This window comes from Homalodisca vitripennis, chromosome 2 (genome assembly GCF_021130785.1).
Source record: "Homalodisca vitripennis isolate AUS2020 chromosome 2, UT_GWSS_2.1, whole genome shotgun sequence".
In the NCBI taxonomy this organism is placed as follows: Eukaryota; Metazoa; Arthropoda; class Insecta; order Hemiptera; family Cicadellidae; genus Homalodisca; species Homalodisca vitripennis.
Genome location: NC_060208.1, coordinates 224,624,244 through 224,768,422, shown reverse-complemented (window position 1 = coordinate 224,768,422; position 144,179 = coordinate 224,624,244). Strand labels below are relative to the sequence as shown.

Below are 144,179 nucleotides of genomic sequence, written 5' to 3'. Positions count from 1 at the left end.
CACACGCAGATTTAAACTGTATTGCCTTTATAAAACTGTTTACTATCGGTGGTAACTTCGAAGATAGATACGTCGTCGTCGATTGTTTACAGTATATACTTTTATTTGAAAGCTGCATTTCAGTCATTCTTACCTGAGTGTTGAAATGCAGCTAATAAAGATAAAGTTGTGTTATGATACTTAGAGGTAGGATAATGTCTAAATACCTGTTATCACTACTTTTGATACTCTGATAAGTAGAAGGTTACGTTTTAAATACTGCAAAATAGACCTGGTGAGTGAATAGTCTATAAAAGACTAACAGGTTTAACTCAATCTATTTGAACGTAAAAAATACATTTTTCTAAACCCCATAAGGAACAAACTATTACGGTTATAAGTGTTTATGTTTTTTGAGATTAATAGAAACAGTGCATAGTTTAACGTCATAAAAGATCCACTTTATAACTACTTTAAACATTTTTTAGTATATTTTTGGTACGTTAAAACATTTTTGTATACTGCAAAAAATAAATATATCTCACAAGACGTAAAATACATCATAAAACATCTACGGTATTATTTTTTATACAAGTAAAGAATTTTATCACAATGTATTACATAACTTTTATAATTTAATATACAAAGACACACTGAATTATATAGCTAAATATCAGTATTTTAGTACTTGGTATTAACAGTTAGGATATAAATTTCTTTTTTACTAGTATATTAATCAGTACTTGAAAATATATGTATCTTATAACGTAACCATATAGACTACTGGTTAAAATGTATCTAACATCAATATTTTTGTATCGCACTATCCATTGCAGGTGGTCTACTGGAGAAAAGTGACCGTTACAAAGTATTGATCACTGAAACACCGCCTCACATCTAAGAGAATTGCAGCTCATCTTTTTAAAAATAAAGTTTACAAACTCGTAATTATTACTTCTATAATGTATATGTTTGATAGTAATTTTTGTGTTAGTAAAATTTAATCGACCGGTAATTAAAAAGAGCGATGTAAATGTGAATTGTATATAGTAAGTTTTGTATGTACGATGATACCAGAGATCAAAACAATGGGATATGTGATCAGCATAGGTGTAGCTAGGGTGGGAGCATCTGCCACCCCAACAATTATATTCAAAAATATAATAAATCAATATTGTTGAAGCTGAGAAACACTGAAAATTAAATAAGTTTCTGGTACTAAACATACATCTTTAGCGTAAATAAATTAAGTCTCCATAAACTTAGTCTACACATAGTAAAAGTCGTTTAAGTGCGAGAATGAAGTGACTACTCCGCTGTTTCATTATTGACTTAGTCAACTTTGGTCATCCTATACACTCCACTGCCAATTGTGAACCGTAAACTTGACAATAGAGCCGTGTTGCAGGAATAACTACCCCTCCCCTACCCACCCCACCCACGCATAAACTGCTCAGCCGGTCGACTCTCGGCACAACAGTCAGTTCAGTTTGGTGCCATCTGTCTTGCGCTCATGGCAATGCCATTAATATCTGGTATGTACTAACGCGATAAAGTTCGTCTGATTTGATGAAGTTGAAGTTGTTAATTTTAACTGCTGAAGCTGTTTGCACGGTATTGTTAATTACGTGCACAGCACAACCACTGCCAATGTTGTCATCATTGATGACCTTCTTTCACTTTAGAAAAGGCATTGCTTTGTTGTGCCGTTTCCCGGCATTAATTTTTTATATTTATTATTTACAATCTTAAAATTTTATTTCCAAATACTATACCTACACCTTAACATACATTTCAAATCAATCTTCACAGTTCCTGCCTAACTAATGGCTTCCAATTATTACAGATGCCGTTACCTATCGCTGTAAATAAACAACTATAGGCCTAGTTTCCTACAAATCCACCAGAAGCGGCCTTAACGGCTTATCAAGGGAAATCGTTGATTCCCGTTCCACTAGTCCATATATAAAGGCTCACATACTTACCAAAAGTCTCAGTAATATTTTATTTAATATTTTTATATTGATCTTTATATTAAAATTTAACAAATAATTACATCGCAAATGTTATTAGTTATCAACTTCAGGGAAATCCTCGTTACCAGGAATGTGTACACCCTCCGTCACTTCCAGTCTCAACAAAGGTTAGTGCTACTCACTCCAAAATAATCGTTTAAAATTATTTTCACATTTCCTTTATCCAGTCTACAACTCTTAACAACTACATATTGGTTCTCTTCAAACTGCACAGACAAAGTTCGGTGTTGGTGTTTTCGGAACAAATCCCGATTATTTTATCTGTCGGTTTTATGACTTTAATGACATCCAATAAATAGTCACAATTTAAGTCTGAATTTCTACCCAGAACTGCTTTCTATATCCAGAAGCTTGACTTGAGCCCCTTCAACTAAATAAAAATAACGCACCAAAATATGAGAGTTTTAAGGCGTCATGATTTGAAACGTCAATGTAAACCGAAACAAACTTTACTTTCTCATGGTGTACTTTCATTTCATCCAACACGTGGGGGCCAACACATTAATTAGTCATTATCGCGTTGGACTGTGTACGCCCAAAACAAAATTGGATCAAACATCTTTTGAATCAATTTTAAATTACAATTGGTTGAACGAAAGCTTGGATTAGTCATATGAAATTAAATCAATGAGTATTTTCATATCAACATTTCATTCGCTAATTCGGGACTGTCCCAACCAAATCGGGACGTCTGGTCACCTTAGCTCTATAGCAAGAAGTTAAAAATCCAGGGACTGGCAATACTGAGAAATAATAATTTACATATTTAATATTATTTAACATATTACAGTTATTATTATTTAAATATTATTATTATCCAGTAGTTAATCGTTATTATTATTTAAATAATTCAGTATTACTGACAGGTACTGCTGAAAGATTTATTTTCAACAAAGAAACAGGTCAAGGAATTTTTAAAGAATAAAGTGGAAACTTACTCTCTGTCCACCACAGGAAAAATATCCGTTGTCCGAACCCCCCCCCACCAATTTTTTCTAGCTACGTTCTTGTAAATAAAGAATGAATAGGCTAACTGAGCAGACTGAATAAAATATATACAGACCATAATTTATTCATCCCGTAATATGAGTCAAAGCTAGACAAACTTAAAAGTACTGTTTTTAACTATACAACTGGTCATACATCCAAACTTTAATTTCAGTAATCAATGTTAATTTTTAAGACTAAAAAATATCAATACTTTCTTCTTTTGATGTTAAAGGTGTTGGTGGTTCAGTTCTTGTCCACAAGGTGTTAGGCCGACGTTGTTTAGTCTAAAGCTGGTAGGGGCGCCCCTGTAGTTATATTTTTCTTTTAAAGTAATTAACTATAAGTATTTAAATTGAAAATTAAAATTTTTAATAAATTAAGTAATTTGAAGACTATAATATAACTTCATGTTTAAAAAATGTATATTGTGTAATATACCAAGAACATAATACATAAAACAAAAATTAAACTTTATTTTTAAACATCCCGTCCGCAGATTTACATGTAGAATGTTTATATATTTATTCAATACAACCAATAGTCATAATACATTGTAATTACTGTTTGGGTGTTTATTTTATAGTATTTGGAAGCTGCATTTAGGCATTCTTATCTGAATGTTGAATCGCAGCTTATTATCATTTAATGTCTGATTATTGTAGTGTATGATGTTAGAAGGACCTTTTTGCTTAATTATATAACGAGCAATCAACGAATTATACTAATGGAAACGCGCTCTGGGCCGCATAAACGTTCCGGAATTCAGGGTTGCGTCTGGTGTCTGCAGGCGCTCAAAATGGGCAAGAATTCACTCCTCCCATATGGCAGGCATTATCGCAGACAGATAGACGGAAAACTAAAAGTTTTAGGACAAACGTCCATATACCATAGTATTGGAACACCTTTAGTAAACACCCACAACTAATGATTATGGTTATGAATGTTTATGTGATTTGAGGCATATTTAATATGGCAATACATATTGCTGTTTCTATGCACAATGTTTAGTATGCACACTAGGTATTAAGGTCAAAAAATAAAATTTTATTTTACTAGAGGTTAAAGCCCGCTTTCCGAATAGTGTGACTTTAAAAGGAATTTTTATAATATATTTTGTATGGTATAATGAACATCGTATTGCAAATACTGTTCCATGTTCCACGCCATTCACATATGCATTGTATTAAAGTTCATTTCAATATCGTTATTGATATCGAACACTATAGTTCAAACAATGTTCACTATATTCGCAGTCCGAATGCAGTTGGCTACTTACCGTTTTGTCTACAGTGCCAAATACAATTATACCGTAATACGAGTAACTGAGTTGGTTTGGCCAGAATGTATTACGGACGCCCTTGTTGGCGTCTTCCTCTGATTTCAATAATTGGATCATAATTTTTGATACTTGAGCACAGTGGCGTACCCCCGAAATCTTCTCTGGGGGTTTCTGGTACACCATTGATTCGGGGGTATGGAAACACTCTCAGACCAGTATGGTGGCCGGGGGCGCTTCACCGGGAAATTTTGAAATATTGTATCCTAAAATGGTTATTTTATAGTCTATAGAACTAATAAAAGGAGGTAAAGTAGACGGCCAGACTGTATAAAGTTCGCAGTAAAATGTAACAACTGATTATTTCGGGACTACTCCAAAAGATACTGTGTACCAGGTACTCATCGTCCTAAGGGTACAAGTCATCGTGAACCGAAAGTACCCGGTACTTGTTACTGTTACAATAAATATACTGTACACGTTTACCGCTGTTCCTAATGTTAAAGTACTTGTACTCAATTAGCAGTAACAGTAACAGTAACATCGTAATTGCACTATGTAATACGTACGAGTACATTTAGCACTCGGTTACTGAAAGTACAGAGCACAGGGAGAATTCACAAGAAATATTAAGAACTAATCTCACCTTCGTAGTTGCGTGACGGTGAAATATTGCGTTTTGAACTAAATTGAATTATATGTGCAGAGTTGCGTATTTCGTAAATTAAAATAAAATTTGCCGCACCCTGTATTTCTAAATTTTTAATTTATATATTCGAATGTAATTTAAGTTCCATCATAAATGTTATTTTTAGTCCAAAATAAACTAATAAGGGATTTCTGAAATAAAAATGATGTTAGGGGACCGGACCCGTTCGCCCCCCCCCGCATAAATGAGCGTAAAGCAGTTAAATTATTTTTTTATTTAGAATCATAACTATACGATATAACGTAAAACCTACTAAAGTGATACCGTTATTTGCTATTGTAGCTGCAAAATGGCATGAGGCTGTATCATCTCGGCCTATTAATATACTAGCTTTAGTTTAGTGACTAATAAAAATGTTTGAAATAGTTTTTTTTAATGTGACCCTGGACTAAATTTCTCTTTAGGCCTCAGCACAGTATTTACAAATATGTTTTTATTATTAGAGGACATAATTGTCATACTTGTAATCTTCTACTAGATTTATATTAGTGACTGGAAATATTGGTGGGTTGAACTGCTATTCAATATATCTAATTTTTCAATAAACATTGAATCACAAAAAGTACTTGCTCCGCTGGGACTCGAACCCGGATATATACATTTGATCTTTGATCTCACTAAAATAGAGCAATTGTGATTTTTAACTGATATCTCGTTTTTTCTCATAATGGGAAGGGCTGAGTCAATGCGAATGTTAAATTTAGCTCCAGTTCAACTTCCTCTTACTACAGAAATCTGAAGCTAATGCAGATTTGGCTCCTGATATCTGCAGTCATGTTCGTCTAAATGGATAAAAAAATAGTTCGGTGATAAAGAACGTAGAAGTTTGTAATACAAATTAACTACAAAATCTCTACTGTGATTATCTTGATTATTAGTCCCGGTAATATGAGTCAAAGATAAAAAAAACTGATAATTACAGTTTTCATAGAACAGCTGGACATAATCCCAAACTTAAATTTCAGTAATCAGTTTTAAATTTTAAGAATACAAAATATGAATACTTTTTTTCTTTTGATGATAAAGGTGCTGCTTGTTCATATTTTATCCACCAGGAGGCAGGCCGAGTTAGTTCTGACTGCTACTGGCAGGGGCGTGCTTGTAGTTGTCCTTTTATTTTAACTCAAATAATTATAAGTATTTAAATTACAAATTAATCGATTTATAAACAAAATAATTTTAGAATATAATATAACTTTTTACTAAATATATATACGTTGTGCACCGTACAAAAAATAAATATAACAGAGAAACGAAAATTTATTAAAACTTTTAAAGATCCCGTCCGCAGATTTAATTGCAGTATGTTTATATATTAATTCAATCTTGACAGTTACGAGGATGTCTCAATTTTATAAGACGTAGTTTATTGCAATTATTATTTAGAAGCTGTATTCATTCCTTTTTACCTGAATGTTGACTGAATACCTATAAGTACTTAAATTAAAAGTTAAAAACTTTGATAGATAAAGTTTTAGTATATAATAGATAACTGTTGGTTAAAACATGTGCATTGTGTATGGTGTAAAAAATAACTGAAACACAGAAATAAAATAGAATTACTTTTTTAAACATCCCGCACGTACATTTAACTGTAGTATATTTATATTGTTATTCAAACGTATTAGTTTTGAAAATTTGTAGCCTGCTCGCTGCCGTTCACATTACGTAATATTTGAAAGCTGCATTCAGTCATTCTTACCTGAATGTTGAATTGCGGCTAACATAGATCATGTTATGTACGTACATCCGAGGTAGGTTAATCATCAAGTTACCTGTTATCGCTACTTTTTGATACCGTTACTCGGTGGTACTGAGCGCAAAATATGACTGGTTTACATATTATAGACATATATCCATTTATATATATGACAGGTATTTGGTCTTCCGATCATATGTTTGTTTGGTTATTTAAACACATATGTGAAAGAAACGGCCAAATGCAAAATAATTAAATCGTAAAAAGTCAGGGCTGGAACTGGCAGGAGCGCGCTAGTAGTTGTACTTTTCTTTTCAAATGAATAACAATAAGTATTTAAATTATAAATAAAAAACTTTTAGAAGTAAATAATTTGAGACTAAACCATAACTTCTGGTATAAAAATGGACATTGTGTATCGTGCAAAAAATAACTGAAACTCAGAAAGAAAATTGAATTACAATTTTAAACATCCCGCCCGCAGATTTGTCTGTAGTATGTTTATATATTTATTCCAACGATCTAGTAATGATGATTCATCTTCTGCTTCGATTATCTAGACATTACGTAATGTTTGAAAGCTGCATTCAGTCATTCTTACCTGAATTGCAGCTAACATTGATCATGTTATTTAAATTAGAGATAGGTTAATAATTAAGTACCTGTTATCGCTACTTTTGTTATCGTTACTCGGCGGGTACTGAGCACAAAATATATCTTTTTTACACACTGGGTATTTTGGTACGTTATTAGTTTTGTATAGTGAAAAATTTAAATAAGCTCTCACTTGACGAAAAATTGATCATAAATACGTCTAATTAGGTTTTACACAACTAAAGAATCTGTATAATATACAATTTTTATATACATTTCACAAATCAATATTAAAAATCACTCTTAATTACTGTAACTACACAAAAGTATTGTATTGCACTAACATTTTAGAAACGTAACAATTTTGAACAGTAAAGGTTTTAACGTAATACGTTATCCATATAATATATAATAAAACACACTGAATTCAAACAAGGATACGAGTACTTCATGACTAGTAAAGTAATTAGTACGAAAAATACCTGTATCTTGTAACCATTTAGAGTACTGGATACAAAGTATCTGTCATCACTATTTTTGAATCGCAGTATCCGTTACAGATAGTCTACTGGAGAAAAGTAAACGTTACAACGTATTGATTACCGAAATACCGCCTCACCTCTAAGAAAATTACAGCTCATCTTTTTTGAAATAAAGTTTTTATTTTTTAAAAGCGTCAAATTTGTAGGTAAATTTTATTCATAGAAATTTGCTCACCAAGCAATATAGTTTTAAGCATTAACTTATTATCCAAGTACAGTAAATATAGTGATTTAAAAGCAACCCATAACTTCGTAAAATATGTTGTTCAATTTACCGTAAATAGTACGTCTATAATGTATATGTTAATTTTGCGTTAGTATGATTTTGCGTATGAATTGTATATAGGACAGTTTTGTATGTATAATGAACTTACCAGAGATCAAACAGTGGAATACGTGACCAGCAGTGGCGTAGCGCCGGGTTTTATTGTTGGGGGGGGGGGGGGGGGGGGGTTGTTGCACGTGCCACCCCAACATTGTAAACTAAATATAATAAATAAATAGTTTTGTGCCTGAGAAACTCAAATAAAATAAGTCTCAGCTGCTAAACCTAAATCTGTAGTGTAAATAAATCAAGTCTACATAAACTTTGTCTACACATAGTACAAGTCGTTTTAAAGCGCGAAAATGAAGTGACTCTTCGGAGAGTTGGAATCTTTCTTTGGGTGTAAAAACTGCAGTTATTTCAAAATGTCCATTTCAACCAGTTGACTGCTTTAAGGTAACCAAAGTTCAACCTAAATCGAGGCAATTCAAAGAAAAGCTGGAATTCTTTTGGACTCAATATAGCCCTAATGCAGATACTACATTATGTTATCCATCCAGATTGTTTTGTTAACATAGGACTTTGTGTAGGGGCGGAGTAATTTACTAAATTGTGTATGAACAATTGGATGTAGGCGCTTGATAAATTCAGAAAACGTGAAATGAATGAATCTTTAGGTAAATCAGTTTCTAAATGAATATAGAAAACCAGGAATGAATATAGCATATGCGCTATACTCAGCTTCTACCAAAAAAGTTCAGACTATAAGGAAATATTTAAAATTTATAATTGGAACAATCTTATTCTTTGGAAAAAGAGAATCTTGCTTTAAGTGGACACGATGAAAGTCTTAACAAGGTTAATGTTTTGGAACTGCTTGAACTAAAAACAAAACACATGGAAGAAGATATTCAAACTTTAATGAAATCTTTAGAACACGCATACAAAAGTGCTCAGGTACAAAACGATATAATAGAATGCATGAAAAATGAAATGGTTCATGAAATTGTGCAAGGGTGAGTGGGGCTTAGCCTACTCAATAGCCTATTCGATGAAACCACAAATATTTAATAACGTGAACAATAAGCATTTGTATTCAGTATATGGTTATCGTCTAAAATATAACGCAGCTCCACCATAGCTGACATAGGGTGAAGGGCTGACATAAATATACCTGACTGTGGGATATATCGAAACATCTACTCAAACTATTCTGCTATTTGCTATTGTAGCGGCAAAATATCACGAGGCTGTATCATCTCAGCCCATTAATCTACTGACCTTAATTTAGAGACAGTAAATATTGATGGTTTGAACTGCTATTTTAGTATTTTAACATTTGGTTTTAAATTTCACTTATAATAAATAGAGCAATCTTTATCGGATATCAAGTATTTCTCATTTTAATCCAAGTTTGATTTGTTTGTTTATTAAGAAATAGGAAACATAAGTAAACTTATAATTAATTTTAATATTGCCTCTGACTCATATGACTTATACTATACTTGTAAATGCCCATATTAAATAACTATTTACATGAATTACAAATTTGCTAACTTATAATAATATCACAAACACAATAAACGATCTGGTTATATTTTTCATATTATTTAAACTTACTTGCAGTTGTGGTTCTAGGCACGGGATCTGCAGGAAACATTCACGTTAGTGTCGAACTGTCCTCAAATATCGTTAAATTCTGTTCCTTAGCAACCACCTGAGAGATAATTCCATGTTTATAGAAATTCATCTAAATATCCCTGTAGTTCGCAGATTTTGTGACCATGTAAATTGCTATAACCAGTGAAACTGTTTTCGCGAATGTCCGTAACCAGTTTTGCGAGATTTTGAAATAGACTTTTGAAAAATTGTGACCTTACGTTAAGTCCACTTTGAATAAATTATTAATAAAACAAGTATATAATAAGACAGACAAATTAAAACTTAAATGCCATAAAATACATAAGATCAATAACATTAATATCCATGTGAAACTTCAAGAAAACGTATCATAATTGTAAGATATGAGCATCGGAAACGTCAGGCACTCACTCAGCACCCAACACAAAATACTTATTGCACATCACACCGTGATATATACAACTGCAGAAATACAATATTTGTTATGTCAAAATATTTATTAACGTAGAAAATATTTGCCGCTCTATACCAGTAATTTATTGACACAATATTCATTTTATTTGTATATAATTTTTATAACATCCCAACAGAATCTTGGCACTAATATGTGAGACCTGTGCAACATACGTTGTGTGATTCCTAGGTTTTGCTATAGGAACAATCTTTGACAATTGTGTAATAAAATTAACTCTTAAACCTCTCCTCGGTAATTTATCCTGGCAATATGAGTGAAAGATATATAAGTGCCGTTTTCATGAAACAGCTGAATATGTAATATAGAAATCATAATCACATTTGTCATTAAACACCTGAACATACATCCAAACTTTCATTCCGGTAATAGGTTTTAATTTTTATGAATACAAATATTAATTCTGTTTTCTATTAATGTTGACAGTATGGCTGGTTCAAATCTTGCCCACCAGGTTACTGGCCGAGTTAGTTTAGACTGTAACTGGCAGGAGCGCCCTTGTATTTGTATTTTTCTTTTAATGTAAATAACTATAGGTACTTAAATTGAAAATTCAAAACTTTGATAAATAAAATAATTTTCGAATATAATGTATTTTATTAACAAAAGTGAACGTTGTGTATAGTACAAAAAAGGAACTAAAACACAGAAAGAAAATTGAATTAAATTTTTTAACATCCCGTGCGCAGATTTTACTGTCGTATGTTTATATAATTATTCAAGAATATTGTGAGTCAATGCCTTCTCTTACTATCAGCTCAGGATTGTAAATATTATTTTGAAAGCTGCATTCAGTCATTCTTACCTGAATGTTGAATGACAGCTCAAACATTGAATCCAGCTGATATAGATTGTGATATATTGTGTAGATATGCACCAAGGCCACCAATCCAGTATATCCGTGTTGTTAACGTTTTAAAATAACGCGTAGTGTTCTATTGAAAATTTTATTATTTCTATTGAACTATAGTATTTCAAAAATACAAATATAATTTTTTACCTAGTATAAACAAAACTAATTATTATATAATGTAAACTTCTATAACTATAATTAAAACGAACATAAAAACAGAAATACATAAAAAATCAAATACAATACAAAACACTATAAGATCAATATCATTAGTATCCATGTGAAACTTCTATTGAACTTATCATTGTGTTGTATATAGCACCTTACTACCACTCAATCACCGTAAATTGAGGCGCTTCTTGCACATCAGATTATGGACATATACAACTGCAGAAATACAATATTTGTTATGTCAAATCATTTATACCGCTAAATAAATAATAATATTTAATAAATAATATTTATATGTAAAATAAATATTATTTACCGCTCCACACACGTAATTCACTGACACAATTCACTTTATTGGTATATAATTATTGTAATAACATCCCAACGGAATAATGTGTGAGTACTGTGCTAATGTAGCGTTTTAAAAGCTACATTGGTTGATTTTTAATTAAAACTTTAATTAAATGAAAATTTTTGGGAAATAATATTGGAATTTAATTTTAATTAGATTGTGAGAAGTTAGGATAGAAACGAATATGTAATCCTTTGGCAAGTTAGAGCTGGTACACTTTAAATTATTGGGAAGGCGGTTCACTGCCTTGAATTGATCAGAACTTGTCTTGTGTACTGCAGTTACGTCAGATCTGAGAGGGCTATTATTGTTTATCGAGTTGTATACGGCTGGGCAAATGAGAGAAACACTGCGGATGTCCATCAGAGGGTGGTGGAAAGGGAACTATAAAAACTGCCAGCTCATAATTTTTCGGCCTTCTTTTGGCTAATTATCGTGAATTTGGTTTGATAACAGTGCGCGCGTGTTTCTAAATTTTTTTCCGCGTGGGATTTTGAGGTAAAGCACCAAATTTACTGTACGTTATATTGAAATAGTCTTCCAGATCTGATATTAAATTAATTTTGTTGTCTTTTTTATAGGAAAAAATTAAATTTATAGAAACTACAGAGCAATATGCATAATTGATTCTTGATGAACAATAACGCACAATAGAATCAAACAAGTTACATTTGGTTCAACTTATGAGAAAAGTGACTTAAAATTGAACTTTTTTAACAACTTTGATTGAATTTTGGAAATTTATTTAATATTTAATTTGAACTGTTGTATTGTGAATTATTAATTGGAAATTAATTGAACTTTAATAATTGTTTGAGAGAGTTGTATCTGAATTGCAAAGACTTGAAATTTAAGGTACAAATAGTGGAAAGAGAAGTTTTATTTTTTAATTTTGATTGAACTTAGAAGTGAACATTTTAATTTTAGTTATTTCCAAGTGGTATTTGATTTTTTTTTGAAAACTTTATTATTTTACTTCAGAAGAGAGCTCTGATTTTTAGTCTGATATATTTTACTGATATTTTAATTTCTTGCCAAAGGACCTTTTAATATTACTAAACGGTTTGTCAATTCTTTGTGGAAAATAGAGTGATGAAAATTCCGAAACATTGAACTTTTTAATTTGCCATTTTAAAGTAAATCCATTATTTTTATTTAGAAGATTTTGATTTTAGACAAACCAGATAATATTTAATAGTTTAAAAAATTGTTTAATAAATTGTACTCAATATTCACTTGGAACTTATTAATAAAAAATATTTTATATGGTCTTGGATGTTTTATTGATAATTTAAATCTTAATATTCTGGAATATTAATATATACAATCCAAGTCTTATATTGACTGCGCAACTCTGCTAACACAACTCTGTAAGCAAAGTTACATATATTGTGTGATTCCTAATTTTTTCTACAAGAATAAACATTGACAAATTGTGTAATAAACATTACTCTAAAACCTCTCCGTTGATTAGTAATCCTTTAATCAGGCACTTTATTTTTATATATACGTAAAATAAAAATACGTCAATCATTTTATAATAGCATCTGGATAATTATTCCTGGTAATATGAATCAAAGATATAAAAAAAACAGATAATTACATTTTTCATAAAACAGCAGGGCATACACCTAAACTTTAATTCCAGTAATCAGTTTTAATTATTAATATTACAAAATATCAATACTTTTTCTTTTCATATGGATAGTGTTGCTGGTTCAGTTCTTGACCACCGGGTGGCAGTCCTAGTTAGTTTGGACTTTAACTGGCAGGGGCGCCCTTGTAGTTGTCCTTTTATTTTAACGCATATAATTATAAGTATTTAAATTACAAATTAAAAGTTTTATAAACAAAATAATTTTATAATTTAATATAACTTTTTACTAAATATAAATACGTTGTGCACCGTACAAAAAATAAATATAACAGAGAACGAATATTAACTAAAACTTTTAAAGATCCCGTCCGCAGATTTAATTGCAGTACGTTTATATATTAATTCAATCTTGCCAGTTACGAGGTTGTCTGAATTTTTAAAAATGTTGTTCGTTGCAAATATTATTTAGAAGCTGTATTCATTCATTCTTTACCTGAATGTTGAATTGCAGCTCATAGGCGATTGTAAACTTATTTAATTGTAGAGTGAGATATTGGTAGGTTAAGTTTTAAATACTATTATTTGCAATGGAGCAATCCCTTACCTGGATGTTGAATTTTAACTGATATCAATTGTGATATTATTGTGTAGATAGACCAAGGCCAATCCAGTATTTCCGTTTTGGTAACATTTTAAATAACGCATATTTTGATATTAAACCGTTTAGAAAAAACTACAAGAAAAATTTGTATGTTAAATTCCGCAAAATTGATAGGCCTAGCCTGTATGAAAATTTTAGAAGAATAGTAAAATGTTGTAAATATGGTGGTTGTTTCATAAATAGAATAAAAAACAACTGATTAGTACTACCAAACATAATACCATGTTTTAAAACATTACACAACAGGAAGTATAGTTTTTCTAAACTGTTTTACTCTGAACAGCTGATTTAAAGTCAATGAGCTGATTAATGTCAACAGCTGTTATTTAAGCTATTAAAAGTTGTTTATGTTTCTGGCATTGTTTGCATTTTACTCATGACTAACTTAACCTATTTCTTCTGTAATGTAAAAGTTGTTTTGTGTCCATTCTAATTATTTTAGTATAAAGTATTATTTGTTTTAATTAGTAAGTGTTTATGATTTAGTTTCTTTTCATTAGCAAAAGGAATGGCAAATAATAATATTACCAGTTTTACCAATTCAGAATTGGCAGACATGCATCTAATGTATGGCCTCGCATAGACTACTGCAGCAAGAAGACTACATCAGGAACGTTTCCCATATCGTGTGATACCTTGTAATAAAACTCTTTCAACAATTCATCGACGACTCGCAGAGACAGGAAGCTTTTCACACCAAAAAACTAGGTAACTCAGGCCGACAGGTTTCAGTAAGAACTCCTGAATTGGAAGAATCCATATTGGATGTCATATCAGACCACCCCAACAAAAGTACTATAGAAATTGGTTTGCAGTTCAATGTTAGCAATAAAACAGTCTGGACTATACTACGTGAAAAAACCATTTCATCCTTACCACGTACAACGAGTTCACTCACTGTTACCTCGTGATTACCATCCTCGAATGCAGCTTTGTCAGTGGCTTATACAAAAATGTGTGAATCAAAATTTCTTGAGTAAGGTGTTTTTTCACAGATGAGGCCAAGTTTTCAAGAACCATGATTGTTAATTCCCACAACTCACACATTTGGTCCATTGATAACCCACATGAAATTACACAGGATCGTCACTAATATCAGTTTTCTTTAAATGTTTGGGCCAGTATAATTGGTGACAAGTTGTTTGTAAGTTTTTCACCAAATATTCTTAATGGCCAGACATATTTACAATTTTTGACAGATGACCTTCCAACTGATCTTGAGGATTTGCCATTGAACACCCGCAATAATATGTGGTTTATGCAAGACGGGGATCCAGCCGATTTCAGTTTAGATGTAGACGAAATACTAAAAGTTTTAGGACATATGAAGTTTTTTGCTCATCTTCACGTCTAGAACATAATACCACAATTTATATTGGAACACCTTTAGTAAACACCCAAAACTAATTATTATGGTCATGAATGTTTATGTGATTTGAGGCATATTTAATATTGCAATACATATTGCTGTTTCTATGCACAATGTTTAATATGCACACTAGGTATTAAGGTCAAAAAATAAAATTTTATTTTATTAGAGGTTAAAGCCCGCATTCCGAATAGTGCGACTTTAAAAGGAATCTTTATAATATATTTTGTATGGTATAAAGAACATCATACTGCAAATACTGTTCCATGTTCCACGCCATTCACATATGCATTGTATTAAAGTTCATTTCAATATCGTTATTGATATCGAACACTACAGTTCAAGTAATGTTCACTATATAGCAGTCCGAATGCAGTTGGCTACTTACCGTTTTGTCTACAGTGCCAAATACAATTATACCGTAATAACTGAGTTGGTTTGACCAGAATGTAGGTATTACGGGCGCTCTAGTTGGCGCCTTCCTCTGATTTCAATAATTGGTTCATCATTTTTGATACTTGAGCACAGTGGCGTACCCCGAAATCTTCTCTGGGGGTGTCTGGTACGCCATTGATTCGGGGTATGGAAACACACTCAGACCAGTATGGTGGCCGGGGGCGCTTGACCGGGAAATTTTGAAATATTGTATCCTAAAATGGTTATTTTATAGTCTTTAGAACTTATAAAAGGAGGACAAAGTAGACGGCCAGACTGTATAAAGTTCGCAGTAAAATGTAACAACTGTTTATTTCGGGACTACTCCAAAAGATACTGTGTACCAGTAATCATCGTCCTAAGGGTACAAGTCATCGTGAACCGAAAGTACCCGGTTCAGTTTACTTTTACAATAAATATACTGTACACGTTTTACCGCCGTTCCTAATAAAATAAGTACTTGTACTCAATTAGCAGTAACAGTAACAGTAATATTTTATTTGCACCCTTTAATACGTGCGAGTACATTTTGTGAGAAGTCACAAGAAATATTAAGAACTAATCTCATCTTCGTAGTTGCTACGTGGCGGTGAAATATTGCGTTTTGAACTAAATTGAATTATATGTGCAGAGTCGCGTATTTTGTAAATTAAAATTAATTTTATTTTGAATTTATATGTTCGACTGTAATTTCAGTTCCATCATAAATGTTATTCTGAGTCCTAAATATACTAATAAGGGATTGATTTCTGAAATATAATGCTGTTGGGGGACCGGACCCGTTCGTCCCCCTCCCTCCACCTATGCACTCCTGCTTGATCATTTGTGCAGTATTTCTGTGTACAGACATTACAGTTAGTGGAAGGACACGACTTGTATCATTCCTCAAAGCTGAGCGTAAAGCTGTACCGTAGTCGTAATTATTTAGCTGAATCGCGGTAGGAAGTAGGCTCTTTTTGTTAACTAGACGCGGTGCGTGGACATTGTTTGTTTAGTTAGACCGGTACATCAGCTGATCGAGATGAGTACGGCGATACGCTCCGACCCGGCTCGCTGGAGAGAGAGGGGGATCAGTCGAGTCTTGAAGCCACGACGAGAAGGTGCAGACGTCCTGTTGAGAACCGCAGCTCTTCCTCTAACCCTATAGTTTGGGATTTAGAGTAATTTCTTTTATAGCGTGTAAATTTAATTCAAGTTTTTAAGTTTTTTTTAGTGCGTATTAAATCCCTATCAGCCTCCGTAATCTTCCTCCGCAAATTTCTAAAGTTTCCCATCTTTCAGAGTATGAGAATTAATTCAATTTTTTGAAGTATTGTGAATTAAATTTTGGTCATAAAGTTAATATCAAGTTTTGTGTTATATTGATTTTGAGTATTTTGAGAAGAGAACTTTTATTTTATTTTGTTAATTTAAACCATTTTTTGAGAAGTATAAATTTTTAGTTTCATTTTAATTTTAATTCATTTTTAATCAGACTCTTAATTAGATTTGTTCGATTGTGTGAAGTTTTGAAGAAAATCAAATTAAACTTTTGTTTGTAAACTTTGTTAATTTTTTGGTGAACTTAAATTTCGGAATAAATCAAGTATTTCCGAAAAGTTGTTTTGATTTATAAAGTATTAGCTCCATATAAATTTAATATATGTGCTATAATAACGGTACAAAGCAGTTAAATTATATTTTTATTTAGAATCCTGACTATATGATATAACGTAACACCTACTAAAATGGTAATGTTATTTGCTATTGTTGCAGCAAAATACATGAGGCTGTATCATCTCAGCCCATTAATCCACTAGCTTTAGTTTAGTGACTAATAACAGTGCTATTTAAACATTTGGTCTTTGATCTCACTAACATAGAGCAATTTTGATTTTTACTAGTATCTCGTATTTGTTAATTCATTCCAGGTTTGATGTTTTTATTCACAATGAAAATATAAGGTAAACTCATAATTGTAATACAGCGTGTGACTCATATGATTTGTGGTATACTTGTAAACGGCCATATTAAATAACTATAACATACACGTTGGTATTGAACTATTCTCAAACACCGCTGAAACCTGTTCCTTGGCAACCACCTAACAGTTAAGAACATGTTTATACAAATTCGTGTAAATACGTTTTGTAGTTCGGAGATTTTGTGATCATGTAAATTGCTATTAACAGTGTAACGGATTTCGTGAATTTCTGTGACCAGTACGAAATGTTTGATATCTTTTTTTAATGTGACACTAGACTAAATTTCTCTTTAAGTTTAAGCCTCAGTACAATATTTAAAAAACTTGTTTTTATTATTAGGGGAGATAAATAATGTTATTTGTAATCTTCTACTAGTTTGATTTTAGTTACTGGAAATGTATGTGGTTTGAACTCCTATTCCATTTATATATAATGGAATATATATATATAATAATGCTCTTATTTTATATATGTTCTCTTTGATCTTACTAAAATATAGCAATTTTGATTTTAACTGATATTTCGTATTACTCATTTCCTATTAAATCTAAAGGAACTTTACTTTTCAAGAAAAGAAGTATGTGACTATAAACATATTTATTTTAGGCGACAATATTTAAAAATATAAGTTACATTTACTTTATAGGTAACCCATTATAGGTTAATGCTCAATAATAAATGCCTTGCGAAATATAAACGAGTACAAAATGAGTAGAGTTTTTGTATAGTTATAGTAATAATAAAACATATAACGGAGTGTTTTTGGTCTGGTTCATTTGGACCAAAAATACACTGATTCTGTCAACTTTCACCCAAGCCAACGGGTCCAAGAAGAATACAGAGACACCAAGGACATATTACTTTTTAAATGACATTCCAAACACTCCTGAGATAAGTGATAATCTCTGAAAGATATTCCAACCTTCTCGTCCAAAATATAACGCAGCTATGGTGAGAAGGGATGAGTTAATGCGAATGTTAAATTTAGCTCCAGTTCAACTTCCTATTACTACAGAAATCTGATTCTGATGCAGATTTGGCTCCTGATATCTGCTGATAAAGAACGTAGAAGATTGTAATACAAATTAACTTCAAATATGAGTCAAATATAAAAAAAAATCTCATAATTACAGTTTTCATCGAACAGCTGGACATAATCCCAAAATTAAATTTCAGTAATAAGTTTATAATTTTAACAATACAAACATAAATACTTTTTTCATTTGATGTTAAAGGTTTGCTTGTTCATATTTTATCCACCAGGTGGCAGGCCTAGTTTGTTTTTACTGTAACTGGCAGGGGCGCGCTTGTAGTTGTACTTATCTTTTAAAGTGAATAACTATAAGTATTTAAATTAAAAATTAAAACGTTTAGAAATAAAATAATGTTATGATATACTATAACCTTTGGATTAAAAAAAAAATTTACATTGTCTATACAGTAGTTCCAAAAAATAACTGAAACACCGAAAGAAAATTGAATTACTTTTTTTTAACATCCCGCCCGCAATTTAAAGTCTAGTATGTTTATATATTTATTCAAACATATTAGCTTCGAGGATTCTCCGTTGTTCTGGTGGGTACTAACCTTTACTTAATGTTTGAGAGCTGCATTTAGTCACTCTTACCTGAATGTTGAATTGCAGCTAACATTGATTATGTTATGTAAATCAGAGGTGTAGGTTAAATCATTATGTACCTGTTATCGCTACTTATGATACCGTTTCTCGGCGGTACTGAGCACAAAATATCACTGGTTTACATACTGGATATATTTGGTACGTTATCACAGTTTTGTATAATTATAACATTTAAATAAGCTCTCACTTAACGGAAAATAGATAATAAAATACGTCTAATTATATTTTACACAACTATAGAATCTTAACATAATTTATTACATACATTTCACACGTAAATATACAAAATCACTCTTAATTATTGTAACTACACACAAGTATTGAGAACAGACTTATCTACAGACAAGAAAGGTGATTGATCAGCTGTTGGGGAAAAATTCTTTAAAAGATTATTTTTGAACTTTAAAATATTGTAGACCTGCATTTTTAAGCTAAAACTTGTTGAATATGTTCTCTGTGGAAGACTAAGTACAGCTCAAGGTGGAAAAATAAAAACAAGATATTATTGTAAAAATGGCAAATTACTTGTTGATTTTTTTAAATGCTTGCACACACACACACACACACACACACACACACACACACACACACACACACACACACACACACACACACACACACACACACACACACATATATATTTGTAATTAATTAAAAATAAATTAGTAAATATAGTAATTTTTTAAGGAAAGCTATAATATAGACTAATAACAGTGAGAAACAAACTCATTTCCTACTGTAAAAGTAATGTTAGACATATTAGTTTATTTGTAAAACTATTTTTTCTAATTAAGTTCCGAATTTTTGTGAGCAATCTTAGATATAATATCTGTACAAATAAAAACATTACGGATGAATAAATATATGTTTGTCGTAAGAAAATTTTGGTCTGAAGGGATTTTTTTGTATGCAAATCTTTTGGTTAGACATTATCACGTCCGAAACAAATTTGTTTCTAAACGCAATCCTATTCATATTAAAACTATTCGATAGCGCATATAATAAGGTACAAAATACAAGAAAAAAACTAAATGGAAATTATATTTTCCATAATAACTAAGGATGATATAAAGCAAAGCGTAGTAGGTTGTGTCAAAACAGGTTTGGCAGTTTTGGCTATTACACTTGGTTCGGGAGCTGGCGGTGACGAGTCAGGCGGCAGTCTTAGGCGTTGGCGACCAGAGGGTTAATAAATATTTTATACCTTGATTTTATCTTTGTGGCGTTTGCCACTTTATTTTGTTTGGCCGTTGGACGGGCCGGGAGCTTTTTCCCTACAGCTGGTCGAGTCGTCTGTTTTTTCCAGATGGTTTATTTCTATTTCTAGATGTTTCTGTGGAATTCTGCCTGTTTGATTGGTTCTAGTTTTCAGGTTTTCTAGATATCTGGAATTAGGTTTCTTGCTCTCTTCTCTTCTGGCTTCCGTAGGGCGAGGACATCTTAGAGTTTCTGTGGTCGGAGTTTTATGATCAAAGCTGGCTGCCCGCTCCCTCGACGAACCGGCACGGTGTTTTAGTGTTAATATCATGGGCCCTACCTTCCAATCAACGTTTCACGACCTCGTTTAATTAATTAGGACCCAGTCGTTCCAAATTCAGTGTACGAATTTCGTCGCATCTTTAATTTGTATGTGTTACCTAAACTTATTTATTGTAGATTTTTTAGTTATTTAATACGACATCAACTGTTGTTCTGAAAAACAGGGTATCTGAGAAACGCTCTTCATAAAGGAATTTGAATTATTATTATGTGAGGCCAGTGTGAGGATAGCGCATATAATAAGGTACAAAATACAAGAAAAAACTAAATGGAAATTATATTTCCATAATAACTAAGGATAATATAAAGCAAAGCGTAATAGGTTGTGTCAAAACAGGGTTGGCAGTTTTGGCTAGTACAGTTGGTTCGGGAGCTGGCGGTGACGAGTCAGGCGACAGCCTTAGGCGTGGCGACCAGAGGGTTAATAATATTGAAATCTTGATTTAATCTTCAATTTGTATGTGTTACCTAAACTTATTTATTGTAGATTTGTTAGTTATTTCATACGACATCAATTATTGTTGTTCTGAAAACAGTGTAGCTGAGAAACGCTCTTCAAAGGAATTTGAATTATTATTACGAGTATGTGATGCCAGTGCAACCTTTTTTTCGATTCAAACTTTTGGAAATAGAAACAATTATTGACCGAGTTGTTAGTTTAATAAAAAAATTAACTTTAAACCCATTTTTATCTTGATAGTTTATCACAGATTATATATTTCTATTTTGTAATAAAAACAATAATCGTGCTCATCAAAAATGTGTGTATAACTACTAACTTTGATTCCAGCAATCTTTTTTAACATCAAATATACAAATCATTTTTTTACTTTAGATGTCAACCATTTTGCTAGTTCAGTTCATGTCCACCAGATGAAAGACAGAGTTAGTTGTACTTGTGTTCTTCTCTGACATGAATTATAATTATTTAAAATAAAAGAGAAATAATTTCTTAAATAATAAACCATATAAATATATTTAATATAATATCCAATAACTGCAGTATTCATCTGCTACTTCGCGATTTCAAGATTTGACTAGTTATATCTCGTATGTGCTACTGAGTTATAAAATGAAATGGTAGGATATCTTCATTTTGTGTGCGTTTTCGTTATGTAAACGTGCTATATCAAACATTTTCTTTAAATTTCACACTAGTTTCAGGATGTGATTCTAAACGATCCATTCCTTGTAGGTTGAAACAGCTTGGGAAATGAATTAGGTTAGGTTGAACCGCATAAGCAGATAATGGACACTTAAAATTGATACAAGAAATATCAGACCACTTACTGATTTGCTTTTCTTACTATTAGAAGAGTGGATGTCTTGTCGCTACAATCTCTTTTGACACAATTGACACTTTTACAATTTATATGTTTGTATGTATTTACATAGATATAAATACATACATAAGTTGTATTGTATTTTACAATAAACTACACTAATTCATTGTGAAAATATGTGTTAAAATTCCCTGTATATTCTGCAGCCTGTATTAACACATTATCACATTTGTTTCACGTTAAATTTATTACAGCACAATATAAATATATCGCACAGTAAAAACGTAAATTAGCACAGATAATGACAATTAGCAACACACAATTAGTCCAAAATACTGTTCATAAAACAGACAAAAATAATTAAATAGTCATACTATTCATTACTATTTTTTAAATTAGGTTATTAATGACAATAGTGGTAGTTTTAGCGTTCGCTACCAGGTGATTAGTAACAGTAATTCTGCTTTTGACCACCAGGTTAAAGGCTCTCTGACTTTGTTTGTGATGAATCTGGTAGGAGCACCGTTGTTGTAATTTCTTCCTTTTAAATAATTAGTTTATTGAAATTTTCATTAAAGTTTGAAAAAACTTAGTATTTTTAATTAAATGGGATAGAAATTTATAGTTTACAACAATATCTTGGGTTCTTTACAGTAAATAATAAAACAGAGAAAGAAAATCAAATTTATTTTGTAACTTCCCACTCACAGGTTTAAATGTGATTCCCTTACCTGGTTTATGTTGTACGTTTTAATCTAATTCATTTTCGAATTAATAATAGTGATTGAAATCTGCATATCAGTTCAGTCATTCTTACCTGAATGTTGAATTGCTGCTAATATCGTTAATGTTACGTTAAATTAGAATTAGACCAATCAGTAAGTACATGTTATCGCTACTTTTTGATTCTTTTACTCGGCGGCACTGAGCACAAATTAACACGCCTTTAGGTACTGATTTATATTTTGGGTAATTTTTTGTACGTATCACAAGTTGTGTACATTAAAAAAAAACTAAAATAAGCACTTACTTGACGTAAAATAGATTATAACACATCTTATTATATTTTATACAACTAAAGAATCTGTATAAATAACACAATTTATTATATAAATTTTACATATCAATATAAAAAATCACTCTTAAATACTGTATTTTATTGAACTAACATTTTAGAAACGTAAAAATTTTGAACACTAAAAGTTTTAACGTATTACGTTATCCATATAATATAACACACTGAATTACAGCAACTATAAATCAGTACCAGTAAAGATACGGGTACTTCATGACTAGTAAAGTAATTAGTACGACAAATATCTGTATCCTGTAACCATATAGAATACTGGATACAAAAATATCTGTCAATATTATTTGTTATCTTAGTATCCGTGAAAGATATACTACTGGAGAAAAGTAACCATTACAAAGTATTGATTACTGAAAAACCGCCTCACCTCTAAAAGAATTGCAGCTCATCTTTTTAGAAATGAAGTTTTTATTTTTATACGCGTTAAATTTGTTGGTAAATTTTATTCATAGACGTTTGCTTACTTTGCAATATAGCTTTAAACATTGACTTATTAACCATGTACAGTAAATATTGTGATTTAAAAAGCAACCCAAAACTTCGTAAACTGTGTTGTACAATTTACAGTAATTAGTACTTCTATAATGTACCTATATGTTTATATTAATTTTACTTTGGTAAAATTTCATACACTGATCATTAAAACAAGCGACGTAAATATGAATTGTGGACAATGGAATATGTGACCAGCATAGGCGTAGAGCCGGGTTTCAGGGGGTTGAGGAGGGGGAGCACGTGCCACCCCAACATTGTAAACTAAATATAATAAATAAATAGTTTTGTGCCTGAGAAACTCAAATAAAATAAGTCTCAGCTGCTAAACCTAAATCTTTAGTGTAAATAAATCAAGTCTACATAAACTTTGTCTACACATAGTACAAGTCATTTAAAGCGCGAAAATAAAGTGACTCTCCGGTGAGTTGGAATCTTTCTTTGGGTGTAAAAACTGCAGTTATTTCAAAATGTCCATTTCAACCAGTTGACTGCTTTAAGGTAACCAAAGTTCAACCTAAATCAAGGCAATTCAAAGAAAGCTGGAATTCTTTTGGATTCAATGTAGCCCTATTGCAGATGCTATATTATGTTATCTGTCCAGATTGTTTTGTTAACATAAGACTGTTTTGTAGGGAGGTGTCATTTACCAAATTGAATGATGGCGCTTGATAAATTCTTTAGGAAAATCAGTTTTCTAAATAAATACAGAAAACCAGGAATGAGTGTAGCAAATGCGCTATACTCAGATTGTACCAAAATTCAGACTATAAGGAAATATTTAAAATTTATAATTGGAACAATCCCATTCTTTGGAAAAAAGAATCTTGCTTTAAGTGGACACGATGAAAGTCTTAACAAGGTTTAATGTTTTGGAACTGCTTGAACTAAAAACAAAACACATGGAAGAAGATATTCAAACTTTAATGAAACCAGTAGTTCACGCATACAAGAGTGCTCAGGTACAAAACGATATAATAGAATGCATAGAAAATGAAATGGTTCAGGAAAATTGTGCAAGGAGTGAGTGGGGCTTTAGCCTACTCAATAATTTTGCGATGAAACCACAAATATTTAATAACTTGAACTATAAGCATTTGTATTCGGTATATGGTTATCGTCCTAAAATATAACGCAGCTCCACCATAGCTGACACAGGGTGAAGGGCTGACATAAATATACCTGACTGTAGGAAATATCGAAACATCTACTCAAACTATTCTGCTATTTGTTATTGTAGTAGCAAAATATCATGAGCCTGTATCAACTTAGCCAAGTAATCTACTAACCTTAATTTAGAGAAAGGAAATATTGATGGTTTGAACTGCTATTTTAGTATTTTAACGTTTGGTTTTTGATTTCACTAATAATAAATAGAGCAATTTTTATCGGATGTCAAGAATTTCTTATTGGAATCCACGTTTGATTTGTTTATTAAGAAATGTTAAACTAAAGGTGAACTTATAATTTTAATATAGCCTGTGGCTCATATGACATAGACTACTTGTAACTACTACCATATACTTGTAAACGACCATATTAAATAACTATTTAAATGAATTACAAAATTGCTAACTAATAATAAGATTACATCACAAACTCAATAAACGATCTGGTTATATTTTTCATATTATTTAAACTTACTCGCAGTTGCGGTTTTAGAATTTTAGAAATTGCGCGTTATTTAAAACGTTAACAACACAGAAATACTGGTTTAAAGTCTTCTACTTATCAAAGTATGGGTATGCCCAAAATCATTTCTTTTTCGTTTCCACCGAGAAACTGATAAATTGTACTGATAACAAGTTCGTACTGCTTGGCCTTGGTCTATCTCTTACACAATATATCACAATGGATATCAGCTGCAATTCAACATCCAGGAAAGGTTTTGCTCGTTATGTCATTGTTTAAAAACAATTAAACTACCAATATCTCACACTCTACAATTAATATTGACAAAGCCTCTAAATATTAATGAGCTGCAATTCAAGTCAGGTAAAAATGATTGATTGCAGCTTTCAAATAATAGTTTAATTTGCCTGATTTAGAATCACATAATTTACATAATTACAAATCTATAAACATATTACAATTAAATCTGCGGACGAGATCTTTAAAATATATTTTAATTTTCTTTCTGTTTTTTTTATTTCTCTTGTACAACACATAAAATACAATTTTAAGCAAAAAATTATATTATACACTCAATTTATTTTATCTATGAAAGTTTTGAATTTTTAATTTAAATACTTAAAGTTATTCACTTTAAAAGAAAAATACAACTACAAGGGCGCCCCTGCCAGTTACAGTCCAAACTAATTCGGCCTGCAACCTGGTGGATAAGAACTGAACCAGCAACACTGTCAACATCAAAATAAAAAGTATTAATAATTTGTATACTTAAAAATTAAAACTTAAAGTTTGTGGAAATATGCCCCCCTGTTTCTTGAGAACTGTACTTATCAGTTTCCTATCTTTTACTCTTATTCCATGGATTTAATCTTTTAAGTGTATGACCATGTAGCCTACTGTAAACGTTTGTGATTTGAAAAGCGAAACTTCGTTCATTGTATTGTAATTAAAATACTAAGCCTGGACCATGTTATTAGTTAAAATTTAACGTACATTAAACAAACACGTTTGGTAAAATAATATATTGTTGAATTTCATATTGCAGTATTGTAGAAAGTCCAAATGACTGACGTTATATTGTGAATTCCATAAAATAATACCGTGGAAACTGATATATATATATATATATATATATATATATATATATATATACAGATTTTATTTGTAATTCTAAGCTAAAAAATTAAGAATAATATTTTCCCCCATTTACACTTAGTTTAGCACCTACACTCAATTTGGTTTTTTTTATAACTATTTTATCTTTGTTATGTTTACGATTATTAAAACAACTTGGTAGACGGGTCCATATCAGAAGTTATTATTTCAGAACAAATATTGTTAAATAAGTGCTACATTTTTTTAATGGCAGTCATTTAATTTTTCGTTTGAACATTTCGAACAGACTACGGGTTTTACCTACATTTTATTAGATAAAAAACAGTTTTTAATTATATTTTTCTTTCCAATTATACCACATTTGTAAAAATCGGTTAAGAAATAACTTTTTTTGTGGAAAGTGTCGCACTACACATGCTCACTAAATGACCCAAATCTAGACAGTATGTAAACAGCTGTTACTGTAATTGAAATCCAATACTATAACCAATTAAATGTACTGTAAATATAACGAAAGTAAATACGTTTGTTAGATCAGTTTACAATTTGTAGTGTTATGGGAAACTACAATTTATTACATTTTAAAGGTTCATGTTCAATAGTCAATTTCAGCGTTCCAATACTGTCAAATTATAAGCCATTAGTAATACGAAACCTTCCATAAAATAGTTATTTCTTAGCAGATGTTTACAAAATGGGATATCTTTGGAAATAAAAAAAGTTATTTAAAAACTTATTGTATCTTATAAAATGTTCATAAAACAGTGGTTTATTAGAGATATTCATAAAACAGATATTAAATGGCCGCCATTTTGAAAATATTTAAACTTAATTAAAACATATTTGTTTCGAATATAATACCTTTTGACATGGACCTGTATACCAAGTTTTTTAATAATCGTTAAGATAACAACAAAGATAAAATTGTTTTAATAAAAAACAAAATGGGGTGTGTAGTTACTAAACAAAGTGGAATTGTACAAAAATATTCTTAATGTTTAGCTTAGAATTACACGTAGAATCTGAAAATGTATAATCAGTCCAACCTTTCTTGTTAAACCCTGTATATAACAATGAAATATACATGCAGTATATATATATATATATATATATATATATATATATATAAGTATTTTAGATGTCTTATCTACCAGGAAGATCAGGTGCTGGATTCGGAGCTTCCTTTGGGGTGTCAGCGGGCAGAGGAAAAGGTCAAATTTCCCCATCAACTTTTCACTCATAAAGGGTTGTGTCAATTTAAACTTGGTTTAATGACTGTAGTTATAGTTCCAAGCAAGATTGCAGCCAGGAAAAGGTTGGGGGAGGATCAAAAGGACAAGTGATATTTTCCCAAAGTTGACAGAAAGTAAGGCCCCATTCTGGTCCTTAAAAGGTTCTTCATCCGTATCTGTGTTGAGAAAGATCTTTCATCAGTACATGTCAGTAATACTGAATTATTTAAATAATAATAATCTTTTATTAAAAAATTATTGAAACGATTGAAAATTTATGAGAGGTCCGGACCTCCTGGACCCATTCGCTGGCTACGTACTTGGTTATAAAAATAACACATTAGGGGCCTAAACCCACAACATTAAAATATTTAAAAAAATATAATTCTATTGACAAAACATTTTTTTATATGACAAAGTTTATGATTTTTACAATGTAGTATACGTTTTCCATCAAATTCTATAAAATGTTCAAAAAATATCACAGAAAATGTATAAAATTTGTATGTATTTTGTGACATTGCTAGATCAAATTATGTTGACTAATTCGTAAATTGAGATTTCGTAAATTATTTACTGTCGATATGTATGTATATAATTAAATAAATATAATTTATATACTAAAGCGACATACTTAAAATTTATCACTCCAGCGCATTCTTTATATGATTTAAATTTGTTCTAACCACCCGATTTAATTCAAATGTTTTTGAAATTAATTATAAATATCTGTATAAAAATAATAACAGTAAAAGATAAAATTAGATTTTTTCCTATTTTCCCCTTAAATGAGAAATTGTTGAATTCAATTTAACTGCTCAATGTTGGTGGTCTGACTGTAAAATGTATCAGTTTTGGAACAGGAGAATCCAAAAATTTTCAAGCTGGAGGGCCGCACCGGGATTTGCTGAGGCTTGTTAATTTATTCTGACAGAAATCACTAAAGCGGGTGTGTAATCCATCCGCGTTAAACAGAAGTACATATGACAATATTGTTTTAACGCACTATCAAATACTCTAATGCACAGTATAATATAGTTGCATCAATAGTCTTCAGGCTTTAATAAATTCATTTCAGTGACGTATAGGCCTACGATCATTTAAATTCCGTTACAGCATTCTTCTACGTGGGGCGGTCTATTGCCATGCTCTTAAGCCTCAGGGGCCTTTTGCGCATCTCGGAAGCACACCATGAGGCCGACCAGTGTACGGTTTCACCAGTTCTACAAACCGCCAAAACCAACCGTTTAAGTCCTCCTGGGGAAATTGACCACTCTTGTCCAAACCACCAAAGATGGTTTGCAGCATTACTGATGCAGCGAGTGGTTTATACATTGGCAGAGTGCGTTACCATTTATGGTCTAACACGTAGCTGTGTCAGGCAATCGGAGAATCAATAATTAATTATCATTGTTCCCACCTGAGGACATGACGTTGAGACACCAACATCGAAAATGACCTATAACTTCAATCTTTCCAGTAAAGATCGGACTTTACTGAAGATTAGTTGTTGTAGCATGAATAAACTAATTATTCTGTACGTTGAGATCGTATTGATAGGCTTACACAGTCTTGAAACAAGAATTTACTATGGAATAAAAAGTGTGCACAGAAGAGAAAAAATGTTTATGATTTTTTATCTAAAACCTCTAAAAAGACGTAGACCTGAGGCAATAGAGATGATTCCTTTTGGAGTCAACAGTGAGATAATCTAACAAGTGCATAAATTGGCCATAAACTCATAAGAGACAGGTTTTTTTATGTACATTTAAAAAATAACGTACTTGGTATTGCTTTATTACTTTTAAAAGGATTTATTGAACAATACAAACAAAGTCTGTCAGTAGCCATTACGACGTGGTACTCTCAGCGTCGACAGGAGGTGCGATCTTCTGCGGCTCTCGCACCAGCGCGAGCAACTTGTCCAGCTTCCAGACCTCCAGAGTGTGCTGGTCTACGTGGGTCTGCTTCTTCGGCGGTTTAGGCTTGATACGTAGGTTGGGGGACAACTTCAGCGTTGAGACAGACCCCCTGATGGCAGAGCAATAAAATACACTATAAGATAAACTAATTACATTATGTCAGTTAAACATTTAATTGGAGATGAATTTTAGTGTATTCCAACCAATGGTGGAGTGCGGTCTGTCGGCCTCTAATTATAAGATGAAATTTTCTTTGTTGGCCTCTTGTGAATTTGGGGTTTTCGATAATAACGGTGTGCCAAATTGTGGATCTTCGAAAAGTTTGCTAGGTTATGGAGTGGGTCAATGAAGTTGCTTGTTGCAACTGAGCAGCAATTGTCGACTAAGTGTTTCTTTACGAATCTCAAAATGTTTGCAGTTGTGGAGTGGTTCCATTAAATTGCTTGTTCTCAGTTACGATACTCCGCCTCTATTAGAAAATATTGGGTAGCTACGATTGGACATATCTGTGTCTAAAAACCAGCAGCTTTTACATGTTTAATTTTTTCACTAACAAGAATATCTATATATCAGGTTGTCCTACAAACTAATATTATATGGATAAAATAATAATTAATAAAATCTATCTTTTTAATGTAGTATATAACATAAGGTAGACAAATTTTGAATAAAAGTGCTAAATAGTTTAAAGTACAGAAACCAAATTGTTGGGATGATTTGCATGAAATGTAACATTTGAATAACATTTACATGACTCTATGATATTTTATTTAAGCGGATTTTTGTGTGTTTCTATTGAAAGTGTGGACGGACTTTTCAAACTTACACAACTTTCAGAAAACATAGTCCAAAGTCGTCCTGAAGACTTCTATTATAACATCGCCAACTTCCACAATATTTGTCCACGTACCCTTCCTTTAACTGGACGACCACAAATCTTGGCTTCAAGAAAACGGATGATTACCACGAGACATTAGCTACGTGGGTACCAGTATGTTTTTGGCTAACCAGTCCTTAAAGCAAATTAACCCTCGAGCAGGAAATTGTGGTATTTAAGGAATTTGGAGAGCTGAATCAAAAAGAAAAGGGATATTGTTCAGAACATGAAAAATTGAGATTGGAACATATTTCCTAATTGATTCTACATATCGTGACGTGAGAACCAGAGGGTTCTATCTGAGTATTTGACAAATTAGATCAAAACTTATGAACACGAATGGCTATCATTCATGATGGTGCTGCGACAAAACAAGCTAGAAAATCAACATATTTACTTGTCGTCACCGACGATGATGATAGGTAGCTTGTGGTTGAAGGCCAGCCGGGTGAGTTTGTTGCGTTTGCGAGACACCACTGATTGGACACAGATAGCCTTATACTTGTTGACATTGAGATCGAACACGTGCACCTTGCCGTCAACGGTGACAGCAGCGAACACCGTACTGGAATACGGGGCCCACTTGACATCCCCCACGGAGCAGCCAAGGTCGAACACGAACAGCGGCTCACTGGAAAATACCAGAGTAGGGTATACACACACTGCACTTGTTGACATTGAGATCCAAAACATAATCAAATTCCTCTTTGATGGGTAGATGTTTTGACTAATTGTGTAGAGTGTTACTCAAAATTTCAACCTCTAGGTTTATTTTGTAGTTTTTGTGCGTACAGAAAAATAGATTTCTTCATTAGCAACTGGCGAAAGAGGCTTAGCCAAACTTTCGACCAACCATAGAAGCCTAGTATTTTGAAATCTTTGCTTTATAACATTATTGTCTAATATTTTCAACATTTGACATACATTCCTCTCTCGGAATTATGAATCCAGGTTCCGTTATATTTTGTTGTAAACTAATTACCTACTGAATATGTGATTATGTTTTCTCACCTCCTGTTGTCCTCCCAGATCTTGACGCGCCAGTCTGCACTGCACGATATGAAGATCTCTGGTGCGAACCGGTTAAAGTCAATGCGATGTACAGGCATGTGGTGTGCGCTGTACGTGTACAAGTACAGCGAGGCGTATGCTGTTAACTGCACTTGTAGATGTTGCCCTCTTCCGTACCCACGAGGAAAGTCAGCTGGTCCTTCGGGTGGAAAGCAATTGCAGTTCCACACCCTGCATTCATCTTATCAAATTAATCACCATGGATTTTAATATTTACCTGTTATAAAAGTGAGTTGAAGTAAGCTGTTTGTAAAAATACATTTCAAACCAACACATTTTCTCCTACATCTTGTGTCTTTTTTTCAAAAAATTATTAAAAGTGGGTGGTTTTCTCCAAATATTTGGTCTAAGTAGTAGGGCTGTGACAGTATAAAATTAAATGAACCCCATTATTCAAATAAAACTAAGGAGTTATTTATATTTATTATACATGAAAATAGATTTAAACTCGTATACTGAGTGTTCCTAGTAACAAAATCGATATTTATACAAACAAACTTTTACTTGACACTACATACTGTAGATCACTAAATACGTAAGACAAGCACATGGAACAAAAAACATTTTAGGAAATTTGATATTGTTGTTGTTTAAAAAAACTAATCACTTTATTTATATTTAATACATTTTTAAATACATATTAATGGCCCTCAGTTCCGCCAAGTAACGATATCAACTGTAGTGATAACAAGTAGGCCTACGTACTGATTATTGACCTTGGTCTATCTGTACACAATATATCACAATCGATGTCAGCTGCAATTCAACATCCAGGAAAGGTTTTGCTGGTTATGTCATCGTTTTTAAAAAAAAAAATTAAACTACCAATATCTCACACTCTACAATTGATTAACAAAGCCTCTAAATATTAATGAGCTGCAATTCAAGTCAGGTAAAAATGACTGATTACAGCTTCCAAATAATAGTTAAAAATGGCTGAAGGAGAATCAGGCTGTCTACATAATTACAAATCTATAAATGTATTACAATTAAATCTGCGGACGAGATCTTTAAAAATATAATATAATTTTCTTTCTTTTTTTTTATTTCTCTTGTACAACACATAATATACAATTTTAAGCAAAAAATTATATTATAGTCAATTTATTTGATCTATGAAAGTTTTTAATTTTTAATTTAAATACTTATAGTTATTCACTTTCAAAGAAAAATACAACTACAAGGGCGCCCCTGGCAGTTACAATTCAAAACTAACTCGGCCTGCCACCTGGTGGACAAGAACTGAATCAGCAATACTATCAACATCAAAAGCAAAAAAATATTGATATTTCGTATTCTTAAAAAATAACATTTGTAACATCTTTATTTTGAATACTAGTTCTATTTATTACGAAATCCATGCTGCACATCAAATTTAAATTAAAAATTATTCATTACACTATACTCTTTTTACTTGGATGTTAGTTTCAGTATACCTAAAAATCCATTAATAATATGACGTAATTTTGACAGTACTCATTTTGTAATTAAATGTCAATACCCTAAAGTAATATTCATTAAATGTAATCTGTAGCAAATCTACACAATTCTAATATTCAGTTCTTTCAACAATACTAAATTATAATATTAATTATTATTGATTAATGAAATAATTGACTGATAACCTGCTATTATTATTATTACTGTAGAGTAAATTCTTTTTTGTAATATTTGTTGGAGGCCAACAAAAGTTCTTATGGAGAGAAAATCGGAATATGTTTTAGAAATATTACAGAATTCGAAAAAATAATAATAATATTTTATGAAACACAGTTCCAATTTAACTGGCAGTAAACAGCTATTGACTCTTTCAGATGAACTTCGCCAAAGTGGCAGAAACATTTGTTTATATTTAAATTTTAGAAAGTATTAAATATCCAGAGCTCGATCGGTGGTGAAATGCAAATTTAAAGACGAAATACTATATAGTTTTTACCACAGATTGCACCAGTGAGGAAGTTGAACAATCTAATCGATTAGAATATTAGAAATACTCTTTAAGCACTATTATAAACCCAACCTTAATGAACAAAGCTGAGAATGTTTGCATGTAAGGTACTTGAAATTGATGGCTTTCGTTGACATTTTGTACGACATTTTTACTGAGACTTCATGAAAACAGTAGGAACACAAACATGTCTCAATAATCCATTCTTTCCCAGGCTATAATCTGAACAAGAATAAAAGTTCTACAATGCATTGTATTATAAAGAATGATTTTGAAATGTTGAATGAACTTCGTTTCTATCTTCCTCTTATAACGGAAACAGAAGCAAGCAATGGAAGTAAATATTTTTGATCGAAGTAATAATTTTAATCTTATGTATGCATATATTTTCTTGATCGAGGCAACAGCTCAAACTTAAATGTGGAACCGTAAAAATTAAACAGCCAGAATAGACACTTTATGATAGCAGTAACTTTTCAGTAAGACTTAAGTACAAAACACAATTATGGCACTTATAATGTATTAGACAGAATTTAAACGATGGGTGTAGACACTTTTGTCTAAGAACTGGCCAATTTATTGATAAAAAGGCTGTAGACTTAGATAAGGCTTCTCAGTTCTAAATGTGTATTCAAATGTTCTTTGTCAGAACAACAATGCAAGCTCACCTTACGGCACTGGAGATATCTTAGTTCGAAAATAGATTACATGAGCCGGAAGTAGACACTTTTTTAACTGAAGAAGATTTTGAAAACAGATTTTGAATGTATTTCCTATATCTGAGCAACAAGGCAAATTCAACTATGGCACTGTAAATACATTAGACCGGAACTGAATTTCAATGTTCAGAATAGATACTTTTATCTACTGTTCGTTGATATAAAGGCCGTAGACGTAAGGTTTCTCAGTCATACCCATGCACATCTATTTTTTTCATCTGACAGCAAGGGAAACTCTACTTATGGCAATACAAATATATTTGACTGAAAGAAAATTACAAGATTGTACTTCATTGAATTAGGTTTCCGAGACATTTACATGCATATAATTGTTGATTGGGGCATTAGGGCAGGTAAAATCAACTATGACATCAGCAATGTAATAGATTCAAACCAAAAATACAAACCGCTACATGCACCAATCTTGAAATGTAAACCAGAAAAAAATTTATTTAATTTTTGAATCTCTAAACATAATTACCCGACATATTCTACTTCTATTTCAATACTATTAAATGGTTCCTCATATACATCATAAAATGTTAGAATAATAAATCGTAAACTAAAACCCTTTTAAATTTCTTTTATTTCAGACACGTGTTTCGGTATAAACCATCTTCAGTGTGAAAATTAACCTCTAATTAAATAATAAACAAAACAAATAAATATATCATATAACCCCGATTTTCGGTTGAAACAGGTGACGTGTGGTGTTCATTTTAAAAATTAATATTATTTTTGTTCAGACAATAAATTATAGCTCATCGTTGAACTAGCATAATATGGGTTATGTGTAAGATATAAGATCGACGTTTGTGTTAGTGAGATTAACTTGTGGTTGCCAACTATCGTTATCCATACCTAACCTCACAGACCGTTATCCAAATATTTATATTTCTAGTATTTTAGTTTTATGTTTACATTGTAACTTTCTTCTTCCATAGTTTACTTTTCGTTAACCTTCTTTCATTATTTTAGAAACATTGTTATAATCTAATCCTGTCCACCCAAATTTAACCTATAGAATAGTTTATTCCGCGCACGTTTAGGCTGGACCTGAGATATCCGAATCAGGTCCAGCCAATCCAAGCCAAATGGCTACTAATGATTTTGGAGCTTGAAAAAGCCGTGGAATCTATTATGAATCCAAATGACCCCATTAATATGGATTTAGATCACACTTATTGTAGTAATGCTAACATTGACAGTAAAGAGTTAAAACGGAAAAGAGATCAGGCCAATGAGGAGTATAATTCTAATAAAAATGGGTTAGCTGCCAAAACTAATGCTAAAAAAAGTTTTATCAAAAGGTACTACACAGCTAAAAATAAAGGACCATATGAAATAATTATTCAACATAAAGATAAACACAAACTAAATCCATTTCAAGTGGGAAAAATAATCAAACAACACCACAATGATATAGATTTTATTACACGTGCTGGTAATAATCTATCAGTCATTTGCAAAAATTACACTGCTGCAAATAACTTAATTGATTCACATCAATTAATGAACTACAATGTTTTTTGTACCCACCATCAGAATTTATTCTGTAGGAGTTGTATATGTAGAACCTGAAGTAAGCGAGGATGAAATACTAAATGAATCTGTAAGTGAACACCCTCTAATTCAAGTTCATAGAATTAAAAGAAGGGTAAACAATAATTTGGTTGATACAAACTTTGTAAAAATAACATTTGAATCAGATAATCTTCCAGATTTTATTAAACTTAATTATGTTCGTATGAAGGTTGAAACTTTTGTTATTCCTGTTAAACAGTGCTACAGATGCTTTTCATACGGACATGTGGCTAATTCACCATGTAAAAATGAAAGATTATGCAGAGATTGTGGAGACAAATTCCATTCGGAATCTGAACCTTGTTCACAACCTAAGAAATGTGTACATTGTTATGGTCCACATAGTAGTTCATCGAAGTTTTGTCCGGAGTTCAAAAGGCAGAAACTTATTAAAAACAGAATGAGCGTCAATAAGGAAGATTATTTTACTGCTAGTGCACACTATCCTATAACCTATAAAATAACAAGAGATAACCGTTTTATAAAACAATCTTATGCAGAAAAAATTAAAACAAACAATGATTCGGATTATCCAGAACTACCTGTAACTGGCAATAACAAACCATCTTACTACCATCCTAATAATAGATTTTCACCTCTGAGTAATTTAGTTGAAAATGATAATAGTGCTAGTTATAGTGCCTACACATACAGAAAACCTAAATCTAAAGTAAATACCTTCAGTTACAGTAGTAACATGAACTCCAGACAAATCCCTTCAAATAGATTTGGTAACACAAACAAGCCAAATCAAGGTACAGGTTCAGACAACATCGAAGAAACATACTCTACGCTATCAACAGACAATGAAAGTAATAGAGAGCAATTAAAAACCCTTTTGCAGGATAAAATTTACGAGTTAAGGGGTAAATGCCTTAAAATTAACCTATCAAATACTAACACAGCAAAAAAACAAATTTGAAGAGATCTTTTCTTCTTACCTTATAGGCATAAATAAAGATAACACAAGCAAAGGTGAAAATGTAAGACCTCCTGAAAAACCGAACAAATTAGGTATAAATAGTAAAGGCAATAGCTTTACTAAAAATAAATAATGTCATCCTTACTTAACCTTCATCAATCTATTTTGAGATCACTGAAACTAAATTATTAAAACTAACAATATTAGCAACAATGGAAATACATAATTTAAAAGTATTTCAGTGGAATGCCAGGTCATTGAAACATAAATGGCCTGAGGTAATGCAATTCTTTTCCAAACAGGGCATTCATATTGGTGCGGTACAAGAAACTTGGCTAACCAATCATGACAAGTTGATTGACAACAATTATTATCTACTAAGACTAGACAGATTTGATGGATATGGTGGCATAGCACTAATAGTACACAAAGCCATAACTACTCAAGTAGTTAGAGAAATTAATACAGAATCTACCCAACTCCTTAGTATTACCACCACCAATTTGAAGTATCCAATTAAAATCATAAACTTGTATAGCACCAAGAAGAAAATAAACAAGGAATTTTGGTTTGAAAATTTATTTTCTGATGATAAAGGGTATACTCTAGTGTGCGGTGATTTCAATGCCCACCACCCTTTTTGGGGTTGCAATAAAGCTAACAGTAGAGGTAATGATATATACAACCATTACAATAACTCCCTATTCATACTTGCAAACTCAAATAATCCAACCACAGCTCCAGCTTTATACCATCAACAGTCTATAATAGATTTAACATTTGTTTCACCTAAGTTATACTCAACGATGCTCAGTTGGGATGTATTGCATGATCCAATGGGGAGTGATCATTTTCCAATTACAATCAGCTTTCAAATTAGTCAATTGTATTCTAACATAAATCTAAACAAGAATTATACTAGAAATGTTAAGAGAGCTAATTGGGAAGTGTATACAAACTACATAGAGCAGGTGTTAGCGGATATCCCTGACCATTCATCGGTAGATATAAATAAATTTTATAACTTAATGACGGAGGCAATAAATATGGCAACTCCTTGTGCAAGAAAGGCAAACATTGCTGAAAAGTTAGGTTTTGTTCCTAAAACTTGGTGGACTGAACAGTGTTCTCTGGCAGTGTTGCTCAGAGGAGGCTGTCTTTTAAAATATTTAAACAAAATATGACTGCACTTACATATAGAAATTATCAAATTGCTCAACACAAAGCTCAGGTAGTAATTCAACTAGCGAAAAAAACAGGGTTGGTCTAATCTATGCAATCAGATTAGTGACAGAAAATCATCAACCTATGCTTGGAAAATTATTAACAAACTAAGGAACAACACAATGGCCCACAATCATGAATTTGATAATAATACTGAATTGGCAGAAAAATTTATGAGTCATATTGTTCCAGATTATGTAGCTCAAGTCAATGAAATTAACTACCCCATAATCAATATTACCAGTCAAGGAAGCTTTCTTGAAGATAGTTTTAATATGAAAGAGAACTTCATAATGCTATTTATTCTAAGAAAAAGGATACATCCCCAGGATTAGATGGAGTCACATATAGTATGATAAAGAACCTCCCAATGAGTGCACTCTGTATTCTGCTAAATTGTTACAATAATATATGGAACTATAAAGTTGAATTACCTAAACAATGGAAAGAAATTAAAATAATAGCTATTCTTAAACCTAATAAAAATAAAGGTAATGAACAGTCATATAGGCCTATCTCATTAATCTCCTGTCTAATGAAGATCATGAATACAATGATCAAGAATAGGTTTGAGTGGCTAATTAACAAGCAAAAATTAATTCCTGAAAATCAATTTGGATTTCGGAAGAAGCGTGGCTGCTCAGATTATTTACTTACCTTAACCACAGATATACAGGTTGCGCTAACTCAAAGAGAAAATGTTATTGTTGCAGCACTTGACATTTCAGGTGCTTATGATAATGTAGCTATTCCACTCCTACTGAGAAAATTATACATGCAAGGTATACCAACAAAGTTTATACATCATTTTAGTAAATGGCTCATAGGAAGAAGTCTACATCTGATTCTTCCAAATGAAAACAATTACCAGACATGCCTACAAAGGTTTGCCTCAAGGAAGTGTAATAAGTCCTCTTCTTTTTTCATTGTACGTCTCTGATTTAAAGAACATCCTACCTGAAGAAATACAGACAGTACAGTTTGCTGATGATTGATATATCTCTTTACACTTGTCATAAGAACTATGACACAGCATTCAACAATATGCAAATTGCACTCAACAACATTGTTAAAAGCTTTGATAAACTATATCTTGAGCTTAATGCCACCAAAAGTAATATTACAGTATTTTCAAGTAAAAGAAATAATGATAATGAACAGTACGGATATTTTTATGTTAATGGTCACAAAGTAACACCTAAAAATACTATCAGTTAGGTGTGACAATAGATAATAAACTGTCATTTTCAGATCATATAAATAACCTATGCAACCAATGTCAAAAAGACTTAAATATCCTTAAACTGTTAGCATGTGGAAGACAGGGATCTCATCCGGACTTCATAATTAAAGTATACAGAAGTCTCATACTGGCTAAACTGGATTATTGTAGTTTTTTGTTTGGTCATGTATCTGCAAAGTTACTAAATAAACTTGAAGTTATACAAAATCAAGCCTTGAGGATAACCATGGATGCATTTAAATCTACACCTATCATAGCTTTACAAACCGAAACCTCTACATTACCATTAAGTATGAGGCGTACTGCCATTGCAGAAAGAGTCATATACAAAATAATATATGATGAAGAACATCCAGCACACTATAAAATTAATTATCTCAATCTATTAATCAGCATGTCAAGTTATTGGAAGAATAGGAAAATCCCTCTGTATATAAAAGCCATACATAAGATTGGTGAAGTGGATCATAATTACTTTGACCATAAACTTAAAATACCAAACCACTGGGATTTGGACTGTCCAATTTTATTGACTAATCCAAATGTAGTATTTAATACATTAACAGATAATGAAAGTTACAGTAAAAAGACCTGTAATGCGGCGGTAATCCATCAGGGAATAAATAGAATGTTTGTAACAAAATATAAAGATTGTTTTGGCAGTTTTCACAGATGGTTCAAAATGCAATGAAAAGGTTGGAGCTGCTGTTTATATTCCATCACTACAAATAGAACACAAATTTAAGCTAAGCCAGTATATTTCGAGTTACTCTGCAGAAATATATGCAATTTATTTAGCAGTTGAGTTTGTTCTACCATTAAATGAAGTCAGCATAGTTATATGCACTGACTCTTTATCAGCCATCATGGCATTGGAAAAACTGCAGTAAGGGACATAAAGAAAATGGTATTATCATGATGATTTTTAAAACTGTTGGTGGAAACACAGAAAAGAATATATATTCAGTGGATACCTGGACATATAGGAATCCATTATAATGAAAGGGTGGATAAATTAGCTAAGGAAGCAGCTAATGATGGAGTGGAAACACAATACCTGCCAGTACCTATTGATGATTTTAAAGCCTTCCAGAAAAAATTTTATGGTTTACAATTTACAAAACCTCTTACAACAATCCTCAAAAGCTGGGTGGTTTAAAACAGATACAAAGCCAATTTACAAAATACCCATGGTTTAAATCATGTAATTTTAGCAGGTGGGAAATCATTAATATCAGTAGATTGAGGCTTGGTCATGGCAATGTAAATTCATGTCTATACAGAATAAAAAAATACTTCACTCCGCTATGCCTAAACTGCACAATGGCAAAGATAGAGACAATGGAACATGTTTTGCTGGAATGTCCCAAGTACTCTTATGCCAGGCAACTTAGTTACAAGAAAGTAAATCAATCAAGATACAAAGCCAATCAACAGAATTCGAATATTATATTAATCGATTTGCTGCGAAAAGCAGACACTCAAATTTATAAAGAAATTAATGATTTTTTAAAAATAGTAAGTAGAACCATGTAAATTTGATTAGGTTGTGGAGCACTTAGAATACATGCAGTGGCAGTGAAAATATCAAAATCACTATCATATAATCCAATCAAAGAGATTTCCTTAGTTTTTCCTTCTCCTAACTAACCATAAAATTACACAGAACATGTTAGAAATTATGGTTCTAGGGTATGGATTTTACTCTACATAACCTTCATAGAAAACAAACAAAATGAAATAAAACATCTGATAAGCTAATAGCAATATAGTAAATTACAAAAAAAGAAGAAAAAAATAAACACATGAATTGGAAAATGCAAAGACTAACTAATTGTTCATAGCTTGGCCGGCAACCACAAGGTTCATATGTAAAAAGTGAATACGGCAAATAACTAGAAAGAAGACATAACAAGTGTACTACGTGGCCGCATTATAAGATTATAAAGGCCAGCCAACAGGCAAAAAGAAAGAAAAAAAAAAAAAAAAAGAAAAAAAAAAAAATAAATATACACCTGTCGACTATTTAAACAGATGTTAAACTTATATGACACAGTTGTAATTTTGATTAAGATTCTGTGTTTAATATTTTTTCAAAGATAGGATTTGTTTTATTTTTTAAATTGCTATTTAATATGTTGTGAGGATCTTTGTTATAATTTAGATAAATATGTAATTCTTCTTTCGTGTTTAATTACATATTTATCTAAATTATAACAAAGATCCTCACAACATATTAAATAGCAATTAAAAAAATAAAACAAATCCTATCTTTGAAAAAATATTAAACACAGAATCTTAATCAAAATTACAACTGTGTCATATAAGTTTAACATCTGTTTAAATAGTCGACAGGTGTATATTTATTTGTTTTGTTTATTATTTAATTAGAGGTTAATGTTCACACTGAAGATGGTTTATACCGAAACACGTGTCTGAAATAAAAGAAATTTAAAAGGGTTTTAGTTTACGATTTATTATTCTAACATAAAGATAACCCTATAATGTGGAGTTCATAACATAACATCATAAAATCTTTCACTACAAAATTTACACCCATCAACTTTAAAAATAGCATGCCCTGGGTAACTCCTGGTTTAAGACAAAATTTAGATTTCTACATGCTTATCTCCAAACATGAAGTTAATTTTTAATAATATGTTGATATATTGTGTTTATTTACTATGTTTGTTTATCTCATATATTATAAATATATATATACATAATACACACACGCACGCACATACTATCAGACACAAAGAGTAATATGGTAAAGTAAATGTACCTGTCATTCTGATCATGGTCCCATCTGGCCCATTGACTGGATCCATCTCCAGGTATAGAACAATGACCAGAGTCTGGGCCAGCTCATTCTGCATTAATACCCAGTTGAACACTCTACCGTCTGACGATACAGAGTAGAAGTTCATCTCACCATCTTGCAAATCTTCTCCCCAACACACCTACAAGTGGGTAGAGTCAGTTCACTGATATACCTCACATTTGTGACCTGGTGATCTACTCAGTTTTACTACAACAGATGGTCCATACTCTTGTGTGGGGCCCAAGCAAACATATGTGATTGCTGTAAGAGTGCAGATCACACACCCCAAAATACATACAGAAAGACACATACACACATACAGAAACATTTTATGAACAAATAACAATTATTACAGAGTGACAACTACTCTCTAAGTTATAACTGAAACAAACCTTCATTATCCTGATTTCACAATCTATCAGATTCTAGAATGCGATGATTTTGTAATACACATAAAGTAGCTATGATGGGAAGGGTTAATTCCATATTAGTGTTGAATTAAGCTCCAATTCACCTTCCACTTAGTCTGGAATACAACTATGTTACAGACTTGACTCCTGAAATCTGGAGTCATGTTTGTCTGAAGAATTCTGAAAAAGGTCAGTGACGAAGAAGCTTAAAATGAACTTGTTACATCGTTTCTACATCATAGGCACCTAGACTACAAGATATAAGGTAATATAGATATAGAGGCATTCTCATTATCATCAGGTTCACAATTGAGTGCACTGCGATTTGATAGACATGATCTCTAAGCACAGTGGAGCAACCAAGTTTTCTACAGATAAAGAAGCTATTGTGGAAAGGGTTGTTCACATATTTTGATGAGTGTGCCCATTAAGAATCCAGAAAGAATATTTTGCAGGAAGTATTTGTATATTTCACCTTTCAAATTACCTTCAAAAAAATGTGGCGTAAAATCGTGTTAATTATTCCACTCGTCTCTGGTTGTCAACTTTCCTCATCCAGTGGGGATCTTCAGTGGACCAATACCTCATGTTATGCCTTTTTACTTCTCCATTACTATGGAACGTTCCCTCATCACACCATAGGACTTCTCTCAAAAATAACGAATTTTGCTGGAGTTGCTCTCTTGCCCAAATGCTGAAGTTCGTTTGATGAAGGTAGTGATCTTCTTGGAGCTCCTGAGGTAAAGAAATTCGATAGGGTTTGAAAGTGTCATCTTTTAGAATTCTCCAAACACTGTTAAGCTGGACACTGCTGAATCAGAAAACTAACCCTCTAACAGAATCATGAGGATTTATCATAAAACCTGCCAAAATGTAAGGGGTTTTTCTTCCCTAACAGGTCTTGAAATCTGCTTATCTTTGTTTTATTCTGGCTGAACACAATCAGTTAAACGAACAAGATTGGCCATTATTGGAATACCATTCAATAATAGTGCTCTCGCTCTGGGTAACGTTGTGCATAGGTGTCCGCAGCAGCTATATAGTTTTGAAAATCCTCATCATACACCATAGCATATTCAAAATTTCTTTGTTGGAATAAGGCATGTTGGGAATAGTTATGCAACACTTGAAACAAGCACAGAATGACTTTTAAATTACTAGTCAATGGAAGGAAAAATTAAACGACAAATATACGGAGCAATTTGTTTTGTTCTCTTAGGACAAGAAGCTTATAAATTGCACCTAGTCCTATAAGGACCTTTGCACTTCTTCCTGAGTGACAGGATATTCTAGATAGATAAGGTTGGGGATAGAGGCCGCCTCCTGTTGAGATCCATGAGGTAGAATGTAGCATACTAATTTCAAGTCAAGTTCTCTCGAAAGAAGGGGAGGCCAGATCTGAACCAGCCTCCGAACCTTTGACTCTTAGGGAACGAACCCCACCAACTGCATCAGTCATCTTCCGCAGTAGACTAGACCTATCGAATTACCCTAGAATCTCAACAATTGCGGTTAGTGATGTGCCGCTCCTGGACATCCATAAGGTTGCTCAGATTTAAGTGACACATCGGTTTTTGCTGTGCCCAGTGGTAGGAGGATGAAATGAAATGAAATGAAAAATGACTTTATTGAATACAACGTAAAACATAAAACATATTCAATTGGCGAGGTTAGGACTATTAAGTCCTCTCTTACACCTAACCACAAATTAATAAACTCTACTATTACTGTAAAACAAGAGCCACAATACAGTTTACATTACTATTTTACAATCAAAAATTATAATCTCTATTTATATAAAGTAATAAAATGAAACAACGGTTTTCTATGAAACTAAAAATAAATACATAGAATAAAACTTACAAGGAAGTTAACAGACATTCATCCATCACCATTCATACAAAGCCATCGTCCCATACCCTATGCCACGATATCGTCAAACCCGACGAGGTCCAAAACAGATGGTCCCTAAGCACCCCCCGAAACCGTTCCCGACCACGAATACCTCTAATATGATCCGGGAGATTATTCCAAAGTCGACAAGCAGAGACTGTGAATGATTTACTGTAAATAGAGGATCTATGAACAGGAATAGATAACAGAGAGGCTCCACGTCGAGTATTCTAATTGCTTGTTTCAGAAATGAAAGAAAAGCGTTCAGACAACTGGAAGGTATAAACCAGCCAGAAGTGACCCCTAATGGGCTATCCAGAACAATTAAAAACTAGGCTTGTTTAGTCCTATTATCTGCACTGCGATAAAGACTACTGCATGACTGGACTGATAACCTATAAGATTTATCTTTTCCCATTTAACTTTAGATCATTAGAGATCGTGATAAAGGTTTCTCCTGTGTTTTTAAAAACAGTTTTTTTAATTCACCACTAACATAGTAAAATTAGCTTTTTAAGCACTACCATTAAGCAGCGCATTATAAAGAACCTCTGAAGTTTAGTACTAGGAAAACTATTTACTCGACTGCTGACCCACCTGCCACACAATACCTCCGTGCTTATTGGTGACCGAGTTGCTTTGGAATTGGCGCTCTTTAGTAGGTAACTGGATATTGTAGACAGCCACAGTGCCGTCGTACAGGCCTACCACTACGAGGTACGGGTGCTGCGGGTGGAAGTCCAGACACATGACTCCAGAGTCTGTAGAGTTGATGTACTCCGGGTAGGATGGGTTCTTGAGTGTGAATAAGCACAGATATCCCTCAGTCACCTGTCTCATGAAGTCAACTGTGAGACCAAAAATTTGATAAGACATCTTTTTGTATTGATTGATGTGAGGAATTTTAACTTTAAATATGTCTGCAACCATGTGTACGAAATGTGTATACTCACATGAGCCAAATGTAACGCCGAACAAATCATAATAGTGAGGGTTCCAGCATATTTCTGTTACACTTAATTTCTTTGTCTTTTCATATGAGAACTTCCACAAAGGCAACAGAGTACCTTCGGCATCCCGATACTCGTCTGACGGATCCTCCCAGTATCTGTAATCTGAACACAGACTTTGTAATATTGTTATATTTGTATTATTTATTTGTTATAACATTTATAGACTTATCATAATGTTACTTATTTAATGCTATACATTCTATTCATAAATTTATTATATTGTTATTGTTCAATTGTTATGTATTTATTGATTCATATAATGTTGTTTATTTATTGTTATACATTGTTAGAATTATTATACTGTTGTTATTAAATTGTACAGTGTAATTGTGCAAACTCTGTACAGTGTAATTGATTCTTAAATTGCATGTGTTAATTTCCCTGTATCACTGTTGAATATCTGGCGTTGTTAATGGATAAAACAATATATTACACAGTAATTTCTCCAATTATTACAGTACAAAATTAATATTTGAGTCAGGATAATACAAAATGTACACTAATTTTTACTTGTAGCATAGAATGGATTGTTGCATGAGGACTGCAAGTGCATGGGACAATGCATTGTGAAATTGTTGTTTTTTTTAATAAAGATGGTTGTGAACTGTGTATAACATGTTATACAACCACCATAAATACACAGATTAAAACAACATACTTGGTGTAATTTATTAATAAGTATTTCACTGGCTGAAAATGGGTGAAAAATACTGCACAAAACAAAGAAAAGAATCTCACCCAATGAAGACAAATGGCGTTAGTACATTGAGGAGACTTGAGATGACTTATAATCTTGGTGTCGTATTAAATTATAATAATGTATTATGTGTTCACATTAATACGTTTTATGTTGTAAAAAGAACACATACTTTAGATATTAGGATTACAAAATTTACTCTATATTTGTTTCTAAAAACATTAAGAAACTTGTATTGCTTGTATTTTTTGAATAATTGAGATTAAAACATAGTTTATTGGCGATTTCCTAAGTACAGGAATAACTGTGAAAATTAAATTACTAGATATAATTTAAGTTTATTTATGATTTTTATGTTTAAAATTCTACGAGGGAGTTAGTTTTAAGTCAATCAAGCAGTAGCTCATCAATCAAGAAGTCAATGTTATAGACTGTACTGTGACATGAAGAAATTACACAAACTGATTAATAGAATATTAAGTTAACATCTGTTTTAAGTTGTTTTTACCTGATGGCTACTTCACTAACAGAACGAACCTTGAGCAATATCATCGATGGCTATTTCACTAACAGAACAAACCTTGAGCAATATCATCGATGGCTATTTCACTAACAGAACAAACCTTGAGCAATATCATCGATGGCTATTTCACTAACAGAACAAACCTTGAGCAATATCATCGATGGCTATTTCACTAACAGAACGAACCTTGAGCAATATCATCGAAAGTGTTTTGGTTGATCATTCGCTCCAATATCTTGGCCGCCTGAATCATCCTCATAGTCACCGCCTCGACTCCGAGCTTGTCGTGTTTCTTGCGAGTTACCACCACCTCCTCTTTCTTGGGCTGTGTCAGCATCTTCTCCTTCCGTTCTCTCTCCTTCTCCCGCTGTTGGTTTTCATAATCCTCCTGATATGCGTCATAGATGATCCACTGGGTGATGTATGCTGCGAATGAAGCACGAGGTGGAGGGTTCGTCTGTGTTCCAATCTCCTGTTGAAAGAAAGAAGAGTTTACAGTTTTAGTAGTGTGTGTAGATAAGTAACATACACATTTGAGTGTCTAGTTGGAACAATCTTTAAATATAGATGTATGGATTCCCTTAGATTTTTATGCTGTTTTTTACTGTTCCCTCCATTTTTCTCAATGTTCACCATTCCCTTTTCCTCCAAAATCTGTCCAGTATTGGTTTACACAACTTTTAATTTTACAGTTTTAAATAGTTAAATGACACACAGTGGTACCTTTGTGAGAATATTTGGAAGAATCTTTATATAATACACTGATTTGTATAAAGGACTAATAGGAGGACTGACTATGAAGGACAAAAGCAATTTATTGAATGTTAACAATATGAGTGATGACACACACATCCCATCAACTCTATGTGCAGAAGACCTGTGTCTCTCCTCAGCCACAAGACCTGACATCACCACCACCAGCCCAATTTGAAGCCAAACTCAAGTTCTGATGCACTGAGCAATATTGATGAGCTAGAAATATTTTTTAGGGTTGGATATATTTCGTGTCTAAACACATCAACAACCTACAAAAAACATCACGCTATCATATTGACTCCTTATGCCACATATTGAGTACTGCAATTTTTGTATTAGGCCATTAGTACTGTTAAAACTGCCCCTACCACAAAAGCCATTCTATGAGTTGGTTTTTCAAGAAACAATCTTCAAAGAGTCCTTATTCTACAGAAACACACCTGAAGAACAATGGCAGGACTGTGACCTCATGGTATTTTTAAATACACTTACACGACTCTTTTGAAAGTACCAGCAGTCCACATTTTAGAGACCATTCTGTATGTTTCCGAATAAAACTTAGATAGACTTGGTGATTTTCATAGCTACCAAACAAGAAATGCTTATAATGTTTCTTTACCTGCTTACAGATTCAAAAACTTCACAAAGAAATACTCTTATACTGGATACAGGCTACTCAATTTACTACCACCTGAATTCAAGAGAAAGGATTCAAAATACCTGAAGACATTACTACGAAACTGACTATTTGCAGATTCAATTTACACTTTCAATAACTTCCAAATGTGTTCTCAGGGAATATACACATGCTAGAGGGAATCCAGTCAACACAGCTTGAAGACTTACCAATTTGAAATTTGTCTGCCTTATTTTACTTAAATGGCATCTTTAAATTAACATTTATGACACTACATGTCATGTAGCTGCGATAGGAAGGGTTAATTCAATTAAATTTTGAGTTTAGCTCCAGTTCACCTTCCTTTTATTGCAGCGTCTGGTATCTGACCTGTCTCAGACATGGCTCGTGGAATCTGGAGTCATGTTGAAGAGTTCCAAAGAAAATTGACATCGAAGCAGCTCAAAAAAAAACATGTTTACATTTTTTCAACATCAGAGACACCTATAAATAGGTAAAATGGTAGTCTCATTGTCTCATCAGGTACACAATTCAGTGCACTAAGATTTGATAGAAACTGTTCTAAGCATGGTGGAGCAACCAAGTTTTCTACAGATAACGTAGCTATGGTAGGAAGGGTTGATTCAACTGAACTTTGAGTTAGCTTCAGTTCACTTTCCTTTTATTGCTTGAACTGGAGCTAAACTTCGTATTGAGCGTTTTCGTTGTCAACTTTCTTTAGATCTCTTCAGACAATCATTACTCCACATTCCAGGAATCAAGTCTAAGACAGTCTCAGATACCAGATGCAGCAATAAAAAGAAGGTGAACTGGAGCTAAACTCAAAATTCAATTCATGACACTGTTGCATTTCTCAATTAAATCATAAATAAAAAACATTGATTGTTGACTATGGTTGGTAAGCATCTAAATACAAGTAACAAGAATATATTTACTTGTTCTTCAAAATAGTATAGTAGTTTTTCTTAGTTTTAAAATTCAGAATCTATCTTGTTTTAAACACTTTAGCTTTGTTGCCATTTACAATTGCTCAAAATTTGTGGACTTGATAAGCAAATATCTTTGACATTTAACCAACTATTCACAGTTTTGACTGCAGTATTAAGCAACTCACCCTGTCCGGATTGTTGTAAGTGAGGGCTGCTCGTTCACAGAAATTGAACTGATTTGTCAGTTTCTTAGCCTTGCCGGGACGAGGAGAAGAGCCGCCCTTCTCCTGTGCAACATCCATTTTCTCCTCATCATCTCCCTCTCCCTCTTCTCCCAGCTCAGCATCTCCTACTCCTTCCCCCTCTCCTTCCTCCTCTCCTTCTATCCCCTCATCCTGTTCGTCTACAGCTGCCACTTCCTCAGCCACCAGAGATCCTTGTGACTGCGACCCCAGCCCCACCAATGCACCTGGACACAGTCATAGCAATCTTTGTAATTTAAACTCTGGTACTCAGGTTCAGTGCATTCAACAATATAAACAATGTAGCAATTTATAATTCCATCTCCATGATTAAACCAAGATACATGGATATTTACAATTGCAAACATACACCTCAAAATGATAATGTTTGGGATTGTTAAAGAATAATCCTTTATGAATCTCATTGACTATATAGAAAAGGATAGAATGGTTTAAACATTGTTACTGAGTTTCCAAGAAAAATGTTCAAGATTGGCCACAAAACATATGTACAATCCACCAGCTCATTCCTGTAGAGTTGTGGCCACAAATTTGATGGTGGGAGGGTTCCAGCTCATTCCTCGTCTCCTCTATGCTGTCCAGAGGTACATAGAACAATACTCAAAAGTCAAACTGCGTTAAGTTTTACTGAATTTTCAACCATCTTTGGATCCAACACTAGCATATCTGGACTATCATCTAGGAAAAATGGTCCTTCACAAATGTGTGTATTTAAGCCAAGGTTTTTGTTTTGGCTATACGATCAGTCCCTTGCTAACTTTTTGGACAATGATCTGATAGGCCGATAGGGTCAGTATATAGGTAAAGTTCTAGTTCAGGTTGCATAGGCCAGGCAGGCTAGCATCCAGAGGATGGACTGGGTAAAGTAAACTGGGTTACCTAGGCTTATTTGAGTCAAAGTTGAAGTACAGAACAATATTTTGAGATTTTCTAGTGTCATCAACTTTAATAGAGTATTCACTCCTCAAAAGAGAGCGTTGAGGGTCGTCTGGGGAATGGGACCAGATGAAAGCTGTAAAGAGTGTTTCCGATCCAGCGGGATCCTAACCTTGGAAGCCTCCCTTCTTCTCATTTTTCACTTGACAATGTTTGTTTTTCAAAATAAAAATCTTTTTCTACATTTAAATCATGATCATAACACACGGCACAAAAATTATCTAATTTCAGAGCGTTTCAGACTCAACCTTTTCAAAAAGTCAATTTTTTTGTCCTAAACTCTACAAGTTACTTCCTAATGTAATCCAAATTCAAAAAATGTAAACAGTTTCAAAAAGTTTTTAAAGGCTTACTTGATTGGGAAGGCTTTATACAGTCTCCACGAGGCTCTCGTGATACCCATGTCTTTATTAGACCAATTGCTTTTGTAGTAAGAATAATTTTAATATTCTTACAAGAACTTACTGTGTTTTACCTTTAAATTGTATGCTCTATTGTAAACAGTTGTTCTGTCGCTTTTCTATAATTACTTTTTATACTGATATTTTGGCTTTCACAGAAAACCTTTGTGTTCTATTTTGTGAATAAATTGTTCTTATTCTTATTCTCTAACTAACAAGATCTTTTAAATGTGCTTCTCCAAGATACGTCTGGAGATTATGTCTAACTATGCCTCAATGGTTTGTACCAAACAGAGGTCTTACAACATTATAATGAAATCTTGTAAGAATTTTCAACTGCGGTATAGAGGCATTAGAATAAATATTTTCACTCAATTTGGAGACCTTTGAAGGCATTGGAATTGGGTGTGTTCAGCTCCCTTAGAAGAAAGTTGCTAAAATGTTACATATTTTTAAATTAATGAGTTTTAAAACTATAAAATTGTAGTATTCTAAGGCTACATTTCAAATATTTGCCTAAATAACATTTTTAATGCTTCATGCAACATGTTTCATTAAGCTGCACAAAGACGCCATTGCAATGCAACCGTAATATTCATTTGTAAGATACAGACCTCAAATGATATTTCCTTCTCACATTACTCTCAACTACAATGGGAAAATAGTTCACAAATAAATTGTCTCTTGAAAATCAAGCAATAATGATTGTACAGTGTTGCCAGAAAGTTAGGAACACCCCACATAAGTGATATACTACTTGTGTCCCTATACTAACAGCAGATTGGCTAACTCTATATATTTCCCCATTAACGCAGTGAAAACGAAGTATTTTGGTGTGACTTTCATTACTGTATGTATAAAATCTTTCAAAATATGACCTTTTTTGTGATTTTAAAATTTTGGAGGAAACACCTGTTTTTTTAAACATTAAAATTTATAACTTCTAAAATAAATGTCCAATCATCTTAATAATTGGTACGTTGTTTTAACATAAGATATGGAGTAAATAAATGCTATTTTAGCAACTAGAAAAAAATAACTCACAGTTTGGTGATCGCTCAAAGTTCCTTTATTTTTATTTTTTTCGGAAATGAAAAACTGATAGCTTTGGTGCGTTGTAGCGCTCGAACTATGAGAGTGGTAGGCAATCCACGCACACCAGCTTGTTCCTCACAAAACAGAGGAATGGATATTGATGCGCATGCACTCCTTTTTCATCATATGCTTTGTTGCCGTCAGCTACAAACATCGCCATTTCTGTGTTTGTAAAAAAAAATAAAGGAACTTTGAGTGATCACCAAACTGTGAGATATTTTTTTCTAGTTGCCACAATATCATTTATTTACTCCATATCTTATGTTAAAACAACGTACCAATTATTAAGATTTTAAAAATTTTAAAATCACAAAAAAGTTCATATTTTGAAAGATTTTATACATAAAATAATGAAAGTCACACCACAATCTTTGCTTTAACTGCGTTAATGGGGAAATATACAGAGTTAGCCAATCTGCTGTTAGTATAGGGACACAAGTAGTATATAACTTTATGTGGGGTGTCCCTAAACTTTCTGGCAACACTGTATGTATATACAGAGACAGTAAAATGAGATTTGACAATTCCTTAGTGTCCTTAACTCAATCCAAAACCTCTTTCTTTGTCATGAGCATAAAACACGAAATAGCATCACATATATAGTTGACACATACTATAGTTAATCTATTTTAACTTTAACTAAATCTAGATCCATGTTTGTACAACAAATACAATTTGATAGTAAACAAAATATTTACAACAAGTACACGTTTAAAAACATACCATCCCATCCTCCCTCCTGTTCCATCTGTTCTATCGCTTCTGGAGACTCCTTGTGGAGGCAAGTGCCTTCCACCTCCAGGAGAGTTATCATCTGTGGAGGCAGAGGTGTCATCACGAACGCTCTTTCCTTGTAGCTATACTCTACCAAACCGTCCGGTAGCTGAGGATTGTTCGTGGTCAGCATGCGGGCTATCTCCTCCTGCAGATCCTGTTACACATGTTCGTACAAGAATTAGTTGTTATATGTTGTATTGCAACTCATGTTTGTGTATTATACAACACTACCTGGCAGCTGGGTTTGTTAGTAACCAGCATGCAGGAGAATTTTTGGTGAATGTTTTATTTTATCATTTTGTTGCAAGAAAGAAGTATTATATAAGTGAATGGCACCTATTGTAGCTGTACAGTGCTGTATCATCAGACAATTAGGGTTTGGAAGTAAATTCTGGAAAGATACTTTTCAGACTTGCAGCTATACATTTAATATCAATGCAGTCATTAAAATTTTAGGAATAATTTTGAGATTTGAGTCTATATACAGAAGACTTTATAAAGAATATGGTAATCCAAAATGTTTGGTGATGGAACACTAAATATATCATGCAAATTGTTACTGTAGGATGTACGTTTGTTACTATATAAAGTATTGCAAATAAATAAACATTAATATTATTATTCCAATCAGTAACATCAGTTCAAAGAGACGTATAATTTTACATTCAATTCAAAGCACAGAAATTCCAATTTTGTATTTATTAGATTTTGCTGTTTGTAAATAATATTTTGTAAATAAAGAAAAATTAATATTATTATTCAAATTAATAACATCAGTTCAAAGAGGCTTATAATTTTACATTAAATCAAAAGCACAGAAATTCCAATTTTGTATTTATTAGATTTTGCTGTTTGTAAATAAAGAAAAATTAATATTATTATTCAAATTAATAACATCAGTTCAAAGAGGCTTATAATTTTACATTAAACCAAAAGCACAGAAATTCCAATTTTGTATTTATTAGATTTTGCTGTTGAAATCTATTTTATCATAACATCCATCCACCAAGGAGTTGGAGCAGATGGATTAAGCATGGATGTGATAGACAGATTCCATGCATCATAGTAAATCATTATGTGTTCTCTTGAAAACCCAACTGTTACAGTCATATGTTCCTTGTTTGTTCAAAGGAAACAATACGGCCAATCTTACTTTCTCACTGAGGTCCAATTGGTCCTCAGGACGCAGGAGGTTTTTTCCCTTTAAGGAACTGTTCAAAGTCATCACCACCAGCATTCTCCAGGACATCTCTGACTCCTCCCTTTGTCACGGCCTTGGAGGTCGCGGCAAGGTTCCGAAGTCTTCCCTAGAAACAGATCAGAATTAACATGTCTGTAAGTGTCTAAGCAACTACTCAGTCAATCTTTTACAGCCTTAAAATACTCTAAAGTTTTGGGCAAAAAAAATATAAGTGCCTTTAACAAAGTAACTACTTATACCTCCAATAAAACACTGATGGGTGTTTTTATAAAAAAGCTAAGAAGTATTATACAGTGACTATTCAAAGTTAACAAAAAATGAGTATCTTGCCTGATTTTGCTGTAATACTAATATGCTGAAAATATAGAAGGATTTAAACATTTACAATTATTATATGTTACAAAATTGTTTAAAATCAAAGGTAAATGTCCAAAAAAAACCAGTATATATTTAAATCATCAATAATAAACCTTATGCACAACATTTTGTGTAGCAACTTTACGAAAAATAGTTGATTAATAATAATTGTGATTCAGCTTTTTAACATCCTCTGCCTTCTTCAACAGGTCATAAAATTATATACTTAAAATGAATATATTGTACTGATAAATAACTTTAAATTGGTAATTTTGTTTGTTTGGTAATTTAGTTTAATTTATTACCAGAAAAATTTTACTACTGTACAACAGTATTATAAATAAAATAAATATGGATGAAACCATCACTATAGTACTATAGGTGAAGAGGTATTCTCAATGTCTCATCAGATCCATTGTCACATAGTTTTTTTATCTCTTCAGACGATCATGACTTAAAATTCCAAGAGTCAAGTCTGTGACATCAGATTTTAGACGCAATACTAAGTTGAACCAAAGCTAAACCCAACATTACGTTTTCATTTATTTTCAGCAGAACAAAACTATTATAGCAAATTAATAAATAAGTTAACATTAGTAAATAAATAAGTACCAGTAATAGTAACAAGAGTCTATTAAAGTTAAGCAGAAACAACAAATAAAAAAGTATATTAATAAATACAAATAACCATGAATAAATAACAACATCCAGAAAAAGACCAATCATCACTTTTCCGAGAGATTTTGGGTTATATGGCCCTTACATATCAAATGCAGACATCTTAGACAATACAGCGGAATAGCGACAGGGGTGATGTCATCGATGTGCAGCAATCGATTACAAGGTAAGAAGAGCTCTTTTGAAGGATGCGAGGAGCCAAGGAAAAAGTCCATGTGGTCTAGTAGTACGCAAACTTGTAACATTCACATTGATTCAACCCTTCCTACCATAACTACATTATAATTAATTGTTTATAATCAAAGAATCAAGAAAGTTTCTTGGAAGTCATAGTGCAGTGATTTAGTATGTGAAGATACTAATTACTTGCAACCTCAAGTTGCAGTACTGCCATTCTCATGGAAACCGGAGACTTCAGGTGTAGATATGTGAAAACTTCTACGATGTACAGGTTATTACAGTTCAGATTTTTAGTTTTTTGAAACTTTCTTTGCAGTTTGTTTTGGATTCTAATTGCCTGCTTTTGTAGTAGCAGTATTCGTTCTTGTTTTCCTGCTATAGTGGCTCCTAAAGCGCCAATGGACTTAAATAGACAATCTTGGCTATGTCCTTGTCACATATGCTCTTAAACCTTCTAATTATAAACAGTCTTGTTCTTAGCTTGTTAGAGAGGTGTCCAACTAAGGTCCTTATCAATTGTTAAGCTCAGGTAATTCCCACTGTTGAAGGTCAGGTAATCAACCCCTTGCCTCTCTGTGCCTTCCAAAGATACGTTATTTTGTCCTGTTCTCATTTACGACAAGATTGTTTTTATGGCAGTACTGTACTACCATGTGAAGGGCAGTTTATGAGGCTGCTTTATTTTGTTTGGAATTATTCCCAGACTTACCAATGTGATCTTCATTGATTATCATTCTGTGATTCATAGTCTCTTTTTTGGATTAAGTCCGACCTGTCCTCTGGATTGTTGGTTTGGAAGAACTTCTCTTCAGCCACAATGAATAATTTTCTGTTTTCTTCAGCTTTGTGTAAAAATGTGTTTTTATTTAAATTTTTAGGTTTACATCCAGATGTTTTTAAGAGGCATATTATGTTAAGGAGTGTTCTAAAGGTGGCAATGAATTCTGAATAAACTTCTTCAGCTTGAGGTTCCTTATAAAACCTTTTTTTTTTTTTTTTTTTTTTTTTTTTTGTTCTCTTAGGACAAGAAGCTTATAAATTGCACTTAGTCCTGTAAGGACCTTTGCGCTGCTTCCGGAGTGATAGGATATTCAGGATGGGTAAGGTTAGGGAGTAGGGGCCGCCTCCTATCGAGATCCATGAGGAAGAATTAGGGCACTACATCTCAAAGTCATCCCGGAAGAAGGGAGGCCAGCTGTGAACCAGCCTCTCCAGTCAAAGTAGGCAGGGGGTGGCACACCCTTGTTGAGGTTAACAAGAGCCTCTGAGGTAAGGGAATAAACCCCACCAACTCCAACAGCCATCCTCCACAGTAGGCTAGACCTATCGAATTGCCCATGAATCCCAGAATCTCAACATTTGCGGTTAGTGATGTGCCGCTACTGGACATCCATAAGGTTGCCCAGATTGAAGTGGCACATCGGTTTTTGCTGTGCCCAGTGGTGGGGTTCAACTGGTAGGTATAAACCAGCCAGAAGTGATCCCTGCTGGGTATTATAAAACCTTTACCAGCTTTGTAAGCTCTGTAAGTTTGAGGGGTTCCTTATATTTAAATGTTTTCTAGTTGTAGTTGGTAAGCTTCTTAGCTGGGCAAAAATATTCAGTATTGTAAGTTCCCTTATATGATGAGAGAGACAAGAATGAAATATGTTAACATTGACACTATTTGGATTAAGTTTGGTGCAGACATAAATTAATTGAAGTTACATAAATTTTGGAAATTTCTTTTAGTGGAGGGTCCAGTCCAGTTGTGTCATAATAAGCAAAAGGGCTATTAATAGTTTCCTGCTCCTAATTGTCTATGTTGTGATCTCCTGTCTAAAAGATTATTTCTACCAGATTTTCAGATTATTGTCACCAATAATCATAGAAATAGATTGAAGCTAAAAAACCTCAATCATATTTTGTTTGTACACAACAACATGAAATAAACATTCATTTTTGTCTTTATTGTTTACATGTTTACCGTTTGTTGATTTCTCTTACCATTGAATAAATCTAAGCCTCTTATTGCTTTTAACTGCTCATACAATTTGTTGTCATACGACAATAAATTTGTATTTGTATTACAAATTTATTGTTACTAGATTGTATGATCTTGATCATTCTTAAAGTATAACATTGAAATGCGACTGTCGAATTGGATCCAAGTGGTTAGTAGGATAGGACCTGACCTGGTGTATCTTTGAGGCCGGCTCCGGAAAATATCCGAGAAACCCGGTCTGACTACGCCCTGCGCAGGTTCATATCATGTCTGTGACCAATCTTTGTATCAGTACTTTATCGACTCTCGTTCTTATTGCGTTTGACAAGATCCTCAAACGAGAAATAAAATTGTTTTAAAGTTCAAGAAATAACTTAATACTTAATATTGTATTCAGACTAATCCCTATTTATATAATGTGGATAAATATTTATCATACTGTAGGTCTAACCATCAATGAGCCCAGCTATGATAACGTTTATAAATCAACATTATTTAGTAAAATAAATTCAAATTTAATGTCGGTTAATATATTCCTAAATGTCTTTAAAATAATTTTTTATCTCTAATTTAAAAGACTCTGTCATTTTTGTTAGATCCCTAACAGTTTTATCCCCAGAGGAGGAGGCCTGTGAATGTTCATACTTGTGCGACGCTCTGTACAGACGGTTATAATTAATTAAATATGTAATTCGAATTAAAATATTGCTAATAAATCCATTTATGAGACTAGATAAAACGCGGAAGATAACCCTTTTAAATAGAGGAGTTTAAACTTGAACCATTTGTTCCATTCTATGTTTATATCAGAGTAAACTGTCAGGTATTTCAAACTAAGGACGTACCCAGTGAGGGGGTACAAGAGATCCAGACCTCCCTCCAAATTTTCAATTTTTTCAACTACTTTTTTAGTAAATGATTGTTGTTATGTAAATAATTTAGTATTACTGACATGTAATGCTGAAAGATTGTTCTCACCTAAGAAACTGGCCAAGAACTTTTTAAGGAACAAAATGAGGCCTTACTATCTGTCCACTACGGGATAATATTAGTTGTCTGGATCCCCCAAAATTTTGTCTTGGCTACTTTCTTGTTCAAACTACTTACTAATTGTCTAAAATCTATGAGACGAGCAACCGAATTTGATTTAGTAAACATTTCTAAATGTTTTCTTCAACCAAATTGTTCTAAACTTTTCACTATAAACACAGACTATAGTTGGTACTAAGTTCCATGCAGTGTTGCCTTTCTACTTCTAGGTAGCATTTTACTGTAAAGTTATACATCTATTGGGTTTTACGTGTTTTTAAAGTTGGTATTAGTATAACAATAAATATGGCATTTTTTATGAACATGCTATATTTTTCATTATTTGGTTTTCGTTTAAAACTCTAGAGTTACATAATTTAAATATTTTAAAAATTTAGAGGAGGTTTTGGACTTCACATAAATATTTAAAAAGGTTTAATGGATTCTACTCTAAATAGAACATTTCAATTAGGATACACAATAAATTTAACTCCAGACACTATGAAAGGTATGGATCAGAAAAGGATAAAAGTTATAGGTTATGTTTTTTTGTTTTAATCAATTAAAACAGTAAAATTGGTGAAATAAAATGAAATACTTGCTAAGAGTACAGTGTTACTTTAGTGAAATCTTAGATGAGGTGGCTTCTACTATGATATGTTTTGTAATGGAGGAGCCTGATAGGTTATCTGATAGTTTATCAAATATATCTTACTTATTTATCATTTAACTTGAATAATTAAGTTACCTTTTTCATTACAACACTAGTGAAGGAGCAAGGCACTAATTAGATATGCACATTGAGATCATGCACTACCATTTACCGTGCTCGGCTTAGTTTGTAACAGAAACCGTTTTGACATTTTCAGTTTGTTGATGTTCTTCTTCATAGAGATAGGTGATTAAACTTGGCCTTGAATAACTTCTAATTCAAAATCAATCCAAGCTGTTTATTTGTTGCTATGGTAACAAATAATATCTGCCTCATATTCTGTGCAGGTTGCCAACCCTTGGTGAAGAAAGTCGCTTCATGTACAAGTTTGATATATCCATATACTGTATAATATGACTTGTTATAGCTCATTAAGTGCTGTTAAAGATTTACAAGGCAGAGAGTTTTCTGAGCATTCTAATTTAAATGCTTGCAGAATTTAGGAAAGAAAGGTATCCTTTTAGTATATATTTAGAACTTCGATATAATATATGCAATATATTAACATTTGATCAATACGTGTGGGGTTGAAATAGAAAAATGATTTTAAATTAGTACTATTATAATTCCCTAAAGCAACGCTTACAAATAATTAACTATGCTGTTATCAAAAATACTATTCCCGATCGATTTAATGGCCTCCTCATATCTTACAAGCAAGGGTTTAATAATTGAAACTCTTGATAATACCAACTAACTAATATAATAATAATAGGTATTCCAGAATTATTTGACTATCCAAACTTAAATGCTCTTATCTTCAAAATTAATACTAAGCTTATGGAATTGGTTGATGAATACGATTATGTTCCCTTTGTATAATTTACGAATATTGCAAGACACTGCTTCACGAAACAAAGTTTGTATTCCCCATTCGCGAAGTGGAAAAGTATAGGGTTGTTGATGTTATAGTGGGTGAGACCAAGCTTTCTGATGCTTGGTCTCACCCACTATAACAGTCCCCCTCCTGTAACGAAATCTCTAACAAATCCAAGTATAATAATTCTAAATGAAGAATATTCTCAAGGGTTGTCTTGCAAATATTCTAAGACACTGCTTCAAGAGGCATGGTTTGGATTGTAACGAAGTAGGAAAGTGTAAGGCTGTGGATCTTATAGTGGGTGATACCATGCCTTCTGATGCTAACAGTCCCCCTTTTGTAACGAAATCTCTAACAAATCCAAGTATAATAATTCTAAATGAAGAATATTCTCCAGGTTTGTCTTGCAAATATTCCAAGACACCGCTTCATGGGGCGTGGTTTCGATTTTAACGAAGTAGGAAAGTGTAGTGCTGTTGATCTTATATTGGGTGATTCTATGTCTTATAATGCAGACAGACATATAATTACATATGACATACATTGCAGGTAGCAATTCTCTATCAAGTCATAAGTTTGTACATGCTACGAATATAGCCTCTTTTGGTTTACATCACATAATATCTTCTTATACTAGAGACTTAAAATCCTCACAAATAGTGATTGATAGTGTCTTTACTAATATCGCTAACCACATGCTGCAGAATAGAGTGGTGGTAACGCTCTATCCGATTATCATGGAGCAGATGCAACACTTCCTAACCGTTTCACAGCAGTAGTTGATCTTGTACCTAAGTGTAAGATGAGCCTTACATTCTCACCTAGAAGTGTTCATATCTTTAGATATTATCTAAAGAATGAAATAAGAGAGGACGTCTTTGATTAGAATGGACTTTAATGAGCAATCTGCTTCATTTTTAGAAATTTAGGCATTATTTTGATATTTGCTTTTGGTTACATAAGACACAAAGACAGCATGAGAGCATTTGAAGCTTTGTATTGTTCTTGATATACTGAATCTTAGAGAACACTTTTAAACGTTGTATTCAGAAACAAAACACATTGAAAACTATCACGTGCTAGGAATAAGCACAAAAAATGCGGGATTATAAAGAGCTATTTTGTAAAAGTCTGGTGCTGTGTTGAATAAAATTCGCAATTCCTGCAATAATATCTTGACAAATAGAAAAAGAGGCCAAATTCTTTAAACAAATCCTAAACTGTAACATGACTTTGGCTATGGATGTTGAATCCATAACTTATCCTTCTTTAATTGCAGGGACATTCAATACACTCTTCTCTAGCATAGGCATGTCTTCTTCTGGCTCTGGTTAGTACAGAATCAACTTCTCTTCTATTAGACTTAATAAATTGTCACAAAACCTTCCTTCTGCTCCCAACAACTGGAAAAGGTTAGGTTGTTGAGGTCACTCTGCTGTTGTTGCAATTAATAAATCTTTCCTTACAGATCGGTCAGTTCCCAACATAGATTTAAAATATTTTTTTATAAATTATTATATTACACACAGAAAGGGTAAGAAGAACGACTACAATAATTACCGATCAATTTAACTAATTTCAATGTTCTCTAAGACTTTTGAACACAACTCCTCACTATGATTTTGGTTTTCATGAAAGACAGTAAAATATATTACCTAATCAATTTGGTTTACTATAAGTAAATACACGAAGATGATATTCATGCATTTTGTCTTCTATAGTTCATCCCCTAGATTCAGGTCTTTTGACTCTTGATGTTCTTCGACTTAACTAAAGGCTTCTATCAAGATCACAACATCTTTTTAAGTATATTAAACTGTCTCAGATGAAGGCCATATTCATGGGTTGATATCTATTATAGTGCTAGATGCCAAATGGTTCAAATCCCATACACTGATGATCATGGTTGTCCAAGATGGGCTTAATCATCATAATCATTATCGACTTTAATTGGAGTACCTTATAGATCAATTCTTGTAGTCAAATATTTCTCTTAATATTTATCAACAATCTTCCCGAAGCTGTAAATAAAGGGAACATTTGTCTTTTCGCAGACCACTTCTCTTTCTTGGTATCAGCAAAAACTTATCTCGAACTTGAAGTGGTTGCGTGTAAAGAAACTAGTGCTTTAATGTAATGATTTTAACAAAATTGTTTGATTGTAAATAACAAAAAACCCATTTAATTGATTTAAAATTAAGAAATTCTAGCTTGCAAGATGATGTTAAATTCTTAATTGCCAATCACTGCTTGACTTGCTATGGCATTCCCTGAAGTGATTATATTGATAAAAATTTGAATTTCAGCAAGCACATTGAAAACGTTTCTAAGAAACTAAGCAGTGAAATTTTTGTTTTAAGGTGTCTGGCTGCATTCTCAGACTTGGATATAATATTTATAGCATAAATTGGAATAATATACCCATTTTTAACCTATGCAGCTAAGATTTGAGGGGCATGAATTTATTCATATTTTTAGTCTTTAAAAGAGATATATTTATAACTTTCTTCCAGCAAGCCTCTTTTCCAGCAAAATAATATGTTAACCTTACTACTAGTATACATCCTTTATGAAGTAATGCATATATATATATATACTGTATATATGCAATTCTGACAGCGTTCTCTTTTGCTCTAAATACTCTTTCAAGTTTGCCTTTAGAACAGCTGCCCCATAAAATCAAACCGTAAGATAAATGTGGATGTATCAAATAATAATATGCTGTTTTTAATAAATCCATGTAACAAACTTTTGCAAGTTTGCACAGGACGCAAATGCCGGAAGCAACATTTGAGCAGACGCTTTCATAATAGTTCCATGCCAACCCTTGACTAAGGTACTCGGTAGATTCAACTTCTACCAAGAGAATGTCATCCACCATATAACCATGGGTAGATAATTCTACTCTAGTTGCCTAAGGCAGAAATTTATCACTTTGATTTTGAATAGTTTTTGTAATGAATTCTACAAAATTTTAAATGCATGAATTCAAGATTGTGTTTTGTTTTTGATATAATACAGAGAAGTATCATCACCATATTGAATTATCTGTCCATTCTGAATTGAAGAATCCAACCTTTTGACATAAATGAGGAAAAGGACTGGTCCCAACATTGATCCCTGAAGGACGCTATAGGACATTTTTACTGTGTCTTACAGTGCATTCACAATATCTATGTGTTGTTCTCTGTCTGTAAGAAGAGACGATATCAGAAAATCCTGTACTAATTGTTTACAACTTATGGAACAGTGTCGCATAATGGACACAGTCAAAAGCTCTGGAAATGTCTAGAAGTATGATTAGTACGTGTACTCTCCTTTCTAGACCACCGACAACATTGTGAATGAGATATGATATAGCATCAATATTTGAATTGTGTTTCCTGAACCCAATCTTTTCAGGACAGAGATCTCTGAATCTATCAAGAAATGTTTCAGTTGTGCTTAGAAATCTTTTTCCTAACATTTATTGAGAACAGAAAGAATAGAAATCAGATGATAGTTGCTTGAGATGCAAGCATCGTTATTTTTCAAAAATCGTTGTCACTTTGGCTGTCTTGAATGCATACGGGAAGACAGCCGTGCAAACAAAATAATCAATTTTGTGAGTGGTGTCAAAATACTTTTTTTTATTAACAACACAGACATACTGATCATGTCATATGACTTGTTTACGGATTTGCATGAAAAGGGCTACCTTTATCTCACTTACAGAAAGGACAATTGACAAAACTGGTCTCGTCATGGCTGCTCACAAGGGTTTTTCAAAAATTTTACTGGGAACCGAAAGAATAGAAATCAGATGATAGTTTATTGAGATGCATTTTTAATATGCTGTAACATTTTGTTGGCCAGCTACGGATGAAAAAAATTAAATCCACTTGCTTCTTTAAAAGATCCATCAATTACCTCATTTTGAATTTTAAGTTTTAGAGTTGAGGATTCACAAACATGTTTTTTTTATAATGTTCTACACCATTTATCTGATTGTTTCAGTTCTTTTTAATGTCTCGTGCCTTAAAACTATTATTTGTTTACAGTAATTTTGCTTCAAGCATTTAAAATTCTTCGTTTTCAGATTTGACGTAAATCGAGTAATAAGATGTCAATCTTCACCAGTGGCACAGATGGAGGCTCATGAGGCTGAGCTGACGGCGGTGCCTAAATAGTGCTTGGAGGTGGTTGGAATGGCACACCAGAGACAGAATGTTTCATTTTGCTGAGATACTTCACCAACTGCACGGCAAGTAGATGATTGCTGTTACACTTCAGGTACATCCCATTGGGTGTAAAGACCTCTGCCAATGTAGTTGAAGTCTAGCATCTCTCCTTCACGATGCTTCACGCTGTTTCTTGATTGATCTTATGATTCACTGGCAGGTCTTGTCTCTGAGGCAGGTTGGAGACAAAAACCTTGGCAGTCCTAAGTTTGCACATTGATGAACTATCCTCTCAGATGTCTGTCCTGTTCCCACTCGCACTACTTCCTTTCCCCTTTCAGGCATTGAACTTTAGCTTCGAGAACCTCAGTGGCAACTGTAAAGCTGGCTACGAGGTAACAGATCACACGCACATTGATGGTCCCTGCAGCCGATAGGTATGACTTACTGCATATATGAGAATGTGTAGAAATGGATCGCAATGTACTGTTGCGTATGAAAGGTATATAAATGACTAATCTGTGTGCTGTGTCCATGGGTTGCTTAAATGATTCACATACTGTACCAACTCAGGATCACACATGTACACAAGGCCCTCCGTCTCCCTCCTCTAAACACGCTGATCGGACTGTTGTGTCATCCATGTTTCCCTCTGCAATGCTGAGCTTGCCTTTGCTTATTGTGCAGATGACGTATTTTCTACCCTTTAGATATTGGTGAAAATAGTCATACTTATTTTTATAAGTGTATATTAACATTACTTCTAAAACCTCAGTATTTTAAGTTCCTTATGTTAAATGTACAATCTATTTAAAATAATATTGGCCCAATTGAAGTATTTTTAAATAGTAACCACATTGACATTGCTTGGTTGTTTGAACATTGACTCGTCAGAGTTATATATTGAAGGCTATACCAATGGAGCAATGTATTGTAGACCACTGTTTTTCCAGGTGGTATCTGGACCCTGGTGAGAGAGGATTTATCCCGTACTTGTATAAAAAATAAAAACTCTGTTTGTCACCTTACATCAGAATATAACTTTGGGTCAGCAACAATTTCAATTTCATCTTTAAATCTTGTAATACTAGTAGTATATAGGTCTCCATCTGGTGATATGGACTTCTTTTTGAGTGGGATAGGAAGAGTCCTTAAGATTGTTGAAATATAAAACAAGGATCTTCGATCCGTGGTAATTTTAATGTTCACATCTGGGAACCAGCGGATAAAGGGTTTCTTTGGTTGTCAGATCCCACTAATAGTTTTAAAAAATAGCTATTTTTTTCTGTCACACGCTCCGGTGCCAATGGTGTTAATGCATAGACAACGCCATTACAAACCTTGGGCCAAGTAATTTTTCTACAAAGGTATTTGCATCGTGTCTATCTGATCATAATGCCCAATTGGCCCAATGAGGTCTAACGAGCCAGATACACTACATATTGTTGTAATTAGATTGTTCTCGCACAAAAGCCAGACACTGTTTTACGAAAGCCTTAACTCTACTGGCTGCGACATGGTTCTAAGTTCTTTGAATATTGAGGAACAGTTTTCAACATTTTTGAGTCTTTTTTTAACATTGCATGAGAGCTCCTGTCTATCTCGAAGAGAGCAGTGTGTCCAGATCTAAGGCACCTGTAAATTCCTGGCTCCAGTAAATTTCTGTGTCCTCCAGGGATCAGTTCTGGGGCCAACGTTCTACAATTTTCGTTGAACCTCAGAAATAATGCAATAACATGGTTGACAAGTAACATTATATATGAAAAATAATTAATATACAATTATTATCAAAAATGAAAGCGATCATTTAAGTCTTTCATAAAGATGATTGATTAGATGTGCATTGCATTACTCACTGTCTCTCTCGCTTGAAGGGTGGAAGAAACAGTGGTTGGCTGCATTGTATTCGCATGTTGCATAAGCCTGTATCTTGTGTTATACTGTTTGTTAGGTGTTATAGTTTAAACATTGAAACATATAAAAATGAAACTAAACTGCGAGGCATGTTTCTACTGTGATTATATTTTCTGTTCAACGCAAGTTACAATATACCTTGAATATCATTTATCAATGGGGGAAGTGTTCTAACAACCCCCCCCCTTGAACACCTTTGGTTCAGATCTCACAGACAGTTTTCAGTGTGTAGAAGGTGTGTGTGTTAACTAATGAGACAGGTGTAAAGAAATCAGATTTCCTCCCAATAACGAGACATACACTAAGGATCTATTTTTGACTCCTTGTTGTTCATTTTATATGTCTATGATGTCTAAAAACAAAATTTTCTCTAAAAGCCAATTTGGATTTACAAAGAATAAATGCACTAGTGAGGCAATAAGTTGCTTTATTTCCAACATTACTACTGAAATATACAAAAAAATACGGACTGTGGGAGTCATGATGGATTCTACGAAAGCATTCGATTGTGTGACTCATCCACATCTTCTGGATTGTATGAGAGCTCCTGTCCATCTCAAAGAGAGCAGTGTGTCCAGATCTAAGGCACCCGTTCTTCCTGGGCTCCAGTAAATTCCTGTGTCCTCCAGGGATCAGCTCTGGGGCCAACATTCTATAATTTTTATATAAATAATTTGCCGATGGTGCTCCCACACGATCATCTGGTTATGTACGCTGACAATATTACTGTCATCTTTTTAATCGTCACTGCTGAAGATTTAATACTCATGCTGCTTTAACGCAGATACACCAGTTTTTAATAGTTTAAATTTACATCTGAACCTAAAAAGAGAAGACTGTTTGCTGTTGTCCATTATCTATCTGTAAGTTCCCCAATCTAAAATTGTTGCTGGAAATGATGATCTTGTTGTTCTTTCATGGACCTTAATATACGTTCTTCCCTTAATTAGTCTAATCACCTTGACATAATGTACTAAATGCAGTAAATGTTGGTATTCTTTGCGACATATGTATGCTTGTAATGTCATATGGACTTATCTTTTGGGAAACTGCTTCATTGACTTATACAGGGTGTTCTGAAAAAAGGTGCCCATAAGTCAGGGCGTGATTCCTCACATCAAAATAAGAAAAAAAGGTCTAATTAACATAGGTCCGAAAATGCTTAGTTACCATTGGAAAAGCTGTTTTATTAAAACAAATTAATGAGTTACTATTATTTTTTTTATCAAGTAAATATTTTTAACAATCATACATTATTATCATACATAAAAAAGTTTATCTGAATTATCATTCAACAAAAAAGTTACACTTGTCCTAAAAAACTAAACCACGTCACAGTAGATGTTCAAAATGTTTCCCCTCATTCAAAATACAAGCATCCAGCCGTCTTCTCATAGACTGCCGAACTCTTTCGAAGATCCCAGGTGTCTCACGTATCCTTTGAATCCCGTTTAACAATCCTTATTCGCAACTCTTCTATGGTATCCACAGGCGAGTCGTAGACAAGCGTCTTTAAATGTCCCCCATAAGAAAAAGTCTAGAGGATTGAGGTCAGGTGACCTTGCAGGCCATGCTACTGGGGCTCCTCGACCAATCCATCTGTTTTGGATATGCTTCATTTAAAAATTCTCTTACTTGTAATGTGTAATGACTGGAGCTCCATCCTGCATGAACCACATGTTGTTGCGTGTGTATAGTGGCACATCTTCGAGTAACTCATTCAGATTAGTCGTCAAGAAATGTAAATAATTTTCACCATTGAGCGTATCAGGTAAAAAACTAATAACAATTTTATCACCCAGAATAGCAGCCCATAACGTTTATAGAAAACTGATATTGGTGACGGTTCTCCTCTGAAATAGCACGTGGATTTTCAATTGCCCACATGTGAGTATAGTGGGTGTTAAGAATAGCCATTCTTGAAAATTTTGCTTCATCAGTAAAAGATAATGTAATTTAAAAAATTTGGATTTCTGCACCTTTGGATAAGCCATTGGCATAGCTGAACACGAGGAAAGTAATCTCGAGGCAAAAGAGCCTGGACCCTTTGATAGTGATAAGAATGCAACTGCTGCTCGTGTAAAATCTTCCAGACAATTGAATTACTAACACCGAAATCCAAGGCTAGTTCTCTAGTACTTCTTCCAGGATGATTCTCTATTTCGTCCAACACGCCCTCCTCCAATTCAGCTGTACACGTTGTACGTGGCCGTCCTGATCTACCAACTTTTTCCAGATTTAAAGGTTCCCGTCTCGCTTAGCCTTCTATGAATGGAAGAAAACATTTTTTTTTAAGTCGGTAACTGTCTATGAGGAAAATGTTCCTGATAGAGTCGTCTAGCCTGACGACTGTTGCAATGTGCAAGACCGTACATTAAATGCATGTCTGCCATTTCACCATTAGTGTACATAATATTCATATTACCCCTGCCATGATGAATAAGATATTATTAGCTATCAAAAATTAACTTCAACGGCACTCGCACTAACTTGTATTAAAAGTACAGATCAACACACGCACTTAATGAGCAATGGAAAAATAGCTGCTTGTAATGTTTATTTAAATTATTATAAACAATGTTACATTGTTAAAACATATGTTTTAAATAGAAATTATTTTGTTTCTCAAATCAAATATTTTAATAAAACAGCTGTTTTAATTTCAATATTACATTAATTTGTAGAGAGCTTAACAGATTTTGTCTATTTTTCATGCGTTTTGTATGTAATTAAGGATTATTTTTTAAAGTTTGCGTTTGTCTATTATAGACTTATTTTACATCTTTCTCTTCGAAATTAAAATTTTTCTAACAAGTAACCCGTGAAAAAATATTTTGTGTTTATTGTACATTTAACATAGTAAATCTGCTTCAAACCTAAATGTAACTTGTTTTTCGGGACCAAGTTTCGCGTATTTCGTCACATATCTTAAAAAATTACTGTAGCTACAGGTCTGGAAACGGTTTTTATATCAATTTTTCAGTTCATTTTTACATAAAGTACGCTAAATTGTACATCTTAATTAACAGCCAACAAATACCCGTAGGGCTTCGTTGCAGCAGGGGAACTGAAATTCAGACGAAATCTTTCACCCTGTATAACTTGGTAACTAAGCATTTTCGGACCTATGTTAATTAGACCTTTTTTTTCTTATTTTTGATGTGAGGAATCACGCCCTGACTTATGGGCACCTTTTTTCAGAAACACCCTGTATAAACCAAGTTTTTCATGCATAAGAGGGCTGTTCACATTATTTGTGGTTTAAGGAGGAGAACTACAGGAGGGTTTTTATCCGTGAGAAGCTTTTAACTTTGCCACCTCGATTTATCTATTGTGTATCAATGTTATAATAACTTTCTGTACACAATATTGTATAATGTATACTCTAAGAAATATCGAATCTTTTCAGCTGAGATATCATAACCATCCTACCCGTTATAAATCAAGTCTTTTAGTACCACAAGACAAATCAAGTAGATTTCAAACGTCAATTACACGTTTAGGCCTTAAAATATTTAAGAACCTATCTGCACCAGTTGAGGACTGTACCAGTAAACATTCTTTTAAAACTAAATAAAAAGAATTTCCACCAATTATTACTACTTCCACTGAGTGAGATTTTGAGGTCCAATCAATGGAATAATAGTTTTATTTCAACTAAATAATACAGTTTTGATTTTAATGGTAAATAATTTTATATTAAAATAATAAAATAAAAAGTTGTGTCTTAATAAAATGTAAAAGCTGTCTATGGGAATAAAGAAGTTTGATTTGATTTGTAGAAGAAATAACAGATCCGTTGACAAACACAAAACCTCTTATTTTGAGAACCACTTAACATTTAATGTGTCAAGTGCACTACCAGAGGACATTAACCTTGAAAATAGCATAAATTCTCTTGGGAAGAAAGTGTAAAACTTTTTGAGGTTGTGCAATTACAGTGCTGGAGAATATCAGCATTATGCTCGACAGATTGAAATATTATTAACATGTTTGTACTCTATACAGTTTTATTGATTTGTATGACAAAATGCACTTTTTTTATCTAGAATAAATAGTTTGTATCATTTTTAATGCTATTTTGCATCTTTTTTACTATTAAGTAATACATATTCCTGAGTTCTGGGTTTATAATTTAATATAAGGACCCCATCTTCAGCCAAACTGAAGCGGTGCAGTTCAATGACCGAGAAGTTCGGAGACTTGAAGACCCAAAACAATCATCTCACCATCAGAAGATAAACAAGGAAATTCTGCATGACAGGGTGTGTGTGAATTAGAGCTGCAGCTATATACAAGAACGTAGCTATGAAAAATTTTGGGGGGTCCAGACAACTGATATTTTCCGCTAGTGGACAAAGAGTAATGCTCCATTTTGTTCCTTAAAAAGTTCTTGACCTGTTTCTTTGTCGAGAACGATCTTTCAGCAGTACATGTCAGTAATACTGAATTTTTTAAATAATAATAATCGCTTACTAAAAAGTAATTAAATATTTTAGGGGTCCGGACCCCTTGAACCCCCTCGCCGGCTACGTCCTTGGCTACATACTTTTCCAGAGGGGAAAAATTCTAAAATTCCCGCCCTTTCCCACCAATCAACTCCTTCCAATTAAAAATGTACTTTTATGCACCTTCTAAACCAGTTTGTAAATAATCCAGAAATAATTAATAATAATAATTATATTAGTTGTATTTTGTATCAATGATGGAACTAAAGTTATAGGCCTAAATAACTTGTTTTTTAAAAAGATGAGGACAAACGAAAACAATTTTACACAAGTAACTTTTCATATATGCAGTTAAATTATGTAAATTTTAAAAATTACGAAGTGTTGGTGTTAACATAATTATTTATTAGGACATATTTTACAATATATATTTAAAAACAAAAATATTACTTTCTACTTTCTATTTTAAAATTGTCACAATGGCACTCATGGTCAAATACATTCTTTCAAGTTAAGACAATCCCCACTGGCTGTTTTTATAAACGAAACAAAGAGACTACTTTTTATAAAACTGAACAATAAATTCTGACAGTTAGGCCTACGAGCAAGCACCGGCTGCGGTAAGTTAACAAAACCTTATTAAATTCAATTTGTGTTTAAAATGTGTATAAAATTTGAAACACTCTGTTTTTATTCATTTTTTAATAGGTTGATAAATTACATTAATAAAGCCAAAACTAGTTACTTTGCAAAACAAAATCGAAATTGTAATAGTGATTCATCTCAATATTGTAATTGTATTGAAATAACATCAAGTAATAGGACACTAAAGGCCGAACCAATGTGTGATATCGGGAACCGACCCGTCGGCACCCGTTTTCCGTGTGTCACAGTCCTCAAGTTACTTTTTATAGAATACGCAACCTTAGATTAGCTCGTGTGTGTACAGCCCATAGGCCGAACCAATCTGTGATATCGGGAACCGACTCGCTGTCAGCAGTTTCCCGTGTGTCACAGTCCTCAATTTATTTTTTATAGAATACGCAACCTTAGATTAGCTCTGTGTGTGCAGCCCAAAGACCGAACCAATCTTCTGATAACAGGAACCGACCCGCCGTTAGCTGTTTTCCGTGTGTCACAGTCCTCTAGTTACTTTTTATAGAATACGCAACCTTAGATTATCTTGTGTGTGTGCAGCCCAAAGGCCGAACCAATCTGTGATATCGGCATCCGAATCGCCGTCCGTTAGCAGTTTCCCGTGTGTCACAGTCCTCAATTTATTTTTTATAGAATACGCAACCTTAGATTAGTTCGTGTGTGTGTAGCCCAAAGGCCGAACCAATCTGTGATATCGGGAACCGAATCGCCGTCCGTTAGCAGTTTCCCGTGTGTCACAGTCCTCAATTTATTTTTTATAGAATACGCAACCTTAGATTAGTTCGTGTGTGTGTAGCCCAAAGTCCTAACCAATCTGTGATATCGGGAACCGACTCGCTGTCAGCAGTTTCCCGTGTGTCACAGTCCTCAATTTATTTTTTATAGAATACGCAACCTTAGATTAGCTCGTGTGTGTGCAGCCCAAAAGCTAAACCAATCTGTGATATCAGGAACCGACTCGCTGTTAGCAGTTTCCCGTGTGTCACAGTCCTCAATTTATTTTTTATAGAATACGCAACCTTAGATTAGCTCGGGTGTGTGCAGCCCAAAGGCCGAACCATCTTGTGATATCAGGAACCGACTCGCCGGCACTCGTTTCCCGTGTGTCACAGTCCACACGCTACCGTCCAACATGGCAGTCGTTCCTCAACAGGCTCCCATCGGCTCCGAGCAAGTAAGAAATGTTGAATTTCAAAAATTGTTATTGAATTAATTTCTAACTCGTTTGTAGCATTTCTTTACTTTCGTATCCTTTCTTACAAGTGTATTATTTATGTGAAATTCAGCGTATGACACTGAAGAGTCTCACGATGTTAGATACTTTTAGACATTTTACGATCAGGTTTTAATTTTACGCAACATATTTCAAATTAAAATATTTGCAAATTGTTAGTTTGGTTATATTAAAGGTTTTAGCGTTGGTATTTATCGAATTTATAATCTTGTATAAGTCGTAGAATGAAGAGTTTCTAATAAGAAAGTTTGAACAAAGAAAGTCGTTAAAGCAGGAACGTACTTGTAAGAAGGACTTTCACTTTTAAAACTTAACAAATTATCGGTGGTTAATTATCCTGCATGATTTCTAATGTTTCTTTTTTATTAACAGCTTTATTTCTGTACACTCAAGTTTAGGATAACGAACTAAAATGTTACTTCCTGTAGGAAATACTGTTGGTGCTTATTAGACATGATTCTCAAAAGTTTTGATTTATACATTTTTAATATTATGACGTGGAATTTTCATAAGACAAATTAAGTGTATAACAGGTTATTGAGATTTTTATACAACATAAATAATATTTTTACAAACAGACTTTTAAAGAAAATTTTACATATTGAATGATATATTTTAAATACATAAATTATGTTTTAGAATAAGAATAGTAATATTTTAACAAGTTTAAGAATCAGCTGTACAGGAATGACCTTGATTTTTTTCCAAATTTGAAAGAACAATGCTAATCTCCAAACAAGTTTACAACCTAATTTTTGTCCATATAATCATGAAAGATATCCCATTTTAAAGGGCTTTTAATTTTGAACTATTTATTGGTTATTTAGAAACAAAATCTCAAACATTCTTATATTTCATAGTTTAAATAGGCCTTCTCTAAAAGACTGCATTTAATAAGAAAAGCTACAATGCGCTTGTTTATTCATCAAACCTCTAAACGATAAGATCAGAAAATAAGAACGTAAAAGTGCATGAAGTTCAACACTATTCTTATGGGGGGCGTAGCCTAGCCAGCGAGAGGGACTTGGAACGGTGGAGCCCTCAAATTTTCATTTATTTTTTAAGAAAAGTAAATATTATTATTATTTTATTATTTACATAATTCAATTTATACTGACATGTACTGTTGAAAGATCGTTCTCAACAAAGAAACGGGTCAAGAACTTTTTAAGGAACAAAATGGGGCCTTACTCTCTGTCCATTACGTGAAAATCCCCCCCCCCCCCAATTATTTCCTTGCTACGTTCTTGCCTTAAGGTCGTTTCTCTAATACAACTCTTAATTTTGTATCCGTTGCCAAAACAACTTTTAAAAACTGTTATAAGTAGTTATTATAATCAAGTTTAAATTTTGAGAATGTTTAATGCCAGATAAATCCACATGTCAATGTAAATGTAATTCCACATTTAATCTACGCGTAGGGTACGTCTGATCAGATGTAGAAATTAGGGTGGTAAAAATATAAATTCCACGAATAAAAATATGTTTGCCATTTTAAGGTGGTAAATGGTGTTATTGAATAAACGATGTCAGACCCTAAAACCCGTTCATACAATAATTAAGAATATGAAATCCAAGACGTTTTTAAACATAAGCTATGGCGATGTTCCGGATGTAAAAGGCTCTGTAAAAAGTTCACATGTTATTTGAGTGAAATTCTGGTATTGCGGCGAGGTTCGTTTTGAGTGATAAGCGGGCGTCAGCAGAAAACAATATTTAACATTAGCAAGAGTACTTCATTTAGTACTTTGTTGTAATGTCAGGAATATATTTAGATTTATTTGTTTCACCATCTGTAATATTATAAGTAATAGGTTTTTGTAAATTTTTAATATTGTTTTGAGGTTGAGTGATAGTCCTAACCTGGCCTCTGTCACATTTCATGTGACACATTGCCTAAGTGTAATAAGTGTGTCACTATCTGAAATTAGTTTATTTGTGTCAAATCTTTTGGTGAAACATTTCCTGTAGTTTTTAAACAATTTATTAGTCAAATCTGTTTACAATATTTTAGGTATGATTAATTAAACATATGACACGTCATAATAAAATATAGCATAACAATTAAATACAATAATACTAGCAGTTATCCGCGGCTTCGCACGCAATTTCGTAGGCTTTGCACGAGTATGAACACCGCTGGTTCGAGTGAATTATATTTTCGACGCTAATGAGTTTGTCTTGTTGCCGCGATCAAGAAAATATGTAAAAAACTATATTTTTATATTTATTATAATTTACTACGGTCTTAGTATTCTTTGCTCCATCATTTTTGGCCTTGTTCCCAGACCAAGAAAATATATACATACACAGATTTGAGAAGCCTACTTCTGTCAAAAGACAAGTATATGATGGGTTTTATAACAATCTTTAAATTTGTAGTTAAATTTAGATAGCAACTTTGTCTTTGATATCTAATGCTTAATGTTTGCTAAAATTGTACAGTCAATTACAATATTTACAGGTTTGCTTCAATTTAAACTAAAACATATTTGAATATTTTAGAACATTTATAGCTGGAATTGGTACATTAGTTCAAAAGAACAGTTCATCGAACTTTCATCTAGTATAGTTATTCTGTTTCCAAGGGAGTCTTCGGAGTTAAATTCCGACCATCTTATATTTTAGGACATGTTCTAAGGTAAATGAGTACTTAACCTAATCGCTGAAATTGAAAAACAACATGAAAACGAATGGTTATTACTCAATAATTTACACACTATAAATGTAAACAAAATTGAAAATAGTTGTAAAATTAATTAAACATATGTTTGTGCTGTCACAAAACACTGTTTACACAGAACAGTTGATTACTTTTGACAGACTCTTTCAATTTATATTTCACAACTTTAAAGAACAAAACGGGATTCTAGCTATTTTAAAGACCAGTGGGCAGGCCCGTAGCTACGGCCTTGGAGGCCCCGGGGCAGAAAGAAAGTCCATTCGGGGCCCCCCTTTGTTATATATTTCGCACTTTTTTTAATTAATAGATATAAGCATACAGTAATTGGATCTTTAGGCTTAGAATTTATGTGCATTTTTTTATTATTATCCTATTATTATTATTATTACCTTTTTTTCTTATTAAATCTATAATACTTAATTGTTTGCTTAAAACTATGTTTACAAATTTCTACGGTAAGTCATAAACTGGTAATGATTTTATATGCAAATTTGTATGACTCCTGGCCCTGGTGCCATTAGTTTGGTTTTTAGAGCCATTATTTTTTCAGCTTACCATTGTGATTGGTATTCTATTTATAGTGCTGAAAGGAAAATGAAAAAACATAATTATTTTTTTCAAATTTTATTCACAATAGATAATAAATAAATTAATAAAAGACATAAGTGCTGATGTCTTAAAACTTTTTTAGTCTCTTCTTAGGCCTACATCCAAGCAATTGTAGTTTAGTAGATAAACATACAAGTATATCATTAATTATGTAATACCTTTGAATACACAATAAATTGTATATTTATTTATGGTGTTTATGGTAATACTGGTAATACCATTAATTATATATGATCAATGATGTAATACCCACTCATTCTCAAGTTTAAAATTGCCCAACTAGTTTGATAGTGTGAGAATGCAACTGAACTTACTAAAAAGACTTTCTTCTTGGACTTGACACTAGCAAAAAACATTCAATAATTCGGTCAAAATCTATTTTTTCGGGCTCTGTCATTTTCAATAGACAAAGAGCCAAATCAGTGAGACGTTGTTGGGACATGGAGCTTCGCAGGTAGTTTTTGATGAGTTTTAATTTTGAGAATGATCTCTCTGCTTTGGCTACTGTCACAGGGGACTGTGAGGTACATAAAGCATGCTGTTAGTACATCCGGGTAGGTTGATGCTAGGGAACTGTTTTCAATGAGTAGGAGATTTGCAACTTCTTTTACTTCTTTGAAATCCTTTAATTTGGATTGAAAAGCATTCCTTACTGATAAAATCTGAGCTTTGAACAATGGCGTTACATCATCTGAAAATCTGCTTACAAAATTATCAGCTTCACAACGCAGTTCTTCATCTGAACATGAGGCCAGGAAAGAAGGTGTGAACAATTTTATAGGCATTCAATCACTTGCTTCATGCCTTTAAAACGGTTGTCAATTTGTGACACTATAGTATCAACCATTGGGAAGAATATTGTCACTCTGAAATTGCTTTTAGGATCTGTCAGTCTTTGGTCTTCACAAAGTTCATCAAAGTGCTTTTTTACCTTTCTTGCACGTTGGCCAATAAATTCATGGGTAATCGTAATCCCCCATTTTGAACATACTTCTTCTGCTTCACTACAGACTTCTTCAAAGGACCAACGAAGTTCGGTTACTTTCAATAAAGCATTGCCTAGGAGATCGTACGCTGTCATTAAATCAATAGATTCCGTTTGCAAGGATTTTGAGGCAATGTTTATTTCCCCTAATATTTGCACTGGACAGTCAAGAGCAAAACAAAACTAAAAGATTCTAACCTTTTTTGAGCCCCTCAGCTTCATTCCTTTCCTTTGGCTTTTTTGCTTGTCAAAATTATTTTATTTAAGGCTTTCATTACATCACCGAACCTTTCCTTTAAAGCGTACACAGCTTCATATCTCCCTGCCCAACGTGTAGGGTTTAAAGTCTTTTAATGTTACCTTGTCTTTTAGGAACAGGAGCCTTCGGATTCTCTGTACAACCAGAAACGACTTTTTAGTTCTTGCCACCGAACAATGCTGTGGCCAAAAAAAACTGTAAATATTTTGCACCGTCTCAAAAAATTGTGCTATTTCTCGATTGCATTCAACGGCATCTTTAAGAACCAGATTCAAATTATGGCTGGCACTGTGAATGAAATAGGCATGGGGTTGCAAGTTCTTGGATTCTCTTTTGTACTCCATTATACACACCACTCATGACCGATGCACCATCGTATCCTTGTCCTCTGCATTTTGTTATGTCAAGGCCTTTTCTGAAATTGATTTTATGATGACGTCTTCTAGCCCCGAAGCGGTTTGGTCAGTAACTGCTGTGAAAGATGTAAACGTTTCACAAATTCTCAACTCACAAGGTTTTTCCGAGTTGGTCATGGTCAATCTTTACATAGCGAAAAACTTCGCTTAGCTGATCTACTTTACTTACATCTTGTGTTGTGTCGTAAATTATGGAGAAAAAAGGCGCACTCAAAAGCTCTTCTTTAATTCCACTAAGCACTTCACTAGCCATCAGAGAAATAATTTCATTCTGAATTGTTGGACTGAGATAATTAACAGTACCACTTGGCCTTGTAATTAGATCTTCTAGGATAGTGTCAATATTTTGACAGCAATTCAATCAATGATAGAAAATTACCTTTATTTTCTATCAGTGATATGCCAACTGTCTCCACGAAAAGGAAGGTTGCATGTTGCCAACATAAGGGAGACATCTAAGACCTCTTCAAAACTTTCCTCCAAAAATTCCGCTCCTCCTTCAAACCTTTTTCTAGTGCATCGTCTATTGAGCCATGACGTCGCCATTGCTCATAAACCAAGCAGGAATCAGCATGGTGCTGTGAATTCTCATGTGTCTTTATGCGATCAGACAAATGTTTCCAGTCCCTTAATCCTGAATCCCATCCTCCTACAGGTCCTTTCTGGGGAAACAACCAGCAAGGTTGGCAATAAACACAATCCAATTTGGACGAATAGCACAACCAAGTTCTTTTCAGTTTGAGCCAGACTTTGACTTCAGGGTAAAATAATTGTCTGAAAAGGACCTACCTTGTTTTCCATCATATGGAAATGGGCCAACTGGTTGATAGGGTCCTAGTCCTAATTCAATAATTCGTTTTTTCACCTCTGGATCGATGATCTGGTCTGGAAAATGGGGTTCTCCGGTGTTTAAACAAGTTTCATTAATTTTATTCGTCCGGCTACATTCCACCTGTAAGTAGATTGCAATGCATTAGTATTTTTTTCTTACAAACATGATCATAACAATAGGGACTTACTGTAATTCCATGTTTACATGGAAGTAGTACTGTTTACTTCCATGTAACCATGGAATATTTTATCGTAGGGATTCCATGTTTAGGGCGATATAAAACAGCATATGTTGTTATGTTGAAAAATATAATATAAGTATTCTGTACTTGGCATGTCTACTTACTTGATCATTTTACGCCGATCAGTTCACTGCTTGACGTAGGACTTGTTGGAGGTTTGGCACAATTTTCTTGTTGATGCCCTAGCCTAGGCATGTTACTTCTTCATCAATACTTTCTTCAGCGTTATCTTGAGCTGTAACTTCCTCTTCAATCTCATTTTCCTGGGACTGAGGCTGCAATAAAAAAATCGCAAGTCAAAAAATAAACATTAAGTTACATATAACATATAATTTAAAGCCAATTTTAATAACATTGTAAAGATATAATAAAATATATAAAATATATAAAAATATATAAAAGAATATATAAAAAAATTTAAAAAAGAGTAGATACATGGCCTCATAAATAATGAATGTGCAAGCGAGTGTGGTGCATTTTTTACATCATATTATCACAAAAAAGATATAAAATTACTATGATAGATATTCATGCTGTGCTGCTGTGCATGTATAAACAAATAAAAATACCTACACAGAAAGAAGTAGAAACCAAAGGAATCATAAAAATCACATAAAAAATTAAATGACCACTACACAAATAGTAGGTAATATGTAGCCTATATATGAACTAGTGATAAATTCACAAAACAAAAACATTGCTTATTAGATTAGAATAGATTGCAGTCTGAGTCAGACACAGTGGTCTAAACTCAATCAAACATCCAAACTCTAGTTAAATTTTAACACAGTTAATTTTAACATAGTTAAATTTTAAGATATTAATTATATAGTTATTGGCCAAGCTAATTAATTAGGCCTAAATACCGTATCTAAATTCAAACCACTCACCAATTATTGGTCTAGTTTCAGTACTAGATGTAGATGTGACATTAGTACTTTTAGTTGTAGTAGTACTAGTAGTAGGACATAACCAAGCAGATAGGGTGGAAGAAACACTTTGAAGCATCCTCTTCTCTTTTCTCTTGTCTTGCCTTTTCTTTGCCCCACTTTGATAGCTTCTTTTCATTTTAACAAATACAAGAATAAGAATACAAATTGTATAACACTTTAACACCGTAACAACGAGTAACGGTCGAACGAACGCCAAAACGTCAGTTTTTGGTGTTAGTTTACCATCAACATAACATAACCTTATCCGGGCTGTCTGTCACTAGCTCACTAGTCGTAGTCACTCTCACTGTCGTCTGTCAGCTGTGGCAGAGGCAGTCGGCAGACGGAGCCGTCTACGTCACGTCGACGTCAGGACGAGTTTATTACTGTTGGGGATGGGGAGTAAGGTGAACTAAAAGTGCAAACTGCATTTCTTTAATTGCGTAACAACTGACAGGCTGATTGATAGTCTGTCTATTTTTGTTACGAAATCTCTGTGAGAACAATATCTGTCCATTATTTTATATTGAAAAGCTATTTAAATATTTTTTTATAAAGACATTTTGATGATTCGATGAAATATCCCTACGACCCTACAGTAATCAATAAATTTCACATAAACTTTAATTTCATTTTCAATTTTTCCACCTTCATTTGGGGGCCCCCCCTGGCCGGGGGCCCCGGGGCAATGCCCCGGTTGCCCCAGCCTAGCTACGGGCCTGCCAGTGGGGCGTAGCCCGGAGGGATTTTCGACAAATTAATAGGCCCATATTCATACCAGCGACCGTAAGAATGTACACAAGAACGCAGTCAGAAAACAATTTAGGGGGGGGGGTCCAGATAACTGATAGTTTTCCTGTAGTGGACAGAGAGTAAGACCCCATTTAGTTCCTTTAAAAGTTCTTAACCCGTTTTTTGTTGAAAGCGATCTTTTAGCGGTACATGTCAGTAATTGTGAATTATTTAAATAATAATAATAATCGTTTACTAAAAAAATAATTAAAGATTTTTAAAATTTGGTGCCCGGGGCCCCATGGACCTCCTCGCTGGCTACGTCCCTGCATGGAGAATTTTAGTAAAATCGGTTTGAATAATTTATGTATGAAAGCAAAACAACCAAACAAAGTTACTTTAGCATTTATAACAATTAGAGAGTAATTAAGCAACTGAGTCAACTTAATTAAGCTACTACACAAGACTAGCTCAATTAAAATCTACACAAAACTTTGATACTGTGTAGTAAAACCGGCTCGTCATGTGGTGCCGTAGTGCGCAATCTAAAGACTTGCATGTTTCACTCTTGTTTAAGATTGAGAGGAGGCTTGTTGTACACTCTCAAAGCAGTGAGAGGAGGCTTGTTGTACACTCTCAAAGCAGTGAGAGGAGGCTTGTTGCACACTCTTAAAGCAGTGAGAGGAGGCAGCACGTTGTACACTCTCAAAACAGTTAGAGGAGGCTTGTTGTACATTCTCAAAGCAGTGAAAGGATCCTAGTTGTACACTCTTAAAGCAGTGAAAGGAGGCTTGTTGTACACTCTCAAAGCAGTGAGAGGAGGCTTGTTGTACACTCTCAAAGCAGTGAGAGGATCCTAGTTGTACACTCTTAAAGCAGTGAAAGGAGGCTTGTTGTACACTCTCAAAGCAGTGAGAGGAGGCTTGTTGTACACTCTCAAAGCAGTGAGAGGAGGCTTGTTGTACACTCTCAAAGCAGTGAGAGGAGGCTTGTTGTACATTCTCAAAGCAGTGAAAGGATCCTAGTTGTACACTCTTAAAGCAGTGAAAGGAGGCTTGTTGTACACTCTCAAAGCAGTGAGAGGAGGCTTGTTGTACACTCTCAAAGCAGTGAGAGGATCCTAGTTGTACACTCTTAAAGCAGTGAAAGGAGGCTTGTTGTACACTCTCAAAGCAGTGAGAGGAGGCTTGTTGTACACTCTCAAAGCAGTGAGAGGAGGCTTGTTGTACACTCTCAAAGCAGTGAAAGGATCCTAGTTGTACACTCTCAAAGCAGTGAGAGGATCCTAGTTGTACACTCTTAAAGCAGTGAAAGGAGGCTTGTTGTACACTCTCAAAGCAGTGAGAGGATCCTAGTTGTACACTCTTAAAGCAGTGAAAGGAGGCTTGTTGTACTCTTTCAAAGCAGTGATAAGTGGCTTTTTGTACATTCTCAAAGCAGTGAGAGGAGGCTGTTTTGTACATTCTCAAAGCAGTGAGAGGAGGCTTTTTGTACATTCTCAAAGCAATGAGACTAGGCTTTTTGTACATTCTCAAAGCAGTGAGAGGAGGCTTTTTGTACATTATCAAAGCAGTGAGAGGAGGCTTGTTGTACACTCTCAAAGCAGTGAGAGGAGGCTAGTTGTACACTCTCAAAGCAGTGAGAGGAGGCTAGTTGTACACTCTCAAAGCAGTGAGAGGAGGCTAGTTGTACACTCTCAAAGCAGTGAGAGGAGGCTAGTTGTACACTCTCAAAGCAGTGAGAGGAGGCTTTTTGTACATTCTCAAAGCAATGAGACTAGGCTTTTTGTACATTCTCAAAGCAGTGAGAGGAGGCTTTTTGTACACTCTCAAAGCAGTGAGAGGAGGCTAGTTGTACACTCTCAAAGCAGTGAGAGGAGGCTAGTTGTACACTCTCAAAGCAGTGAGAGGAGGCTAGTTGTACACTCTCAAAGCAGTGAGAGGAGGCTAGTTGTACACTCTCAAAGCAGTGAGAGGAGGCTAGTTGTACACTCTCAAAGCAGTGAGAGGAGGCTAGTTGTACACTCTCAAAGCAGTGAGAGGAGGCTAGTTGTACACTCTCAAAGCAGTGAAAGGAGGCTTGTTGTACACTCTCAAAGCAGTGAGAGGAGGCTTGTTGTATTTCAAAGCAGTGAGAGGAGGCTAGTTGTACATTATCAAAGCAGTGAGAGGAGGCTTGTTGTACACTCTCAAAGCAGTGAGAAGGAGGCTTGTTGTACACTCTCAAAGCAGAGTAGTACGCTCTCTTCTTATAATGATGGGCCAATCGATGAATAGGACTGCAGAGTTTCATGTCTCATCTGGTACTGTTTGATTTGATTTTTTAGGTCTGTCAAAACTTAGCTCTAAATAAAAACTTTAAGAGTCAAAATTTCAAACTGTTTAAAGAAGGTTTTTCAGTCCAGCTGAAAGATGTTTTTAATATGCTATCTCAATTTAGAAAATTTTGAATGAGTCCAAAGAATTCCCCCAAAACGACCACCCAGTACATTCCTGTAAGTGCGAATGTACATATGCATAATAGACAGACTTAATTTATAGTAAAATCTGGATGTGATTATGAATTTGTTTGAATTCAAGTCAAATTATTTTACTCTTTTCAGTCCATTTAAATACGTTTTCTAATATTGGATGGGAATTGTACCTGGTTATTGTTTTAGTTGTTGGTTCTTTAGATTACAGTATGTATACAGTTTGTGTTTGATGTTTCGAGCTCATTCTTCATAGTTAGTATTGTTGTTGAAATGTTGAAGATGGAGCTTGTAATTAATGGTTAGTACTGATTAAACTGTATTTATACGACTCTTGTAAAACACATTGAGGTGTTTCGGTTAAAGTGTAAAGTGTAATGCAAAAAAATATATTACTAATTTTTAATTAATTAAATGTGTTTTAAAGTATCTTTACATCAATAGCACCAATCTAAATGATGACGTTTGAACTAAAACGTACATATGCCAGAGCACAAAAGTGCTGTATATTAAAACATTGTAATGGGCGTAGTGGTTTATTGGTCGGAGAACAGGCACGCGGCCTACAGTGCACCGGTTGGCGCGTGTGTACGACCAGATGTCGTATACATAACAATGACAGAGCATCGTGCATCCTTACTTCATTGTGCAAAACTGGTACGGCTTGGTTCGTCGGAATGGTTGGATATTGCGAGTGGGCCTTAAGTTTTCATTTCAAGTCCGATTACAGCCAAGCTTGAAATACCCGGAATTTACTCTACTTTAGGTACGAAAAGGTCATATAACATTTTTCACCTTTACGACGAAAATGATATTAATATGTTATACTGTGTGAGTAAGTGACACTCGTATTGTAAAACTGAATGTTTTGAATTAAAATCCGACAGAGTATAAAAAAATAAAAGCATACATATTTACAATTTTGTTGTATCGCGTATGGTTTAGATATCACTCAGATGTGGTCAAATTACAACATTACCTAAGGGATAGTTACCATATTATAGGTTATAATATAAGTTGCAAGTTGTGAATGGAGTTTAATGGTATTATACATATATATTATTTGGATATAAATTGGCCACTGAATCAATCGTGTCATTATTTTAAGATTCATGTAGTAATATATTTTTCACTGATTAATTTCTCTTATTTACATAGACAAGATAGCGGTGGCTAGGGAAATTCTGGACCGCCTTGAAAAAATCTTCAATTAAATAAAACGCTTGTTGTCAAAATCAGAAGAACTGTGATTAGCTGTTGTAGGTTATAAACTGATGATTCATAATCTATGTGCAAAATAACAATACAATGTATTCACCAGAACCCTAAATGGCAACCAACAAGGTTGGTGACGTGGTGTGAAGAGATTAAAATCTGACGTGTTTACACATGATGGGACGTGTGTCTTCGGACTGGGAAGATGTTTCTGTCCAGACAGTTTTAAAGGGGTCGTATGGAAATTTTCGTTACAAAATTTCAACATTTCAAACTGTTAAAATTAATAACAAATCGGACATGAATTTTGAGGCACAAGTGTCAAAATTAATTATGTCATACTCTTTCGGAAAAGATAACCGTCATAGTTGTACAGATTTCCCATCGGCTGCATTGACTCGGATCTGAACACCCTACGAACAGTCTTTTTTAATTCAATGAAATGTTTAATTATTGAGGATTTCGAAATAAACGTTTTGGACCCTGACGATAACCAGCAGCTGTTAAAAATTCTTTCACACTAAATTGATCCGCGAATTCACTCGAGTGACCGCTACGATAATTGCTACAACTGTATGAGTACTGTTTGCTAACATCGACAATTTACGACACGAATGTATCTGTTATGGATCGGCGATCTGTGATCACTTTGCTAATCGAAGTTCGTGGTTGCAAGCAGAAAAACAAAATCAGCTAGAGCAGTTACTTATCAAAACATATATCAAATGCGAGTCCTGGATATTTTTTAATAAATTTACTTAGTATGAGTACTAACTACCCTTGATTATAAACATTTCGCTACTATCGACAATGTACCAACATACCGACACGAATGTATCTGTTATGGATTGGCGATCTGAGATCACTTTGCTCAGGAGGTCGAAGTTCATGGTTGTAAACAGAAACATTTTAAATTTAAAATTGTTAGAGCAGTTACTTATCGAAACATATATCAAATGAATAAAGTAAATAGTATCGAGTCCTGGATATTTTTTAATAAATTTACTTAGTTTGAGTACTAACTACCCTTGATTATAAACATTTCGCTACTATCGACAATGTACCAACATACCAACACGAATGTATCTGTTATGTATCGGCGATCTGAGATCACTTTGCTCAGGAGGTCGAAGTTCATGGTTGTAAACAGAAACATTTTAAATTTAAAATTGTTAGAGCAGTTACTTATCGAAACATATATCAAATGAAATAAAGTAAATAGTATCGAGTCCTGGATAGTTTTGAATAACTATGTATGGAGCATTAAAGAATAGATCAAATTATTATATTGTCATTTCTTGTCTGTTAAAACCCCTAAAAATGTAGGGAACAAGTGTGGGAGTAGACGTTTTATGACTGCTATTTATGCTTCTCAGTCCGAAGTGTGTACTGGCTATGTAGATAATAGGCCTACCTGTAAATCTTGTTACAAAGATTATGATGGCAAAAGTAATCAATCTTGAGTAAGAATGACTAATCTTTGGTTTTATACTAGATAAATAAGTACTCGCCTTAACAGTCCGTATTTTTATTGTTTTAAGACCGATTTCAATTTTAAGGATCGGCTTTTTAGGATCGTTGGTTGATACAGTCACATACGAGTCTCGTACATACAAAACACAATGTAACATCTAAAATCTTGCGGAATAAATAAATAGAATAAAACCTATAGGCCTATGCTGTTACATGATGGTCGACCATCCTAACCTCGAAACGAAGCAGAATGTCTTGGTTTTATTTTGTTCACTAAAATTCTGAGAAATCGTTATCTGTAATCTACTTGCGGTCTAAGGTATTTCTGTTGCTGTAGTGTAGATTAAGAATACATACATATTTATACATACGATAGCCATCACATTTTACTTTGATCAAATAGCGTCTACTTCCGATAAAATGTATTTCCGGTACCTGCTGCCTGTTGAGTTCATAAACACACGTATATATGAACCTTTAACCTTTTGATCTTTTTAAACTTTCTAGGATAGTTTTAAGTGATAAAAAATATAGTTCTACTAGGCGTGACAAACCTATTTCAAAACCATAGGGTTGACATTCATGAATATTCTTTACATACTTGCTGAGAGTTTATTTTACGTGAAAGTCCATCATTGTAAAGACCATCAGGAGATTCAAAAATAAAACTTGTAAGCCAACATTAATTGGAGCCAAATATTTCAATTCACACACACACACACACACACACACACACACACACACACACACACACACACACACACACACACACACACACACACACACACACACACACACACACACACACACACACACACACACACACACACACACACACACACACACACACACACACACACACACACACACACACACACACACACACACACACACACACACACACACACACACACACACACACACACACACACACACACACACACACACACACACACACACACACACACACACACACACACACACACACACACACACACACACACACACACACACACACACACACACACACACACACACACAAACGCGCGCGCGCGTTTCAGTAAACATTAAATCACAAAAATACTTGCTCCGTCCGGACTCGAACCCGGATCTCTCACTTCCTGGGTAAGTGCACCACCATTACACCACAGAGCTCTTACTTTTACGATTCAATTATTTTGTATTTGGCCGTTTCTGTCACATATGCGTTTAAATAACCAAACTAACATATGATCGGAAGACCAAATACCTGTCAAACGACTTTTATTTACATTAATTACACTTGTATAAATGGCATTAGCCGAATTTAATTTCAATAAACATAGAATTAAAAAAAGTAATTGCTCCGCCGGAACACATAAATGAAAAGCTGTTATAAACACCTTGCCTTTTAAAAATTAGCATATATTATTCAATTGGAATGCAAATACACGAATTTCGAGTGTATATCAGTTATAAGCATAAGCATTCATTGTACTTGTGTTATTTAAGACCAAATCAATATCAACCTTCAAACAGCGAATATATATATATATATATATATATATATATATATATATATATATATATATATATATTGATAATGTTGCAAGAAAAAAAGTAGTGTAATAGTTAAAGTGACATCTACAAATTAGGGATTAAACGTTAATATATAATGATGTTGAAGTTAAATTAGTTAAATTTACTGGATTTTTTACAGCAAATTGCGGAAATTTTAAAACCATGATATACTTTTTATATACAATTATTATGTGTAACACAGTTTATTGACAGTTGCAATTATAGTGCTGACAGAGACATTAGACAATATAATTTTACCTGCCACATCTCTGCATAGTGAACTCTACTAACCCATTTATCCATGGTTCAGTCTCAGTCAGTCCAGACAGACGACACTAACTCCACAGTGTAGCTGACACATAGACATCGTGCGCTGAAGCGACTGGCAGACAATTCGCGAGGCGAGTGTCGGCGTTGACGGAGGCGAGATGTCGTGACTTAACCCATTCCGTCGCTGTCATTCCCTATAATATAACAGCGTTTCAACGGCTCACATCTCACACCGAGACGAACCGTACTCAACGAGGATTCAGTTTGTTTTGTCAATTTAGCCCTCGTTTCCAGGCCGGCATATTTGCCCGCAATGCGCCCCAATTTAAATGTTGATTAGTTCCGCCAAGTTCGCGTGATTTACTTGTATTTGTAGCGTGAGTGGACAACTCAGCAGGGCTGAGACTTCACTAATATCAGCTATATAGTCTGAGAGAACTATGTTTAGAGTGATCTCAGTCTATTTTTGCAAACATGCTTGGTACCGATTAGACAACTCAGCAGGGCTTAGACTTCACTAATATCAGCTAGTCTGAGAGAACTCTGTTTAGACTGATCTCAGTCTATTTTTGCAAACATGCTTGGTACCGATTAGACAACTCAGCAGGGCTGAGACTTCACTAACATCAACTAGTCTGAGAGAACTATGTTTAGAGTGATCTCAGTCTATTTTTGCAAACATGCTTGGTACCGATTAGACAACTCAGCAGTTCTGAGACTTCACTAACATCAGCTAGTCTGAGAGAACTATGTTTAGAGTGATCTCAGTCTATTTTTGCAATCATGCTTGGTACCGATTAGACAACTCAGCAGGGCTGAGACTTCACTAACATCAACTAGTCTGAGAGAACTATGTTTAGAGTGATCTCAGTCTATTTTTGCAATCATGCTTGGTACCGATTAGACAACTCAGCAGGGCTTAGACTTCACTAATATCAGCTAGTCTGAGAGAACTCTGTTTAGACTGATCTCAGTCTATTTTTGCAAACATGCTTGGTACCGATTAGACACTCAGCAGTCTGAGACTTCACTAAGACTTCAACTAACATCAGTCTGAGAGAACTATGTTTAGAGTGATCTCAGTCTATTTTTGCAAACATGCTTGGTACCGATTAGACAACTCAGCAGGGCTGAGACTTCACTAACATCAACTAGTCTGAGAGAACTCTGTTTAGACTGATCTCAGTCTATTTTTGCAAACATGCTTGGTACCGATTAGACAACTCAGCAGGGCTGAGACTTCACTAATATCATCTATATAGTCTGAGAGAACTATGTTTAGAGTGATCTCAGTCTATTTTTGCAAACATGCTTGGTACCGATTAGACAACTCAGCAGGGCTTCTGAGACTTCACTAACATCAGCTAGTCTGAGAGAACTATGTTTAGAGTGATCTCAGTCTATTTTTGCAATCATGCTTGGTACCGATTAGACAACTCAGCAGGGCTGAGACTTCACTAACATCAACTAACTAGTCTGAGAGAACTATGTTTAGAGTGATCTCAGTCAATTTTTGCAAACATGCTTGGTACCGATTAGACAACTCAGCAGGGCTTAGACTTCACTAATATCAGCTATTAGTCTGAGAGAACTCTGTTTAGACTGATCTCAGTCTATTTTTGCAAACATGCTTGGTACCGATTAGACAACTCAGCAGTTCTGAGACTTCACTAACATCAGCTAGTCTGAGAGAACTATGTTTAGAGTGATCTCAGTCTATTTTTGCAAACATGCCGATGGTACCGATTAGACAACTCAGCAGGGCTGAGCTGAGCTTCACTAACATCAACTAGTCTGAGAGAGACTATGTTAGAGTGATCTCAGTCTATTTTTGCAAACATGCTTGGTGGTACCGATTAGACAACTCAGCAGGGCTTAGACTTCACTAATATCAGCTATATAGTCTGAGAGAACTCTGTTTAGACTGATCTCAGTCTATTTTTGCAAACATGCTTGGTACCGATTAGACAACTCAGCAGGGCTGAGACTTCACTAACATCAACTAGTCTGAGAGAACTCTGTTTAGACTGATCTCAGTCTATTTTTGCAAACATGCTTGGTACCGATTAGACAACTCAGCAGGGTTTAGACTTCACTAACATCAACTAGTCTGAGAGAACTATGTTTAGAGTGATCTCAGTCTATTTTTGCAAACATGCTTGGTACCGATTAGACAACTCAGCAGGGCTGAGACTTCACTAATATCAGCTAGTCTGAGAGAACTCTGTTTAGAGTGATCTCAGTCTATTTTTAGCAAACATACTTGGTACCGATTAGACAACTCAGCAGTCCTGAGACTTCACTAATATCAGCTGATCTGAGAGAACTCTGTTTAGACTTATCTCAGTCTATTTTGCAAAACATGTTTGGTACCGATTAGTCAACTCAGCAGGGCAGAGACTTCACTATCAGCATATCGGGCATGAAAGACAGACAATATTTAAGAGTAAGGCTTTCTGTAATATACAAACATGTAGGTCTTAATAACTTAAAGAAATAGTACAATGGAGGTCCTGGATGTAATGGGAGATATGGGAGGCGTCTCCCTTCATTCAATGGCGGACTTTATACTGCGGAAAATATTGCAAAGTAATCTCTTTACAATTACACGATACCAGTGCAATATGTTACCGTATATCGCGTGAACTCACGATTGTTAAACACAGGTTTTTACGAGATGTATTCGTTGGTGGAAGACTTTACGTTCTTCTGGACCTTCGGTCTTAAGCTAGTATATGAGTTTTTTATTGAGTTTCGTTGAAACTCATACTCCTGTGTTATGTTGAGGAGCTGGACACCTCTTGGGATTCTTGAAAAAAGATCTGCTGAATTCTTGACGTGCTGCTGGAGTTGACAGCTGGATGTTTACGCTCTTGTGTAAGACCGGGATTATTATCATTAGTGGGAAAATCAAAATATTACTATCTTATAGATCGATTTGGTCATGTGGTGTAATGTGTTGTGAGTCACGAGGTTTGTGGAACTTCTTCCCTCGATTCAGAATCTGATAAAAGAAACCTTTATTATTGTGTGACCACTTCTGGTTCTGTGTCTGGGACTTTTTCTTTGTACTATTGTTGTCCGTTTCTCTTATATCAATAGTCTGTTATTCGTCTGTTTTGTCTGTTGTCTTTATCCGTCTGCATTTTATTCTTTTCTGGGGTTCTCTAAATGCAGAAGCAAGATGGCCACTTTACCGACCAGTTTCAACACAGGCATATTTGACGCTCTACGTAGAAATTGTAAACAAATGTCGGTGTAAACAACACACGTACGTTATTCACCAGGGCACCAGAGGTTTTAAGTATCAAACCCTTTTTGTTCGAATCGAGACACAGTAGCTTGTCACTGTAGCTTCCACTGTTTGAGTTTTTCAAATTGCTCACACAACTTCCTAATGTTTTCCTGTAGTGTTAGTAAGATTTTATCCAGTTATTCATTCTTTCACGGATATATCGTGTTTTTCTATTGAATTGACAACGTGTGGTATTCGAAAGTTACTACCTTTAAGCTGCATCCGGAACAATATCGAATGCGTTTGGTCCAGCCAATATCCTCGAAAGTTTTCAATTTCTTTCATATGTCCACATCGTGTTTGTCTATGAATCGTGCAGCGTTTACGCTCATCCGTTTATCACGTTTGCTTTGTTGCTATCAAATTCTGCGCTCGTGGGGGTGTATGTGTAACTCCTCCGAGATGTACATATTATTTATATATCCACATATTGTAAATTTGATTTCATCACTGGTCAGCACCTCGTCGAATTTTTTGACCAACATATTTTAAACCAAGCTCTTGAGATGTATTTATTATTCTCCAACGCACTTTGTATGTAAGGGGAACCCCTGCCACCACCCAACCTTGCCTACATGTACATGCAGACTAATCGTTATTGTCTTGAGATCGGTTCTCTGAACCCAACTACCAGACCAGTTCCTGGGGAGGCTGACTGCTATGGTACAAAGTCAAAACAGAATGTCACTAAGTTTCACCTAACAAGTAGCCTAAACACTTCCTTATGAACACACCGCAGAAATGTTTGATGTCCAATTTGTTTGCTCACATTTTTCGAATCACTTACTGACATCGGTTTAACTGCGATGTTTTTTAACAGCGACTTCAGTTTTCTATTTTATGTTTTTCGGAGGACAAGTTGTCTCTGATATTATTACATAGACTGACGCGATTTCACTCTTTAGCAGTGATGATACTAGTGTGAAAACCTATACGATTTTGCATAAGAAAATACGTACTGAAACTGTTTTTGTAATCTTTACTATTCAAAGATTCACACAGCGAAAGTCTTTTGTAAAAATGCAGTAAATTATAAGATTGGTAATCTTTGTGTCCTAAGCTTTAGGAAAGGTTCTACTAAAATTAAACTAATATTTTAATATAGACTAATAAAAACAGCTCACACACAGCGTAAAGAATAAGTGGTTTATTAGTTGTTGAGAAAGGCGTTACTACTCTGTTCATTTGTGAGAAAGCGTGTGGGGTTGTCAGCACAGGAATTCGCAGAATGGTTCAGAAGAGGGGAATTCTGGCCAAAGTTTGACAATAGTCGTAAAATTGAAACTTTGACATTGTTTCCTGTGACATTTGACCTTCTGAACACAAAGAAAGAATTGCCGAATCAACAGAATGAGTTGTTTTATGGCATAACTGATAGTATTGAAATGAAAAATGTCTTTATTGAATACAACGTAAAACATATTCAATTGGCGAGGTTAGGACTATTAAGTCCTCTCTTACACCTAACCATAACATTGGAACATCAAAACAAATTAAATCTGAATACAATGGTTAGTTATTATAACGTACAAAATTATCTTAAGATAGAACCGATTAAAATGAGAGTTTTGTTTCATTAAGTACGTTTCATAACTATTTAAAATAATACATGCAAAATAAAATCACATAAACAATAAAAAAATAACGAGAAATATCAGATTTGGGTGATTTCTTTTGCGTATATATTTTTGACATGATCAAAATAATTAGACTATTAATGATTTTTTTAATAGAAGAAACGATTCGTGTTCATGAGGATTACGAAAATAATGTATTTAATTTGTCATTTAATCTTTTATAAGAAATAAAATTTCAAAATTGTTTCCCTGTTAAATTTACACTTTACTTTAGGTACACGTTTACGAAAGTAGCCTACTTCTTATATATATATATATATATATATATATATATATATATATAAACACAACGATGTAATACATGAAAAAACAGATAGTGTATGTTGTAACAAGGTATATTCCAAAAGTCAAATCTTTACACTTTATAATCTAATTATTTATATTACTTAAAATTCATTTCTCACAAAGCAGAAATTTGTGTTTTGATTATTTAGCAATATCCTACTTAAAAAAAATCTAATTTAAAAAAACTAAACCGATAATTGTACTAATATTATCTTAATAGATAAATTGGTTTTTATCTAATAATAATTTTAGTATTACGTTCAGAAATTTATTTAGTTTCAATCAAAACATAATGTTTCTTCTAAAATTACTATGTTTATTTCACATGGTAATTTTCTGCATTACCTCAAACATTAGAACCAATAGTGCAGCGTTGGGCAGTTTCAGAGTGCCTGCAATGTGCGTGATGCACCACGCATGACGCAACTGTTCTGGTCGCAACCACGTTTTGAATCTGATGTTCAGAAACAGGCCTGTTGTAATTTAAAACACCTTTAATGTGGTAAATTTAAATCCGGATAGGAGTTAAATATTTAGTAGTACATACACACACTGTACTTGGCGTTTTGAGACAACCTCATTTTCAACTTGCATCGAATAACAGCTTTACGATTTAAAGTATTTTATTTTAAACTATTGAAACCTATTTTACTTAATTTTTAATCAATACAAAATATTTACACAACGATTACTTATGTTTGCACTGGCATACTGTTTTCATATCACTTTTTGTTACGTTTATGTTATGAAACGGACTCGTAATTGTTTCAATTGCATGCTCCTAGCGTCAGAGAATTAATCCATAAATTATATGACTTTGAATTAAGTCGAAATAGCCATTCCTGAATTCTTAGGTAGTTATTAGTCATTAGTCACACAATTTTTTTTTTTAGCTGTAGACTTTGTCAAATAAATATAATTTAATATTTAACAGTTCACACTGAATTTTGAATTCAAATTTATTCTTCATGATTTTACAGAAGAATAAGAATTATAATTTAAACTTAACGACGGTAATGTTAAATCTTATCAGGATTACAACGGAGTCAACATATTATTATCTGTATCTACAATTGAATTTACATTGTAATGTTTTATAAAAATCATTATTATGATTATAAAAACGCAGTGAACCTACAGAAATCCATTAGATTGGTTTATACTATGGATGATTATCATCAAATCGTTATAGATGAAATTGTTAAGTGAAATTTAATTTATAATATGTATATTTTAAATATTGTTTAAATTTTACGCCCCTACGTTATTGGAAATATTTAGATCCGAAAGAATCGTGTTGATATTTTTTTTATACTATTAAGTCACATTTAGGAAGCGCAAAAATTAATAATACTTGAAGTTTATAGTAAGGCCTGCTCGGCAGTCTCATTTCTCCTCTGTCTAAAGCTGACGGTGTGAAATCAACGTAAGAATGGAGACTATATACTACAGACAGAGACCGAGAGTCTAGAGAGTAGAGTGGAATGGTGAATAATGGAATACGGAGAAGTTAGGGTAGGGCATGGTAAATTTGGGTGGGGGTAACCGTTTGTTTACCGTCTCGTCCCGCGCGACTGCGCAGACTACGAGCTACGAAGAGGAGAGGAAAAGGGGGTCGATAGACAAAGACCGAATAGTTGATGGAAAAAAAGATTGTATCGAGGAAGGAAGTTAAAGCGAGGATAGGACTAAAGCAGATTGGGAGACAGAAGAACAGCACAAGGGAGGAACGAGTGCAAGTGGAATGGAACAGTCACAAAAGGGTCGGTAGATGGATGAGAGAGGACAGGCAGACAGGCAAGCAGAAGGAGTGACATAGCTGGAGGGAGCGGTTATCCCTAGCCCCGGTGGTGGAGTGCCATAATGTTAAACTGATTTTGGTAAGTTCAAGTAAAATTCTATTCGTTTTGCTTGTAGCGTTGAATGAAGACTGAATTTCCACACTCACAACTGCATTGTTGCTATTGTAGTACAATTGTAGGTTATGTTTATGACTAGTTTTATTACTGTTGTGTTTGGCTTAACCGGTTTATGAATAATATAAGGAAATAACTTGAAACGAGAACCCTAAAGGTTATTCATTGACTGTAATTGGGTTAAACTATAATATCTGGTGTTAGAAAGTGTTGTTTTATTTAACTTATCTGAATCAAATTGTATGAGTTTCCATCTTAGTTACAAAAATTGTTTGAAAACATTTGATTTTATTGGTATAGCCCAATTTTACTTAGAATTGAAGTACATTTTATATCTTATTAATTCATTTTACATCTATTTCAAAAACAAATAAAGAAATAACATATATACATACAAAATATAGCAATTAAAAATAAACACATACGTAAATGAATGTAAGATATTTTCCAATAGTGGACAGAGAGTAAGGCCCCATTTAGTTCCTTTAAAAGTTCTTGGCCCGTTATTTTGTTGAGAACGATCTTTTAGCAGTACATGTCAGTAATTGTGAATTATTTAAATAATAATAATAATCGTTTACTAAACAAATAATTGAAGATTTTTAAAATTGGGGGGGTGCCCGGACCCCTTGGACCTTCTCGCTGGCTACGTCCCTGAATGGAGAATTTTAGTAAAAACGGTTGAATAATTTATGTATGAAAGCAAAACCACCATACAAAGTTACTTTAGCATTTATAACAATTAGAGAGTGATTAAGCAACTGAGTCAACTAATTGAGCTACGACACAAGACTAGCTAAATTAAAATCTACACAAAACTTTTATACTGTGTAGTAAAACCGGCTCGTCATGTGGTGTCGTAGTGTGCAATCTAAAGACTTGCATATTTCACTCTGGTTTAAGATTGAGAGGAGGCTTGTACACTCTCAAAGCAGTGAGAGGAGGCTTGTTGTACACTCTCAAAGCAGTGATAAGGAGGCTTGTTGTATACTCTCAAAGCAGAGTAGTACGCTCTCTCCTTATAATGATGGGCCAATCGATGAATAGGAGTGCAGAGTTTCGTGTCTCATCTGGTACTGTTTGATTTGATTTTTAGGTCTGTCAAAATTTAGCTCAAAATAAAAAAATTAAGAGTCAAAATTTCAAACTGTTTTGAAGGTTTTTCAGTCCAGCTGAAACATATTTTTACTATGCTATCTCAATTTAGAAAATTTTGAATGAGTCCAAAGAATTCCCCCAAAACGACCACCCGTACATCAGGTGCGAATGTACTTACGCATAACAGGCAGACTTAATTTATAGTAAAATCTGGATGTGATTATTAATTTTTTTGAATTCAAGTCAAATTATTTTACTCTTTTCAGCCCATTTATATACGTTTTCTAATATTGGATGAGAAGTGTACCTGGTTATTTTTTTAGTTGTTGGTTCTTTAGATTACAGTATGTACAGTTTGTGTTTGATGTTTCGAGCTCATTTTTCATAGTTAGTATTGTTGTTGAAATGTTGAAAATGGAGCTTGTAATTTGATGTAATTAATGGTTAGTATTGATTAAACTGTATTTATACGACTCTTGTAAAACATATTGAGGTGTATCGGTTAAAGTGTAAAGTGTAATGCAAAAAAATATATAACTATTTTTTAATTCATTAAATGTTTCTTAAAGTAACTTTACATCACTAGCACCAATCTAAATGATGTTTTTTGTTTGAACTAAAACGTACATATGCCAGAGCACAAAAGTGCCGTATATTAAAACATTGTAATGGGCGTAGAGGTTTATAGGCAGGAAAACAGGCACGCGGCCTACAGTACACCGGTTGGCGCGTGTGTACGACCAGATGTCGTATACATAACAATGACAGAGCATCGTGCATCCCTACTTCATTGTGCAAAACTGGTACGGCCTGGTTCTTCGGAATGGTTGGCTATTGCGAGTCATAAGCCCGATTATAGGTTGGCTATTGCGAGTTAAGTTTAAATTTCAAGCCCGATTATAGCAAAGCTTGAAATACCTGGAATTTACTCTACTTCAGATACGAAAAGGTCATATGACATTTTCACCGTTACGTCATAAATGGTTTTATTTTATATTGTGAGTAACGGACACTCCTATTGTAAAACTCAACTTTTTTTATTTAAAATCGACTGGATAAAAAAAAATTGAAGCATAAATATTTTCAATTTTTTGCATCGCTTATGGTTTAGATGTCACTCAGATGTGGTCAAATTACAACATTACCTAAGGGATATTTACCATATTATAGGTTATAATATAAGTACCAAGTTGTGAATGGTGTTTAATGGTATTATATATATATATACAGGGTGATTCATGAAGTTCTCCCCCAACTTCTACAGCACATTGTACTAGTAAAAATTATGAAAAAATGTTATATAAACATAGGTCCCGAAAACGCATCGTTAGCGAGTTACAGCTAGCGAAAGATTTCGCCCTGAATTCCTGGGTAAAGAGTAAAATAAAGCCATACTGAACTTTTGGAAAGGTTAATTAAGTAAGAAATATCGTGGATTCTTTATGTATTTTTACCTGATAAAGCTAATAAAATAGGTTTCAGAACTGTACCTGTAGTAGTTTTTGAGGGATTCAGGGTTAAATGCAAAAAATTGGGGCACGAAACAATGTTTTTTTTAAGTTTGATGTATACAATAACTTTGTTAAATTGGTAATAAATACATAAAATCAACAAACATTAATTGTAGAGAATTTAATTCTGAGAAAATTGATATAATCAAAGTCTAAAATAAAACAGAAATAAGTACCAAAAAATCAATTTTATTCAGTATAATACATTACTAGTTTTAAGCAAAATTAATCAGGGTTGGGCCAACCGTACGCACCTTTTTATAATAGATGTTCGAAAATGAGGCCATCATTATCAATACATTTTGCAGCCACGTTTGTGTATTGCTATTGTTGCATTTCTTAATTTTTCAGGACTTCCCTGTATCTTCACAGCCGAATCCATAATACGGGCAATTAATTCATCACAAGAATTCACTTTTGTCTTGTATACAATGTCTTTTCATCCATCCCCAGATGCAATAATCCAATGGAGATAGATCTGGTGATCTTGGTGGCCAAGGGTGAGGCCCTCCACGACCAATCCAGTGTCCAAGAAATTGATGATTTTAAGTAAGCAGAAACGGCACGTGAAAAGTGGGGAGGTGCTCCGTCATGCTGGAAGTACAAATTTTGTCTGAGATGTAAAGGAACATTCTCTAACAGCCTGCGGCAACTCTTCTTGAAGGAAATGCAAATAGAACTCAGCATTTAAGGCGTCCAGGTAATATGAAAGGTCCAATCAGCCGATTGTGCAAAAGGCCACACCAGACATTGACGCTAAATCGGTGTTGAAAGTTCTGTTCCACTACCTCATGTGGATTTTCTTCTGCCCATGAGTGTTCATTGTGCAAGTTATTGAAACCATCCCGAGTGAATTGTGCCTCATCCGTAAACAAAATACGCTTGTAGAGTTGATTATTAATATTCAAAACGTTGCAAAACTCCAAGCGAAGCGGACCATCCCCTAGCTGTAGATGTTGAACCTTTTGTTTATGAAACGGATAAAATTTGTTTCGATTAAGTGACCTCCACATCGTTGACTGCGAAACTCCTATCCGCCTAGAAATACGTCGTGTACTTACCCCTGGCTGCGATGAACAGGATTAATAACAATATCATCATCAAGTTGGGCAGCTCGTTCATAATTGGTTCTAGTACTTGGTAGTGATCCTGTTTTCCCGAAGAGTACGAAAAGTTCCTGAAATTGTTTTTGGTATCTGGAATCCTCCTATTAGGGTAACGTAGTTCATATTCTTCTACAGCAGCTCTAGCATTACCATTACAGTAACCCAAAATAAAAACCATATCAGCGTATTCCTCTGATGTAAATAAGTAAGGCATTTTTTCGCTGAATAAACCATCGAATTATAACTCGCAGAAAAATTGCATTTAATAACACGATTCACAGAACCCGATCTCCTGCTGCAGCTTGCAAAACACCACTAATACACAGTTATAACGTTTACAGTACAGAATACCATTGTTGATCAGCTGTTATTCGTGCGTTACCAACTTAGAAATTAATAAAACAAAAAACTGCATTTCGATGATTAGTAAACAATAATGGGAAAATGTTTGCTTCATTTATTTTCGAACATTTGATGTAAATTTTTTATTAAAAAAAATACATCGTAATAAAACATGATATTTTTATTTACAAACAAATTTATTTAACAGTTAATCTTCTTTTCTCAATTTATCTCATCATTAAGGAACAAACATTATGTTTTTGTTTTATTTTAACTAAATACCGTACGGTATTTCTTACAGCTAGTAATGTATTATACTGAATAAAATTAGATTTTTTGGTACTTACTTCTGTTTTATTTTAGACTTTGATTATAACAATTTTCTCAGAATTAAATTCTCTACAATTAATGTTTGTTGATTTTATGTATTTTATTACCAATTTAACAAAGTTATTGTACATCAAACTTAAAAAAACATTGTTTCGTGCCCCAATTTTTTGCATTTAACTCTGAATCCCTCAAAAACTACTACAGGTACAGTCCTGAAACCTATTTTATTAGCTTTACCAGGTAAAAATACATAAGAATCCACGATATTTCTTACTTAATTAACCTTTCCAAAAGTTCAGTATGGCTTTATTTTACTCTTTACCCAGGAATTCAGGCGAAATCTTTCGCTAGCTGTAACTCGCTAACGAAGCGTTTTCGGACCTATGTTTATATAACATTTTTTCATTATTTTTACTAGTACAATGTGCTGTAGAAGTGGGGGGGAGAACTTCATGAATCACCCTGTATATATATATTATTCGGATATACAATTTGCCACTGAATCAATCGTGTCATTATTTTAAGATTCATGTAGTAACATATTTTTCACTGATTAATTTTTCTTATTTACATAGACAAGATAGCGGTGGCTAGCCAATTCTGGATCGCCTTGAAAAAATCTTCAAATAAATAAAAAGCTTGCTGTCAAAATCAGAAGAATTATGATTAGCTGTTGTAAGTTATCAACTGATGATTCATCATCTATGTGCAAAATAATAATACAATGTATTCACCAGAACCCTAAATGGCAACCAACAAGGTTGGTGACGTGGTGTGAAGAGATTAAAATCTGACGTGTTTGCACATGATGGGACGTGTCTCTTCGGACTGGGAAGATGTGTCTGTCCAGACAGTTTGAAAGGGGTCGTATGGAAATTTTCGTTAGAAAATTTCAACATTTCAAACTGTTAAAATTAATAACAAATCGGATACGAATTTTGTGGTCCAAGGTGTCAAAATCAATTATCAACTCTTTCGGAAAAAATAACCGTCATAGTTGTACAGATTTCCCATTGGCTGCATTGACTCGGATCTGAACACCCTACGAACAGTCTTTTTTAATTAAATGAAATGTTTAATTATTGAGCATTTCAAAATAAACGTTTTGGACCCTGACGACCCCCTAACCAGCAGCTTCGCGGTGTTAAAGATTCTTTCACACTAAATTAATCCGCGAATTCACCAACACGAGTGACCGCTACGACGACTACTACAACTGTATGAGTACTACCCTTTATTATATTAGTTTGCTAATATCGACAATGTACCAACATACCGACACGAATGTATCTGTTATGGATCGGCGATCTGAGATCATTTTGCTCAGGAGGTCGAAGTTCATGGTTGTAAACAGAAAAATTGTATGGAGCATTAAAGAATAGATAAAATTATTATATTGTCATTTCTTGTCTGTTAAAACCCCTAAAAATTTAGGGAACAAGTGTGGGAGTAGACGTTTTCATGACTGTAATATGCTTCTCAGTCCGAATTGTGTACAGGCTATGTAGATATTAGGCCTACCTGTAAATCTTGCTACAAAGATTATGTTGGCAAAAGTAATCAATCTTGAGTAAGAATGACTAATCTTTGGTTTTATACTAGATAAATAAGTACTCGCCTTAACAGTCCGTATTTTTATTGTTTTAAGACCGATTTCAATTTTAAGAATCGGCTTTTTAAGATCGTTGGTTGATACAGTCACATACGAGTCTCGTACATACAAAACACAATGTAACATCTAAAATCTTGCGGAATAAATAAATAGAATAAAACCTATATGCTGTTACATGATGGTCGACCATCCTAACCTCGAAACGAAGCAGAATGTCTTGGTTTTATTTTGTTCACTAAAATTCTGAGAAATCGTTATCTGTAATCTACTTCCGGTCTAAGGTATTTCTGGTGCTGTAGTGTAGATTAAGAATACATACATATTTATACATGCGATAGCCATCACATTTTACTTTGATCAAATAGCGTCTACTTCCGGTAAAATGTATTTCCGGTACCCGCTGCCTGTTGAGTTCATGTACACACGCATATATGAACCTTTAACCTTTTTATCTTTTTAACCTTTCTAGGATGTTTTAAGGTGATAAAAATATAGCTCTTCTAGGGGTTACAAACCTATTTCATGACCATAAGGTTGACATTCATGAATATTCTTTAGATGCTTGCTGAGAGTTTATTCTACGTGTATTTTAAAGTCCATCATTGTAAACCATCAAGAGATTCAAAAATAAATCTTGTAAGCCAACATTAATTAGAGCCAATATATTTCAATTCACACACACACACACACACACACACACACACACACACACACACACACACACACACACACACACACACACACACACACACACACACACACACACACACACACACACACACACACACACACACACACACACACACACACACACACACACACACACACACACACACACACACACACACACACACACACACACACACACACACACACACACACACACACACACACACACACACACACACACACACACACACACACACACACACACACACAAACGCGCGCGCGCTTGTGTATTCAATAAACATTGAATCACAAAAAGAACTTGCTCCGCCGGGACTCGAACTCGGATCTCTCACTTGCCGGATGAGTGCGCTACCACTACACCATAGAGCTCTTTTTACGATTCAATTATTTATTTGGCCGTTTCTGTCACATACGTGTTTAAATAACCAAACTAACATTATGATCGGAAGACCAAATACCTGTCAAACGACTTTTATTTCCATTCATTAAACTTGTGGAAATTGCATTACCGAATTTAATTTCAATAACATTTTAATCACAAAAAGTGTTTGCTCCACCGGAACAAATAAATTAAAAGCGTAATAAACATCTTGCCTTTTAAAAAGTAGAGTATTATTATTCAGTTGGAATGTAAATACAAAAATTTAGAGTGTATAATCAGTTATCAGTATAAGCATTCATTGTACTTGTGATATTTAAGACCAAATTAATATCAACTTTCAAACAGCGAAAAACTAATGTATTGATAGTGTTGCTTGATAAAAAGTAGTGTGATAGTTGAAGTTAAATATTTAAATAAGGGAGTAAATGAAAAAAATACATTGATGTTGAAGTTTAAAATAGTCCAAATTGGATCTTACAGCAAATGGTGGAAATTTAAAACCATTATATACGTGTTTTATATGCAATTATGTGTATCACAGTTTATTGACAGTTGCAATTATAGTGCTGAAGAGACATTAGACGATATAATTTTACCTGCCACATATCTGCATAGTGAACTCTACTAACCCATTTATCCATGGTTCAGTCTCAGTCAGTCCAGACAGACGACACTAACTCCACAGTGTAGCTGACACATAGACATCGCGCGCTGAAGCGACTGGCAGACAATTCGCGAGGCGAGTGTCGGCGTTGACGGAGGCGAGATGTCGTGACTTAACCCATTCCGTCGCTGTCATTCCCTATAATATAACAGCGTTTCAACGGCTCACATCTCACACCGAGACGAACCGTACTCAACGAGGATTCAGTTTGTTTTGTCAATTTAGCCCTCGTTTCCAGGCCGGCATATTTGCCCGCAATGCGCCCCAATTTAAATGTTGATTAGTTCCGCCAAGTTCGCGTGATTTACTTGTATTTGTAGCGTGAGTGGACAACTCAGCAGGGCTGAGACTTCACTAATATCAGCTAGTCTGAGAGAACTCTGTTTAGACTGATCTCAGTCTATTTTTGCAAACATGCTTGGTACCGATTAGACAACTCAGCAGGGCTGAGACTTCACTAACATCAGCTGGTCTGAGAAAACTCTGTTTAGACTGATCCCAGTCTATTTTTGCAAACATGCTTGGTACCGATTAAATAACTCAGCAGGGCTGAGACTTCACTAATATCAGCTAGTCTGAGAGAACTCTGTTTAAATTGATCTCAGTCTATTTTTGCAAACATTCTTGGTACCGATTAAATAACGCAGCAGTCCTGATACTTCACTAATATCAGCTAGTCTGAGAGAACTCTGTTTAGACTGATCTCAGTCTATTTTTGCAAACATGCTTGGTACCGATTAGACAACTCAGCAGTTCTGAGACTTCACTCATATCAGCTAGTCTGAGAGAACTCTGTTTAAATTGATCTCAGTCTATTTTTGCAAACATTCTTGGTACCGATTAAATAACGCAGCAGTCCTGATACTTCACTAATATCAGCTAGTCTGAGAGAACTCTGTTTAGACTGATCTCAGTCTATTTTTGCAAACATGCTTGGTACCGATTAGACAACTCAGCAGTTCTGAGACTTCACTCATATCAGCTAGTCTGAGAGAACTCTGTTTAAATTGAACTCAGTCTATTTTTGCAAACATTCTTGGTACCGATTAAATAACGCAGCAGTCCTGATACTTCACTAATATCAGCTAGTCTGAGAGAACTCTGTTTAGACTGATCTCAGTCTATTTTTGCAAACATGCTTGGTACCGATTTAATAACTCAGCAGGGCTGAGACTTCACTAACATCAGCTGGTCTGAGAAAACTCTGTTTAGACTTATCCCAGTCTATTTTTGCAAACATGCTTGGTACCGATTAAATAACTCAGCAGGGCTGAGAATTCACTAATATCAGCTAGTCTGAGAGAACTCTGTTTAGACTGATCTCAGTATATTTTTGCAAACATGCTTGGTACCGATTAGACAACTCAGCAGTTCTGAGACTTCACTAATATCAGCTAGTCTGAGAGAACTCTGTTTAGACTGATCTCAGTATATTTTTGCAAACATGCTTGGTACTGATTAGACAACTCAGCAGTCCTGAGCCTTCACTAATATCAGCTAGCCTGAGAGAACTCTGTTTAGACTGATCTCAGTCTATTTTTGCATACATGCATTGTACCGATTAGACAACTCAACAGTCCTGACTCTTCACTAATATCAGCTAGTCTGAGAGAACTCTGTTTAGACTGATCTCAGTCTATTTTTGCAAACATGCTTGGTACCGATTAGTCAACTCAGCAGTTCTGAGACTTCACTCATATCAGCTAGCCTGAGAGAACTCTGTTTAAATTGAACTCAGTCTATTTTTGCAAACATGCTTGGTACCGATTAGACAACTCTGCAGAGCAGAGACTTCACTATTATCAGCTAGCCTGAGAGAAACCTGCTTTTACTGATATCAGTACATTTCTGCAAACATGCTTGGTAGATTAGACAACTCAGCAGAGCCGAGACTTCACTAATATCAGTTAGGTTGAGAGGAACTTGTTCTAACTGATATCAGTACATTTTGGAAACATTCTTGGTACTGATTAGACAACTCAGCAGGGCAGAGACTTCACTATCAGCATATCGGGCGTGAAAGACAGACAATATTTAAGAGTAAGGCTTTCTGTAGTATACAAACATGTAGGTCTTAATAACTTAAAGAAATAGTACAATGGAGGTCCTGGACATAATGGGAGATATGGGAGGCGTCTCCCTTCATTCAATGGCGGACTTTACACTGCGGAAAATATTGCAAATTGCAAAGTAATCTCTTTACAATTACACGATACCAGTACAATATGTTACCGTATATCGCGTGAACTCACGATTGTTAAACACAGGTTTTTACGAGATGTATTCGTTGGTGGAAGACTTTACGTTCTTCTGGACCTTCGGTCTTAAGCTAGTATAGCTGGGAGTTTTTTATGAGTTTCGTTGAAACTCATACTCCTGTGTTATGTTGAGGAGCTGGACACCTCTTGGGATTCTTGAAAAAAGATCTGCTGAATTCTTGACGTGCTGCTGGATGTTTACGCTCTTGTGTAAGAACGGGATTATTATCATTAGTGGGAAAATCAAAATATTACTATCTTATAGATCGATTTGGTCATGTGGTGTAATGTGTTGTGAGTCACGAGGTTTGTGGAACTTCTTCCCTCGATTCAGAATCTGATAAAAGAAACCTTTATTATTGTGTGACCACTTCTGGTTCTGTGTCTGGGACTTTTTCTTTGTACTTTGTTGTCCGTTTCTCTTATATCAATAGTCTGTTATTCGTCTGTTTTGTCTGTTGTCTTTATCCGTCTGCATTTTATTCGTTTCTGGGGTTCTCTAAATGCAGAAGCAAGATGGCCACTTTACCGACCAGTTTCAACACAGGCATATTTGACGCTCTACGTAGAAATTGTAAACAAATGTCGGTGTAAACAACACACGTACGTCATTCACCAGGGCACCAGAGGTCTTAAGCACCAAAAACTTCTAGAGTCGAGACATGGTGGCTTGTCACTTAAACTGCAGCTTCCAGTGTTTGAGTTTGTCAAATTGCTCCCACAACTTCCTAATGTTTTCCTGTAGTTTTAGTGAGATTTTATCCAGTTATTCATTCTTTCACGAATATATCGTGTTTTTCTATTGGATTGGCAACGTGTGGTATTCGAAAGTTACCTTTAAGCTGCATCCGGAACAATATCGAATGCGTTTTGTTCAGCCAAACTCCTATAAGGTTTCAATTTCTTACCATATGACCACATCGTGTTTGTCTATGAATCGTGCAGCGTTTACGCTCATCCGTTTATCACGTTTGCTTTGTTGCTATCAAATTCTGCGCTCGTGGGGGTGTATGTGTAACTCCTCCGAGATGTACATATTATTTATATATCCACATATTGTAAATTTTGATTTCATCGCTGGTCAGCACCTCGTCGAATTTTTTGACCAACATATTTTAAACCAAGCTCTTGAGATGTATTTATTATTCTCCAACGCACTTTGTATGTAAGGGGAACCCCTGCCACCACCCAACCTTGCCTACATGTACATGCAGACTAATCGTTATTGTCTTGAGATCGGTTCTCTGAACCCAACTACCAGACCAGTTCCTGGGGAGGCTGACTGCTATGGTACAAGTCAAAACAGAATGTCACTAAATTTCACCTAACAAGTAGCCTAACACTTCCTCATGAACACACCACGAAAATGTTTGATGTCCAATTTGTTTGCTCACATTTTCGAATCACTTACTGACATCGGTTTAACTGCGATGTTTTTTAACAGCGACTTCAGTTTTCTATTTTACGTTTTCGGAGACAGTTGTCTCTGATATTATTACATAGACTGACGCGATTTCACTCTTTTGCAGTGATGATACTAGTGTGAAACCTATACGATTTTGCATAAGAAAATACGTACTGAAACTGTTTTTGTAATCTTTACTATTCAAAGATTCACACAGCGAAAACCTTTTGTAAAAATGCAGTAAATTTTAAGATTGGTAATCTTTGTGTCCTTAGCTTGAGGAAAGGTTCTACTACTAAAATTAAACTAATATTTTAATATAGACTAATAAAAACAGCTCACACACAGCGTAAAGAATAAGTGGTTTATGAGTTGTTGAGAAAGGCGTTACTGTACTCTGTTCATTTGTGAGAAAGCGTGTGGGGTTGTCAGCACAGGAATTCGCAGAATGGTTCAGAAGAGGGGAATTCTGGCCAAAGTTTGACAAGGGTCGTAGAATTGAAACTTTGACATTGTTTCCTGTGACATTTGACCTTCTGAACATAAAGAAAGAATTGCCGAATCAACAGAATGAGTTGTTTTATGGCATAACTGATAGTAGTGGAAAAAAAAAACAAATTAAATCTGAATACACTGCTTAGTTATTATAACGTACAAAATTATCTTAAGATAGAACCCATTAAAATGAGAGTTTTGTTTCATTAAGTACGTTTCATAACTATTTAAAATAATACATGCAGGATAAAATCACATAAACAATACAAAATAACGAGAAATATCAGATTTGGGCGATTTCTTTTCCGTACATATTTTGACATGATCAAAACTCTAATTATTAATGTTTTTTTTAATAGAAGAACGATTCGTGTTCATGAGGATTACGAAAATAATGTATTTAATTTGTCATTTAATCTTTTATAGACATAAATTTAAAAAATTGTTTCCTTGTTAATTTACACTTTACTTTAGATACACGTTTAAGAAAGTACTTCTTATATATATATATATATATATATATATATATATATATATATATATATATATATAAGAATATATATATATATATATATATATAAACACAACGATGTAATACATGAAAAACAGATAGTATATGTTGTAACAAGGTATATCCCAAAAGTCAAATCTTTATACTTTATAATCTAATTATTAGCCTATATTAGTTACAATTCATTTCTCACAAAGCAGAAATTTGTGTTTGGATTATTTAGCAATATCCTAACTTAAAAAATCTAATTTATAAAACTAAACCGATAATTGTACTAATATTATCTTAATAGATAAATTGGTTTTTATCCAATAATAATTTTAGTATTACGTTCAGAAATTTATTTAGTTTCAATCAAAACATAATGTTTCTTCTAAAATTACTATGTTTATTTCACATGGTAATTTTCTGCATTACCTCAAACATTAAAACCAATAGTGCAGCGTTGGGCAGTTTCAGAGTGCCTGCAATGTGCGTGATGCACCACGCATGACGCAACTGTTCTGTCGCAACCACGTTTTGAATCTGATGTTCAGAAACAGGCCTGTTGTAATTTAACACACCTTGTATGTACATTGTATGTGGTAAATTTAAATCCGGATAGGAGAAATATTCAGTAGTACATACACAGACTGTACTTGGCATTTTGAAACAACCTCCTTTTCAACTTGCTTCGAATAACAGCTGTACGATTTAAACAATTTTATTTTAAACTATTGAAACCTATTTTACTTAATTTTAATCAATACAAAATATTTACACAACGATACTTATGTTTGCACTGGCATACTGTTTTCATATAACTTTTTGTTACGTTATGTTATGAAACGGACTCGTAATTGTTTCAATTGCATGCTCCTAGCGTCAGAGAATTAATCCATAAATTATATGACTTTGAATTAAGTCGAAATAGCCATTCCTGAATTCTTAGGTAGTTATTAGTCATTAGTCACACAATTTTTGTTTTTTTTTAGCTGTAGACTTTGTCAAATAAATATAATTAATATTTAACAGTTCACACTGAATTTTGAATTCAAATTTATTCTTCATGATTTTACAGAAGAATAAGAATTATAATTTAAACTTAACGACGGTAAATGTTAAATCTTATCAGGATTACAACAGAGTCAACGTATTATTATCTGTATGTACAATTGAATTTACATTGTAATGTTTTATAAAATCATTATTATGATTATATAAACGCAGTAAACCTACAGAAATCCATTAGATTGGTTATACTATGGATGATTATCAACAAATTGTTATAGATGAAATTGTTAAGTGAAATTTAATTTATAATGTGTATATTTTAAATATTGTTTAAATTTTACGCCCTACGTTATTGGAAATATTCAGATCCGAAAGAATTGTGTTGATATTTTTTATATACTATTAAGTCACATTTAGGAAGCGCAAAAATAATAATACTTGAAGTTTATAGAAAGCTCTGCTCGGCAGTCTCATTTCTCCCCCTGTCTAAAGCTGACGGTGTGAAATCAACGTAAGAATGGAGACTATATACTACAGACAGGGACCGAGAGTCTAGAGAGTAGAGTGGAATGGTGAATAATGGAATACGGAGAAGTTAGGGTAGGGCATGGTAAATTTGGGTGGGGGTAACCGTTTGTTTACCGTCTCGTCCCGCGCGACTGCGCAGACTACGAGCTACGAAGAGGAGAGGAAAAGGGGGTCGATAGACAAAGACCGAGTAGTTGATGGAAAAAAAGATTGTATCGAGGAAGGAAGTAAAAGCGAGGATAGGACTAAAGCAGATTGGGAGAGAGAGGAACAGCACAAGGGAGGAACGAGTGCAAGTGGAATGGAACAGTCACAAAAGGGTCGGTAGATGGATGAGAGAGACAGGCAGACAGGCAAGCAGAAGGAGTGACATAGCTGGAGGGAGCGGTTATCCCTAGCCCCGGTGGTGGAGTGCCATAATGTTAACTGATTTTGGTAAGTTCAAGTAAAATTCTATTAGTTTTGCTTTTAGCGTTGAATGAACTGAATTTCCACACTTACAACTGCATTGTTGCTTTTGTAGTACAATTGTAGGTTATGTTTATGACTAGTTTTATTACTGTTGTGTTTGGCTTAACCGGTTTGTGAATAATATAGGGAAATACTTGAACGACAATCCTAAGGTTAATACATTATTTACTGTAATTGGGTTAAACTATAATATCTGGTGTTAGAAACTGTTGTTATTTGACTGATCTGAACCAATTTGTATGAATTTCCATGGTAGTTACAAAATTGTGTGAAACATTTGATTTTTTGATTTTAGTGGCATAGCCAATTTACTTAGACTTGAAGTACATTTTATATCATATTAATTCATTTTACATCTATTCAAACACAATAAAGAAATAACATATATATATATATATATATATTATACATACATACATACAAAATATAACAACAAAAATAAACACATACGTAAATGAATGTAAAATTAGTCTGAAACAAATAAATTGCTAAAGGAACAGTTTAGAAGATAAATGTTAAAACACTGCACTGGAACACTAGAAAATTCAGCCCTCTAAAGACATTTCATACACAATTACCCCTTAATGGAATGTAGTGCCTATTGTTATTAGGCTATTGGTGGAGATTGTTTAATTGTTCGTTTGATGCGGGTTTAGGCACTGCAATATAATGCCTAAGCCTAAGTTGATTTAAAATCTAAACTACTTTCACCTCCTGGTACATTCAACAAAAACTTCAAATTTGAGGTAGCCTATAATTTGTATGTTTTATTTTTGTAATTCCTTGTTGCATTGGGGTGTAATACCCTACATCTAGCATAGACTTCTCAAATAGTGAAACTGGCCAATAGAAGGCTGCAAGAAAAAAGTAACCTCAAAGAGAAATCAAGGAATCGTGCGACATTTTAATAAACTTATAAATTAAGTCAGACAAAATTTTAAAGTTTTTTAGTACAATAAGCATAAGACAAGACAGAGGCAGAAAAACTAGATTCTTATATCTACAAGAACTGTGACAAAATGTATGTTCTTGACCTAGGACAGAACAAAATTTAATATTTTCATTTTTTTAATGTTTTTACTATACTCATAAGAGGTTCAAAAATTATTTTTTAAATGTTTTATTTTTCACCATTTGTGCGTAGCAGCCATTTTGGTTCACGAGAACCCAGTGATTTTCGGCTTCGCAGACATTAGCATTAAATTGATTATCTCTGGATTGGATTATGCTACAACTTTCAAACCTACACCACTTTTTTCAGAAAGATCTCTTCTAGAATATTTGTTATCTTCTTTATAGCTCTAAATGCTGTTTCTAATCCAATCCAGAGATAATCAATTTAATGCTAATTTCTGCAAAGCCAAAAATCGCAGGTTTCTCGTGAATAAAAATGACTGCCACACACAAACGGTGAAAGATAAAACTGAAAAAAATAATTTTGAACCTCTTATGAGTAGGCCTATAGTAAAAACATATAGAAAATGAAAATATTTTAAAATGGTCAAGCAACCATCATTGATGGATTGACCCAAACGTGTTCAAGTCAGTGCATATTTATTTCGTATGCTGACTGTTATAAAAATAAACTTAAGATTCGTCAGGCAACAAAAATACATATGACTGTCAGATAGGGTGGCCTCTGTCTGGTCTTGGGTAGTCTGAGCATGTTTGTAAGGCAGGTGTAAATACAAAAGACTATACACGAGTGAGGCAAAGAAGACAGTTGGAGTCTGGCCAGTAGTACCACACAAGATGATATGATGCAATTTCCTTAAAGGAGGACTTTTGGAGTTGAAAACGGAGGACAGTATTAAATATTCTTACAAACTTTACGAAAAACGTTTTTATTCATACATAAATTTAATATTTTATATGTATATATATATATATATAATAGAAATTATCACTTTACCAGAAATATATAACGTAGCATTACAAAATTAACCTATCATTCATAATATTTAAATAGAAAATCGAAGGGCAGTAGTGCCAGTGGAGCTGAACGGTTAGAAACAATAGTGAGTCAGTGACACTATAAACAACAGTCAATATACAACTGAATCTAACATCAGTTCACATGCCATGGCATTACGTGTGCGCTGCAATTACTTTTCATGGTTCTATCTTCGGGACTTCGGGAATCGATGGAACTGTTTAATGTGATGCTAATAGTTTTAAATATTTAAGCCTTAGCTAGAATGCCAGGCATTTATCATAATTTTCAAAAGCCGTGAGGACAGGAGGACATTAAAGCATTAAAAAGGAGGACATGTCCGCTGATTTTTCAACATATTCAAATGTTTTGTTTTCTGGTCAGAACTTCAGAATAATATATTGGTCTAAGTAGGATTAAGGATTTTTTGACAAAAATAATCTTTTATTTAATTCAGAAAAATCTAATTATCTTTCTTTTTCTACAAAGCAATCCAGATTAAATTTCAGCTGCGACATTTTTCTGGACAATGACAGACTCAAACAAGTAGACCACACAAAGTTTCTAGGACTTATAATAGATAAAGATTTAGTTTGGGATAAACATGTAGATATCATGTTACTAATAAGATGTCTACTGGTCTATATGCATTGCGACAAATGGCAAATATTAGTAATTTAAGTACACTTAAATTAATATATTTCTCATTGATCCACCCACATTTAGCTTACGGAATAAGCATTTATGGAGCAACATAGATAGGCTATTGGGCCTACAAAAAAGTATTTGTGTCATGAAACATTAAAGATATACAGATTCTGTTAAACATATTTTTTCTGAACTCGGAATTCTGACAGTATATGGTTTACACATATTTGAATCAGTAATTTATGTAGAACAATTTTTTGATCCTATAGCCTACTAAAAACTAATAAACATACATATAATATTCATTTTAATAGACATATCGATCAACACAATCTCGAATTTTAAAAGAATATTTAAAAGAAAACCTATTACGGAGGTGTGAGGTATTTACATAATTCACCAACAAAATTTGTAATGGAAACAAATCTGTTAAAATTTAAAAAAGAAGTAAAGGATTATTGAACTAATTTGTCTCTATATTCTTTTGAGTAATATATATATATATATATATAAATGAATGTTTGTGTGTATGTCCTGTATAGACTCAAAAAATATTTGATCGATCATCATGAAAATTTGTATGATATGTATTTTTTCCATGTAGAACGTTTATATGCTATGATTATTGATGTAACTGACTACCAGGCGGCACTGCAAAATATAACAGTTATTAAAGCGCCTGCACATTATAAACTGCAATTACGAGACAGTTACATATATTAAATAGTCAAACACTATTTGAGGGCGCTAAGTTTAGACATATATTTGTCTTTAAAATAAATTTATGGTGGAACTTAAAACTTGTGTGTTTAGACCATTTTATAATAAAGTAGATGTACATGTACAATGGCTATAAACATACACTTTTGACAGATTTTCTTGATCGTGGCAACAAGTTAAACTCTTCATTAGTGTTGGAAATATCGGCCCACTTGAACCAGAAGCGTTCATACATGGGCAAAGCTTACGAGAAGCGTGCGAAGCCGTGGAAAACAGTTAGTTCAATACAAAAATCGATTAATTTGTTTAAAGAAGAATTGAAGATAAATTGTTAAGATGTAATTTTTATCATTTGGAAGAACTATTATTATTATTTATTGATTTGTATTTTAAAATTAATATTAATACTTAGTTTTATTGTAGTGACGCTATTCTTTGTACCTTGTACATATTATGGAATAAAGTGGTTTGACTATGACTATGACTATGTCCTCCTAAAGCTGGACATCTGGTTACTCTGGTACCACAGTGCGTCATCATTGTTGCTATTTAACCTCGTACCTGGTAATCAAGGTTATAATTTTTTTATTTTTGGGTTCTTGTTTCTTTTCTATTCTTGTAAGTATATTGAGTGTTATTGAAATCTGTTATATGTATATTACACTTTTTAACATGGCCAGTGCTTATTAATACTTATAACATTACAGCTTAGCCTATCTGATATTAACTCTAATGAAAACATCTTCGGCATCAGAGGTGGGGAATCTTTTCTGGTTGTCCGAAATGAGATGTATGGTCTCTTTTACTGGTGTGGATGAGGATGTGTGAACAGGTTGTGAGCGGCCGATCCCTGCTGTTTCACACCTAAAACCTTCACATTAAAATGCATGCCATAAGCTGCGTGTATCTCTCAAAAATGTGTATATGTATGGCCATTGTAATTTATTCCGGAATTAGTACTTTTTGTGCCATAACTGATTTTGCCTTTTCCTCGATCAAGGAAATATATACAGGTACATACACAGGTCTAAGAAGCCTATTTCTGTCAAAATCCAATTCAAATTCCAAGTATTTATTGCACATTGATATTTGAATAATTACATAAGAAATACAAACAGGTGCATGGTCAAGTTTTTAAAAAGTATAACTAAAATACAAGCGTTGCAGTATTGCACTGCATGTATTGTCTATATTGTATTATGTCTATAAAGAATAATAATCATACTTATTTTACATAGACTGGTGATAATATGGTGTAATTATTATGGTGATTTATAACAGTCTTTAAGTTTAAAGTAAATGTTAGATAGTAACTTTGTCTCTGATATCTGTATTACAGTGCGGAACAAGCACTTTATACTTAATATTTGCTAAAATGTAGTACAGTTAAAAGTATATTTTTATGAAAACTTAATTTTTCTTATCTGGATAGTTTTTTTACTCTGTTTCTCAATAGTGGTTGTAGAAAAGGTTGAAATTTGAGAAGTGTTGTTGATATCAACATTTGTATTTTGTTTACATTTACGCTTTCATAAAATGTAGATTCATTAAATGAACTAAACATAGTGCTGTTACGTTATAAAACAATGTTTTCACAGTTTATTACATTGTATCAGTCTCTTTCAATCTATACTATTATTTATAAAAAAACAAATTTTCTGTTTCTATTTAAACCAAATTTATTTTCTGTGAGCTTTTATGTGATGTTTAATAGTTATTCTACTATTTGGGGCAGAGACGAATCCAAGAAATCAGAGATTATTACGATCGGTACAGTCATTCTTGAGTAATGTAAATGGTGTAACCAGCCTGACTTTGTTTTATGTATATAGATTACAAACGTTTTTAAGAAAATTAAGGAAGGAACGTTAAAAATATGAAGTTGACTAGTTGTCTACAAGACATTATAGAACTCTATTATGAGGCTTTTGCGACCAGAGACCAGAGCATGTCACTGTGCTACAATACCCAGCTGTGTGGTATCGAGATATTTTGTCAGTGACCCAAAGTGGGTCAAAGTACGACGAATACGCATCCAAACGCTTTTTTCAATTTTCCATTAAGGTGTCAACTTATTTAGTGTTTAAAACAGTGAAATACAGAAAATGTTTGCTACTTTTTCTAAATAACAAATAAAATTGTAGATCAAATTAAAAAGCGATTAGATGCATACTGACCATATATTTAAAATGAGACCTATTTCATGTATTTTAATTAAAAATAAGTTTGTATAATGTATAAAATTAATGACAGCTAAGTTTTGAAGTCTGTATTACAACTCTGTTTCAAAATGACTCGATGAAACTTTAGTAGGTCTATAAATTACCAAAACTTTTCTTGATGATAATCTAAAGAACTAAAATAGTATTTTTATATAAATTACTAGCTGTTACCCGTGGCTTCGCACGCTTTTTGTAAGCTTTGCTCGTGTATGAGCACTTCTGGTTCAAGTGAATTATATTGTCAACGCCGATGTAGAGTTTACCTTGTTGACACTATCAAGAAAATCTGCCAAAAGTGTATGTTTATAGCCATTGTACATGTACATGTACTTAATAATAAAGGGTCTAACATTCAAGCTATAAGGCCAAACAGAAATTCATTTGAAAGATAAATATCCATAAAAACTTAGCGCCTTCACATAGTGTGTGGTTATTATACACAACTATCTCGTAATTGTAGTTTACAATGTGCAGGCGCTTTGATAACTTATATGTTTTGCAGCGCCTCCTTGTGGTGAGTTACATCAATGGACATAGCATATAAACCTTCTACGTGGAAAAATACATATACATACAAATTTTCATAATGATCAGTCAAATAGTTTCTGAGTCTATAAAGGACAAACACACAAACATTCATTTTTATACATATAGATATGAACTCTTACAAAATTTTCAAAAATTGTAAGTATTCACGATTTTAAATCTACTCAAAACAATGTATGTGAGAATGAATCTGAAAACAAGTTATTACTCATCAGTACCGTAAGAGTGAGTAGAAAAATTCATGTGAAAAGTGAAAAAAAACCACTAAGCATAAAAAACAGCTTTATTCATAACAAGATTAAAAAAAACATTCATTGTTTGATGAAACAACAATCTTTTGTAGTTTGTTTTTTTATTGTGTTCTATAAGCAATAAAAATCCTGATGTAGCCTACACTAAAAGTACAAAACTCTAATGATTGTAAAAAAATTTAAGCTGCAGTGGATACTTTCAGGTACACTTTTCCACTTCCATTAATTAGTGCTAGTTCACAACAAATATCACTCATAGTTTTCTTTTTTACTCATTAACTACTTATTTCGCCAGAATAAAGCACTAAAAAGTTTAATAAAAACATTTTTGTCATTAAAATTCCTTAGTTTGTATCTAATAGACAGAGGCATTTTGACAAAAATTCTTCAGTTAAGTATTTATAACTGTAGAATTTTATCATTATGTCTAGCATATTTTTTGAAAAATTTACATTTTTTGAAATCAAACAGTTGAGCAGAACTATGTGGAACATTTTTTCTGTATTGCTATGAAAACTGTACATTACATTATCTTTCTAAAGTGAATATGTGACCACTACCATTGATGACAATAAATGTGAAGGTGACAGTAATTTTAGCTCATTGTTTGATGTAATGTAAATCAATTTTGGGTGTTTCCTGCTTGATTATACATTTTTTTCAAAAGTGTATGTTTTGGAGTCCATTCCTGTCCATGGCCTTTCACACCCCAATATGAAATTATTTAATAATTCCTCGTCGTATAGTGTTCTTATGTGTGTTAGTAACCTCCTTTATTCATAGTTAAAAGGTATTTTAGTATACTATAGGAGTATATTTTAGTATACTACTAGCTGTTTCCCGCGGCTTCGCACGCGTCTCTTAAGCTTTGCCCGTATATTTCTTTGCCTTCAAATAGTGTTTGGCTATTTAATAAACGTAACTGTGTCGTAATTGCAGTTCATAATGTGCAGGCGCTTTGATAACTGTTATATCTTGCAGTACAGCCTGGTGGTGAGTTACATCAATGGGCATTGCATATAAACCTTCTACATAGAAAAATACAAATTTTCATAGTGATCGGTCCAATAGTTTCTGAGTATATAAAGGACAAACACACAAACATTCATTTTTATATATTACTATAAGTGTAAAGAAATTTAAAATAGTAATTAAATTATATATAAATATATTTTTTGTCGCATTATATATGTTTACAAAGAACAGCTGATTAAAAATTTGAAAAGACTCTTTCACTTAATAACATATGTTTGCTGCAATGCATTTCTTACGGGTATTTCTGTAACCAGTGGGGCGGAATCCTGAATCGGGAAAGGGATAAAAAGTATCCTATAACCTTCTACAGATCAAGACGAACAAATTAAAAAAAAAATTAGGCGAATCCGTCCAGCCGTTTGTGAGTGATGCTGTTACACACGAACAGTTTCATTTTTTATATTATAGAAAAGGAATATTAGTAGGATCATGTTTAAAACCTCCCTTTAGTGAATATTGTTCCCTAGTATGTTGGGAACAAAATTAAAAAGTTGTTATTCATACGTTGTATAAAATAAACAAGAGCAGCAATTTTACTAATTACTATTATCGTTTTTTCACGTAATGATAAATCTCCAAAGCCAGCGTTTTTAGTTGCTCCGCGACTAATATACATAATATGACACCCGCCTAATGTTCTGCAAAACTTCAAACATTGGTCTGGCAATATTCGATGCAGTTAGTAATAAGAAGCTGACATTCAGAGTTAACGGACAGAGTGGTGGTTCACGTAACAAATATTCCTTAAGATTACTTCCATTGGAACATTTTCACATCAAAACAACTCAATGAAAATAATGGAATAATAAATACATAAAATCTTTGTTATCGTCAAGAGCTGAAGTAAGGCTGGGATTCTTTCTTACTATTGTTTATCTTCACGCTTTGGTCGTTAGTTGTGGCGGGAATTTTGCTCATAGAGATGTTAGGTTGGTACTATGACAAGGATGTGGAGTGTTGCTGCAGGACCCCGCCGTCATGTGTTGGGGCTCGGGGGTGCGGTGTAGGGTGGCCTTCCCGATTCCTGGAATCGGCCCCAACGTTTTCTGAAAGGCTAGTAGAAGTTGTTTATTCCGAGTAGGAGGGTTGGGTCTGGCCCGCCTCATCCGTCAGACCGGCGGACTGGGTATTTTGGGATACTCGCTACCGCTACCGCTCGCTCCTTGCAGGCCGGTACAGAGCACATATCTTGCTTGACAGACATGGTCCTGTATACAGCTTGTTACTACTTTAAAGGGCAGATTTTGACGTATAGCGACTGTAACTAAAGTAACTTAACTGTGAAAATGCAATAGATTATTAGTATTAATGAACTAAAATTCATTTATGAAGGGAAGACATCAGTAGCCCAGAGTAACTAAGGATCTAAGTTTGATTGCTACGCATGTAAGAGTGCCCTGGCCATACACTATCGTTACTCTCTATGACCCTGATAGCTTAAATTAACCAAATCCATTAATCCAAATACATCGAATATACCAACCATAGTTCGAATTGATTAGCCATCATGTTTTCCGTAATGCGTTTTTATATTCCCATCATTTTGTGGCACATCTTCCTTCTGATGGTACATCCAGTGTCGCTAATTGTACCGATGATTAACGATTGTTGGCTGAGCGCTAACAACGCGTCTGGCACCACGTTATCTCTAGAAGGAACTGACCTATGTAGTGTTGCATGAAGCTTCATGTCCATCTAGACAATGTAGGACTTCGCTGATTGTGCATGGCACACTCTCCATGGAATTTGGTCATGCGGTACCGGATATCTCTGCATTGGTATTATGGTTAACTGTTCTGGCAACAGTACACGGTATATCAGTACGGTAGGACCAGGGAAGTTGGTGGCTAATGCAAATAGATACTCAGAAACGTAACTGCTTCACTGGGCTTAAAAGGTATACGTTCAGGATGGTGCCATAAATCAGAAATGGTGCTTTGTTTTTTTATCTTTATTGAGCAAGAAGCCATTGGCTGAAAACCACATGGCAGCATGTTCAAGGTTATTCGTTCGATAATTTATAATTTTGCAACATCCTTATGTTAGGAGATGTCACAACAAAGTGTTAGCAGGAAACAAGTCTTAGTCCAAGACCGAACCCTGAGGCATCCCACAGCTGCTGATAGCAGTGCTGGGCCATTCCTCTACAGAGAACAGTGTCTTCCATTCTGGAGATGTTATCTCAAAAGACTTAGTGTCGAAATTATTAATTCTATAAAACTCCATAGTCGGACCTATGAGACAATAATTACCTGGATGTGTTTGCCTTTTTTTAAGAATGGGGAAAACTTTGGAAATTCTCAAACAGTCAGTTCTCTTGAAAAAGACACAGTGTACACAAAGAGTGAGGGGCTGGATAGTTAAATAAAATAAGACGTATCTTTAATGAGCTAGTTGGAGAGGCTCCCTACTTCTTTTCATCGGTTTTATTTATCACGGCCATCACACCACGTGACATGAGTAGAATGGAAAGTAAATTTAATTACAATCACTAAAGTTACCAAATTATAAAACGTGACCAGTGGTTTAATTATGTTATTCCTAATGGCAGTTGTATAATTTATAAAAAAAACATCAAAAATATTCAGGTGAATTAGTGGTGAAGTAGTCGGCTGCAGATCAAGCAGATTTATATTCGTTACTAAAGTTGTTATGGTCATTGATTTATTGTTTCGTTTAGTCACTTTGACTACTCTATTATTAGGACACTGAATGTCGTTATACTTAGCTTTATAATGATTACCAAGAGAAAAACACCCGTCAAGCACAATCAAAGAATGTTAAAAAATAAGGGGAATCGATACCTGAATTAATGGGTGAACTGTTTAATTCAGAGACTACAGTTGTGCTTGCCAATTAACAGTGCTGAATCATAATATAAATTCTATCAGGCAAAGATATATTTGCAACTATAGTGTTGGCCTTTCATGTGAACAATACAGTACATTTACAATATTCAGAAAACAATACCGGGTTGGTTCAAAGAACGGAAAGTTTCCATTACGCGAAATATGTTGTCTTTATTTAAATTAGAGAAGACGTCGAGACATGCAGATCCTCTGGTAGGTTGTTCAATGTGAGGATAGAGGCTATAACTTGTGAATAGATTGAGTGGATCAGCAGTGGTATTTTTATTTGCTATAAAACCAAATTGTGCACTGACATCGCATCCAATGACGATCTTATAGTTGGTGCATTTGGTCAGATGTAGTAAAATATTCTCATGACATTCCGAGGAAATCGAAACTTTACTGTAGCCATTCGTTGACAAACTCAATGCTTGGTTGATGGACCCAGTGTTAATGGCACGAAGAATATCCCCTACCTTTACGGTTGACTCCCAAATAAAAACACGTTATTACAGTACCAGCTTCTTTGGTTACCGAGAACTCTCAACTATTTTATCTTTTAATTTACAACAGAACTTAAAACTTTTGTTTAAATCTTTGTGTCCACTTTTCCAATATAAAATCGGATCCGGAAACGTATTATTACGGAGCACTTCCACTGCCGCTACTATACGTTATTATTCCCTTTGCTTTTCCAACATGGAAACACGTGAAGTCCATCTCTAGCAAGTAAGTAGAGAACTGACACCACACCCAAACTTTTCCTGTTCACAGCATTCGGCTTGTCCACAAGATCGGGGTTACGATGTTGTTTACTATACCATGTTAATCAAATGTAAATATGCCGGCTAACAACAGAAGTGTAGTAGTGGACGGGACGTACTCGTATATCATCACGTCAAGTACGTGCTTGTTTGTAAATTGTAATTATCCGAGTCTTTAGATCATCCGAACCAGACATGGTCATATCGCGTTTTATACTGGCAATCTTATCTGTTAATCCAGTGTAAATATGCTGACTGACTACAGAAGTGTAGTAGTGGACGAGAGATACCCGTATATCATCACGTCAAGTACGTGATAGTTTGTAAATTGTAATTATCCGAGTCTTTAGATCATCCGAACCAGACATGGTCATATCGCGTTTTATACTGGCAATCTTATCTGTTAATCCAGTGTAAATATGCTGACTGACTACAGAAGTGTAGTAGTGGACGAGAGATACCCGTATATCATCACGTCAAGTACGTGATAGTTTGTAAATTGTAATTATCCGAGTCTTTAGATCATCCGAACCAGACATGGTCATATCGCGTTTTATACTGGCAATCTTATCTGTTAATCCAGTGTAAATATGCTGACTGACTACAGAAGTGTAGTAGTGGACGAGAGATACCCGTATATCATCACGTCAAGTACGTGATAGTTTGTAAATTGTAATTATCCGAGTCTTTAGATCATCCGAACCAGACATGGTCATATCGCGTTTTATACTGGCAATCTTATCTGTTAATCAAGTGTAAATATGCTGACTGACTACAGAAGTGTAGTAGTGGACGAGAGATACCCGTATATCATCACGTCAAGTACGTGCTTGTTTGTAAATTGTAATTATCCGAGTCTTTAGATCATCCGAACCAGACATGCTCATATCGCGTTTTATACTGGCAATCTTATCTGTTAATCCAGTGTAAATATGCTGACTGACTACAGAAGTGTAGTAGTGGACGAGAGATACCCGTATATCATCACGTCAAGTACGTGATAGTTTGTAAATTGTAATTATCCGAGTCTTTAGATCATCCGAACCAGACATGGTCATATCGCGTTTTATACTGGTAATCTTATCTGTTAATCCAGTGTAAATATGCTGACTGACTACAGAAGTGTAGTAGTGGACGAGAGATACCCGTATATCATCACGTCAAGTACGTGCTTGTTTGTAAATTGTAATTATCCGAGTCTTTAGATCATCCGAACCAGACATGGTCATATCGCGTTTTATACTGGCAATCTTATCTGTTAATCCAGTGTAAATATGCTGACTGACTACAGAAGTGTAGTAGTGGACGAGAGATACCCGTATATCATCACGTCAAGTACGTGATAGTTTGTAAATTGTAATTATCCGAGTCTTTAGATCATCCGAACCAGACATGGTCATATCGCGTTTTATACTGGCAATCTTATCTGTTAATCCAGTGTAAATATGCTGACTGACTACAGAAGTATAGTAGTGGACGAGAGCTACCGGTATGTGATCACGTCAAGTACGTGATAGTTTGTAAATTGTAATTATCCGAGTCTTTAGATCATTCGAACCAGACTTGGCTATACCGCGTTTTATACGGGCAATCTTATCTGTTAATCCAGTGTAAATATGCCGACTGACAACAGAAGTGTAGTAGTGGACGAGAGCTGCCCGTATGTGATCACGTCAAGTACGTGATAGTTTGTAAATTTTAATTATCCGATCTGGGCTGAATTTTACTCCGAAACCCTTTTTATTGTATTAACCAAACAGTAAATACAGTACTGTATAAGTAAATACCAACTGTAGCTGTCCCTGGCCTGGCCGGGTTGACTGCTACATCGATCGTCGACTGCGCACAAAGCTCTCCCCCCCCCCCCCCGCCACTGGAACTGCGAACGTTCACAACTATTTGTTTGTGAAATCGTACTACTGGTTTTTGTAAATTACGTTGTGAATTCTTTTTTATATTTTTCGTAATTAACGAACTGTCCGCAGCGGGTTGGTTGGAGGGTAGTCGTGAAGGCGCAAGGGAAAACACTGTCACATAATCGAACAGTGTAAAATAAACCTCAGTGATTATTTTAAAAACTTGCTCCTTCCATAAGTCTTTTAAGACAGTAAAACGAACTTCCAACATAATAATGCATACTGTTTTTTTCATAATAATAAGTTAGCTTAGAATGTTCTCAGTAATGCGTTAACAGTGCCCTTACTGTTACAAGTAGCCTGGAATCCAGCCAAATTGAGTAAATCGTGTGAGATTTTTCAAAATTAACTGTGAAGACCTTAAAAAATATTATAAATACGGTGAAACTAAAAAATCAGCTATTGTCAAAAATGCATTACAAGCGAATCACACCTTTAAAAGTTTCGCATTGTTAAAATCAGTCCGTAAACAAGAACTCAACGCTTTTGAAACATTGTACATAAAAAACAATAGAATAAAATATTAAATTTATTAATATTTATTACACTTTCAATTATACAAATCTTTTATGAAGCTTTATTCAGTTGATAATTTTGTTTAAATTGTAAAACGTTTATACTGTTTCAAATTGGTAATTCACACCTGACGATGGCATCATGGATGTCGAAAGACCTTGTGCAAGATATTTACAATTATTGGGGAATCGTGTTTCTTTTTTAGAAAATATCGTTTGATAAATGATGGCATTTAGGGGCAGTACTAGCATGGTTTGAGAACGTTTATTTAACTAATGTGCTTATGTAGACTGATAGTGAGGTTATGAATTTGCTTTTAGTTAACTTAGTAGCTAGAAATATAGCACAGCCCAGTGTATTGTTAGTCTATCCAAGATAAGTGTCCTAAAACGTTTTTTCGTTTGACATGTTTTCATAATTTTATATCCAACCACCACAAGTAGCCAATTGGTTAAGAAAAAATTCAATATGTAGTCCTAGTTCTTAGTAGGTGTAATAAATTAAATTTGTGATGATAAAAAAATTAAGAACTAAGCAAACAAAATAATCTATTAGGTTGTTTACAACAATATCCCAATGTGCTTTTCAAATTTTCGTGTTGTTCTCAAAGTTAATGCCTACTTTCGTCCGCATAACAATGGTAATAGTAGTTGTACTTTTGATATATTATACAAACTGTACTTTCTGTCAAATTTTGTGCAGTACTTTTCTCGTGGTTTTATAGTGTGAATTCATTTGTGCTTCACATTTTCGAAAACTTTAAAGTAACGTTAAAAGTTGTAGACTGTAAAAGCCTGTTCTAGTTTCAAGATCAAAATAATTGCATATCACAAAGAAATTACGGTTCTTTACTAATCAAACTGGAGTACTTAATTAGTAAGTACTAATATATTACGAGTTAATGGATATTATTCATTTTTGTCTACTATCCGAACAATGTACCTAAAACGTACTTCGTTGAAAACTCGTGAAATTCTACACAAAGCTCTATTTTTGTATAGGCAAAACTGAGATCAATGATGGTGTACACCACTTCATAGGGATTTGGTTGATCGTTAGCGAATATTATTACATCTTTCTTATACCAATGCCCGTAATGACAACGAGAAAATAGCAGAATAAATAAATTTGTGAATGCAATAATGTGAGATTTTAATATGTTACTTTTACTCATAGATAAAATAGCAAAAATAGAGTGGAAAGTCAGTGTTGAAAGCCGATGACAAGATTGGTCCTGTTACGCGACACACCATACACCTTGTCTTAGCAGGACATACATTTTGTTTGTAAGCAAAAATAAAAAAAAAAAAACATGTGAGGGGAGGGCCTTGCCAATCAATGTTTTTGCCCGGGGCGCAACAGGCTCTGTGTAATATATAAAGTATATCACTAATGGTATGGGAGATAACAGATAGCATTCTATAGAATCTGCTTACCAAATGTTTTCAGTGCTGGTAGTACACAAACAGTTGTACCTGCGTGCCCAACACAGGCACGTGTAGTCTTCTGTCTTTCCTCTGGCACTCGGCCAACACAAATATGAATAAGCCAGTTTATGTCACCTGCATATCGCTTACCGAATGTTTCCAGCGCTGGTAGTACACAAACACTTACCTGCGTGCCCAACATAAATATGAATGTACGTGACTGTTATCTTATCTATGACACCCCCCCCCCCCCCAATAATATCATAATCTAGTCAGTTAACATCATCTGCATATCTGATATGCGTAAACAAAAGGAATAAGGTGAAATAATTTTAAATGCGAGTATTTTACAATTTTGTAAAGAATTTAAGAACAATGATATTTAATTAGTTTTCTGTTTCTGGTCTCAAAAACATCATCCTCGGTAGCAAATGGCAATATCGTTCATTTATACAGTATAAAAATACATACGTATATATTTAAATAAATTCATTATTCGGATTATTGCGTCTTGATTTTTTTATTATTAATCCTAATTGAAAATTATCTTTTAATCATATTAAAAAAATAACCTATAGTAATGAGTTACTGAACATGAATAATAAATGAAAATGAATATTAGATGAAATAATTATGTAATCTGAAATGTAATTTATTTCTAGGTGTAGACTCAACATAATTTATCTTAGTGCAAGTTTGGTAGATCTGTTTCATAAAAAAATATTTTTCCTGTACTAAAGCACAAAGATGTGAAAGAGGTTAAAAGAGCATGAGGTTTTCATGGTTTTTTTGGGAGAAGGGCCTTTAAAAAAAAACAAAAAAAACCTATTGACAGTTATTATTTGTTTTTTTGTTGCTTACTCATATTGAAATAATGCCATACTTCATCATGAAACTCCAAACACAACTTGGGATTTACACTTGTTTATCCTCATAGTTATGTTTTAACCTCATTACAATGGACAACAAACAAGGGAAACTCTCTCTACCTTCTCATGACGATTCTCTTCCCGAATGTTCCAATCTTCTTGGTACGATTAGATCTTGGCCAAGAGCAATTACTAAGGGAAGCCAGACAAATAGTTACATTATTCTCTTTGGCAATGTTCTCCAAGCAGAGAATTAGCAGGGTGGTCTTCATCCCTAAGAGAGGACATCCTGACTATCTCTATTCCAAATCCTTTGGGCCTATCAGTCACTCTTCTTTTTTGCTTAGAACTTTTTTTACTGGCATATCCGAGAAGGGCTCTGTCTGATACACCTTTTAATCGTAATCAACAACAGGCTTATCAGTCTGGCAGACCTTTGCGAATCTGCTTTGCACCATTCGGTAAGTAGGGTGGAGCATTCCATGTGTAGGAAGAAAAAGTTCAGTTTAGGCAAAGTTGCCCATCCTACCATGTTCATGTACGTCGCTGAGTAAACGACAAGGATGACAGTGTATATTATTAAAATAATTTGTTTTATCTATATACATAATACGTAATTGGTTTGACCCCCAAACTACCATTCTACATACGCCACTGACTTGCTGTCATATAAGATAGCTAAATTCTCAAAGTAGATTACAATACATGTATGCAGAGCGAATCATACTTTTCAGCACTACGGCGATAAAAGTTAACCACATTAAAATATAAGATATTCCATACAAACCAAGTACAAAAAACAAAACTATGGTCGAAGTATAAAAGAGTAGGCCAAGTGGGTGACTTGAGGTTTCTGGCTATGTTTGACTTGACTATCTGAGCCTAGTTAATACGGTCAATGTTCACCCGGCTTGTTTACGCCGGTGTCTGTAGTTTCACAACTGCGTACCCCAGACACACTGACTCTAAACAAACTAACAGGCGAGATAAAAAATACGATAAAATTGCCTCTTGTTCCTTTCCTCCATCTGTTTGTATTAGTTGTAGTTTTACTTGTAAATGTTCAATTAAAAGAAAAAAATGTTCAATTTACAGCAACGAGAAGCTTTTTTAATAATGACCATTTACTGGAAATCCTGTGTTGAAAATAAGAAATATTCTTACCAGAACTGAAACAACTAAAAATATCGTGGTCAGCATGGCGGTATTTCGTTACATTAGAAAATATGAAAGGTTAGACTAATAAAGAAACTCATATCTCAGATTCCTCATAGTTAGGGTAGGAAAAGCGGGAAAATGGCCAAAGGAATGCTTTTTGGATGTTGAAGTATACGAAAAAAATCAGTAAAACTATATTTACTGTTTCGTTATTTTGTATATTTCTTATTACGAAGCAGCTTATTTAAAAACTATACTAGTTCAAAACTATACCCATTTAAAAGTAATATGTTATTTTGACAATTGCAATGAAAGACATTCGTCATTGGAACGAAATCTGTGAAAATAGTTGTACTAGTATGTGTCGAGTTGTATCAGAAGAAGCAAAATAGAACGTCAGGATTGAAAACTATGAACTTTGATGAAGGCTGGACATGTCACTTAACAAGTTATATTATTACTGTCGTGTTGTATCAGAGCAACCAAAATAGAACCTTAGAATTTAAATCTATGACCTTTGATGACGTCTGGACATGTCACGAAACAAGTTATATTATTATGTGTAGTGTTGTATCATATATCCAAAATTGAACATTATAATTTAAATCTATGAACTTTGATGAGATCTGGACATGTCACGAAACAAGTTATATTATTATGTGTAGTGTTGTATCATATATTCCAAAATTGAACGTTATAATTTAAATCTATGACCTTTGATGCCGTCTGAACATGTCACTAAACAAGTTATATTATTATGTGTGGTGTTGTAGCGGATCAACCAAAATAGAGCGTTAGTATTTAAAACTATGAACATTGATGACATCTGGACATTTCACTAAACAAGTTATATCATTATGTTTAGTGTTGTAGCTTCTTCTGTGTTTTTAACTTCTTCCGATCAATATTTAGTTTGTCCATAAAAACACTTCCGAACACTTGTTTTAAAACAGTGAACGTATATAAATAAATATAAATTTATATTTGTAAAATTATCACCAAAACAATACTGTTGGAATAGAATGTCTGATTATTCGTTGACTCGTTAATAGTCTTTAAACTGAGTATTATGAATGATGAATAAGCGAATGGAACAGTCCTCAAAGTGTTATCATATTTGTCCCGCCCGAGCCTATGTTTTTATCTCCGCTAGTAGATAAAACCCTGACCCGCGCAACGCTGGCGATGTTGGGGCGAATATCGACCCTGTCCCTCCCCCTCCCCCTCACCTCGCTCCGCGCAGACTCGGGGGTTGTCTGCCTCACCATTATCTGCCATCCACACGCCTATTATTGGTAAGGGGAGCGATATTTTATTTATTATAAATTAGTGGTCGCCGTGGGCATAAAATTTTGAAATGTCGATTGATCCACCGTCTTTCGTGCAGGACCTGTTTTACTCTGACACTTGGTGGAGCTTCTTATACACAGACTGTGGTATTATTTATATTTATATTCTAAAACTAATTCGTTGTTTATTCAATGTAAGTAAAATCGATATAAGTTTACCGTGATACCGATACTGTGTTGTAATGTAATGCAGAATAGATGATGTCCGTCGTAGATTTGTATTTGCTGTTTTTGTAGGGATTTTATTCTCTTGAGAAAAGCTCGCTAGAAACTGGAAACCTGTTTAGAACCTTTTGTCAGCTCGTGGAAGATAGGACCTTCGAGAATTTGCGCCGGCACGAATTGACCCACGTCAGTCCTCAACCACTTGCTTTGTCCCAGCTGGTCGAGCCTTCAACAAAGGACAGCGGAACTGGCAAAAATACGCTCACAACATAATTGTGTAAACACTTCAGCTAAAGTGGTTTTCGCGGTCGCTGATTCATCAGATCTTTTCCATAAGCAATCGCGTTTCTTGAATACCGTGAGTACCATTTAATGACACCATGAATGTCAACATAAAACAATTTGAAGCATGTTATATAAATATGAGATACATTTAATTTTCTATACTATTTAGGAAAATTGTATCGTGGGAAAACGAACGAAATGTGGTAATACCAAGTGTTTTGGATCATTGGAGAGAATTACTAGCAAATGTGACAAATATCAAATCAATAGGATCAAGTGCGATATGGTTGGTAACAATACGCTGTAATGCCACTTGGTATTTTGACACGATTTTCACGTTGTATTGTAGCTCATGTATAAACGCAATTATTATTACTATTATTTTCTTTGAAATTCAAAATTCGTAAAGTACCAGATTGTGAATCGCGTGGTATCGCCTAGAGTACTAGGTATTAAAAGCTCGCATACAAACAGGCTTGAGTTATCAAGCCGTAGAGTTGCACTTGTCCGACCTTCCCGGTATTTTTTTGCCGCAGTCCGCCTCCGCCCTGCCGTACTCCACTACCTGCTCCATAAATACACCAGGCCAGATTTTCGGTATTTTTTCCACTCGTCAAGTCAGCCGGGTCAGGCCGGGCCCACCTTTGTTGTTTCAGTCCCTCCCTCCACCGGGTCCCGAGTGCGTGGTGGCAAAAACGTTTTTAGGTCAAGCGTTTTTCTACAGATTTTTTCTCCAGTTGAGGGCGAGGGAACAGCACGTCTGCCGACAGGTGAGCAGGGTCGCTGGTATTGGTGGAACTAACTCGCATACAAGACTTAGGTACCGATTTCAGAACTATTTCAAATATCCTAAGTTTTGTTGATATAATCTTTGAATTTTCTCAGTAATTAACCCTCCAAGCATCCATTATCAATATTTTTGACGACTTGGACTTTCACTAAACGTCATCATCAAAAATTTTGATGATAAACAGTCATGTCTTAAAACTTATTTTTCTGACGCTAATATTTATCAAATCGCATTATAACCGATACTTTTGGAAAGCCCACGAGTTTCTCTTTGTGTTTAGTGGTGTTTCGATTTCTCATACTCTGTACCAAACATTATTTTACATCATTTTCATCAGCTGTTGTTTTTAGCTAAGTGCGTTTGCATTGTTTGATGTTGCTCAGACACGAACGTGTGAATTTCGCTGGTTTTTAGTCTATTTTGTCCTTGTTTTAGTTTCAATTCATTTTTATGAAGTTATCAATTGTTAGAAATTATATTAATGCATGTAAATATTGGTTACGTTTTTCATAAAATATATTTACTATTTTGATTTTCCTCTATATGCGTAAATTAAATATTATGAATTGCTAAAAAAAACTTAGAATGATGTATATTTATGTTTAATGCATAATTTTCTTTAAGTGGGCTATTCTAAATGTTGTATTGCTACTATACTTAGTATTATGTAAAAAGTAAGAACATTGTTATATCAATGTGTATACAGTGACAAAATTTTAACTTAAATATCTGTTATATCATATTATGCCTGTAAACCCCGATTTGTTCAGAATTTGGTTTTATTATTTGTTTCTTCATTTAAATTGTAAATATTTCAATAAATACTATATAAAAAGAGTAAAAACTCATATTTACCAAGCAATATTATTTTTATAATAATAACTTAATAAACAGCAGGAACTACATAAAAAAATGATTGGGCCTTTCCTTTATATTGCATTAAAATATAAAATAAATACATTTATAGTATTGAATACTTACAATTAACCTAATGTTCCTGTAACTAGTGTAGAAATATATTTTATAGAATAAACTTTGTCTTTCAATTAATTATTTTTAATATCTTTATCAGCTACCAACAAATATTTAATATTTAAGTCATAGTAAAACTAGCACACAGTACAAGCTTTAGCTCATGGATAGTTAAATTGTCACTTATTTAAGGATACACAGCTTGATAACCTGTTTGTTTTACTTGCAAATACACACCACTCATGTGCAGGTACATGTCACTCATCTGCAAATAAACACCACTCACATACAATACACACCACTCATCTGTTGGTACACATCACTCATCTACAATTAAACACAACTCGTCTGAAAGTACACATCACTCATGTACAAGTAAACAACACTCAAGTACATCACTCTTGTACAAATAAACACCACTCAACTGTATAACGTCACATGTACAAGTCACGAAGTACACAGCACGAAGTACACAGTCATGTACATGTACACATCACTCATGTACAAGTAAACACCATCATCTGCAAGTACACATCACTCATGTACAAGTAAACACCACTCATCTGCAAGTACAAGCACTCATGTACAAGTTACACATCATCATGTACAAGTAAACACCACTCATCTGCAAGTACACGTTCACTCATATACAAGTAAACACCACTCATCTGCAAGTACAACTCATGTACAAGTAAACACCAACTCATCTGCAAGTACACAGCACTCATGTACAAGTACACATCACTCATGTACAAGTACACATCACTCATGTACAAGTAAAACACCACTCATCTGCAAGTACACAGCACTCATGTACAAGTACACATCACTCATGTACAAGTACACATCACTCATGTACAAGTAAACACCACTCATCTGCAAGTACACACTGCTCCTATATGGTGAGCTATGCATGGCATTATATAGAACTCTTTAACAATTATATAATTTGACATTTCTGTCAATTGTTATTCAATTCTTTTGTAGAGAATGTATTGTTTGAGCAGTCAATGAAAAATAGTTCGACAAAACTCTTTTGAAAAGCTTATGAATCTTGATAAATATAGCATAAACATGTAGATAAATGTTATAAAAACAATTCTTAAATAATAAATTGCTTTAAAAAAATATTCATATTCGTCCTAAACAAACAAAGCAGGAAAAATTACCTCTGCAAGATCTCTACAATTTCTCACATTGTATAACCTTAATGAAACTACCAAATCATGTAAAACATATTTTTATATTTTTCTGTAGGTAAAATTGAATATTTCAAACTTTTACGTCCTTGCGACATTTTAAAAGAAATTTTCAGCCGAAATATATCAATAATCTACAAAAGATTTAAGAGGTTTATAGTACTGTATTATTCATTTTATCACCTTTACTTCAAAATTTTTTATTTTTTATTATTTTCAAGTACTTTATTTGAAAATGTTGATGTAATTAAATGTTCAGCCAAATTTGATTTCATGCTTGTGTGATTATTTGTTTTTAGTGCCTCCATATGTTCTCCAAGTCTTAATTTAAAATTTCACATTCACTGCATTTTAATTTGAAGATTCCTGGTATAAGAAATTTAAAGAATTGCTGTTTGGAATTTAGATTTTGTTGTAGATTTTTAGATTAATTTGAAACTGTTATTTTTAGCTTTATAAGTCGATTTGAATTTTGATTTACTGAAGATTTTCCAAGTTGGTTTATTTAGTTTTGTGTAAATGTAGTACCCAGATAAATTCCTTCTTTTATTTTTTTAAGTTATCATTCTCTACTGCTTATTCTGAAGTTTTATTTTCTATGATTGAATAAATTATTTTAGGTTTATATCAATGTTTGTTACCAATTATATTACTGTTTGTTTCCTTCATTAATATTCATATTATTCATGAGTCTGTGTGTAATTAAGTGAAACACTGCTATTTTGTGATGCTATCTATGGATAATTTGATTTTTTGGTATGATTAGATCAACCAAGAATATATCCAAGGTGACGGAATCACGAAACTTCACATATTTTGCATGATTAATGTGGCATTACAGAATATTCTGTCAACAACATATGAAATTTCATTTTCATAAGAAATTAAAATTGGTGTTTCAGAAAATGGCAGCAGCAGCGGCATTCTCTGATGAGAGTTCAATGGCATCATGCTTGAGCAGTCTTTATTCCTTAGAACAAGAAGAACTGTTCATCAACGATTTACTGAGTGAAAAGCCCGAATCACCACGGTTCATCTGCAGGGTTTGTGACGAAGGAGCTGTGGTGACGTCAAGGTGTCGTGAGTGCAGCGAGAACCTCTGTGACAACTGTGTGCGAGCACATCACCGTGTCCGCCTGACCAAGGACCACTTCATTCAACGCTTTGACGATAACAACAGTCCCAGCAATATGATGGTTGACACCTTCTCCAAGCCATCCAGTTCGATTTCACCCCCGGGAAACAATTTCTTCTGCGATCTTCATATAACCGAAATAGTTCGGTTGTACTGTGAAACGTGCAATGTAGCCATTTGTGGAGAGTGTGTTACCAATGAACACAGCAGTCATGGCCTCATCTACTTCCAAGATGCTATAGATAAGGCACGAAAGTCCAGCCTGAAACTGATGGCCGAAATAAGATCAACAGCTACTGCGACTAAAGACAATTTGGATTCCACCAATAGGATGATAGAAGTTATTGACTTGAGAGCAAACTACGTGTCCAGAGAGATAAGGAACATGATGAGAAGATTTCATCAGGCATTAGAAGAAAGAGAACGTGAGCTATTGACTCAAGTGGAGAGAATCCGTGTAACAAAGGGAAAAGTATTGACCCAACAAGGTGAAGAACTTAGACTGGCACTGTCCCGTTGTGGACGCACACATGATTTTCTGAATGATGCATTGGAAGGAGGGTCTTCTTATGATCTCTTGCAGGCCAGGAACCAAGCTGTAAGTGATTTAAAAGTCTTTAAGCAGTTAAAAACTTTAGTACAACCTCTTGAATTTGACAAGATATTTTTCTTCCCTCCGGATCAAATGCTGTTCAATGCCGTCGCCACAATGGGTAATGTATCCAATTCCAATTTCCCTTCAAGTATGTCTATTGGTGAAGCCATCATGAGTGCTCCTTTCACTCAAGGGTTTTCAGTTCAAAATAAAACACTCTGTGACAACATTGTTGGAGGTCAAGATTCAATGGTAACAATCTCTCCACCAAACAGCTGTTGCTCATTCGGAGATTTGGAGAACAGAAGAGATGGTACCCACGGAGTGATCTACAGATCAAGGATGGAAGGACCTCAAAGACTCCAGGTTATTCAACGCGGAAGAAACATTCAAGGAGGGAGCCCTATGAATATCAATCTGCGAAGTGGACGGAACTACACAGAAGCAGGTCCTGCCAGAATGGTCTTTGGCAAGGAAGGTGATGGAGATGGAGAGCTATGCAGGCCTTGGGGAGTGTGCTGTGACAGCAATAATAACATCATAGTCGCAGATCGTAGCAACAACCGCATTCAAATCTTCTCGTGCACAGGAGAATTCATCAGAAAATTCGGCAGTCACGGTACTGAATCTGGAGAATTTGATCGCCCCGCAGGTGTCGCAGTTGATCCGTCCAACCGCATTGTCGTTGCCGATAAAGACAACCACAGAATCCAGGTTTTTACGATAGAAGGAGAATTTGTTTACAAGTTTGGAGAAAAGGGTTGCAAGAATGGCCAGTTTAACTACCCTTGGGATGTGGACGTAGACTCAACTGGACGTATCGTTGTTTCAGACACCAGAAATCATCGTATACAATTGTTTGCTGCCGATGGTACCTTTCTGAATAAGTACGGCTACGAGAACACTACCACCATGTGGAAACATTTCGACTCTCCTAGAGGTGTCTGCTTCGGGTACAACGGAATGGTGATTGTTACCGATTTCAACAATCACAGATTGGTAGTCATCGATGCCAATTTCCGCAATGCAAGATTTTTGGGAAGTGAAGGTCATGGAGCCAAAGAATTTCTACGCCCTCAGGGAGTTGCTGTGGACAAAAACGGTCAAATCATTGTTGCCGATTCAAGAAATCACCGCATACAAGTGTTCGAAGCTAATGGGAGCTTTCTGTGGCAGTTCGGAGATGCGGGGAAAGAAGAAGGACAGATGGATCGTCCAAGCGGAGTCTGCCTTACTAACGATGGACATATTGTTGTCGTCGACTTTGGAAATAATCGCATCCAGGTATTTTAAAACTACGGGTATTTTATTTTATGACAAAATGTTGTTTTACTGAAGGAATCTGAGCTTCAAATAATCATGTACGTTAAGAAAGGTTTGATCTTTGTCCAAATCTTAGTTTGTATATATATTTTTTATTTTATTGAACCTAGAAGCAGTTGTCCTAGACAATTGGTCCATTATATGGTTGCTTCGTGAGTCCTATGTAATTATTTAAAAACACATTTTGTTGATCTGTGATTGTTTTGTACATTTTTAGAGTTTTAACGAATCAATCAGATTCCTTTAGTTGTAACAGAAATAGACACTGGGCATTCATTTCCACAAACATTTCCTGCGTGTGAACAGGAAATCACTTGACTTATTTCAATATTCCAAACTTAAACAATTGGAAATCGGAATGGAATAAATATTTACTATATCTTAGTTTCTTGTTGGCTCATTTTACGTGATGTATACTGTTTTTTATTTACCTAATGCCGCATACAATGTTTGGCTCTTTGTACTCTGTACATGTGTGTGTTGTTGTTTACAAAGTTTGATATTTGTATTTTATAGTTGTCTAAGTAATAGGCAAAATTATTTTATAGTTCCTCGAGTTAAGACGATTTGTCTTTAAGTACAAAAATGGATACGTAGTGGTTAGTTTTGTTACATTCAAAACTAATTGTTGTGATTATGAAGCCTATAAGACTGATAACAAGTTATACTTGCTATATACATAATAGTGCCATTGTTTTGTTGACGGGTCCTGAGGACTGATTGTGGTCCTGACAGATGCAAGGTTTGTTGCAGGCCTCTGCCATTTATATATTATAGTCTATATTGTGTGCTGAACCATTTATACATGTATTGTTTTGTAACATTTTATGTGGTTGCTCCAACAATTTATTCTCATTATACTAGATTGTTTGGACATGGCACATTGTCTTGTAATATATTGAGTTATTTTTATTTTTTGTATATATATCCTGAATTTTATTTTCTGTTAGTATTATTGAAATATGCTTAGATAATTTTTTAAAATCCAATTCTGTTATGTAACATCTTGTTTATTTTATTTGTACTTTTATTTCCTATTTTGAATGTTTTTTAAACTATTTTTCACTTGTGATAATATTTTTTGCTCATCCATAAAATCTAACAGCCATTTATATATTTAATTTCTTTTGGTCAAAGTTTTAGTAATTAAAAATCATATAAGCAAAGATATAATACCAACGAATTCATCAGGTAATTTAATCAATCCATGTATTATATTGTTCTTCCACACCGTTAAGTACTTATTGATAGTATTAACTTATAATTTTAATAAGTTTATTGTCTGATTTGTGGGTAATATACTGTGGTCTATACCAAAAATAAAATATTCAACTCATCTGAAAATGTATTGCTTTCAGTTTTAGCATTCTATTAACTAGTATTATAGCAGATTACAACACAATATTTAAATTAGCTATACATTTGTTACACAATAGTCTTTTAAAATTGTGTCCAATGTAAATTAACCATTATAAACTCAAGGTCAACCAGATTTATGTTGCACCAGGCTTTATTTGTTATGTCTTTTACAAACTACATCAGATGCAGATATAAACTTATCGTAATTTGACATTAATTTTAATGGTGAAATATAACGTATTTACTATCTCAATAAGCTTTAGTTTCTAAAATATGTCTTCACGTATTATATAAGTAATTATGTTATTTGACAAAATTTTGTTTACATAGTTTTCTAATAAATCAATAATTTAAATATAACTAATAATTTGAAAGGTGAAATTTCTATTTGAATTATAGTCAATGTATAATAATTTAGTCATTAATAATTTAAATTTAATTAATATTTTGTAATGCATAACTAGTTTAGAGTTTTAGATTTTTAAGTTTTAAATATAAAAAGTAAGTTAAAAATTCAGTAAAAAAGGTCATTTTTCTTTTTTAAAAAGATTGTTAAATATAATTTAACACAGTCTAGGGTATTTCAATAGCTTTAATTTGCCTTGTATTTATTGCTAGAATGACTTAAGCAATGTAGCTTTTTACAACTGTTTCACTTTGATGAAGTAAAATCTGGCATTTGTACCTTTTTAAGTGTTAAGAGAGATTTTGAGTCTCAAAATAAAGTGTTAAATATAATTTAACGTTAAATTTTTGTAATTTTCAGATTTATATTGTTTGTATCGTTTAAAATCACTATACGTTTTGAATTAACTTTTTTAAATCTTAAGTGAAAGACATTACGAAACATGACATCAACAAATGATATGAATGAATCCTATTTGAGCTCTGTAACTACACTGTACCTAAGTTTAAGTTATCATTTCTTGATTTGCGGTTTAAACCCAGTTAGGTATGTATATGTTTGTTTGGTGCTATTGTTTTGACTGCATTTACTAATGTTTAATAATATTCGGAAGGCTGATACCGACGTACTGATTGTTCTATAATTAATGATTAGATGGTTAAGCAATACCTTTTATTACTTTATATAGTAATTTTATTAGTGTAGGAAATCTTAAACGGTGCGTGGCACTTTAGTCGTAACGTAATAAAGTTCTAAACAACAATCAATGCAACAGTGCTCTACCTCAATTGTACTCGTGAAAGCAAAGTCTGATAGTAAGTAATAAGTCTGGTGACAATATGTTTTGTTAGGTGTTCCCACACATATCTGCAGTTCAGTAGTGATGTGTTGTTACAATACTCTAGTAGAATGACAGGTGCTTATTGTACTTTTGTATCTTTGTAGTTGTAACTTCTAACGATAAGACTGAGCCCAAGGGTCGGGCCGTAAGACTGAATAACTGCGCCTACACACTGCCTACGCCGCAGTTTCATTAGTATATAAGGTGCTACAATTCGGACCTTGTTACACAAGGTTTTAATAAAGTTCTTTACCTTACTCGTTGATTTATTCATCAATTCCTGTTTCCATTTTGTTCAAGCCGAAAACACAATATCCACTTTTTGTCATTAAAGGAACTAATTTACATGCCAGATGTAGGAAAATAGACATCCAATTTTATAAAAAATATCTTTATTCCGTCAAACACTAGAAAGGAATAGTATAAAGCAAATAGATGAAATTCTTAAGTAACTTAAACTTAATCTATAGCATAATACCCTAAACAATATATTTTTATATTTACCCTATCATGTTGCATACTGTTTTATTCCCAAGGAAATACTCTTTCGTATTATTTCATAACTATAATGTTATGTAACTATTTAGATACACTTCTTATGTATATAGTTAAAAGACTTTGGACTTGGAACTAAAATTCCAAGTTAATAAATATAATTAGTTCACATAAAAATGTAGAATTTAATAGTGAAAAAATTTGTTTAGTAATATAAATAACAATAAAGTCATCATTAACCAATCTTGAATACTTTAATATTATTTCAGCAATTGAAAATTGAAAAAAAGAAACAGTGAACATATGATCAGTTTATGTGGCCTGGAAAACAGTATTTAATTACAATATGGATAATAGCTCCCTTCTAATTGAACTATTGTACCTTACTCTTAATCCGTTGGTTCACTTTGACAGTATAATTCATTTGCCTGTTTCTTGATGAAGCTATTTTTCTCACTAATGTAATTTCTCGCTTACACAGTGGTTCAAGTGTTTTGCTTTCTGTCAATGTACCAAAACAAGCTTCTTCTGTTACCGTCAGAACAAATCAAAACTTTATTTTGGTCCTTCACGCTAACATTGTTTAGTGTATAGTCAATATTACAATATAGTCAGTACCAGAGCCTTTTCTAGGGGATACATTCATTTTCCAATTGCTTATAGAAGAACTAAGGGTGTCAGTTACATCCACCACAGAAACTACTACAAATTTTTTTCTGAGATTTGTTTAGAAACTTGTTTAGAGTCTGTAAAGGAGGGAAATCATCTTTTTGATATTTATCTGAATTATCTATTTTGGTATTTTCACCAAGTAACTGGAAACTAGTTCTTAAAGGTAAACAAAATTCTGACAGCAAAGTAACATTCTGTTTTCTACTTTTATTAATTGGTCTTTCTAATTTAATTATTTTTTCCTCCTTCCTTAATGATAAATTTTCAACAGTCACTTTTTCTCTTTGATGGTTTAGTGTTTTAATACGTGCCTTCTCTGTCACAACTAATCATTACTACAGTTTTACTAACTATTACTATTATTTTATTAACTGAAGTATTTGTTATATCATGAGATAGGATTTATTCGTTTCCTTCTTCATTTGATACCAAGCGGTTTTCACAGACCCAAATTTTTGCCTTTAAACTTATTGTATTCTTCCAAACTTAAGGCCTTACATTTAAAATGAGTCTGTATAGAACAATTTTCTGCTACATAAAAGAGATTTGTTACATTTAATGACATTTTACAGTATAACTAAAGGGGTATTATATTTTGTCTTTCTTAACAGTTTCAAGGTAAGTAGTTCTTAATTTATGTGTTTCAGTTATTAAGAGTTCATAATATGTTACAAAAACAAAACTAGTAAAAGCCAATAATATTAATATTTGTATTATTATGCATCCCAGTCATTTGATTACAGATTCAAATAATAGTAGTCTCCAAGTGCAAGGCCAATATACTGTTCAATGTTGATGAGTGTCAGCCCCACGTTGGCTGCGATAATTTGCTGAAAGCCCCTTACGTTGACTGCGTCAATTTGCTGCGGATCCCCTCCACGTGGTTGTGTCAATTTGTTGTGAGTCGGTTCTTTAGTGTTGTTGACTCACCATGTAGTTGTACGCCTTTTTGTCACCAGTCCCACGTTGCTGTACCATTTTGCTCCGGATGGTGTTGGTCGCCATCTTGCTAAAAATCTGCCCAATGCAAGATGTTACAATGTGCCACTCAAATATAAACAGCTTGTCAATGTGGTTTTTATTGAGGAAAAATTATATTGTCTTTAAACAGAGATAAAAAAAAAAATGTAAGTAGAGAAATTACATGTTTATAGTAGATTAAATTATCTCTATAAATAAAAGGTATACTTACGCTATAAATAATAAATTTATAATTTTAGAATAAATGTTTTTCACTGTTTTCCACAAAACTGTCTACAAAAAATTTCTAATTCTTACCACAAAAAAAAGTTATTTTTTATAATAACTTGCGCTATATGTCTAAACGCAGAAATGAACAAGATAAATCTTAATGTAACTTCTGTTATTGTAGCTCTACTGGTTAATTGATGGTCATCATTCAAACTCAGGTATCTGCATTTTTGTATCCAAGAGTAGTTTTATTAAACAGTTAATGATTATATTGGTAGTGAAGAAGAGACAATAGTTTTAAAAAATCAATTATTGTAGTGATTCCACCATCTGTAATTATAATTTTTTATTCACAAAACATCAAGAGTTGTGATGGTGTCATAATACATAACAATACTTATATTAAAGTCGTAATCATTTTAGTTGTCTTCATGATGTTGATCCTTAGTCAACTTATTAAATCGTGACGGTTGTGTAGTAAAAGTGACTGTTTATTTAAAAAAAATTTATGTTAATAGTAAATAAACTGACTACATAAAATATATTAATTACATAATACAAGTCCTCTACTTTTAAACCTTAAAATAAGGTTAAGTTTTTATATACCGTTTTTAATTATAAATCTATTGAAGGGCAACTTACATTTTGGAGGAGGTGGAACTACATGTTTATTGTTCTACTTTTTAACTGCGATATAAACATTTTTGTGAATAAACGTAGCTTTGGATTTCATTTCAACACTTATTTTATGTGATAAAGTTATAGTTTATTGAGTGGTTTTAATGTATTAATTCAAAGTATCCGACAAGTCAAATCCTGGTTCGAAGCAAACAACTTGAAAGTAAATCCTAGTAGAACACAGTTTATAAACGTTCATGTAAATCATTGCAAAACTCCTCAAGCAGACTCTTCTTTACATCTCCAATATGCTTTAATACGTTACTTATACTAAATTTATTGGCTTGTTGATTTACGATTCTATCACTTTGCACCAGCATATTGGAGTTTTATAGTGTTCCTTATTCAAAAAAAGGTTATCAGAGTTGGTGCTGGTTTCAGCAGACCTCTGCAGGGAAATGTTTAAAAATCTAAAATTGTTCACCTTCCCTCTCTGTTTATATATCAAAGTGTACTTTTTGTCAGAAGTAATTTAGACAAATTTGTAAGTAGGAACCATGTACATTTCCGTGTTGCTCCAAATTATTCTTCAATACATTATCCATTACATCAAACCACCTTTTATGAAAAAAATCTCCATATTATTCCTACAGCAGTCTGTTTAATCATTTCCCAGTTTACAAAAAGAAGGAGATATCTTTTACAAAGTTCAAGAGACAGAGACTGTGTTTTATATCAAGCCACTGCTTTTATAGTGTTCAAAAATTGTTGGCTTTTACACCAAGAGCACATGTATAAATATAACCTTTACTAAGTGTTGGAATTTCTTAAACTAGTTTATGAGCATCGTATTTATTTACGTATAATTTATTTATTCTTTATGTCTTTTTGTATAATACCTATTTCAAATTATTGCCATGTAAAATTTTAACTTATAGAATTAATTTTATCATTTAGTTCAGTCTCTTTGCTATAAACTTAATTTATATTTTAGCATATATTTATTAACAATTTGCCTATTCTGTATGAATGTATTTTAATGTGCTATAAAGATGATTTATGGCTTAATGATAGAAAAATGTTAACTATAAGATTTTGTGTAGTAAACTGACAAGAAGTTGAGCATTTAATTCAATTCCAGTAGTGACAGGTTAACTGGGGACTATTATAAACCAGACAGAAGAAGGTTGAGTTGATTCTAATCAGCTGATTGCATGTTTGACTATGTATTGTCTGATGAGGGTAAAGCTGATAACTGACTGATTAGCCAATTCTTGATAACCAGTCTGTCTCAAGTTTGAGATAGGTCACTGGGTAAAAATTCTGTCTGCGGATTCCTGGATTAAATCCAAGTGGGGGCTAATACTTTATGAATAATAAATTAAATTAAGCCAGTATTATTTTTGAGAGTTTAATTTATTTATTATTGTACTGAACAGACTTAAATAAAATTGTAAAAGTGAATTATTGTACGATAAGTCAAATTACTTTAATAGGTCATTACTTTAATGACCTAGTATTAAATGAAAATAAAACCGTACAAATAGTTTCCAACACAAAAAACAAAATTACAAACTTAGCACCTCTCCCGGACCTGGAAGTAAGCAATGTAACCAAATATCTAGGCATCACAATTGACTCGAAATTGTCATGGAAGCCCCACATAGACTAAGTAAGAAACTCTCCTCAAGTATCTATGTAATTCGCAGAATTAAACAAGTATGTAGCATGGAGGTAGCCAAAGTTGCCTACTTTGCTCTTTTCGAAACGCACCTAAGATACGGAATAGTACATGGGGAGGAACATCAGCGTCCAACATGGGAAAGATTCTTATTCTACAAAAAAGAGCAATGAGATGCCTAGCAGGACTACATCACCAAGAAAGTTGCCGGGAATCTTTTAAACAACTAAAAATTCTCACAACAATCTCACTCTACATCCGGGAAACCATTCTGCATGCAGTCACTTCACAGCAGTTAAGACATCAGGAACTACATCCATATAACACAAGAAATGCCACAAACTTCGCCCTGCCCTTACACCGCTTAAGCCTCTCTGAGAAGAAACCCTCATACCAAGGAGCGCTGTTTTTCAACCACCTGCCCGATCATCTACTCGTAAGAAATCAGCCACCTCAGTGTTTCGCGAACCAACTAACAAAATGGCTGCAAGAAAGGCCCTACTATTCAGAGTCCGAATTCTTGAGCACCTGACACAGTGCAGCGCAAGACAAGAGCTCCCTCTGGACATCAAAAAAACAACTTTGTATTATATAACTATGACACAAAAACTTTTTACATTGTATAAATTTTACTAACCACAACTTTTGTTTTATGACGCATGTACTATTCTCTATGAATATGTAAATAAAGTAAATTGTCTATTGTCTATAGGTCCGGCTTGATTTGTGTAGCTATTTTTAATTTTACATGGTTACAAAATATTCTCAACAAAACTACTAAATTAACACAGTACTTTTTGGCTGTCTTTATAATGGATAAAACTGGATTGAATGATTGTAGAGTAAGTTAAGAGTGCAACCATATTTTTTGCATAGGATCTTGTTAAAAATGAGTCATTTTAAATGCATTAGTTTGATATACTCAACAGTTAAAAATATGGCAGATCAAGAGATTGAACTTTGTCTATGTTCATTACGCAGTGAAATTAAGAATAGAATAGAATATATTTATTGCGTTGAAAATATATATTACATTGTATTGCAATAATCAATAATAATATCAATTTCATGGTATTTGTCTTAATATATTTATCTTAAAAATTAAATCCCTATCTCTCAACTTTCAACGTAGTTTGCTCCTGGGGATAGTGTTACGTGGTGGTCATCATCTTCTGCAAGTGATGGTGTGGTGGGCTGAGATGTGCACCAAGGGGGAACACCCTCGATGCATGGACTCGATGGCTGGTGTTCTGGGCTGCGGGTAAGGTGTACTGGTTCTTCAGTCTCTGAGTCAGGCCCTGGTTGGTTCACGGTGCTCACCTTTTGCTTGCCTCGGAAAAGAGGCCTCGCCACCGCTCCCCTGTCACCCTGTAGACATGCGGTGGGGCTCGGCCTTGTCACCGGTAAAATTGTATGAAAAAACCAATCTGATTTCGGCCCTATCCATAATCAAGTCTTGTGAGATGGAGAGAGGTTTTCATTGACTAATTCTGCCTTTGAATTTTTATCTAAAACATGTTCTTTAACAAGTAGAAGCCACTCAGTGAATAGTTCGATTAAGACAGTCAAGTGCCCTTGTAATTTAAATTAATGCCATCTTTGGGCAAATGTAAACCAGACATATTCCTGCCAACATCGAGAAAAACCACACCAAGTCCCCTACAAAGCTATCATAGGATGATTTTATTTGATCGATTAATCAAATGAAACTCTTATGTCATGTCATGGAAAAATAGCATTTAAAATTAATTGATCACTTGGAAACTTGTATTTTGCTGCCTTTATTACATTTCCAATAGACCCCATTACATCTTCAGGGTTTCTAGTCGGATGAAGGTAATTTGTACCAATATGTAGAAAAACACATGTAGGTTGTACCTTACGTTTAGTGAACTGAATATTTTGCTGCAAAGTACATTTGGTTTATAGGAAATATCCTGCCAAATCATCAAGAACTGTAACATGTTTCATAATAGAATTTCCCAGCATAAGAATAGATTTTTTTTGTAATATGAAAAAGACTTCTGTTTTCCCAGACATTTTTATGACTATCCAGAGATTTCAAACTGAAATTAACTGTTGTCTTCCCTTTGGTTCTAAAATTTAAATCCTTTGAATATTTAACAGAATGACTATCAGGTAGCCGTGAAGCGACTGTTGCATTATTGATACTAGAGTGCTCATCTGAATCCATCACAACGCTGTACATGTTTGAGACCACAACTAAATTGTCATTTGATAGTTTTAGGTTTGTGAGTTGATTTAAACCTTGCTTCTCAACAGTAGTCCAGCCAGGTAAAGGTTGTAGTGGACTCCCAAATGATTTGCAGTACCAGTCTTCAAGTAACAATTCCTCATAGTCTCTTGTAGCATCAAGTAACCTGGCATTCACCAGAACATCTAAGTAACACTGGAAGCCATTTTTTTTTAAATGTAATGTTTTTTAAATGTAAGGCATGTTTATAATATTGTAATGATTAAAGCCTATATTTTTGGAAAATCTATGTACACTGTTTGTGTTCATTCCCAATATTGAATCAAAGTTGAAGAGTGACAAATTAATATTGACAACCATTAAGAGACTATAGTGTGGTCCTGAGCCTGTCAGTCAGGCAACAGAAAATAAATTTGTGTAAACTAAAAGAAACCCAATTTACAAGAAAATTTACTCATAGTAAAAATCTCCAAAGTAAATTTGTAAGAAATAATAAAAACATATCTATAGTTTATTAGTTATTTTATTTATCTGAATGTATCACTTTTGTACTAATAATTAATTTTGGTTTTAAACTGTAAAATAAAAAAATTACAAAATCATAGGGCCAATGTCCAACAATTTTGTAAACATTTCTAATCACCAAAATTAAGAAAAGAGGCCATTGTTCTTAAAAAAATTAGAAAAATGTGAGCACTAACTTATAATAATTCTCAGTTATAAAAATTAAATAAATACTGAGAGTTTGATTTTACTTCATAGTAAATGTTTCAATAAATGAAGACATGCTCTGCATGTAGGGGCGCACCGACAAGGGAGGGTAAGGAAGGAATCAGTCCTCCGAGGAGCATTTTATTTCAAGATAATAGATCGCCTAATAGTATATTTTTGACTGAAAATAACATTTATGTTGGAACTTTGACACAAATTACAATAAAATGTATAATTCAAACTTTATAACTATTTTAATAACCAGTACAAGTATTGTTGCAGTTGTCCCCACATGATCAGTTGTCATATATATGAAACCATCCTATATTTTAAATTCAATCATGGCCAACAAATTAACTTAGAAAATAATGTGCACAAATATAACACACGCCATAAGAATGAAATCATCAGTGATCATCATAGACTTGAAATATACACGAAAAAAACTATGTATATCGGGAAAAGATTTCTGAAAAATATTCCTTAAAGCATAAAGATGGAAAATAATATAAACAACTTTAAAAGAAAACTAAAAAACTATTTTATTGATTTAGTTTTGTATTCAATAGAGGAACTTGAGTATGTTTAGTACTTTTATATATATAAGTAATGTATGACACTATTCGATGTACCGTATTGTACAAATAATGAATAAAGAATTATTGATTGATTGATAGTAGTACATTTATGAGCTCTGAGTAGTTCTCTAGTGAGTTATTAGTTTGTTGTCACTACGAGGCAGTCTGGCAATTACGCGTTAAAACAAACTGTTACCAATTACGCTGAATTAAAAAACTCAGCAAAATTAATATGTACTAAAAATTAAACATTTTAATTAGTGATTTACATGCTCAAGATAATGACTAAGAGCTCATAATGTGGCCATTGCTGAATTTTATGGACCACGCAGCCAAGTATAAAAGTTAAGATGGTAATTTAATAATAACGTTTCTCATACTATACCTAAAATTATGTAACACAATTACAATTAAAGTGTAATTTTTTATACTACCTTGTATAAACATTTGGTCTTAATCGGATCTCAAGTTTCTGAGTTACAAATTTTGAAAGTTAGAGTTTTGTTGAAAATCGCCAAAAACCAGTATTTTTCGTTGTTATTGATATAAAATTGGAAATTATAGTTAGTAAACAGTTTGATATGCAGTAATGCAGAAATAAATAAGCAAAATTTTAATACAGTTTCCGTTATTGTAGCTTTATTAGTAAGTTTGTGGTTAAAATAAACTTTCAAACTTGGATATCTACAGTTTTTTAATTCAAGAGTAGACATCAAGATTTATTTTTGGTCTTGATTTGTGATTTAAACATAACTAGTTTGGTTAATATTTTGTTAAAGTTATGATTAAGTTTTGTTTTAGTTATGTACACCCCATATTAACTGTATCTATTACAGCAGATTTTAATTATCCATGTATGAGCTTCTCCTGGTG

At 33.7% G+C, this 144,179-nt stretch overlaps 2 protein-coding genes across 4 annotated transcripts; one reads left to right on the top strand and one right to left on the bottom strand.

Annotated features, from left to right (window-relative positions):
• Positions 1 to 29,437: 29,437 nt before the first annotated feature.
• Positions 29,438 to 58,638, bottom strand: LOC124355441 (dynein intermediate chain 2, ciliary). Its single transcript, XM_046806580.1, is given in 13 exon segments — positions 29,438 to 29,659; positions 30,825 to 31,058; positions 31,439 to 31,581; positions 31,584 to 31,669; positions 41,924 to 42,101; positions 44,863 to 45,113; positions 45,219 to 45,380; positions 46,685 to 46,970; positions 49,006 to 49,289; positions 52,239 to 52,446; positions 53,446 to 53,484; positions 53,486 to 53,599; positions 58,470 to 58,638. Coding segments are annotated over 13 exon segments (2,175 nt in total). The 5' UTR covers positions 58,479 to 58,638; the 3' UTR covers positions 29,438 to 29,478.
• A 12,864-nt stretch (positions 58,639 to 71,502) lies between these two features.
• Positions 71,503 to 135,402, top strand: LOC124355442 (E3 ubiquitin-protein ligase TRIM71). Of its 3 annotated transcripts, none has more exons than XM_046806581.1 (2): positions 71,503 to 71,606; positions 130,389 to 135,402. In XM_046806581.1, the coding sequence occupies exons 1-2, from the start codon at positions 71,565 to 71,567 to the stop codon at positions 132,507 to 132,509; spliced, it is 2,163 nt and encodes a 720-aa protein (XP_046662537.1). In that variant the 5' UTR covers positions 71,503 to 71,564; the 3' UTR covers positions 132,510 to 135,402. The 3 variants fall into 3 exon arrangements, with proteins under 3 accessions (XP_046662537.1, XP_046662538.1, XP_046662540.1); XM_046806582.1 differs by lacking the exon at positions 71,503 to 71,606 and adding an exon at positions 107,713 to 107,836; XM_046806584.1 differs by lacking the exon at positions 71,503 to 71,606 and adding an exon at positions 125,908 to 126,021.
• Positions 135,403 to 144,179: the final 8,777 nt, after the last annotated feature.

What these genes read in the sequence shown, in the direction of transcription:
- LOC124355442 (XM_046806581.1), top strand. Translation starts at nt 71,565, where the DNA reads ATGGCAGTCGTTCCTCAACAGGCTCCCATCGGCTCCGAGCAA. An exon ending in CTCCCATCGGCTCCGAGCAA is followed by an intron (nt 71,607 to 130,388) that starts GTAAGAAATGTT and finishes TTGGTGTTTCAG; the next exon opens with AAAATGGCAGCAGCAGCGGC.